A 144179-nucleotide genomic window follows, 5' to 3' on the forward strand; every position below is an offset into this window, starting at 1 on the left:
TTTCAAGAAAGAGACCAGCCACCCCTTATCAGTAATGAAAAATGGAAATTTTTCTTAAGTACATTCCTGTAAGAGCCTCAAGATTACATCCTTTTCTGCCTTGTCCCCTCCACTCCACCGAAACATCCCAAGCTGATGGTGCCAAAGTAGACCTCCTCCAGCCTAGTGCCTTGGTATCCCCTTCCCTGCTCAGTGTTTTCCAGGTGACGAGTTGCTGACCTGGGTACAGGTAATAAGGCAACTTATTACCCTTCCCTTCTTCCTTGTCCTGCTCCCTTCAGGGGTGTATGTCCTCTTTGTTGTCTCCTGACTGCATGACGCTGAGGACACTGTGCTGTAAATTACCCTCCAGAAAGCAAAATGGGCAATGTGGACTCTTGGCACACCATGGTATGATGGATGGGGTTGTAGTTCAGTGCGAGTCTCCCTATGAGGAGGGACCATGCATTGTGACTGCCAAAAACTACAAATAAAAACTAATGCAATGCATAAAATTCCCCTCAGCATCTCATTAAAGAGTTTGCCTACAAACAAAGCTAATGACAGTTATTTGTACAGATTAAATTGTTTATCAAATTATTCAGATAATTAATAAAAATTATACCATAGCAAAAACTCCAAAGCAGCCAAAAAGAGAAAATGCGAGCTTTCCTGCTCACCGGGCCTGCTGGGTTTCTGTGAGGTGCTGCTAGCAGTGTAGGAGCTTTTTACAGCCTAGAGCAGTTCCTGAGCTAAAGAGGAGTACCTTACACGGACATGCTGTGTCTAGGGGGTTGCTGTCTTCCACACCGACTTCACTGTATTTCCTCAACAATAACTGCAATGGGGAGAGTAAGTCCTTGCTTTATAGCTGCAGAAATCTGTAAACCCATGTGGTTTAATAGTGAGAGAAGCTTGAGCTAGAAGGCGACCTTCAGACAAGCTTTGTTAAGGAGTGAATGCTATGTTCTTCTAAAGGCAGATGTTGAAGCCCTAAACCCTGATATGACAGTATCTGGAGATGGGGCTTTTGGAGTTAATTCACCTTAGGTGAGGTCACGAGGGTGGGGCGCTCATGATGAGGTTAGTGCACTGGTAAGAGGAGCCACTAGAGGGCTTGCTTCTCCCTCCCTCCCTCTCTCTCTTCCTCCCTCTCTCTTCTTCTTCCACCTTCTCCTCTCCTTGCTTTCTTCTTTCCCATGTGAGCATCTTGCCACACACTGAGGTGGAGGCCACCTCCAAGCCAAGAGACGAGAACTCAGAATAAAACTCCCCTTGACTGCCCAGCCTCCTGAACTGTGAGAAAAGAATTTCTGTTGGTCAAGCACTGTGTGTGCTCTTTTGTTCAGCCGTCAGAGCAGGCTGAACACCTTTCCTCTTGCTAAACCATATTTCTGCTCACTTGCTCAGTACCTGTTGACATGAAGCACTAATCAAGTCCACACGTGCTAGTATTTCCTGGCTCTTTTCTACTTTGATTTTTTCATGTAAAAAAAATTTCAGTCAGTGAGTGCTTTGTCCCAAGAAGTGTGTCAGGTGCCAAAGATACAACAGTGAACATACTCAGGTTGCTCACTTTTTGATGAAGGAATGACTCAGAAAAGAAGATAATTATAATATAATTTGATAAATGCTGTAATAAAAGTATTAAACAAAGAGCTTTGGAAGCATGAAGGAACTCATTCAGCTTGGGGGAATGCAGAAAATGCTTCACAAGGGAGGCGGCGTGGATGGCTTTCTGAAGTGATTCCACATGAGGCTTGGAACTCATTCACCCAGATGCACTCGGGGAGGATATAAGTGCTGGAAGGGAGGGTGTGTAGGGTGTCACCTACACAAGACACTTCAGCCCATGGTTGGGTTGCAACCTTGCCACTTCTGCTTACACTGAAATGACCTGGGGCTGGCTTGAATCCTGACCCAGAACAAGAACCTGGGTCTTGTGTGGTGCAATAAGCCTATTTAATGAGCACACCAGGTAATTCTAATCCAGGCTGGAGTTAGAATAATAAGGCACCCAGGATGCAGGAAGAAAGGGCAGGCTTTTCTCTGTGGTTCATCATGGATGAATTCTGATGGCACATTCCTTCCATACTCTTTTACATTTTCCTTTACACTTCAGTTTTCTCACTGCCGCATGAAATTTCTTCATTGCTCTGCTTTCAAAGCATCCATGGAGTTAATACTGCTCTGTCAGTAAAATGGTTTTCCTTTTCTTTTGATTAATAAGCAGAGCATCATCTGTTTTGTCAAGGCTGTACAATTCTATTCTACTTTTACTTGAAAGATCTTGCAGTTGGATTAGAAATGAGGATGCACAGTACAAGGTCTGGTGAATAGTCACCGCTGAATGGAGCTGGCTTTCCTCTCAATCCATTGTCTCAAAACCCCTCCCTGCATTTCACCCACGTTCACCCCTGCATTTCACCTGCATCATTTAACCAACTTTAATTCCTTCCCCAAATATTGAACGTGTAATTCGGATTAAGATACTCTGAGGGCTTTCCCAAGCCTTGAGGCCCGTTCTTCTTTTTTGTTTGGAAGTATGTCATTTCATCTCTTTACCTCTATTCTTCTAGAAGTGAGGAGCAGCAAACTTACCTGTTATGAAAGAAGTTGAAGACTCAAAGTGATGTCCGTCAACTCTTCAGCACATAAGAAAGCACCAAATAACAGCAATGGTGTGTGCTAGGCAGAAGCTCTCTTTGGAACATCTGTGATACTTGACCCTTTCTGTGATTCTCTTTTCTTGACAAATTATGTCATATTGCTTCACTGCACAGGAGGGAAGCAACATGATCTAATGTAAATAATTAAAGCCAGGATTTTTGGCATCTATTTATGTAAAATAGGAATAAAGAGCAGCAATGATGTGCCACTGTTTTATTTGATGCCATTTGAAACCAAATATTTTAATGAAAGGATTTGAAAAAAGACCAAATAGAAAAAATGGGGTGCCATTAGGAAATTTACATCTTTTCCTCTAAAGAGCTCCTTGTCCTTATCTGTAAAAGAAGAACTGCTCTATATAATCACGCTGCCTTCAGGAATGTTTAGAAATCTGAGCATTATCTTTGATTCTGGAGTCTACTTGACCAAGCTGGCTATCTTCCCCATATCTTTGAACTTGTCTGTTGCTCCCCAGTTCCAATTCCACTGTCATCTATTGCAATAGCTTTTCTTGATTGTCTATTTTAGTTGCTCCTTAACCGGTCTCTATGCTTCCTTTTTGCATCCCTTCTCACCTATTTTTCATGCAGCAGCCAGTGATTTCTTTAAAAAGTTTCATCAAATTTTGCCTTACTCCCTGTAAGTTCATCAATGATTTTTCATAGCATATGTAATTGTACGCAGTCTCCTTGAGTTACAGGAGTTGACTTCTTACTTCTCTGCTCTCAGTTGGAGCCACCTTTTTTTTTTCCCACACTCACTATTGCTCCAGCCAATTATTCACCCATGAATTCTTAGAATACCCTGAAAACCTTGTCTTAAACTGATACCATGTGGACATAATTTTTCCCTCTAGAAATTCTATGTAAGTGTCCCTCCTTCACTTCTTGTTATTCTTCAGATGTCAACGTAAAAGTTATGTTGAAGTGCAGAGATTCTGCAGGATTAAAAAAAAAATTGTCTGAACAGGACTTTCCCCTTTACCTTCTAACACCCCAGGGCTGGGGTCTCATCTGACGTCTTAACTGGGAAAGGGTCTGCTTCTAAGTGGTTGGACTGAGGGCATCCTTAGTGACTGTTGGAGGTCACCCTCAGTTTCTTGCCATGTTGGTCTCTCCAGTGGGGCAGCTTACTTCATCAAATTATGCACTCCAGAGGCCATACAGTCTGCTCAAAAGAGGAAAGCCCCAATCTCTTGTTATCTACCCACGGAAATCACATCCCACTACCTTTTAAGTATTCTGTTAGTCAGAGGTGAATTGTTAGTTTCAGCTCATACTCAAGGTGAGGACATTGTACAAGGGCACTATAAAAACAAGGATCATGGTGGGCCCTATTGTAGGTTCCATTGTGGGCCCCAGAAGCTACCTACCATGGTATGATTGTTGTTGTTTATTGAGTATTTATGTATGTTTCAGAAGTTGTGTTAGACATTTTCCCAGGTTTTGACTTACTGATTACTCAAGGACTATAGTGGTAATCACTTATGATAGTAGAAGTTCATTCAACACTTTCTATCTTAAGATACCAGATTATTGGTAAAATAATCATCTGAAATTATATTATGGAAATATGCTCGACTATGGGAAAAGAGAGAATGTCAAATTATACAAATATGACAATATACACAATGATGTGGAGAGATGTGGTGGGTGGAGGGATATTATTGGGAACCATTATGAGGGTTAAATAAAGAACATAGGTGAGCTGATGCTATCCATTACTCAGAGTTCCCAGCAGCTCTCTTTACTTTCTTTATACCAATGATATAGAATGTAGCTGGTGGCAATAAGTGACTTTATTCTGTTTGATGAATGAGTGTATGCATGGTGTCTGACATTCTGAGAGCAGTGATACCTTTCAGTAAAAGGAAGTAGAAAAGAGTAGTAGTGTCTTCTCGTTGCCTCACAGGATGCCTCCCTTCCCTTTGAAACAACAGAGGAGCTGGTTCCTCTGCCTCTGTCAAAGATAGATAGAGAAACCACAACCAATACCAGATACTCTACCTTGAAAGAGTGGACTAGATATACTTTTCTTTTTTTTTTTAAAGATTTATTTTATTTATTTATGCATACAAGAACTGGGGTACAGGCCAGATATGTGGGGGGTGAGAGGATTCACCAGAGACAGAGTGGGAAACATAACAGGAAGATTGACTGAAATACACTGCTGAGGGGAGCAGCAGGTGAGACAGGAGAGGTCTGCCACGCCATGTGGGCAGCTCCATGGCCAGGGATTGAACTCGTGCTGCAGAGGCTGCGGACATCTTCATAGTTTGTGTCTTAACCCCTTGTGCCACCAGAGAGGCCCCATAGATATACTTTTCTAAGTGATATTTATTTTCCCTCTCTTCCTGTTTGCTCCCATTAAGCCCAAGGTATAGTAGTTGTTTTTATTTTAGTTGAAGTAACTTTGCATTAAAACGTTATGTAAGTTTCAGGTGTGCAGCACTAAGAATCTCCATCTGTATATACTAAATTAAGTTCACCACTAAAAGTTCAAATTGATCCTTTCCTGTATAATTGACCCATTTTACTCAAATTACTCATATACTTCTCCCTTACCTTCTGGTGACCACTAACTGGTCTTAAATTTGGTTTAGTTCCTTTGTTTGGTATCTCCATCTGTACCAAAGAGGAGTGAAGTCATAAATTCTCTTTCTCCCTCTGACTTATTTCAATAAGCACAATATCATGTAGGTACATCTGTGTTGTTGCAAATGACATGGTTTCCTTATTTTTTTTATAGGAATTAGTATTCCATTGTTATATATACCACCTTTTCTTTATCCAATTTCCTGTCAATGGGTACAGGTTTTTTCCCCATCTCTTGGCTATCATAAATAAAGCTGCAATAAACACGGGAGTGCCTATGTCTCTTAGAATTAGTGTTTTTGTATTTTTTGGTAAATATACAGGAGTAGGATAATTGGACCATATAGAATTTATATTATTTGCAGACTCCATTACTGCTTTCCATAATTGCTGCAACAGTTTTCATTCCCACCAACATGTGTAAGGGTTCCATTTTCTTCACGTATTCTACAACATTTTTCTATTCCTATCTTTTGGATAATAGCCTAAGAATAGTCAATGTTTCCAAAGTTTTTGCTGGTGCAGAGATGTTGAAGGTGCACTGCTCAAAAGAACTTGGCGCGGGGAGAATGGTCAGCCAACATGGCTGTCATGGCCCTTATTCCCCTGGGCTGCTACCAGCCAAAGGCTGAGCTTGGCAGAGGTCCTGGAGAAGGGACATTCTTCTTGAATTCTGGACACTTCCAATAGGTAAGGGCTCCCCTTCAAACTGAGATTTTCCGAGTCTAATGCTGCAGTATGAGGCTCTCCCTAATGTTCCCTTCACAGGTGTCAGAACTTTATTCCAACTTGAAAGCTCTTCCCACCTATTTCTACTCTCTCCTCCTTTGCCCTTAGGGGAATGACCTGCTAGATATATCGAGCATATTTAATTCCATTTTAGCATCAGTGTGTGAAAAGCACCTGAATTGACTCCAGTGGCAAGTTTATTATCCCAAGTGACAGTTGTGCCATATGCTATTACAATGAGCATGCCCAGTCTCTGGAATCAGCTTGTAGAGGTGTAGGGGTGGTGAGGAGGTTGGGAATGACATTGATAGATTCCTAAATTTGATCTAAGCAGGGTTTCATTTGGGCATTTTAAAAAGAAATCATAGCAGAATATTAACATATCTTACGAAGATTCTTTCTGTTCAAAGATTTCCAAATTTGGGATGTCTTTCAGCTTCTAGGACAGTTAAGTCACTCAGAACACCATGCTTGCATAATGTCAGACAAATGGGGTGTTTCACTGTATTATTAAAAAACAGCAACAGTGGGTTGAAGAGTGCACATGGGGATCGAACTCATTTGTTTTCTGTGTTTTTAGATACATGTAGATGTATACAGTGAGAGGTTTGTCACTGAGAGCAAAACCCAGAATTTGAAGTTAGTTCTTCCATTAGTACGACAAACCAATATTCACACTTTCTTGATAAAATCACTATCATTTGGAATCACAGCAGAGTTTGTACATTTCTTCTATAAAGAGCAAGAAAGATTCTTGTCTCCATGATGGGAGAATTCAGGTCCTTCCTGAGTCCCAGTATATTCCCAGCCCTCAGTACACGCCTCACATATGGTTGATGTTCAATGAGTATTTGCTACAAAAATGAAGGACGTTGTTTCAGGGAAGTTTTAATTGTAAGTAAATGTGACTCTAGTACTTTGACCATTTTGTTAAATGTCAAATGCTAAGTTAATCACAACTAGTCATAATTATGTCTATTCTTCTATGATCTCTGTATTTTTTGACACTGAATACTTCCTACAGAATGGGTCAGTAGGGGAGTGATATTAGTATAATGTGAAAGAGGCATTGATTCATCCATGATTTTTATCAGGGTGTTAATTTTTTCCCCCCAAATGATCAAGGAGAGCTCTCTCACAATTAAAAGACAAACTTCAACAATGTACCCTGGCCTTATGAAAAGCTGCAAAACTGAACTGAAATGGCTTCTTGGGCAAACCTCACCTGCACTCCGCTATGCTAAACTACAGTGAAGTGCAAGTGCATATGGAGGGGACACACTGACTTACCTCCCTTATGAAAAAAATGGAGTCACAGACTATGGTCTGGATATGAGTTTTGTTTTGATGAACATGACTGTGTTAGAAGCAAATGCCCTCCAGGAAGTGCATCTCAAAGAAAAACATATAAGTGTCAGGGTTCACGTTGCTAACCATGATACTAGATGCCAACGCCAAGCAAATCTCAAATACATTTGTGTTTTTATTAAGATTAGTACTGTTTTTGTTAGTTCTCTGGATTTTCATTGCTCTGTTCCAATCCTGATATTTTTTCCAGAGCCAGTAGTACTTTTAGCATGATTTTAAAGAAGTGGTAGTAGGAACGCTTACATTCAAAAGAACAGCAATATAATAACTTTGTTAGGAATTAAGTTCTGTAGTCAAATTGCTTCTATTTAAATTTCACTTTTGCTTTCCTAAGCTGAATGTACTTGGACATGACACTAAATATTCTGTGCTATGAAATCCACATTGGTGAAATGGGGGTTAATAATAGTAAATGTCTCTTTGGACTCTTGTATACTTTTGTGAGTTTATGGAATAAAGAGCTTGTAAGAGTGGCAGGCACATAGTAGACAACCTGCTAATGCTAATTATTAGTATGAAAAAAAAAGCAGCACTTTCCCCAATTAAGCCACATAAGACAGAGTTCACTGGCCTGTGTGGAGATCTGGCCTGACTTCATAACTGGGACCTTAATATAGAAAATCCCTGAAGGGCTGACTCATAGTTCTTTGTAGGAATTTGAAGAGCCAGTCCTCTTTTGAATTTGTATTCACTATTGCCACAACCTGTTTTTAAAATTTCCTCTGGCTACAGTCACTAGACTGTGACTTAAATTAAATTATAAGTTTAAAACTGATTTCCTCCAGTTACTTGTGCTCTATACAGTGAAGTCATCGCATACTTACTGCTCTTATTTGACATTTTCTCTAACTCTTTTTCTTGATAAATTATGATCTGTCATGCCACTTCCCTTATATATGAAGTTGGTACAGTGTAATAGAAACAAGATGTAATATCAATAAAGTGATCTATCATAAACACAGCTAAAATTGCAAAGCACATGTCCAAAATTAAGTGATATAGAATTAAAGTATCTTTTTTTCCCCCTTGGAATAGGCCCATGAAATCAAAGATTAACACAAGAACAAAAGCCTTTTAGTACCTCTGGCAATGCTTTTATTCCCAGGAACTTTGGGGAGAGCTGGCTAAGTGCTGTGTGGGAGTTTCTTTAAGAGTAGCAACTCTGGGTTGATGTGACCCTTCTTAAAAGCTTGCATTTCCAAAGTAGCCATTTATGGTTGGTGTTAAACAATGTTCTCTTCTAGCTGAGTCTTTAAAAATGACTTGCAATATAGTGAACCAACTATACTGTCATTGGATTAAATCAGATGATCAAGATGAGTGACAAAAAGATTAAAAAGATCCTTAGATTATGTGAAATGCTAATTAATATAAAAAGAAGTTACCAACACCTGGGAACAAATTGCTGTATCTATTTTGCTTTCATCCATCCATGGCAGAAGGAAAATATTATGAGAAAACCAGGCACTTTGCCAGAAAAGAAATACAGGTAGGCTATAGTTGCCTCTTTTCAAATTCTCTGGGGGGCTGGGTGGGTTGTTCTACTATGGATACACATGAGTAAAGTTATGAGAAGGGAAAAAGCAAATTATACCTATGTCTGGTTCTGAGATTGACATCTACTATGTCATTTAATTCCCCCTCTTCACATAAAAACCAACTCTGTGAATTAAACATTATTCTTCTTAATTTATAACTGAGAGATCAGACTCAGAGCAACTGAGTGATTACTTAGGTCATTCAAGGTTTGTTTTCTTTCTACTACATCTGGTCTGGTTTTAGGTCTTCCTTCTCCTATTCTTCATCTCTGCACCCCACACCCCAGCCTCCTTGTAAACATTACTCTAATACTATTTGTACTGGGTTCTCTCTTCTTACAATTTATTTATTTATTTATTTTTACATTTTTTTCACATTTATTCCCTATAAGTCAGGATTTTAAAGGACTGTGCTCAGATGAAAAGTTACCAGAACAGATCAGTTGGTTGTCAACTTCAAGGAGCTTCTGCCTTGATGAATTCACTGTTGTCCTATAAAACCAATTTTATAGGTTAATGAACTTGATTTGGGGAATTAATGAGAGTGACTTTTTCATGTTAGACTCCTGTTAACTAAATTTATAGACATTGATGTATAAAAACCAGAAGATTAATTGATTGCATTTATAATAATCATTTCTATCAGGTTGAGATCCTGAACAGTCCCAGCTCATGGCCAGTGTTTGCATGCTGTGAAGACATGTGTCTTAAGCAATTACATTATAATCATAAAATTGCTGGTGACTACTGGTCACTGGAAAAGAATTAATAATGTTTCTGGTAAGCTAGAACAGAACACCTACATCCAAAATATACATATGCCACACTAATGAATCTAGTGAAGTCCTGGGACACTGAGAAAGTTAGGGGCGCTGTCAATGCAGATTGTTTCTTGTTTATTTTTACCTGGCCTCTCTAATAAACTGGACTGGCTACGCATAGTTTGCTGATTTCAGGGATACCTTTTAGAACTTTAAAGTTACTTTACATTTACATGTTTCAATTCAGTTTGGGTTGATTTTTTTTTTTTTTTGGTTACAATTTATAAAAAAAACTTATTTAGCTTATTTGGAAATAAATTTTGTGTTGCATGGAGGAAATCCCTATGTGCATCTCAAAGTCAAAGACACATACTTTTCAAAGGAAAGTAGAATTCGTGTCTATGAAAAGAGGTATGTTGAAGATTATTTTTCTGTAAATCATATCCATTAATCTTTAGGGAGTTATATATAATGGGGTGCTGTATTATAGTTTGCTTCAGGAATTTTGTCTATTAAAATAAGAATTTGCACATATGGTGGTGCTAGTCTCAGAACCTGTTTTATGGGGAGAAAACACAGTCAATCTCAGGATGAGACTCAGAAAAAATTGGGAAAGACTTATAGACCCTCAGATATTTTTCTCACCTTCTGTTAGTTATTCAACCTTTGAGACTAATTTAATTGAATTTTAAAATATTTTCCATTAAAAAAATTTCTTCTTAGAATGAAGATGTACCCGGAATATATAATGCATTGAGCCAATATATCAATTGGCATCATTCAACAAGATGCATGCATGTGTAATTTCAATGTCTGGGAATTCTCCAGAAGAATTTAATTCTAGATGATCTGAATGACTGTCTTATAAGTGACTCCTTTCTTCTAAATGAAACCCTGAATTTGCTTTTTTTGTAACTTTTGTTATCATGTGGTATTACTTTAATTGTAATAAAGTAATTAACTGGCTGATGAATAATAAGATTCTTTTTAAAAAAGCAAAATACTGTTAGTTCACTCTAAAAACAAGGTTTCTAAAAATTTGTAGTGCAAAATGAGGTGGAAGAATTGAGTTTTAACGAAGGATAATGGAAACAAATTGTATCTAGATAATTATCATCTGGATGACTACTGATTTGAAGTAAATGGATATTTTAATGCTGGTGATCAAATTGACAGGATCAATTGCATAGAGGGTGGTGTGGCTGAAGAGTGTTGGCCAAATTTAAATCAAGTTTCCTTACATCAATTATTTTCTGAATTTGAATTAAAGATAATTTTTGTCCATTATGGGAAAATATTGAATGACTGATTTCCAGTGGCAAAAAAAAAGTTGCATTTCCCTATTGCAAGAGATTAAATTTGTCTGGAATGGTTTTTCATCACAGAATCACCTAGTAGCTTACTTTATTTTTTTTTTAGGAGTTTGTGGATTGATTGTTTACATCAGACTAGGTTTAGAAGATTCTGTTATATTGATTTAAGCATCTCAAGCTATATAGATTCAAGAAATAATTTTTTCTTTTCTCCATAAATGGATGTACACTGCTGAGCTTAATCTAGCCTCCTGAGTTTAAGGTATTATTTGAATTTCTGGAAAAATAAGTAGCTAAGAGTTTGAGAATTCTAGTGATTGCTACCTAATACAAGAGCCCTTAGTTAATATAATACATCTGTTTCTAGAGACAGCGGTTTCTTGATCAAGCATCCATGTGAATGGACCCAAATTTCTTTACTCTGCTCCCCTCTATGTTTTACTACCCCCAGTACAGCTGGAGCAGGCAATTCTTGGCCAAGAGATGGGAGAATTTTTTCAAAGAAAATTAAGGTGTTTTTTCCACTTCTTCACCATACAACCCACCTTTTTGACCTCTTTTCTCTTTTAAGGCCCTACTTCTTTCCTTGATTCATTCTTCTGATGCTTAGACATCATATTCCATCCCCCATCTATTCATACCATGGAAAACGAAGGACAGAAGAGAAATTTTTTCATTGATGCAGTAATTTATATGTGAGAATTCATGAGTCCACATATCCTACAAAGTAGGTAAACTGAGGTACTGTGTAAAAAACAATCTTAACACAAGTGATAAGGGATAAAACCAGTTTTACATTCATGTCTTAGAGTGTTCCTTAGGCTACTACTTATCTTGCTATGCATTCTCTCTCTATATAATATAGTTCTCTTGTATTCATCTGTTTTTATATGTCCAGGGTAGCACTAAGAAATCCAGTTTCTTTCTAGGACCATCTACCCCACAACAAAGAAAAGCAGGCAAATACTTGGTTCCTCATGTTTGTTGAATAGAAACCATATCTCATAAGTTCACTATTAAGATTTTTCTATTCTACTTTGTTCTTATATAAAGAAAGCGTCCAATATTCATGGTGATAGATACATGGTACAATCAAAGCCTTTTAAAGTCTGACAAACTTACATTTTTATTACATGACTCAAATCTGTAGCTTAAAGAGAGAGAAATTTGCACAGGTAGTAAGTGCTAGATAGTGTCCAGTGCTTGCCATCAGAATTTATATTCCTCAAGAACAGAATTAATAATTTCATTTCAGAAAAAAGTAATGACAGACATAAAAATTAAGTTAACTTCGATTAAAGGATTACAAACAAAGTGTATTTATCTTTGGAGGTAATCAATCATTGCATGTGCCAGAGATCTATAAAAGATTGGCCTCAAAACTTACTATAGGGACTTTATCCTTTCCTCTACAAATTGCTCAGTTCCACCAAAGCAAAGACACTATTCCCCACTGAGGACTAAATAAATGACAAGCTTGAAGTGCTGAAAAATAAATTCCTTCTTTGAGTTACTTGAGTAAAAACTGAACAAAAAAATTACACATTTGTCTCTGCATACTGGTATTTTACCTGTTTTTACTACACAATACTTACTTGAAAGAAGCAGCATAGGAAATTAATTATAGAGTAAGGGACATTTGGAATATTGGTTCTGCCACAATTATAGAGTGAAGGACATTTGGAATATTGGTTCTGCCATTGGAAATGGGATTGTTTGGTCTATTTAAGCCCCCAAATCATAATCTCTGTTTTACAATCCATATTCTTTTCATACATATAAATATTTTCTGGTAACTAGGGAACAATTTATTTATGCACTTTATTTTCACTGCATGTCTGTAAAAATGCAAAAATGTAAACATTGATCTACATAATCACATGCATATATTAAGCAAAACTTCCGACAACAGTGTGAATCAGATCATTAAAAAATAACAAAATTGCCATTAATGGGTTATTTGCCACAAGTGGGGATTTTAATTATTCTAGATAGTTTGAATTCATGAATAACTTATTAGTCACTCATATTCTGATTTTTCTTTACTATTCATAATCCCACTGAGCCTCTGATATTTAGAGCATAGTCCTTAAGTCTTCTTACTTGCATTTTACTAGGGAGCTCTGAGAAATGATATGACCAACCAGAATAAATGGAGTTGTCCTTACAGCTCACCATGAGATGATATAACTGATTTCTTAAGAAAAATAAAGTACCAAAAAAATGTAATACTACAAACAAAAAGGTCATTTTCCAATGTAGGTAACATGAAAAGGTACTGAACTATATATTTTTAGTTGTTTCTAGGATATGTAGGAAAGAACATTAAGTAGAGACCTGAGTCTAACTTTGAACTTATTTAAACAGATTTCCCTTGACTATATTACATTACCTGCTACTGTTCGCCAATTGCTGCCAACAACCTGCCCAGTGTCTGCCTTGCCACCACCTTACTTGCTCACTCATCTCCAAATGTCTCAGCTTCTTCCATCCCTGAACTATATCAAGATCTTTTCTTAGGCCTTTGCACATTATTTCCTTCCTTCACATTTTATCGAATCAATTCCTAATGATGCTTCGGTGTTAATAATCACTTTCTCTAATATGCTTCTAAGCGCATGACCTATCTGGGGCTCCTGTAAAACAGTCTTATAAAATCATATACATTGCTATTGGCACATATCACTATTTATAAATATGAATTTCATGTTTGTTTCCTTATTGTCTGGATAGTGCAGGCTGTATGTTTGATAATAGCAAATGGTCTGTCTAGCACATTGTAGATGCTCAATAAGTATTTGAGAAAAAATAGATAAATAAATTAGTAATGAGAATTGGGGTAGGATAAAATGATCTGTGAGATCTTTCCCATCTTCAGCAATCTAAGATAAGTTCATTATTTCATTTCCAACCAAAGCAGTCCTAAAGGAGATTTTATCATAAACCACATTTTATGCACACAGCCAGAAATTGTGAGAAAGTCTTTTAAAACACACTTTCAATTTTGGATTCTCATTCATCTGTTCATACTAAGGGGTTAATTTAAAAAAAAAAAAAAACATGAATCTGAACCTTTATTTTCTTACTGAAACCCTGACTTGGCTGTTCACGGTATACAACATAAAATCCAGACACCTTGAAATACATGCTGAACCCTTATGATATGCATATTCTTTCAGACTATAGCTATGATAAGAGTCTTGCATTAGTATTTAAGACCTATGTATGGTTCCAGAAATTCATGGAGCATTTTATGTTTGCTTTTTTCAATTGCCTTTGCAACTGCTATTTCTACTTTGTAGGGAGTCTCTCTGATTTTCCATCCCTTCCCCCCTTTTAGCTTTTGTTCAGTAGGCAAATTCCAACTTGACCTTCAAGATTTGTCTCAACATTTATATGTTTAGTTTTTTTTTTATCTTTCCACAAAAATCAAAGAATTCTTTTACATTCTTATCTCTACTGTTGCACTTCATAGATTTCTATAATAATTTCCCTTAGGACTATTTCCCCTTAGCACTGTCAACCCTGAAGAACAGGAACTGTGTTGTTATCATGCATTTCCTTGGTCCCTAGTACTATACCTGGAATAATTTAGGCAATTCATGTATGTGGAATGAACAAAAAAGTTGAGAAATTACTATGTTGAAGACTTAGCCCGTATTTTCCAGTACTTTAGGTGTGAGTGAAAGAAATTGGTCTCTAGTCTCCCAATTTTATTCTAATATTCCATTTTTTATTAATAACAAATACTTAAAGGACTTATAAATAACTATCAAAATTTTTTGATAATTTAAAGTAATTTTATTAGTTGAACATTTACATTTTAATTTTTAAAAATTAACTCATTTAAAGGAGGATGACTCATTTTGCAGAAAGAGTATCCCCTAGATTTTGGTGGCTGTAATTCTACGGATCTGCCTCTTGTAAAGTTTTAAAATCGGAGAATTTTTTTTAAACCTTTGCTTAGTTTTGTGTTCATTATCACTTTACATCTTTCTCTTTCCTATTAACTAGTTTTAATTATCTACTTATTTTTTTCTACAATAAAAATTCATGATCAATTCCTGGCTCCCTTAATGGAACATTCATTTTATTTTTTTGAGTAATCAAATTTTGTTCCTGTTGGTTCCAAGATGTTGGAGATAAACTCTAACATTTTACCTTTAAATTATAATAAAAACATTGACTCACATCATGATGTAGTAGCCATTAGTGTGTTCTCTTTGTTTGACTTATGAGAACTCAATACAAGCACTAAGTCCTCTGACTCTACTGGGCCGTGGAGCTCCAGGAGTAGATGCTTAGAGGTGGGCATTTCCATTCACGTCACCTTTTATTGTTTTTAAGATTTATTTATTTATGTACACAAAAGCTGGGGTGAAGGCCAGCAATGCCGGCTGCGGAGGGTAAGTGTAAAGAGGATTTACCAGAGATAGAGTGGGGAGCAGAACAGGTAGATCCACTGAAATACACTGCTGAGGGGAGCAATGGGCAAGATAGGAGAGGTCTGCTGCACCATGTGGGTAGCTCCCTGGCTGGGGATCAAACTCATGCTGCAGTGGCTGCAGATAGCCTCAGTGCTGCATCTTAACCCCTTGCTCCACCAGGGAGGCCCCCACGTCACCTTTTATTGCCATTTCTTCAGTATTCAACCCCTGCTACTTAATCGATTGGAAAAATTCAAGCAACATTTCCCTTTAAATAAGGATAATGAACTATCAAAGACTTCAGGTACCTGTGCAGCATTCTTATCTTTCAGGCTTTTACTTGTGAAACAAACAAAAAGTCTAATAAAGAGAGATAAAAGACAATTTTATAGAGAACTGTTTTAGGACCACTCTGTGCTTATAAAACACAACTTAAAATAATAAAAGATTTTTCCCAATACTTTCATAGTCTTAATTATTTCCAGTGACCAAGGAACCAAGTGCTAATGTGCCCCTTGCTCAGTCTGGTTCTGAATTATTTGAGAACGAGCAGTGTATGCGCCTCCCCAGACTGAGAAGCATCAGGCAGCCCTTCACTGCAGTCTGAACAGCTCATGGACCACACAATTGCCCTCCGTAGGCTATACTTTGGTGTTGCTAAGAGTCAGGCCACCTTGACTGAATGTTCCAGCAGCAATATTTTTATTGATGAATACATTGCAAACTGACAAGAGAAGACATTTGATAACCTGGAAGATTGATTCCCTAATTTCAGTTCTGAGCAACAGGAAAGGTGTGAGTTGTGTAGGGTCTTTTATAGGATGAAGGATAGAGGAAGATGTGAGAATCTGTCTCTCAAGTGTGCCATTTACCCATAGAGATAACTCAGCATTTTAAAACAATGAGAACTTGTTAGCTGGGGAATATCTTCACCCCTTCCAAATAGAACAAAGTGTACAATGACTACCTAGAGCTAACACAAGCATCCATACACAATTTAAGTGCACAGGAAAATGTCTGCAGTGGTACTTATATTATTAATTACTCTGCTTATGAAAAAGTGTCTGGAAAGGAGAGGAAGAATTGACAAGAGATCTTGCAGAGGAATGAAATGGATTTTTGCTTTATATTTTCAAAACTATATTTGCTTTAATATTTTTGCAACAATCATATTTTTAAAAAATATTTTCCTTTAGCATACACATGCCTGCCTTTTGGGTAAATATTAGCTTATGTGAGTTTTTTCAACCTTTGTATTAATTCTAGTTTACCAACTGTATTCTGAAAAGGTATTAATATCTTCAGTATATACTTTAATTGCCCTTTACCATTAGTAGGGTAATAGTTTTATTGACCAACTGGAGGGAATCCTATTTAGGGGACAACAGAAGGTCCCCAACTAACCTACCAGTGGTCATTGTCATCATCATCATCATTATCATCATCATCAACATCATCAAGCAGCAGTTTTTAAAGAGCCCATCTGAGCATGGCCGGCGCAGCACTCGACAAGGTTAATGAAGCAGAGTGTCAAGGACAGCCATCTCTGCATTCCCATTCAGCCAGAGACTAGACATTGGCATGAATATACTCAGAAGAATTTAGACAACCCTACGATCCAGGAACATTAGTTATATAATATTTTTACAGATGATACAAGTTTATCCTGAGAAAATCAAAATGCCACACATTTTCCTCCTTTAAGTGAAAGGACTTTATCAGGTAGCTGTTTAATAAATTTTTAATATTTTGTAATATCATGATTCTGATCTAGATGTTTGGTAGAGGAATTTTTCTCTAAAGGTACTGGCATTGTCTTAGAACAGTTCCTTTTTTATTGATCTGATCTTGTCTTCATACTTTGTGAGAAAAAAATATTAAATTTTGATAACAGTAAGACCCACATGATAGAGAGCACCTGTTTTGTTATTGGCATTCATGAGCTCCAAACAAATCTCCTTTAAAAATGATATGAGTTGATCCTTTTCAAAATTACTACTTTTGTTTCTTTTTTTAAGATTTATTTATTTATATATACAAGAACTGGAGTACAGGTCAGAGGTGGGGGATTAAGAGGATTCACCAGAGACAGAGTGGGGAGCGATACTGGCAGACTGGCTGAAATACACTGCTGAGGGTAGCAGCAGGTGAATCAGGAGAGGTCTGCTGTGCCATGTGGGTAGCTCCCTGGCTCGGGATCAAACTCGTGCTGCAATACCTGTGGATTGCTTCATAATGCTGATGCTTAACCCTTTGTGCCACCAGGGAGGCCCCTGTTGTTTTTTTTTCTTTTTTTTAAAGATTTATTTACTTATTTATGCAAGCACTGGGTACAGTCAGAAGTGCGGGAGGATGAGAGAATTCACCAGAGACAGAGCGGGGAACAGAACAGGCAGACTGACGAAATACACTGCTGAGGGGAGCAGCGGGCACGGCAGGAGAGGTCTGTGTGCCATGTGGGACCCTCGCCTGTGGCCAGGGATCAAACCGGCACTGCAGAGGCTGTGGGCAGCTGCATAGCCCAGTGTTCAACATCTGTGCCACCGGGGAGGCCCTGTTATTTCTTTTAAAGTAAGATCCAGGCCTCCCTGGTGGTGTAGGTGGTTGAGCGCCATACTGTGAAGCTGTCTGCAGCCTCTGCAGTGTGGGTTCAATCCCGGCCAGCCGAAGAGAATCCCACATGGCACAGCAGAACTCTCCTGTCTTGCCCACTGCTCCCCTCAGCAGCGTATTTCATTAGTCTGCCTATTCTGCTCCCTCTCTGTCTCTGGTGAATCCTCTCACCCTCCCGCGCATCTGGCCTGTACCCCAGTTCTTGTATAAAAATAAATAAATCTTTAAAAAAATAAAGAAGATTCATTATTCCTTTTTGATGGGATATGGAGGACTAACATATGAAGACTTTCTTGCTGAGATTTGTATGAAGTCAAGATAAAAATTATTATTATGCCTTTATATTCAACACATACAATGAAAAGGCTTTGAATTTAAGAATGACTTCTGTTATCTTTATTTTGCTTTATTTCCTTACAGCAGCTTTAGGTTCATAGAAAAATTGAGAAGGTAGAGAGGATTCTCTTATACTCCCTACTTCACACAGGCATAACTTCCCCAGCATGAGCATCCCCTATCAGAATGGTACATTTGTTACAAGTAAGTAAGCTGTGCTGACACATCATGATTGCATGAAGTTCATAGTGTACCTGAGAGTTCATTATTGGTGCTGTTTACTTCTGGATCTGGAAGAACATACAGTAACATAAATCTGCTTTTACAGTATCATATGGAGTATTTTCATTGCCCTAAAATCATCTGTGTTGCACATATTCATTCATTTCTTCCTTAACCCTTGACATGACTCATCTTTTTACTGTCTCTTGTCTTTTTTGCCTTTTCCTTTATGTCATATAGTTGGATTCATACAGCGTGCAGCCTTTTCCGACTTTTTTCTATAGGAATATGCATGTAAGTTTCCTCCATGTATTTCATCAGTTGGTAGTTCATTTCTTTTTAGCCCTGAATAATGTTCAGTTGTCTGGATGTGCCATAGGTTATATATCTGTTCATTTACTGAAGGACATTTTGTTTACTTCCAATTTTTGACAACTTCATTGTAAGTAAGGCTGCTAAAATCATCTGTGTGTAGGTTTTTGTGTGGACTTGAGTTTTCAGTTCCTTTGGGTAAATACTAAGGAACATTCACTATTATTTTTGAAAAAGAAGGCAGGGACTCAAATTACGGTGATTTGTGTGGGTCTCCATTGTAGTTATTCAAAAATCCTAGTAAATGATGGTATTAGTTTGTATTCTCTATATTAAGCCTTTTGCTCATTTGGATATTATTTTCATTAGCAGAAAAATAAGATTTCAAGGATTTTACTCTATAAGCACCCTGTAATTACTATGGGAACAAGAACTATTTCAAAATTTTGAGTGTGGTCTAGTGTTATGGATTCTCAATGTATGTTTATCAATGGTGATAATGTGGTATTAATCAGTTTCACAAAAACACTTCACCTAGATATGTTACTGAGAGGAGCTTTGGTTACCTTAAGAACATCATTGAGTTTTGAAGGAGACTTCCTGAATTTGTGGAAGGCTGTATTAAATATGATTGTATTCTGCTGATTCATTTTTATTAAAATCAAGTGAAATAAGTTATGCAATAAGTTCAGGCTGACAGACACACATCCTTTAACTTATATTAGGATGTAACAATGAACTAGTTACTCTCTCTCTGCTATGTGTTAGAACCTGCCAAATCTCTCCTAACTCAATATGCTATTGATACTGTTGAAAAGATCCTAGGTCAGTCATCTAGAAATGTTCCCACACAAAGACTCATAAGAGATTACAGATCATTTTTCAGACTAGGGACAGTCAAATGGATTTAGGCTTGAAGAAAATGTAGTTACATAAGGATCTAAAAGCAGTAAAAATTTTCCATTAACTACACAGAAGAGAAAACCATTACCATTCTGCCATTTCAGCAGTATGATATGAACAATGCTCTGATAGAAGATGAAAACAAACCTATAAATCCAGTGAATGCTTGAGGAGGACGCATCTGCAGTGGCATTAAATGTGACTTAAAATGCACACATTGAGCCTAAAGACGGTCTCAGTGACAGTCAACCTCAATATGCTTGTGCAACTCAGAATCTTGGCCCCACAACAAAAGTTGTCTTTATTTCCTTGAGGGATTTTATTAACTTCACTTTTCAGTCTCATTTACTATCTAGACAGTAGCACTGACATCTAGGATTTTGGCTACTGGGTCCAGCAACATTGGTGGAGTATAACAAAGTTTAAATAAAATGTATCTATTTAGCATCTATTTACCACCTCCCCCAAATTGTTCTAAGCATTTTGAGTAAACCAAAGCTATAGAAAAAAAGGAGGAACAAATTGAATTAATCAGTTTTAGACAGAAATTGCAAACTATATGAAACAGTTAATGGTCAAAATTTAAAGATGTCTTTTTTTAAAAGATTTATTTATGCATACAAGAGCTGGGGTACAGGCCAGAGGTATGGGGGAGTGAGAGGATTCACCAGAGACAGAGTGGGGAATGAAACAGGCAGATGGGCTGAAATACACTGCTGAGGGGAGCAGCGGGCGAGCCAGGAGAGGTCTGCTGCACCATGTGGATAGTTCCCTGGCCAGCGGGCATCGAACCGGCACTGCAGAGGCTGTGGACAACTTCACAGCACTGCGCTCAACCGCGTGTGCCACAGAGAAGACTCAAAATTTAAAGACTTCTGAACAGAATTCAAAGTGTTGAAGAAATTCACAAGGGCAAATTTCAGGGGATAGCTGCAGTACCTGTGTTTTATGAATAAAGTATAGTTTGGGCTATGCAATAACAAGGTGATTTCTTGGAACTATATTAACATGAAAAGCTTTGATTTGTGTGGAGCTGTATGTGTAACATGAATGAAAACCAACTGTTTTAAACCTCAACTAAGAGATCCAGAAAACACTCCTGAAAGAAGTAGCTATGACATTATGTACTTTCAAATATGTTTGGAACATAGATCTCATGTTAAGATTTCTTAAAAAGAAACAAATGCCAAATAAAAATTAGAGATCACAAAGAACATAAGGAAATTTTTGGAGGTGATGCATAAACAGGCTCTTGTTTATGATGATGGTATTATGAGTATATGCCTCTTTGCAAACTCATTAAGACATATGAATTGTGTGCAATTTTTAATGTAATAATCATAGTCCAATAAAGCTAAAAAAAAAGAGATAATCTTGACAGTAGAAATTAGAGTAGTTTGTAGAGATAGTAGAGATTCCACAATCAGGTCTAAATATTATCAGAGACAACTGAGTGAGATATATATTACACATAAAAAATTATTTCAGAAACATTTGCAAACACATTTGGTGAGAAACGAGACTGTTAATATTAGTTATTCAAACTTTCAGTTATCAAGGTAAATAAACATAATATTCATAGAGGCATGATTCTCATATATGAGACATGAAAGTGTTTTAAAAACACTTAAAATCATGTCAAGTAATTAACATATGAAGCAAAATGTTGTGATGAAGTTCAAATTTTGTTATTTGATACAGATTATGTGCGGCTCTGTCTCTTCTGTTTACTAAAGTCAGTCTTTTCGCTTTTCTCCAAACCTCACAGGAAACTTACCCCATCCATTAGCCCTTATGTTTCTCTTATCTTTGATTTTGTATTTTTCACTAGATCCTTCAGAACAACTTTCAGATATTCTAATGCGTTTTCACGTTAAAAATAAAACGAAACAATCAACTGACGTCAAATACACACACATGGGCACTTTGCTATGCTGAATTTTAATTATTTGTGAGGCCTCAGTTTAGTATTATCTACTTGGAAACATTTTATGACTACATAGATGTAATCAGCCTGTGACTAGATGAGATTTTTATTATCCTTTGAAGCACTTAGCACATATATTATTAATTGACAATTTGCAAAATGATTTTCTTAATTGAATGCTTTTTCTACTGGGCTGTAACTACTCATTAGCTGCCTTTGGTCATAGCACTGAATTCCCTGTGCCTAGGACAGTTCCTGGCACTTGGTGGCCCTTAACTGATTTTTGTTACATAACAAAAATCATAAAACATAAAAAAATTGTTACATGCCCTGTCCTTCCTTCATTTCCTGCCTCCCTCCCTCTTTCTTTCTGTTGTGCGTTTTCTTCCTTCCTTCCATTTTTAAATTGTTTCATTAGTTTTTTAGTGGAGTCTTCAGGTTTTCTATGTATATTATCATGCCATCTGCAAATAATTTTGGCCTCTTGTTTTTCCCCCCATTTTGGTTTCCTTTTATATCCTTCTCTTGCTTACTTGTTCTAACTAGACTTTCAAATACTACAGTGAATAGTAGTGGTGAAAGTGGACATACTTGTTCAGTACCAGGTCTTAGAGGAAAAGCTTTCAGTTTTTCACCACTAAGAATTATGTTAGCTATGGATTTGTTTAGCTATGTTCCATCTATTCCCAGGGTTTTATAGGTTTTTTTTTTATAATACATGGTTAGTAGTAGACCATATTATTTATAAAGACTCTCCAGAATATCTGACTTGACTTTTCTGCAGACAAGCCATACACATTAATTGGACACAGAAAGACATGAGACAAGTATTTAAGTGGACATGGCTTACATTATAAATAAAGGAGAAAATTTATTGAAATTTCCCAGCCTCTATTTCTAGGCAACAATCCTACTGTCACTGGGACAACCAGAATGAAAGTATTTGTTGACTCTCTTTTTTCAAAGAGTTCTGTGATGTACAGTTAGAGTGAAATTAACCTACACACAATTGAGATGTTTGGTTTCAACAGCCTTACATAGAGTTTTAAAATAATTTTAAATGTTCACTGATAATTGTAAAACTAAAATTTAGAATTTTAGCTTAGTGTTGAAAATGATGCTGAAGATATTAACACACAATTGCAATTACTAGAGTCATTCTTTCATACTCTGCTCACACAAAGGGTAAAATGGAGCTTGCAATTCTGCACAAACAAGGATAGAAACTGGACCATTTAAAAATGGTCATTTAAATTTTTCAAAAAAGAGCAAATATGTTGAAGTCTTGAAGCAATATACCACTGTATGTCTGATCTCTTCTGGTGTGTACGGTCTAATGCAAGAGTTTGAATGACTTGTTCCACAGGATTTTACTTAGTAGATTAGCAAGAAACATAAATATTTCCAATGAGCCTATAGACTTACTTGTTCGGCCTTAATAGTCATTTAAGAAGTCAACTTGTACTCTTTGTGCAAGTCTATTGCTTTCCATGTGGAGGTAATATAATGAAACAATTTCCAAAAAAATTCCTAGATTAATTTAAAGAAATGATCTGCTATAAGCTGTGATGCTTTACCTTCCCCTGTCTGATCACAGGCAACCTTTTCTAGTTAAACCCACATCGCCTAGCTTATCAATGGAATTTGGGTTGGTAACCTACTCTGCTGGAATTATAGAAAAGTGCTTTTGATATGCCCCTACCAAGTAAAAGCAAATGATGTAAATATGTGAGAATTTCTTCCCTGTTATAAAGAAGTTCCTATCAAAGAGATGCTCAATCACTGAAGGCATGGGGTAGATACTTTTATTAATTAAGAAATGATTTTAATATCCTTTTTTCCATGACTCAAGATTGGGGACTATTCTATTCACACAGTTACAGTCCCTCGATGTACAGAACAATGTAGAGTATCTTGAGACTTGCCATCTATGGCGAGCTCATACTTGTAAGACCTGCCTTTCACAAAAAGGAAGAAAAGCAAACACTTATAAATTGGCTATTATGAGATAATATATGTTAAAACATCAAAGAAAGTGGTAAAAAAATGAACATATACCAGTTTTGAGGAGGAAAGTCATCTGGATACATCAAAGGAACTTCATTGAAACAGAAAGTCTTGGGCTGGGCTCTGACAAACAGGACTAGTGTAGACAAAGGAGAGACAGGTTGAATATTCCAAACCATAGCACAGCATAATCAAGAACAGTTTAAAGACTGGAAAATGTATAGAAAATAGTACGGAGAATCACCCCGTGGAGAAAAAGCCTAGAAATACTTGATTTCAATACCCACTTCCATTGTCTACTATTTGTGTGACCTCAGCAACGTAATGCATTGTGATGTCTTTGATTCGTCATATGTGAGGAAACTAATAAGCCCAAAGAATTATGTATATGGCCAGATACAATGTTTAGCAGGGGGTTTTTCAAAATGTGGTAATGCTGAATGAATTTTGATTCCTCAGCTTTATTCTTCTTAGAGGAAGGAGACTTATAAATACATGCAATATATTAAATTTTAGAGGACTGAAATGACATACAAGAGGCATTAGAATTTTATCCTCTAGAGTGGAAATTTTGAGATGGTATGGAGAGTTTATTAAAAAAGAATATATTTTAAACAAATTTATTTGGCAATAATATGCAAGGCATATTAATAGTATGTGAAAATGAGTCAGAATGATGAAATATTCAATTGATAATGTGCAAATTAGGATGTTTAAAGTGTGCTTCAAGTTGGCTTTTTAGAATTAATGAAAACAGGAAAAAAGGAGTTTTTTGAAGTCAATATTAGTAATTGTAGAGTCTGATTAACATCCCTGGTAATAATAAAATTCAGGGTGTCAGTTGGGATCCTTAATTGTAAGCAGTAAAAACAGACTCTTAAATTTGGTGAACAAAATTTAGAAAGGAGGTGAGAGAACTCACAGAGTCTCTGTGACATTCACAAGACTAATTGTGCAGGTTTCCTCTCTAGACCTTTTTCAGAAGAAATGCAAGAGATGCCACACTGGGCACTAGACACAAAGCTAAAATGTTGGTTTTGCTGCCTCTAGAAACAACTGTACCTCCCTGATCCTTCCCAGACTGAGTTGCTCAGAGCACTTCATTCTTGGGGGCAGTAGGTTGTCAGTGGAGCTCAAGTCATATGCAAGGGAATATGAGGATTTGACTTCAGTGGTGGAAGGAAAAAATTAACTATGTCGGTATTTCTCCCAGTACAGCAAGATTGTTATGGGCTGATCTGTTTGTATCCCCTCAAAATTCACATGTTGAACCCTTGACTCTCAGTACTTCAGAATGTGTCTGTATTTGGAGCAAGTGTTTCAAAAGAGGTGAATGAAGTCTCTGGGAGTGGCTCTTATTCTATTTGATTTGTAGCCTTATCAGAAGAGGAAATTAGAACATAGTCATGGACAGGGGGAAGACCACGTCAAGACAGAGTGAGGACAGGTATCTTCTTTTGAGAAGGGCATCAAAAGAAACTAATCTTGGTCTAGGACTTCTAGCACCCACTATTTTAAGAAAATAAATTTCTGTCATTTAAGCCACCTATTTTGGTACTTTGATGTGGGGGTGCTCACGAACTCATACAGGTGTTCGCAATGATGGGGGAGCTAAAATAATGACATGTGTCAAGAACAATCTGTTTTGAGAAAAAAGAAATTTCCCAGGTAGAGAAACAAAAAGTAAAAAGCATTGAATAAAATGGGAAAGAATTGCCTGGTTGGGTGCATATAAAGAACAGGAATTCAGAAAATCATAGTACAGAGTGACAGTTTGCATAGAGAAATTTGAGTTTATTTGGGACATTTTGAGTTTGAGGTGGTGGGAAAAATCTTAGTGAGCATGTGCAATAGACAAGAAGAGATACAGATCTAGAATGTAGAAGTGTAAGACTCACATTCAAATATGGGGTTACTCATGAACATGTGTCATTGATGTCAGAGGAAGAAGCTATTGTGAGCACATTTAGATAAAATAAGAAAACTTTTCTGAGAACTGAGAAAGTATCAAAATTAGAGCAAAAGAAGAGTTAAAAATCAAAGGGAAGAAAACTTAAAGCAATAGCTTATATGTTTCTGTCATACCTCATTTTATTAAATTTTGTCTACAAAAGAGTGATTTCAGAGTGACAAGGAGGTCTAGACATAGATAAAGGAGCGGTAATTAGTCTTAGCGAAGCCACCCAAAATTTATATCTTGTTCAAAAGGGTAGACTGTGATATCATTCATTGGTGCTGAGGAGGGAATTTACATTACTCCATGTTCCAGATAGGAAGATAGAGACTCAGTAAAATTAAAACACAACCAAGTTTAAATGGCTTTGTCCTAACCTAGTTCTATCTTAATTCAAAATCCATGCATTTTCCATAATACTTATTAATCTTCAAATACTTTTCAGCCCAAAACTCGACATAAATATAAATGATTAAGAAAGATTATGGTGTTGACACTTTGGGTCTTATCTCTCCTATATCCATTCTCAGGATGACCATATTCCTCTATTTATTTTGAAGTTCAAAAAAGGGCCCCTTGACCCACTTTTGTTCTCATCATACCCTTTAGCAGTCTTTTTCCTATTTCCCCTTCTCTATTCCTGTCTTTAAGCTGGAGAGGACTCTGTCACCTGAGAAAGTAGCGTTCGGTGGTCATTCAAATTCATGCTCAGTTGTAAGGACAGAATTGTAATATAAAAGAAAATTGTGTCACAAAATCAGTTTCTTTTTCACTGACCCCATTTTCCTGGTAAACTACAGTGCTTTATCCATGTCCTCAGCTGTAAATGGACAGGTCATATTTTATAAGTTGCTTAAGCTGAAAATCTTGCTGGGCCCATCTGTTATGTAGAACCAGTTAATCTAAAATAATGCAGTTGGAAGGGACTCAAAGATCAGCTAGTCATACTAGGGCATTTTAGAATTGGGTAATTGGGTTTCTTCTAGAATAAGTGCTTTCCCCAAGGTTACCATGAGGAGCAAAATTCATACCTGTCCAATGGAAAGCTCTGAATGAGAGTCTTCGGCTTGATGTATTAACACCTGTATGTGAAAAGCATTGTTCCTTCCCTAATGGGATATATGGCTACAGACCCACATCTTAATGGTTGAGAGACTCTGAGGGTAAAGTTAGAACTCTGATCTTTTTTTATATGAAACTGTTTTGTTCTGTGGGCTCTGTAACAGCAATGATCAGGTATCTTTTGATGATCAGAGTATATTGTGCTCCTACCTTGACACAATATGTCAGGGGCATTTGACTTCATTCTCTTGAAGGAGTAAAGGACTTCAGGAATGGTTTTTCTCTCTTACGTTGCTGTGAGGTTTCAAAGAGAAACTTAGCAAACTTAGCACATTTGGTCATAAGAATCTTTAAGTGAATATTAGTTATATAAGTTGGAGCCAGCAATGTCCCGGGGGCCTTTAGAAATAATCAACAGGCAAAAAGAACAAAAGAGTTGATTAATAGATTATGCACTTGCTGTGGCATCAACCGGTAAGGATCACACAAGGAAAGACCCCTTGCAGGGTCTGTGGTATGGGAAGGAGAGAGAATGGGATCTGTGAGGATTGAAATGAGTGGAGCGTGTTCTGTCATATTGTCCTAGGCCATCTCCTCTCTTGTTTTTTCCCTAACTCTTTTCCACTCTTCTATCTGTTCTGCCAGCTACTCATAAAGGAAAGTTGAAATCACTAATCATTATTGTTCATTTCTCTATTTCTCCTGTCAGTTCTTTTTTTCCAAGTCTTTTGTCAACACAAGGTGTTGGCAACTTGGTTTTCTGCAGTTCTTTGGAAGTCTCAAGCGAAACACAAAAATTTAACTAAATTTAAGAGACTCATTTACTTGTTTTGGGAAAAAAGTAAAATATCCCATTAAAACCCATATCTATAGAAAACATGTCACTATGGGGTGAGAGGAAGTGTGTACTCTATTTTTCTTTCTAGCTTATGTAAATTTTGAGGGCAAACATATATTAGCAAATAACAGTAGCCTGGGATAAGGGTTGTGGAATTGTACATCTACATCATAAATGTGTAACTGAATAGTATTTATGTAAGCACAAGGCTAAAATGTTTTCAAGTAGATTCTTAATAAAATTAGTCATGACTTCTCAAAATGTATTGTTTTCAGTAGATGATCATAGTGCAACTTTTTTTTTTTTGCAGTAAAGCAACACATTTTTATTGCTTTTTATGAGGATTTGGATCATATATAATTTTAGAAAGGTAGTGAGATGATGTCTGTGGCTGTGAACTATTGCATCCCTTATAAACGGAGCTGTTAATATGGCCATTTACAAAGCTATCCAGATGTTTGAAATATTACTCTTGGAAGAGAATTTCCACATGGGACAACGCATTTTCAAATCTGTTGCCTATAACTGTCTGTAGAGAAAATATTTGAGGCCAAGAATAGCCAACCTCTAGACAACAAGTAGAGTCTGTCAAAACCAGGGTACTTGGAATCTTTATCCAAGTACCAGGGATGCCTGTGGCTACTTGACCCACTTTTTCCCCTCTCCTTATAAAAGAAATCACATTTGTTTCAATGGTATGTAAAGGAAGCAGGTTATAAAACCTTTATTTTATTTTGAAATGTCTTAAAATAATCAAAAAATCCATTTTTAAATGTCAAAATTTGATAGGAACATATAAGCCTGTGCAGGTAACTCAAATAGCAACTATACGTATGGGCAACAGTCTCATTAAATTGGATTGCAAATGGATGGGGACACACGACAGCATCTGACATGCAGAATTGCTCATTCAAACAGAATTCATAAAATCTACATCAGCCAAGGTGAGACTCAAATGGGTTTTCGGGAACCATTGATTAGGATATGAAAATCATTCCATTATAATACAAACATATTTTCAAGGGCTCACTCATCTCTAACTTTTGAAGAATAATGTGTGCACTTATAGTTTAGTGACATTGCTTTTGAATATTAATCTTATTTTTCATAAATTACACATTTTCACAGTACAGGTTTATTGATCTTGTTTCTGTTAAGAAGCACGCAATTTTGTTGGGTGTCGACTATGCAGTGTGAGAAAGATAGGGCTTTGGGGCTTTAGTTTTAGCAATAAGTGGGCAAACATTTCTGATGAGCTAATTAGAGAGGAAGTCTGAGACTCTAAATCATGATGAAGTAGGTTTGGGAAGAGGAAATACATTAAGTCTGCCTTATTTCTTCCATGTGGCAAAAGTCAAAGTAATGGACATCACTTGGAAAGAACTCTGGATGATTCATCTCCACTGATTGGCTCTTCTGTGGTCAACAGAAGGTGGTTCCTTCCCCAGCACCTTTGTCCTGGTCTTAACTTTTTTTTCTAAAAGCATTGATTGAAGGGGAGGACTATCAGATCCTAGCCTATAATGGACCCCTCAGTTTCAAAAGCATACCCATCAAGGTGCTGAAGGACTTCCCTGGGTCAGTTTAATGAGACAAGAAAAGGAAGCAAGTGGAAACTTAGAGCAGCTGCCCCCTAAAGGGTCAATTGATACGATAAGCTACCCTGGATGTCCAGTAGCAGCGGCATTATTCTTCAGAGTCTTGTTTGCTACTGTCTGCTTTACTGAGAAATTTCTAGAATTACCATCCAATCAGTAAAATTAATTTAAAAAATGCTAACCTGGTCAATGGAGCAATTTGATTTCTTAAAGTTTTATTACCTATGTGAAAATCTTGACAGTAACATGGATAATTTTCACTGGGAAACTTGTATGGAATCAATACCTTAGGGTCACAAGTATATTTCCTTTAGTTATTTTCATTGAATTAAACATTAAATAGTCAACTTTTTAAAGGTTGGGAAACTGAGGCAAAAGAGGAAAGATGAATTAATAGAATTAGAAAGATCTCTCAGAAATCTTATTCATATATTTAAGTCTTTTAGATGATAAAATATTATATGGTATCACTCTAGCTGCAATGTATTAACTTATCTTTATAGGTGAACATCAGATTATCACTGATTACGATCTATATTCCTCTTTGAATGGGCAGGAATTCCACTGCTCAATTTTCCCTATTTTGAGTATAACGATGCAGTAGTGTAATTGATTTAGAAGCAGTGACAAACTTAATCCATGGTTTCTAGCAGGTGTGGATTTGTTAGATGGTGGGTGGGTAACATATGAGACTCACTATATTACTCAGTTGAATCAGTACCTCCTCGCCTGCAGGGCTGCTATTTGGTGTGAACTATTGCAGTATGCATGCTACATTATATGCCTAACATCCTTCATTCCTGCTTCATCATCCAACATATAACCAATTGTTACTCTGAATGTCTTTACAAAAAATTACCCAGTAGAGACCTATTGAAAAGAAAAACTAGTATTAATACACATTTCCTCTCTGCTCCTAAGCTTCATATCCTTTGCTCTAGCATCTTTTAATCAACCTTGTCACCAACATATGTGAGGTATGCATGAATATATAATAACCAAGGTTACAGATGAAATAGTAACAGTGATTGCATTCATTTTATAGATGTATCCACTCCTCTGTTTTCCCTACAAAGAGCATATGTGCTATAATCGATGTAATGCATAATTCAAATGTTTATGCTTGTAAATATAGTCAAAACAGAAAAGCAAAATTTCATCCATATGCTTGTGTAACCTGCATCCTTCTACATATTAAGGGCAGCATTTCCATTCTGGACCAGCAGATTGTCTGGGGGCTTGAGGGAGTCAGGCTGCAAGTACACATGTGTTGAATTGTATCAAACTGACAAAATATTGACCACGTCTGTCTTCTGCATGAGTCACTCATTCTTTTGAATATTTACTGAATGCCAGGCACTGTACGGCAGAGTACAAATCAGACCAAGTTTCTGTCTGCTTGGAGTTACATAAGCCTAGCAGGCAGTGAGGGGCATGGGACAAAAGAGATAGATACATACAAATCATATTGTGGAGAGTGACGAGTGATAGGAATGATAAGTGAGAGCTGTGAAAGAATCATAGGAAGATTTCCTTTAGTTGAAGGAACGCAAGATGCAGGGTGATCATGGAGAGGGCATCACTGCCTTCACATTGCTGACAGCCCAGGGAGGGCTGAGATGCGTGCATGTGTTATTTCTCAAGGAGAGTTATGCTGATCTCTCATTTTCTGAGAGATGTTAATAGATATTTTATTGAAAAGCTCAGTGGTCATGCATATCTGGAGAGCACTGCATAGCTATGGAGTTCCTCTTGGAAATTTGCAGAGCACAGAACAATGCAGTGTAGGTTTCAGAGGTAAGATGGTAATGAAGATATACAAATTTGCTTAATTCATTATTCCATGTCAAGTATTGATACCACTGAGACTTGAAATCTTGATAGTTAGCCTGTTGTCAGTGCCATTAAGAATCTGTTACAATTTGTGTGTAAACTATGAAATCATGATGCATTACATTTTAGATACCAATTCCACTGTGCCAGCTGGGTCCTCCCACTATTATGCTACTTAAAAACATATATAGTAGTTACTCTACCTCCCTCCTGCATTGAGAGATCAACTGTAAGCATGGTATTATGGGTAATCACTCAGAATCATTTGCTTCTACTCAGTTCCTCTTATTAGTCTAGAGAATTCCTTTGGAATCTTCTCAGAGATTCTTGGGTCCCTGTTAGCCTTCCTTTTGGTTCTTATGGCATGTGCCAACAGCCCGAGTTGGACAACTGCCTTAGGTATCAGCACCACTTTCTGGGGTGCGGCACTCTCTCTGTCAGCTGGGGCTGCTGTAATAAGGATACCATAGACTGGGTGGATAAAATAATAAAAATTTATTTTCCAATATTTCCAGAGGCCAGAAAGCCAATGTCAAGTTGCCTGCATGGTTGGAGTCTGATGAGAGATCTCTTTCTGGCTTGTAGATGGCTGGATTCTCTTGTGACGTCATGTGGGGAATGGCATGTGGGGAGAGAGGGGGAGAGAAAGCTCTATGCTCTCTTTTTCTAAGTCCCCAGATTCATGGCTTCATCTAAATTTATTTTCCAAAGACTCCTCCTCTAAATGCCTTCCCACTAAGGGCTAAGGTTTCAATGCAAATATGAATCTTGGAGGGACACAGTTCAGTCCATAGTGAGCATGGAGATAGAAGTGTCTGGGAGCTCAAGTCCCTTCGGAGGAGACTTGAAGCAGTGACTGAGTTGTGCCAGAGTTTGAAGTCATCTCATTTGTCTTGTGTTAGGACAAAGCAGTGACGCATGATTTGCCTTTATTCACAACAGATGTTTTGTGAATGACACTGAGGATGGATAATTTCAGAAGGAAGGATATTGATTGGGTGGGACCCCTCGGGCCCTTAGCTCAGCGTGTGATGGTAAGGAAGGGAGGGCTTGTCTTTGGATGTTTGATTTCTGGGAGAGTAAGGGAACAAGAAAGGACGAGATGGGCAAAGAAAAAAAGAAGGCGGGAAGTCAGCATAGGAGGATTTTTGCCATGCTCAGGGATGAGGTATACTTAAAGGTTGTCCCTGGGACCAAGGCTTTGTTTTTCTGAATAGTGATTATTGACCCACAGAATAAGGCTTGGCTAGACTATGATGTTTTCTCTAGTTCAACCAAAATATTGTAGAATGGAAGAAAAGGTATTTTTTGAGCCCTTTGCCTTCACAAAATATTATATATAGATAAATTATATTCAATTTAAATATGAATTCAATTTAAATCCTAATTCATATGCTTAATAAGAATAGTTAGACCTATTAGTATGGTACCTTCCTGGAACTGTAGGTTTGATTGATTTATTGACAAATCACAGACACAATTTTGTACAACCCCACATAAAATAAAATGAGTATGTCAGAACTTCATTTTTATCCATGCTGTGTCTGTTCATTGTATGCACTATAAGGTACAGCTAGTATCTTTGGTATTTTCTAATTATATGTAAGACTTTAGCTTGATAAACTCAATATTGAAGTTGACTTTTTCTATCATTTTCAAAGCCAACATCACCAAATTAGAGTATCAAATTCTAACTCTTGAAAACTGCTGCTCCTCTATAGAAGATGCTCTGCCTGAACATAGCCCACTTTCTCTGTAGCAAACCTCACCTCTCCATCAGGTAGCCCACTGCATTCATTATCTTGTATATATTTGACACTGAATCCCCAGCATCTGACTATATTGGTTCATTGTAGATACTTTGCAAATACTTGTTGATTGAATGATTGTTCTTCTCATTAAATAATTCCTGAAGGAATGAAAAATAACTTTTGACCAACCTATTTTTTAGGGGCTTTCCACTCCCAGCTCTAAAAAAATTTGCCTTTTAGACTTGTGAAGAGTAAACAATCTTTATTTTTCTCTGGCACATAGAAATCCTACCTGTCAGTTTTTGCATCTGGTCTCTAGGCTAAAGATCAAATATATATTCTTTTTTTTCCTCTCTAGCATTAAAATGAGTAGCTTTCAAACTAGATGAAAGAGAAGTCAATTGAAGGAAATTTCAACATAGCCAATGATAAATAAAACAGCAGGTAGATTACTGCTTTGTCCATAAGTTTCCATAGCATGAAAGTAATATTTTCTCCTTTGGCTTTTGTAGAGATAGAAAGGAAAACAGTAGTCATGGATTTCATCTCCATCTAGCAAAGCTGTCATGATGGTGCAGCTCTCATGTAGACCTTAAGCTTGAAATGCTATAGCCCAATTCTTAGCCACCGAGCATCCTTGATGCTTTACAAAACGATCTGGTCCTGCTGCCAGTGTGAAAAGCTGGTCAAGTCTTTAATATTTAAAATGACCACTCTGTAGGGACAGGGAAGGTCTAGAAGCACCTATGGCTCTCTCCCTTCAGCAGAGAATCATAAACATCCTACATAGAGCCAGAACAATCACCTGACTCTCATTTTTATGCAGTCAAGGGCACCACTAGCGTTTTCCTTAGAGTTACTGATGCAGAGTTCTCTGCCAGAAGGCATACCAGTGTTCAGTCAAAAGCTGGCTCAATGGTTCAATCATTTCATTTGAAGTTTCTGCTCTCACATTGTATAGAAAAGTGCTGGTGTTAAAGTGGGTGTTGCATAAGAATCATTTGTTGGAAGGCAGCAACAAAACCAGAAATGGCACAAAAGGAATATCAGTTATAAAGCAAAAGTTAGAAATGCAAAATCCATCAAGAACTGTGAAAAATATGAGATTTTACCCTGATTGCAAATTAAAATGTTAGCCTGCCCAAGTTTCAGGGATGCTGGCAGAAGACAGATTTCCAGGTTAGAAACAAAGGACTTCACCACTCAGCCAGCAGAATAGGAACCTGACTTCCCTTCTGCATCACTTCCCTTGTCCACTGACCGCACAGCGGATGATGCAGCATATCCAGGTGATGGTTTCAACACACTAGGTGTGTGTTACAGCTGAGAAGCCTGGGTTAGGAAAAGCCTCATATTATCAACGGAGGCAAGCAAAGATACCCAGATTTTACACTACAGAGAGATATTATTATTATTTATTATTAAAGAATACTCATTTTTCCATACAGGACATACATTTGCCCTTCGCTCCCAATGGAGACCCTCTCTCTTCCAAGGTTCTTTGCTGCACAAACACCCATGAAAACAGAGTCCAGAATAAAATTTATTTATGCCTGCTCAGAAGACACACAGAAATGTGAAAGACGCATGGAGAACTGCCTCTCCACGGTCTGATGAGCCACTGTCCTGGCTCTCCCTCATCCTTAGTTGCCAATATCCAGCCCTTCACAGAGCAGCGCTTCTCGGCTGGTTATGCTTTTATATATGCATCAGCATTCTAGTAAAGTGCCCTGCGTGATATATAAAATTGTATTAATAAATGACTTTAAACAGTTAACCAAAGGTCTCACTTTTTGAAGCCTGTGTAAGTCACTATTTTCCCCTCAGGAATTCAATTCTGCTCAGCCATCAATCACTCAATGGGAAACTTTGCAAAGGTGGCATATCAGATAAATTCATTAACCAATTTAATCCACTTATATATACACTAGGAATTGCAGGGGGATATTTTATTGTATTTCCAGCCAAGAGAAGCAATTTAATAATAAATTACATCTGTCATTCCAATCAGGTTTCTGTATTTACCTTTTTGGGGGTCACTTTTATTAGACTCTTGATTCCCAACTCTCTTTGTATATCAAAACCCCTTGAAGATCTTTTATAATATCTACTGGCCACTCCCTCAGAGGTTCATATCTAGTACATATTTCTAGAAAATGTAATTTAGAAACTTTTTGGGTGACATTGAGGGCCAGCTTGGGATGGGCAGTTACAGATTTCAACTATAATTTCATAGTTATTAACTCTTTTGCTATTTATGAATTAAGAAGAAAACATTTAAAATGTAAAATGTAAGGTTCTAGCTGAGGAATAATCATGACTGTGTAATTTTAACTGGGCAAAAAATACATTTTCAGTAAAAAATCTGAAATAAGTTATTTTACACTTTGAACACCTTTGACATTTTGAGAAAGCTTCTGGTCCAGGAATTGCTGGAACAAATCAAGGGGTGTGAAAGGGCTGGTGATTTTAAAAGGCTAGAATTGCTCACAGTTTCCTCAGAATGGGGCTGTGAGTGGCAAGGACTGTGATGCAAGCACAGCGTAATGATCAGTGGGAGCACATTACAGTGCTTCTTGGCCAGGGTGACTGGAAGTCATAACGAGGGTGTCGGTGGAAGGCACTAACCATGCAAAAGAAGTAAACGAAAGAATGAGCAGAAACTTAGTTTGTTGACAGTTTCGAAAAACAGTGCCAGGTTTCAGAAGGTGAAAGAGTACACACTTCTAGATTCTAATTCTCAATTCCTGTATCACTTTTAGTAGCATCTGAGTATTATTATTATTATTATTATTATTATTATGGTTATTTTTATTCTGTGTCATTGGCTATTGGGTTGAAATGGGGGAAAATAGGAGTCTGGCCAATGGCAGCAGAGTGGAGATTCAGGGTTCTCCTCCCCCAGATACTCAAACAAAACTGCTGTAAAATAAAGTAAAAAAAAAAAAAAACCTGAGAAAAAACTGACATCTGCAACAACTATTGCTAGGAAAAGAGCAGGACAAAGTTTAAATGAACTTTGCTTAGAGTGGTAGTGAGGACAGTACAATCCACAGGAAGGAGAGACTGCTGTGCAGAACCCCTACAGCTGTTCATTCAGGCACACATCAACATTGACCCAGCACAGACCTGGAGAAGGGGGTGCACTAACAGGCACCCAGGACAGATGTTGCATTGCTGGAGAGCTGCAGAGGTGGGGGCATAGAGCAAGGTTTACTGACTTGAACTTAAGACTCTTAGAATAGCTCTAACTTGAATGGGGTCAGAGCACTAGGGCTTTCCTATAAAAGAGGCTACTATGGGTCTTGCTGGTGGCGCAAGGGGTTAAGTCTCAGCACTCAGAAGCTATAAGCAGCCACTGCAGCATGAGTTCGATCCCAGGTCAGGGAGCTGGGATCCCACATGGTGCCTCAGACCTCTCCTGTCTTGCCCGCTGCTCCCCTCAGCAGTGTATTTCAGTCGATCTGCCTGTTCTGCTCCTCACCTCCTCTGGTGAATCCTCTCATTCTCCCCACCCCAACCACACACACCTCTGGTCTACACTCCAGTTCTTGTATGCGTAAGTAAATAAATCTTAAAAAAAAAAAAGAAAATTTATCCTTACTAAACCTCAGGCACAACTGAAACTGTGAAGAGATAAGAGCACAGTAGAAATGCCAAAACAAAGAATCCCTCAAAGAGCAGCAATTCAAAGCAGTTGTGGAGAAAGACAGAAGGGGAATTCGGGGTGACAATTCTGGCAAGATGGATGGAACTTAAAAAACAACAGAGGATATAAAATAACAGTAGAATAAACATAATAAAGATATGAGGCAACTACATTTAGAAATAAGGGTGTTAGGAATCACTTTAGCTCATTTAAAAAATAAAGTTGAGTCCCTAATAGCAGACAAATAGAAGCAATGCAGAGAATTAATGAACTTGAAAACACAATACTGGAGAACACTAGAACAGAAAAAAGGTACAGAAAAAAAATTAAAAAAATTAAAACCGTGTTATGGCTCTCTGGCATAATTTAGAGAGAAATAACATCCCTGAATAATACAGAGACATTTACATGGCAGGGGACCAAGGCTCGCTTCAGTCCAGCAACCAGTGAGGAACTGAATTCAGTTCCACAGACTGAGAGGTATGGATCCTCTCAACCACTCAGTGAACTTGGAAGCAGGTCTTGCCCCTTGAGTCTTGATTGCTGCCTTGTGAAAGACCCTTAAACAGAGGTCCTGCTCCTGATGAGCTGTGTCTTGATTTCCCACCCACAGGAGTTCTAAGAACTGTTCTAAGCTGCTAAGTTTTGCAATAATTTGTTACACGATAATATAGTTTTTATTTTTATATTTTTAAATTGAAGTAACATTTGTTTACAAAGCTGTATATGATTCAGGGAAATAGAGTCACACCTCCAATATAGAGTTTTAAAACATTTGTTAGCAAAATAAAACCATCTGGAAAAGGGCTTGAGTTTTTTGTATGTATTTTCTTGTATTTTGCAAAAAAAAAGTTTGCTCATCATTTTTGCTTACCTACTGCTAATCACCTACCTCCTTTCCTTCTAATTTGTGGCATCCAACTTGCTATAAAAAGGAGACATTTGTAGCTAGACTTTTTAGCATTAAAATTAAATAAACTGTGACTTGTGAGGAGCTAAACTCTCTGGGAGTGTGGGCCTTCAGATTTGGTACATAGACTTCTTGACATTTATCTTGGCAGCTAGATGCCATTTTATTTTCTGGAAGTTTCTTTACTCTGTTTCCGCAAAAGAAATCTCCAAGGCAATCATTAATTTGAGTGTTTTTTTTTTTAACTTGAAATGTGTGTGTGAGAGAGAAACAGAGAAATAAAAAGTGAATTAGGAAACAGCGCTCACACTGGATTTAGAACACATTAATCCTGAAGTAATATTTAAATGGGAAGAGTTTGAGCATCCTTAAATAGTTGCAGTGTTTGTCTTCAGATTCAACGTTTTACTTCACAAATTTTCTATCTTTGAGGTCACATCTAATATTTGAAGAACCAGTGTTTCAAAATTAGGGAAGAAATGTTAAACCCTATTTTCAGCAGATCACAGGCAACAGAAGGTCTTGCAAATTATTTCTGCCTCCACAAGTGACTTGTACTCTGGTGGAGTTTGCTCCGTTAAACTTCTTTGAAGATTGCCAGTGACAACCTGGGCCAACACACAGAGTTTAGTAGGGGCAATTCATGTTTGTAAATATTCCAAGACCCTTGACCTAAAGATGCTAGTGAGGTGCAAACTGTTATTTTCAAGTGCCTGAACATCTTACCCCCAACTCCCGAACTCAATAGAATGAAGTGGTTCGCCTAGTTTACTTAACACTTCTTGTGTTTGGTTTTACTTGATTGTGAGACATGAAAGAAATAGAGAAGATCCAATAGTTGTTTTATTCTCTTGTTTCAAGAACATTGTGCCACATAGCAAATTTCACACTGAATTTGAGGGTATTCCTTTTTGTGTTATTCAGTGTTTCTTCACTTTCCATCAATCTGTTTAGTTTTATGGATCTCTAGTGGCAATTTAAAACAAAGGGCGGATGCCCTTGGAATAGCCATGGAATAACACATCAGGCTGCCAGGAGGCTCCATGTCAATCACACACATGTGGCATGTCTCAACCTGAAACATGCTGAAGGGTCAGGGGACACTACCCTTCCACAGCTCTTCAGAGGTAATGCTCCCTCTTGCCTTCCACATCCCCTTTCGGTAGAGCTCCTTCAAGGATATCTTTATCCTGTTAACTTTGAAAAAATGTGAGAAAGCAAGGCCAAGTGGCTTTCACACAGCAGCTTGGAAGGAGAGGAACATGTGTTGAAACTGTCACTGATTTAAACTCTCTTTCACTTTAGAATGTCTTACACATGGTGTGAGGGAGGAGAGTTTTGAACACACATACTTCAGTAGGCATTGAATTGCCTACACAATTGCATTTCTCCAAATTTGTCTCAGTGCTGAGAAAAACCTTATTGTTGGCTTCTTAGGATATACCCTGAGTGTATTTTCTGATTTTTTTTTTTCAACCTGTTTCAGGTACTGTGGTTGGTTATTTGCTATAGCTCACAGCCATTTGATTAGCCTGTATAAATGTCAGCCTAAGTGAATGGTTTCGCTTTATGTAGTGTCTGGAAGCCTAACTAATGGTACCATTATAAAGTGTGAGAAGGAAACAACGATAAGAATCACAGTCCTTTGTGGAAATTGTCTGTTCCTTCTGATTTGTGAAGTCTACCAACTGTTAAAAGAGTTCCTTGATTGAGCCTAACTATCCTTGAACACGGGGATGGAGTTGAGTTTTAATGAAACCGAGTGGTAAACTATACAGTGTTCTGTAGACCTACATCAATCGGCAGCTGGCAAATGAGAACTGGCAAAAAAAAAAAAAAACTCACACCCATAAAGTGTCTCTTAAAATCATCTACGTCAAATGCTTTTTCTATCATGTCATCATATTTGTCCCAGCTCCTTAGACTCAAGACCTTGTGTGGAATTTTAACTCAAGTTTTATTAGATGTCTATTTTCTTACATTGTTGTTAACTTCTGGATAGTATTTGATTTCTTCCCTTGGGTATAGTCCCTTGCCACTTTCTATTAATCTTCTGCAGCAAGGCTTCTCTTTGCAAAACTCCTGGAGTTTCTCTACTTTGGTTTCTATCTTATCACTTCCTACCAGTTTCCTTCCCACAACTTTGCCAGTTTCTTCTTTGTTTCCTTCTCCATGTTCTCTTCTTCCTCTTATTTTTAACTGATGTTGTGTCTAGAATTTTGTCTTCCTTCATTGCTCACCTCAGGCTACATTCGTTTTATAATTGCATGAATGCTAATAATTACCAAACTTATATATCTTGCCTCGATCATTTTTGCTAATGTTCAGATTTATACACCCTCTTCTGTCCACTTGAGTTTCATAGATACAGCAGATTAACTATGTTTAAAACTGAATCCATAGCCCTTCTTCTTGAATCAACCTAATTCTAAATGGCAATTATGGACACATCACCTACTGAGCCAACTGACCAAGACAGAAAATCATCTGCAATCATCCAAGATATTTCCTTATTAATTTTCCCTAGCGAATCAAACCCCATAAACTTTTCATCTTATCTCCCAAATATTTCAAGACTTTATTTTTTTATCACTATTATTGCTGCACAAGATATTTATTTCTCATTAGGATATTATAAGAGTATCTAAAATAGGTTTCATTTTTCCAGTCGCTTCTGTCCTAATTTATGACAGGACACTTCTAAAACACAAATCTGACCATTATGCTCTTGCAATTGGAATGATATTCTTTCCTCTATAAAATCATGACACCCATACATGATCCAAAAGGCTTCCTGCGTCCTCTTTATTGTGTTCTCCCACCAGCCGTTAGTAACTCAACCCTCAGGACTAAGTTCAAACATAACCTATGCAAAAGAACTTTCTTTTCACACTTCTGGGTTTGGCATTTCTTCTCTTACCATCAGAGTAAGATATTCATAATATTCTCAATATGCTTGTGAAGTTGCAGGAGAATTATATCCTCATTCTGTGGGTCCTCAATAGCAACATTCTGCCACCCTGCACTCCCGGATCCTTGTGCAGAGTCTAGACCACACTTGTAGCTCAACAAACATTGGGCTGAGCTAGAATGGGGTGACTTCTTATGACCTCAAACAAATGCTGCAATAGCTTCCTCTCAGATCTCTCGCCATTCACATGCTTTCTTTAGCCTTCATCACCCATTGTTCAGTCCTTGAAACTTTGAATTTTATCTAAGTTGTTAGCATTCACAATAGGTTCTTGTAATACTTGCTTATTCCCTCATCTGATGATTTTTGTTCTTCTTCCTGCCTGAGTATTTTTCCTCCTTTGTGTCCTAATTGAAATTAGGACACAATTTCTTAAAGGTTCAAATCATGATAATCATTTCAGTTATATCTATTACAAAGAAGATAGCAGTCTTCCTCAGACTGTATTTTTCTCATAAACATCATAGTTATGCTTTTACCATACCCACTCTAAGTATCTCCCCCACATTTTTTTCTGATTTTAAAAGCTGTATGTTTTACCTTCCCAACTAGTTTTAGAGTTTTTCAAAGGTAAAGACTAAAATTTCCTTCTCCATTTTTTCATATAAGGTCCTTGGAACAGAATAGATTCCCTTCGTGGGCGGCATCTATTAAGATTTTCTTCTCCTTCTGTGAAATAAATTACTTTTCTCTCATATTTAAATTCATTCCTGGAAGATAGTTGCTGTAACTTTAAGTTTCTTTTCTTGAAGTACTCTTGTAGTATTTTTGGAGAGTCCTTCAAATATTCAGGAAAACCCTTTTTCTATATTATGACATCGACCTTGACTCAGTCCATAAAAATCAGTTTGTTCTACAACCAGTGAGATTGCTATTTCATGTACAAACAATAATCTCTAACATAATACTTTGTGTCATTATGATAGCAAGCCACTAAACTAGACCTAAAATAGATAGGTTGAGTTGTTTTTGGTCTTTAACACAGTTGAGTAAGGTGATAGAAACATGCTATTTGAAAAAATTAGGCAAGCTTACAGGTTTACTTTCCATTGATTGCCTTCTATGGATAGCTTTCAATTTCCATACACATCGGCAGTATTATGTAAAAATAATGAGTGCCTGCATCATGGAGGCTAGGTTTTTGCCTAAAAAATAGTGAAGTAATTTTTAAATTGAACAAAGCTGGGAAAATAATGATAGTAATGCAAAGATAAAGTGCCATGTTCTGTGTAATGAGATTTGTTTAGCTAACAATCATTTTTTTATGTTTTAATTGGGTAGGATTTATACTTTAGATTAAAGTTTCACAAGCAAGCAAATTTCAGAGATTTTTAAAATGTAAATTTGGTGGTGACAATAACCTCCCCTAGGGAGTCTAGCGTTATTTACTAAACCAGGAGGGCATGGCAGTGATCCTTCTTTTTGTCTTACATAATTCAAACTCCATTTCCCAGCTTTTTCCCTGCGCTCTATAGCCTATAACTTAAACAGCATATATCAGGCGCACTACAGTCTGCTCTTCCCATCAGGGGACTTGTGCAATTGACTGGCTGTCCTGGTGGGAAGATGAGCAAATTGGTATGGGGCAAAAGGGCAATCTGCATTCATGGTGTGCTAATGTCTTTGTAGATAAAAAAAATTATAATAACCCTCCTGGATATACCACACACTGTATGCATTTAAAAAAAACACATACGAAATCTTTGAAGATATTTTAAATGGAATTGGACTGGCAAATTTATCATGGTACTACTTATTGATGGCCTTCTGCCTCCAATTTGAGAGGTACTTTCATATAAAAGAATGTTCTAGAACTCTCCATTCAGAAAGGGCCCTTGTCAGACAGAGGACAGAGGTGCCCAGCTTGTTTCATGTTTTCCATTTATTAATCCCATATCCAATGGGTGACAATTTAATAAGGCTTCCAACTATTATTTAATTTTTAATGAGCACATGGCATCTGAATTTGAAAACATTAAATCTTAGTGTTTGGTTTCAACATTTGCTGCCCTGCTGTATTGAGAGGATGTTTCTGGTGAAATCAATTAATTAACAGTCAATCACAAGGGCTCTGTCATTTGGAAGCTTGAGCCAATATGCACCATATAAACATGATTAATAAAAGAACACCCTGGAGTAAAAGAGGTCAATTGCTGCATCATGACATTAAAAATTGGACTGTGTCATGTCAACAACTTTAATTGAGTTAAGTGTTCCATGAAAAGAATCAAAAAAGTCAAAATGAGAAACAGGGCCTTTCATTATTCCCCAAATTGTTGATACAGGAATTTTTTTTTCAAGTGAGGGAATTTTGCCTCCCTAAAAGAAATATCAAAGTGTCAGTTGCTCTCCCTGAAAAAGAATATTAAACACCTCCATCAATGGAGTGAATAAAACTTGATGTGATATTTATTGGACCCTCAGATATTCCTTTTCTTTTTAATTTTAAAAGGATAGTAATAATATATTCAACAAGAGAATTTCAGAAGATATAATTGTTAAATTCTAAAGAGGAATTTTTATAATTTTGGGCGCCACCTGCCGCGGACCAGCACAGCGGTAGACTTGCAGGACTGTCTCAGGATTGAGAAACTGTGAGGATGCTCAAGGAATTGGCGCATAAATGACAGACAGACACATAAATGACGGACAGACACACTTCAAGAGTGAAGATCTGAATGTAATTTGCTCAAAATCATCATACACTTTTATACCTTTTCTAACAATAGATGATTTCATACAATTTAATTCTTTCTCAGCATAAAATACTTTGTAAGACATAAGACATCTACTTCGGTATTCATGTTCATGTGATCGCCGTTACATGACATGGCACAGTAAACAATCTCCAGGTACTGAATCTACACAATCATTTTTGCTTACACAGAACAGCATTCTTTAAGCTAGCTTTTCTTGATTTGTTTCCCAAGACCACAGTTATCAGAAAGCATTGATATTTACCTACTGGCACCTTTTACTTTTAGTGATCACGAGCAATATATTCTCTACGTAAGCATTTTGATTTTTATGGTGTTGTCTCATGTGAGAAGTATTATGATTATTATAAAACTACTATTGCCACACACTATTTTCTTTATCATGCATTTCCTGAAACTGATTGTACACATATAAAGAAAAAGCAAAGTAAGTGAAAAAGTAGTATGATTATAGACATGTTGCTAAGTTGTTACTATTTCTGAAACAATGACTATCTGGTTAATGGTTAAACTGCTTTGTAGGTAATTCCGTCAGGCTTGTTTGCAAGTGACGCTCTTAGCAGCCTTGTTTCCATCAAAGGAGGGGTTAATTACTGCGGGCTTGTTGCCTAAATTAGGCTTATAGGCATGTGGGCCTTGTTTGATCTGAACGCCAAAGTTTATCATAATGAAGCCCCTCGGGGACTGTGCCTGTCTTAGGTGGTCAGGAGTCACAGACATGAGGCTGGCCAGTGCCTTCTTTAGTCTGCCCCCGATCTTACCTGTCATTGACTGTCCAGTCCAGCGCACAGGGGAAGGGGGTCTTATTCACTCTGATGTGTCTGAGGGAAAGCCTCCCTCTTTCCAGTAAGTTCACTGGCGTTCAGCGGCAGAGGCTGCCGCAGGTTACTTTGCCTTTTATCAACCTGCCCCAAACATTCTTTTTCAGATGATTAAAAAAGTAACTTTTTATTACTTAAAAACCTATGAATTATTTATATATGCAATAATATATATATAGGGCTTATCTTACAATTTGAGTAGTTTTAACAATTGCATACTTTTGTAAAATAAACAATAGAGTTTCAGCTTTCCAGGAAGTTTTCCTCCTGACCCTTTTTAATAAGTCGCTCACTACCAGCAGATGCAACCACTTATTTCTGTAACCATGCTAGTTTGATCTGATCTAGAACTTCTTGCAACTTCGTACAATGCCTACTCACAAAGTGTTCTTGAGATTCATCCAAGTAGCAATAGAAATAGGGAACAATGGTATAGTGAAGGATAGATTTGGAATCCTAGTGGTGACCTTAATGCAGTTTATACACATATTGCATCTCAATATGTGAAACTTATAATGTGATAATGCAATGTTACTTGAATAAAAAATTAAAAATTAAAAAAAAGATAAATGAAATCAGTAGACTGCTCCTATTTATTGTTGATTATTACTCTCTTGTGTGGATATAACTCAGTCTGTTTTTCTGTTTTCCTATTGATGGACGTTTGGGCTGTTTCCTGCTGTCCTACACTTTCAGAAATTGCTCTATTAAATTTCACTTAATAGAAATGCACAACCTCTTTACTCTGCTGCTCTTCCACTTTGGCAACTGAAGCTTCTGAAGAGGGTGGGTGATGTTAAATGGGTGATGCAAAAAAAGATGCTTGTAATTGATGATGATTTAGCTGTGATTGTTAATGCCTCAGAATAGTTGTACCTTACTAAAAAAAATAATTGCATTAGTATTCTTATTTAGAACATAAACAGATGAATATTTGACAAATTTTAAAGATAATTCATAAGATGTAGTTTATGTAATTTGAATAATACTTAAAAACATATTGCATGCAATAAAATGTCTATTCTAATAACAGAATTACAATGTTTTTCATTTATTGATGTGCCCTAATCTTTCTTTGTTCTAGAAGTTTAAGTATATCAGGGCATGCAAAGATACAGGTTTGTGTGCATATATTTTTAGCTATCAAGAAAGTGCATGTTCTAAAATGCCATAATTATGTATAAAGCAATACCTCTGTCCAAAGGACTATAATTATTTAGAATACAGTGGGCATACTGTTAGCATAATTTACCTCATTGTTCAAAATAGCCCTAGAAATGGTCCTACTTCAGATGATTGACAACTACTTTGAAAGTCACAAGGGATGGGCCTAAATATCAAATGAAAAACATGCCATAACACATTTTTTTAGCTTGTCATTTTGCTGTATCTGGTTTCATATTATGATTCTGATATGAAGTTAAATTTCCATAATGGATGATTTTTTTTTTCTTTCCCCCTTCAACTATTAGCTGCTTGGGAACATGGTAAGTTTTTTTCTGTTCACTTCCGTGTTTTTAAATCCTCGTGTCCAGCCTGATGCCAAGAGCATAGTAGGAAATCAACATTTGCAGGATGATTGCATGCACATATACACCAGGGCTATGCTTGGTTGAGGCTTGGTTGACATATGTCCTATTTTGTACAGCATGAGATGGTACACCAGTCAATATGATCAAAGGAAAGACAAACTTTTCCTGACTTTTGGTAATTTATTTTAAATAATTTTCCTTTTTCAATCTTTATAATATAGAAACCAGATTGGTGTGATATTATCTGGAAAAGGCTTACCATTTTCCTAGTATGAAACAGATTTCTGCCTTTGTTTCTAAGAAAATTGATTTCTAGAGCCTGGAGACTGTGGATAAATACACACAGGTGCACTGCTGGTGGCTTTCAGCTGGAAAGGGTCTCTATCCACCACTCTTTCCCTCATCTCTTCTTCCTTGGCTGCCTCTCTGCTCTGCTTTTGACAATAACATTCCACAAAATTTTGCAAAATCAATAGATATTTCTCTCTCCTCATCTTACTCCAGTCAATGCAATATTGGCACAACTTGTTACATCCTCGTTTTCTTAAATATATTCCTTTCCCAGCACCCTCCAGCTTTTCCAGTGACCCGGTGATGCCTTTTCTCCTTCCTCCATCTTCTTTTTTCTCGATCTCAGGCCACCTTAAACTTTGCCTATGTCCTGTTTGGGCCTGTTCTTCTATCCTTTCTCATTAGAAGAATTGCAGTAATTTTCTAAAACAGATAACATTCCTTGCAAAACAGATAACTTCTCATTTTGCATCTCCAGCCCAGACTCTGCCCTGAGTTCTGGACATAAATATGCAATTGCCTATTTGACATCTCTTTTTAGATGTCTCACAGACATCTCAGACTAAACAAGGATGGCAGAAGAGAAGTCTTGAGTTTTGTCAGGCAAAATGTTCATACAAGTCTACTTCAGTAAATGGAAATTCCATCTACCCTCATGTTGAAACTAGAATCCTATAATCCTTTTGGAATCTTCTATCATCCTATTCTTTCCATTTGCCAGCTAATTATGTCAGTTCTAGTTTCAAAATATACCTGCAGTCATTTAATTCTTTCCACTTTCCATCTGTTTCCACTTTCCTGGGACCAACCTCCTCAGTGATTGCCCCCAATTGACCTTCATTCCTTCTCTTTCCCCTTTAAATCAGTTTTCCATAGGACAGCATGAAGAATGAGATTCTAAGAGCACAAATTATAAAGCTGTATTGCTTCATTTAAAATGTCTCAATGATTTCTCAATGCACTTAGAAAAAAAATCCAAAGTTGCACACACTGCATAGGCATGCAAATCCTAGTCTTCGTTTATTTCTCTAGTTGTAAGTATTGACTCTGTTCCTTCTATAAGGCTTAATGGACATTTCTTAAGATACCGTGACTGCTTCCTGTTTCCTGCTCTCCTTGTCATAGAGCAGTGTAGTGTGATGCTGAAATACCTACATTCTGCAGCCAGGCTTTGCATTCTGCATGTCCCACTTACCAACTGGACAACTTTGGGTGAATCTGTTAAGTTCTATGTGTCTATATATGTATTTTCTCATTCTTATGGGAAATGAGGACGATAATGGTTGTAATGTAACAGAATTCCTGAGATGAAATGTAAAAAGTTTAGATCAGCACCCAGCAGTTAAATCCGCTAGAGTTATTGTAGTGTTCCCTGACACTTGCTTCCGCCTGCTTCTTATCCTTCAGCAATCTAAGCATCTTCTGCCTCAAAGAGGCTTTTCCTGAACACCGTGGCTGAAACCAGCCTTCTTTGTAATTTTCTGTGTAGGGTTTCCCCCTCTCTCTGAAAGTAGAACATTTCCTTTTGGTAGGCTTTCTCTCTTTTTGGTCTGTAAGTTCTATTACCATTAATTTATATGGACAATTTTTTGAGATTTATTTATTTATGCATACAAGAACTTGGGTATAGGCCAAGGTGAAGAGGGTGAGAGGATTCACCAGAGACAGAGTGGGTAACAGAACAGGCTGAAATACACTGAAATATACCACTGAGGGGAGCAGCAGGAGAGACAGAAAGGTTTGCTGCGCCATATGGGTTAGCTCCCGAGCTGGGAATTGAACTCATGCCACAGTGGCTGGAGATAGCTTGATAGCGCCAAGACATTAACCCTTGTGCCACCAGGGAGGCCCTGTATGGACAATTTCTTTGGCATTCCCGGATCTGAAAAATAGCCTTGCAAAGTACACACGATAGGAATGTTATGCTTTCTGAATGTGGGGAAAACTATATTTCATTCCTTCATTTCACATCTATTTTGGACTTAACACAATGTGTATTTATTTTATTTACTTTGTTTTTCCTAATTCGTGTCTCTGTCTGTCTTTCTCTGCCTAGTTCTATTTCTGTCTATATCTCTAGCTTTCTATATCTATGTTTCCTTCTTTTTAGTTGCTTTATTGCAAATTCTTGTAAAACAGGGTCAGGCATCTAACTTAGTGCTTGGCACATATTAGGTGTTTAGTATATACTTTTTGAGTGAATCAGTAAATGAAATTATTGTAGCTGAGAATTGATACCCACATTCCAGTCATAATTGTAAGAAAGTCATATCGATTTGTCATCTCTTAGTGACAGAAGCAACACCAGGGCAGAGGTGAGAAAAAAGAGAAAAGTTCTCTAAGCATCCCAATTTGAGAGAAACTGTGACTGAATAACCCTCTATTTCTAGCTAGAATGGCTTATATCCTAAGGTTCATATCAATAGAATGAAGTTAGTTTGCATACTTTTACATAAGTAAATACAAGTTTTGTCAGGCTTTATAATTCTTCTATATATGAATATACAATTCCATTAGATAAAATAGTTCTCAGTTTCTATTGGAGAAAATTATTCTGCCCTTAAATTGAAAAAAAATTAATTGAGCAATATTTAAACTTACTGGATTATTCAGTGATACAACTTGTGATGGGGCGTTGAAATCAATCAATTGAAGACAGCACATTTGCTGGAGATTTCCATGTGTTGATTTTGTTTTTAATAGATGTTTTAGTTTTAGATCTAAGTACCTAGGGCAAGAGATAGCAAGATAGCATTTTCTAGCAGCTACTTTCTGTAGTGGCTGATAATTGGCTGTCATTTCAGTAACTCAAATAAAAACTGGTAGCCAACTTCATATTAGTTCATACAATATATTTATTCTATGAATACAGACATTTTCATTTGAGTATATTCTCTTAAAATGAATTTATCCATATAAATACAATATATAGAAAATTTCACAAATATTAAGTGTGATGTTTCATAAAGTGATTTATCTATGACACTATCATCAGGTTAATGAGTAGGATATCACAGGCCTTGTAATCTTACCTTTTTTTTTTAAAGATTTATTTATGTATACAAGACCTGGGGTATAGGCCAGAGATGCGGGGGTTGAGAGGATTCACCAGAGACAGAGTGGGGAGCAGAACAGGTAGATAGGCTGAAGTACACTGCTGAGGGGAGCACCTGGCGAGACAGGAGAGGTCTGCTGTGCCATGTGGGTAGCAACCTGTCCAGCTGGGGATCAAACTCATGCTGCAGTGGTTGACAGTAGCTTGACAGTGCTGTCTTTAACCCCTGTGCCACCAGGGAGGCCCAATCTTGCCTTTCTTATCCCCTTCTACTTATGTTCCCCCCCCATAGGTAAACAAATTCTAAGTTCTAACATAGACAAGTTTTAACTTTTGAATTTTATAAATAAAAAGACACTATATACTTTTTTGTTTTTTGTCTCTATTTCTTTATGAGATTAATATGCCTTGTTCAATGTATGTAGTAATTTCATTTAAATTGATATTTGTGTTTGCCTCTTGTTATGTGTTTACATCTTATAGATATTTTACAGATTAGAACTTGTTTCCATGATTTTATAGATATGCCATAGTTTATCTATTTTAATTTATCATATTCTCTGTTGGTGGAAATTTTCTTGCAATGTTTGGCTACTATGGACAATGTGGCTGTATCCACTCAGGTCTTTTAGGACATATTGTACTCTTTTGGGGCATATAATAGGAATAGAAATGCTGGGTTATGGAATGTTTGTATTTACAACTTTGGAAGACATTGTTCAAAGTCACAAAACCAATTGGCACCTCTCTTAGCAATGTTGGAGTGTACATCGGCATAGAAGTTCGGAATTCTTTATTGAACTCAACCAAATATTGTCAGTGTTTTTAATTTTACCCATTCAAGGGGAGTGTTCAGAATTTCATTATGATATTAATAAACACTTCCCCTGATGACTAGCGAGACTGAGTGCTTTTTCATATGCTAATTGGCATTAGGTTATCCTCATTTGTGGAGTACTTCATACTTTTGTTCATTTTTCTAATGGGATTTCTTTTCTTGTTGAGTTTTTGGAAGTTCTTCATATAGTCTGCATAAGAAACATTTCTGAGCAAGTGTATTATGAACATATTTCTTATCCACTAGTTTGTTTTTGACTGTTAATTTTCTCATTTGATGATAAGAAGTTCTTATTGTCAATATAGTCTGATGTAGCAATCATTTTAGTTTTAATAGTGTTTATGTCCTATTGAAAAAAATTTCATTGTCATAAAATCATGTTTTTTTGTGTTATAAAGAATTTACCTTTTAGATTTAGATTTATAATTCATATTGATTTTATATATAGCATCAGATTTATATATTGTTTACTTGATACCATTTATTGAAAAGATGATTCTTATTCCAGTGGTCTTAGTGTTTCCTTTTCACAAACCAAATGTTTATATATTTCAAATAATGTCAAGAATACAGTTCAATGAGACAATATCAATCATTAACATCATTAGCCACGTTTAGTACTCTATAGCAGTGATATTTCAATGATAAATGTTAAAATTTAGAACATTAATAACACTTTTAAACCTCATTGTATTGGCTCCTTGGTCACCTAGGGGTTAAGTCTCAGCACTATCACCACTATGGGCTGAGTTCCATCCCCGGCCAGGGAGAAACCCACATGGCACAGCAAACCTCTTCTGTCTCACTCACTGCTCCCCTCAGCAGTGTAATTCAGTAGATCTGCCTATTCTTCTCCCCACTCTGTCTCTCGTGAATCCTCTCATCCCCTCATCTTTTGCCTACATGCCAATTCTTCTATGCATAAATAAATAAATTAAAAAAACTTCATTGTATCAAAGTGACACTCTAATGAAAGCTTTGAACTTTATTCACAAGAAAATACACATTACAAAAAATTTTTGGATATACATTTAAAATTGTGAACACCTTGCAGACTATAATTCTGACTTATGAACCTGACTTATGATATCCCGTAAATGAATAATGCCTTATGACTATGTGACATGAAAATTAAAATGGAATCTTCAAAGAGAAAAGAATGAATGAAACATTAGTGATCATAATGAGCATGCATTTGCATTTTTTTCACAAAATATTTAAATTTGTGGCACACCTAAATTATAGTCATTCTTTTTTTTTTTTCAACAAATAGATGTTGACTATATATTCTGCAACTGGAACAAAGAAAGAATGCTGCATTGGTATGTAGTGGGTGAAAACCAAGCTTTGATCAAACAGTAATTAATCTTTTATAATAAAACAATTTGAGAAAAGCAGATGCTGTTTTAAGAGTATGTTGTAAGTAATCTAAGCAATTGTCTGGCAAGAATAAAGGAAAATACTGGGTTCAGACAAGAACATCTTAGTTGAAGTCTGAATCATGAATATGAATTATTAGTTAATAGGGTTGAGTAGAGAACATTTAAAAGAGAAGCAGCGTTAGGTATAATGTCCAATGTCCATAAATTTGACAAAAACATGATTACTTTGAGAATAAAAAAGCTGTTGTCAGCTGCTGGTATATAACAAACCAGGGAGGTGTGGTGTCTAGCAACATCAAAGAGTTAGAGTGGATTATGGCATTTCTGTAAAAGCACTGGAAGGCCAGAGTGGGTGGATGGGGAATCAGCAGTCAAGAGATGATGATGTTCTACTACAGGTAGTATCAAAGAGAGAATGAGAAGCAGTGAGAAACAAAAAATAGTGGTAAGAGATGAATTTACAGGATTTGGTAATAAAGATTTGATACAGGAGAAGGGAAATCCCAAGAATTATTTCTAGGATTTTGTTTAGACATTTGAATAAGTGAATAAAATTCCTTGAGCGAGGAACAACTATATTATGTTACCAATAGATATGATCATTTCCCTCACTGGATGGATACAAATAGGTGGAGATCATGCATTTAATATTTGATTTGATGAATTTCAACTGACCATAAGGTGCTACATCGTAAGGCTGAGCTGACAATATGTCGATTGTTCTGGAGATCAGGCAAAGAGACTGACCAGAAGGTGTACATTTGGAAGGCAGTGAAATTTAGATGACTTTTGAGGGAGCCCTGCAGGATATGTATTAAGAGAGTGATTTTTATTTTTCCTGATTCCAGTTGGCTCTGTTTGAAATCAGCTAAATGAATACATTTTCACTTGAGAGCAAATAAGCAGAGCTATGGGACTTTCCATTAAGAAATTAAGAAATGATGATTTTGGGATAAATGATGATTTATCCAGATCATTGGCAAAGAGTTTTGTCTTCTTCCTCCCTTAAATCAGAATTGTGCATCCTCAGTGGACTGTGGTAACTGTGGATCATTTGTTTAGGAAGATCTGTGTGTGCAGAGGGGTGTGTGTGTGTGTGTGTGTGTGTGTGTGTGAGAGAGAGAGAGAGAGCGAGAGAATTTGACTGCATATTCAATGTCTGAAAGAACATCTATAGTATTTGGTCTTTAACCTTTCTCCATCAAAATTTCAGTTTTATAAATATTGCTTAATATAATAATACAGAAGTACTTACAAAGCTTTCAAGCTATCTCCAGAACTAGGGAAATGATTTCTGAGAAAATGGGTCATAGGATAAGATATACATTTTTTTTGCATTATAGTGGAAGAAGAGGTTCAGAAAATGATCGCTGGGTGTCTGAACAATAATGTTACCATAATGAAACTGAAGCTGTTAAAAAAAAATACACCACCAGAGGGCTCCACAGTTTTGCCCAAGGTTAGTTTGGTACCTTCCAGAATCTGGAACAAGTATTTTACCCATTAATTAAACATCATTGCAAGGATCTCACCTCAACACTATTGATATGTTGTACTGGATAACTCTTTGTTATGTGTTCTGTGCATGGTAGGATGTTTAGTAGCTTCACTAATATCCCACCAGGTGCCAGTGGCATGGCTGCCCTAGATATAACAATCAAAAAAGTCTACAGTTGTTTACACATGTCCCCTCTGAGTGAGGAAGGATAGCAAGGAGGGGGTTAACATGCCCCTGTTTGATCCCACTGATTTATTGAATGAACAAATGTTTCCTTTCTGACATATATTGACTATTCTGAGTTTTTCTTCTCATTATCACCTATAGCTGGGATGATGGAAGGACCTTAATCCACGTGCAGGAGTAGAGAGATTGCCTCGTGGTCACCCTGTGTCCTGAGGCAGATGTCATAGGTCGAGTCAGGTGCTGATGGGCACATTTAGTAAGGAGCAGTGGGACAGGGTGCTGGGGTGTGGTTTGTCTGCTAGCCATTCAGGGTTCATCCAGGGCACACATGTGAGCCTATTTTATGTCTTCCAGGCTTTATGAAAGAAGGTTTTCACAAGATGACAGTGGAACCCTTGTAAGATATCTTAGCAGATAGGTCAGAGATCGACTCTAGAGGTTAAAAGTTACTGTTTAATTGACTCCTTTCTCTTTAGGTCAAATTACTTACAATGAACAGCCTGAAAAATAAGGGAGTGAATCTGCTATTTCATGAGCATGAAGTTTCCTTTGAAAACATAAAATTTAATGACCAAATAAGAAGCAGTTAATGAACCATCAGTTTGACTTTGCCTCTGTATGTGACTAGTAATATTATCTGACATATTTCTAGTCTGGCTAGTCCTGTACTCTGAATATATCAACAGACATCTGCTGTCCAACACTAAGGGTTCTACAGTACTTAATTGAGGCTGCAAATCTTTGTCCTGCCTTTGCTTTACTCTGCATTCCTTCCATAAGGCCCACATTGAAGGAGACAATGGAGATGCCTGCAGGCTGAGGGTGGTTTCCTGGAATAGCTCTGCCTGGAGGAAGAAAACAATGTGTTGTTCATCAGTATTTTTCCAGGTGGCTTTGACCATAATATCAAGCTTCTTTGTAAAGTTCTAGAAAACACAGCTAAACCGGCTCCTAATGTGACATGTTGTAGGATAGCAGCCAAGTAGAAATGGGTATTGTTATGACAATAGAGGGAGAAAAAACCATGCTCACTGCCAGCAGGAGTGGAAACCTGGTGACCTAAATGAACTCAACCAGAAATCCATTAAATGATTTAATTTTGGGTCTGTTCAGCTATCGATTATGCTTACAGTACTGGAGCAGAGCAGGAGAGTAGCAAAAGCAGCAGTGAAAGCCTGAATCGAATTATTAAGAGGAATTAAGTACTGTATAAAGTGAGTCTGAAACGAAAGGGCTAGAACAATAATTTTCTGACAAGGCTGATTTATTCCTTGTGCAATGAAAAAATAAAAAGATTTCTACAGATTGTTCATGTCAAAACAGCAGAATATAACAGTCGTCTCAGCATCTGAAAGCGTTGGGATGTTCAACATTTTTTTGCCTTTCAAGAAAAGCTGAAAACAAATGAACAGGTTCATGTACAGTGGATCATGAGATCATTCATGTTGGCAAGGCTGGACAGGGTGCAGACACTGCCTGCAATGGCAGGGACAGGATGTAGTTATTGTAAAGCGCACGTTCACATTAAAAATATTAAATGCAGTAGAACCTGTTCCCAGTGAACTCAGTTGTCATATTATTTGTGTAGTAACAGAAAAATGTGTCTCTGCTTTTCCCCCCCTAGAGCTGTACTATAAGTAAGCCGTAACTCTAGATTTAGAGCAAAACCCAGAAGCAAAGGAACAAAGTTCAAGCCCTTTATTTCAGGTAATGGAAAAATAGAATTATGAAAGATTCCTACCATAATTTAAGGTATTGAGAATAGAGAAGCATGGATAGAATTCCATAAAAATTGTTCTCCAGATTTGTGGAAGAAGTCTATATTGTGTATTCTTACTAAGAATAAAGAACAGAAAAAATCCAAGAGTTTGGGCATTGTGGGGGACACAACATATCAGTATTGTAGAGTAAGGCTAGAAAAGGAGGCTCATGTGATTGTGATGTTTTGTTTTCAGTGACTCATAGACAAAGTTTTGTCTTTGGCTCTTATGGGCTATTATTGACAAGAAAGATGTAAGCATCTGCAAGCCACTAAAATAAGATGAAGAGTTGACTTTTTGCAAACGTGGAGCTTATCTGTCTTTGATCCAAATATACAAGAGAAAAATTTTATAATCAACCAATTCTCCCCTTTACCATTTTCAAATACACACTTTTAACCACTGGGGGAAAAGTGAATGAATCACTGAGATTCAGCTCATATTTCTTAGCTTCCATAATATATCTACCTTGGTTCTGCAGGCAGAAATGACCCTGACCTCTGGTGATACATTCTGGACCAGATATTTCTCCTGGCCCTGGTTACATTCCAAAAATATATTTGAAACAGAAATAGTAATAGTTATAGTCATAGTCACAGGGGTATCCATCTTTCATAGAAACTAGAAATGTTCTGTCATTAACTATTCCTCCAAAGAAAGAATACTTATAGAAACAATGAAATGAAAGATGTTTTAATTTTAGAAGTGAACTGGCTATGTGTGGTGATGAGGAATTATAATGATAGCAGTTGAAGAGACAGATTTTCTGGATTCAAATCATGAGTTTGTCACTCACACACCTTAAGACTGTGGGGAATGTATTTCTCTTTTCTGTCTTCTTATTGCCCTTATTTGTATAATGAAGATAACAGTTCACCCAGCTTTCAGAGTTATATTGAGGATTACATAATTTTTTTTCTGGTATATGTAAGTGCATAACAGGCATTAGTATTTGCCATAATTATATCTCATGTCATTGGGTCAAAGGTCAGATATTTTTGAAGAGGGCTAGAATGGAAATTGTCAGATGGAAACATGATGGAAATTATGATTCTTACTCATGAGGCAATATGAAAATAAGAGAGCACTCAGATGTGTTGAGGTTTTGCCACTCACCAATTATTTTGACAAGTTGTTTCAGTTAATCCTCATAATAAAGGCTCTGAGGAAGATTTAGTGACCTTGTATAGATGAGAAGCCCCAAAGTGAGAAAAGTTACAAACATTATTAAAACTCATTCTTAGAAGCAGAAGTTGAGCTCTGTAAATATGGTGAATGAAGTTTTTTCTTACTTTGTTACCTGGCTCCATAATGCACCTGTAGTCTTGTAATGTCAACTGTCTCCAGAAGTGATTTTCCAGTCACAGAGTCGCTCCTAGCTGCAAAAATCCAAGACGCCTCAGGGATGAAATGGATAGTGTGACTTAAATGAAGGTGCTTCCTTTCCTACATGCTCACTTGTAAGGTCCCAGAACCCTGTCTAAACTGTTGGTAAAGGCTAACATAGCAGTGCTCTACCAGCTCTCTTGTACCTGACCATGATTTTGATGAATTGAAGTCAAGTCAAACTTTGCAGCACAAGAACTACTGCCTCCAGAGTCTCATTTTCTACCTTCAAGGTTAGACCTACATGAGTCTTATAAGGCTTTAAAGTTTTTCTTGCAAAACATAGTAGTAAGAAAAATGCAGATGCCAAAGTACTAGATGAAACTGGGAAACAGAGTGCCTGTGAGTTCCATGTGATTGCTCGGAGAAGGATACTTGCAATGCCATGTTAAAACTGTCCTGAGATTTCATGCAAACACAGCAGAACTGTGGCATCAGTTAGCAATGTCTACCAGTGCTGTGCTAATGGGAGTTGGTATCATGCAAACCACTTCTTTGTCATCCCCGGGTTAGAAGCAGTCAGAGAATATGTGTTTGAATGTGATTTTTATCATCCATGAATAAATTTTACAAATTCTTGCAGCTCAGGTGGGCTTTCTTTCCTCACTAATTTTTATGCACTTCTCCTGAAGATATATACTTGCTTGAGATCCTAACTGTTCTTTGCTAAGTGAAATAAGTCAAAGAAGAAAGACAAATACTGGATGATTTTATAATGTGGAATATAGAGAAACAAAGCAAAGGAACAGAAAAAAACTAAATCAAAACACCCTAGAATCAAAAAACCCTAGAATTATGATCACAGAATTGGGGCCTACTGGAATCAGAGGGTAGGGGCCCCATGACCTAGACTGCTTTGGGTGGACTCTGGGTGCTTTGGTGGTGGCTGTGGTGTGGTAACAGGTATTGATCTTCCCCCCTGAATCATATACAGTATTATAAATCAATGATACATAAATAAAGAAATATTGAAAAAATTATCACTGTTCTTTGGTCAAATGGTGGCATTGTTCTGCCAGTAGCAATAAAAGCCAGCTTCTGAGACGCGTCCACACAATTGCATATTTATTTTTAATCTGTTTTCAGGAATATTGGGCATCTCCAAGAATGTATTACCAATATAAATATCACATATTTAAGTAATGGCAGTAAACTATAAAAACAACTGTAGTATTTTAATAGTTTAATCCATGGATTTGAAGAATGAGCCACTATTTCTACATTCTATTGGGCAAAATGACCCTGTGAATATAGAATTCTGTAAAACTAATTTTTGCAAGATCTCTCAAATCTGTGTGTTTCATTGTGATTTTACTGTATGGATCATTTTCCAGGAGCATGTTAAATGATGGAAATATTAATGCACTGGGAGATTTTAAGGATTATTTCTTCATTGACTGTATATTCCTAACCTTGAATGATATTGATTCCTATTTAATAGAGAAGTGGGTATATTCTTTCTCTGAATAGCATATGTACCAGCGATATCCTTTATGTTAACTGCATGTGTATTGTTTCAGGGGTTAAGTGATGGGATATAGAGAAATCAGTAAAAGCAGGTATCCATGTACCCTCTTTTTAAAAGCTAACGTGGTTTTTCAATCTAGAAACTGATTGAGCATTTGAGAAAATACATGTGCTTTTTTAAAAAAGTAACATTATCTTCACTTTATTTGATTTAGCACTAAATGATTTCAAGAAAAATACTGCATCTCCATACATATCCATATCCCACAGAATAATCTTTTAACACATTAATATTTGTTGTTAGAAGTGAATTGCTGTTCCAAATTATATTTATTATGACAAGTGAATTCAGTTTGTTTTAAGTCATAAAGCTTTTTTTTTACCTTTGGATCTTCACATCTGCAGATGGAGAACTGCCTTGAAATAAATAAAGTTGACTGCCAGTGTGAACAGGGCTATCGAAGTCAGCATTTCCACCCTTCTCCTGCAAATCATAAAAGAGCAATAATAAGAATGCAAAACAGAGAAACAAAACCCCTGCAAATTTCATTTTCAATTAAAGTAGGAGACACAAATAATGCTCACACTCCAAAATATATGTAGGAACTGGAATGAGCCTCTGAGACTTTTTGGTGGAAGCCAGGAAGGAGGAGTTAAAGGGAGGAAGAAGAGTTGAAGAGAGGAATAAAAGGGAAGAAACACGGAGAGGGCAAGAGGACCAAGGAAAGCAGGTTTGAGAACATGGAAGCAAATAGATACACTGCCGGAAGAATAAAAAAACTTACCATTTGGGCCTCCCCTCATGGCGCAATGGTTGAGCGCAGAGCTGTGAAGCTGTCCGCAGCCTCTGCAGCGCCAGTTCGATCCCCGGCCACTGGTGAGGGTCCCACATGGTGCGACAGACCTCTCCTGCCGCGCCCGCTGCTCCCCTCAGCAGCGTATTTCATCAGTCTGCCTGTTCTGTTCCCTGCTCTGGCTCTGGTGAATTCTCTCACCCCCTGCATCTCTGGCCTGTACCCCAGCTCTTGTATGCATAAATAAATAAATCTTTAAAAAACAAACAAACAAAAAAAACCCTTACCATTTGTTTGAACAATGGTGCTGAAATTAGGGTGATCAGGCTTAGAGTCAAAGCCTTTCTGAACTCAGTTGGTCCCTAAGGAGAGGGATTGGCTTACACAGAGCTATGCAATACTTGCAGGAAGAAGTGTATGTGTGATATCCGAAGAAAGGAAAGGTGCAGGCTGTCTGGTAGGTCAACCAAGAGTCATCTGGTAAAACATCAGCAAAAAAGCTAGAAGTGGGCACTGACTGTGTCTACTTGTATAAAAATTGATGTGGAGATTAGAGTGATGGTCTAGAACATAAATCTTATTGTAGTGCAGAGGTGAGCACTGTTTCATTTACAAGCATTGGGAGAGTAAGGCGGAAAGAAGATGCAAAGGACTATATTTAAATGATAATAGATTTTTCATTTGTAATAATTAAGATTCAAATTTCTTTTTTTTCCCAAAGATTTATTTATGTATGCATTCAAGAGCTGGGGTACAGGCCAGAGATGCAGGGGGTGAGAGGATTCACCAGAGACAGAGCAGGGAACAGAACAGGCAGACTGACTGAAATACACTGCTGAGGGGAGCAGGAGGTGAGACAGGAGAGGTCTGCTTCACCATGTGGGTTTCTCTCTGGCAGGCAGGGGATTGAACTGGTGCTGCAGAGGCTGCGGATTTCTTCCTAGTGCTGTGCTTAACCCCTTGTGCCACCAGGGAGGCACTCATATTTCTATTTAAAGTTGAAAAACATATTAAGCTAAACTATATGGAATTGTCATTTTCTAACCTGAAAACAGTTGAATACAGAAATCTTATATGGTTCAAATTGTAAGTAAGGCGTTCTCCATTGTGAGATGCTCTATATTAAGATTACTGCTGAGTGAGGAAAACACATGTCCAATTATAGTTGTAACTTATCCTCGATTTTGACACACATTTCAATTTTAGAGATATTAACATGTTAAGAAATGTACTTCTTCCATTCATAAAATATATGAGAAGAATAAAGCCTATATAATATTCCAGGGGAAAATATGTAACACTATTGACAAATATTGTGAAAGAAGAGAGGAATCTTATAGTACCAAATAGATACTACCTACAGAAATAGAGACTGTGGGCATGTATAAATTATAAATTAAGTGTAATGATAATCAATGATAACCGATCTATCAAAAATACTACACTTCTGAAGCATCAGAAGGGTTAAACATACTGTCTATAGTAAAATGAGCAGAACATTTAAAGGGAATCCTGTTAACAAAGAAGTGCATTTCATAGTCATGTAATAGACCATGTGACTAGTTATCAAGGAGTCTTGTGAGCGTAATTATTTGGGTGCTCAGGCACTTTGATCTGGTCTTTCTACCATCTTTTAGGGCTTCATCATCATCTGTCACCAATGAGAATTAGAGGATGACAGTGGCAGTGAAAACCCTTCTTTCTTCATTATTTTTTAATAGAGGTAATGTTAGTTTACATTGTTGTTTAGTTTTTGGGAGTAGAGGGGCCCCCATATCATGTGTAATTACCATAGGTCACCCTCCACCCAAGCACCCTAGTCTAACACCCTAGTTCACTCTTGCTGTCTCCACTTTGTTCTTCACCCACCCTCCTCCTGCTCCGAGTGCCTCAGTTCTGTAATCAGCTTTCAAGAATTAGTTTTTAAGTTAGTGCAGGCACTTCTTATAGCAGAAAAAGATCAAATTGCTTTTCTTCATATTCCATTGGCTTGAAATCAGATTTTGAGGTACTCCTAACTTCAAGGGAGGCTGGGAAGCATAGTTGAGTTAGGAACTCAGGAAGAAGGGGAAGCAGAATTTGAGGAGCATTTTGTAGTCTCTGCCATAGCTGTCAGCTCAAAAAGTAAGAATGTGGATAGAAATATAATCTGAGGAAAATGTAACAGAAATCATAGAAAAAGATGAAAATCAGGGATTAATGAATTTGAGAAGAGAAAAATTATAGAGTGAAGGGAAGCTATGTAGTCCACAACTTTTAAGTTAAAAGAGTCAAATATTCAGAACATATGTTTGCATTGCTTTATAAATTACAAACAACACTGGAAATATAGCTACAAAAGTAATAACAGTAAATATGTATTTGATGGCATGATAATTGGGTGAGGAAAAGGTGGCAGGGGATTTTTATAGTGTACATTTTTTTTTTTTTTTGATTTTTGAATCATGTTAACATTCCACTGTTTTTTTTTTTTAAATAAAATTAATGTAAACTAAAAAGAAATTAAAAAGTGGCTAGTTAAAACAAAGCTGAATTTATAAACCTGAGTCACAGGTCACTTACTGTAACAGATTTTGAAGAGGAGAAAGATTTTTTTACTAGGCATCATCCAAGCAATCAGTTTGAGACGCGCTGTTGTTATAAACAGCATAGATATTGTAGCTGTGAGGCAACTCGCCCAATAACCAGTAAGCATAGATGGTTTTCAGGGAGTGAAATGTTGGTAGCTGATGCTACTTGGCACAACAAATGGTGACTGTGCAGTCTGGCCTTGGGTGGATTGTCTCCCTAGGGCGATGTTGAGAATGATCAGACTCACTCTCACATCTAGCTAGTGCTTTACGTGATGGGATTTCCCTGCTTTGCCGCAGTGCAAGTCCAGAAAAAGGAACCTCAGATCTTGATATTTTATTCCCTGAGGTGACTATATTAAACTTCTCTGATGGCATAAAATATGACTAATTTATTCTTATTTCCCCAGTATGTGAAAAATCTGAAGTTTTGAATTAATGCCGTATAACTATAGTAAAATATAGTGTCCTGCAGGCAATAATTCAACCACAGGGTAAAACCAACTTAGTGAGTCCTTTGGGAGGTAGTAGAGAAATCCAATGATTGATGAGGACCTTTGAGTACATTACTTCCATGTTCTGCTGGAAATAAAAGACAAAAATGTCTCATCGTCAATATTAGAGTTCTCTATCAGTTGGAGTTGCCTTGTTATCAAGAGAGAGTGAAGATTTTAGACACATATCAAACAGGTAGTGAGTGGATAAAAAGGAGAGGAATAGTAAGAAACAGTCCAAAAGCCCTGTCTAAATTGGTTCTTTCTTTACACTGGACTTATCTTTGACCCCACTTTCCCCTTTAAATATCTCAAGATATGGAAGGAAGAGGAGGTCGAGATTCATCAAGTAGTCCATTTTTAGTTAGGGCCTCGTTCCTACTCTCTCCCCCTCTCTGTTTTCTTTCTTGTGTAACCATCCAGACTTTCTTCTTAACGTGTGCATCTTTAAAAAGATGACCCAGCCGAGATAGGTCAGAGTGACAAAAGGAAAAAATTGTGAAGGAAGTGAATACCATCAAGTCAGTGTTTTTCAGCAGATTAAGATCAGAGCTGGCAGCGTGGTCTTACCTGACTTCTCAGATGTGCCTATTTGTGAGAGGTTACGCCCCCAGACTACCTTCTATTGATTCACATTAATAGTTGAGAAGTTCCAATGAAATTACATCCAAGTTTGTGGTCAAGACACCCTTATCTAGGAAAGTAACAGTATAAGTTACCAAGAGTCCTTGCTGCATGAAGCAGCAGAAGATATTTCTGCTTGGTTCTAGGCATCCTGGAGCAGTGATTTTTGAGGGAGAAGCTTTCTGGTTTCTAAATCTGAGGCTGAGCGTCTCCTAATTCTCAAACATTGGAAAATTATTGGAATAATGAGACTAGCAGTGTGTCCTGGCTTGCTAGGACACACCTGGATTATGCCTGTGATTGTGGCATGATTATTAATAGTGTTTCCCTTTGTTCTCAGTTGTGTTCAGGTTTGCGTGGTCAGTTAACTGGGTCTTTCTAGGAATTACCAATTTTGAGAGTTTAGAAATTGCACTTGTGAAAACATTAAACAATATATGCAAATCCCTTTTTCTAACGATCAGATGAAAAGATTGGGTTTCTGTAGGGTTGAATGGGAAGAGGAGCCCTGGTGTGTATATTTGTATAAGACCATAAAACATTTCCATCACCATGTGTTTATATTTTCTGGTAACTACCATATTACATCACAGATTCTTCAAAGTCCATGTCATGTAGGGATATATATTCAGGAATTTGCCAGTTTCTTGAATTCCTATGAAAACTATTTTAAGCAGAAAACTCAAGATGGTGATATAAAGTATTGTCTTCTTTTGTAGTGTGAAATAAGATGAAACAAGGAAGGTGGTCAGCGTGCTAAATTTGAGGCACTCTCTCCAGGCTACCCCAAGTGCCACCTGTTACTTACATTTGTTGAAGTATATTGACTAGTGCTTCAAGCCACGTCTCAGGTCTTATCTATTTTGGGGAGGTTTCCTGAACTCTGGTCTCTTCCTTCCCACACTGCCAATAGGGTCAATGCCCTCCTGTGTCCTGTAATGCTATCCTGTGCCAACAAACCACTGATGTACTGTGGTGAAAAGATGTGTGTGAGTGTGTGTTGTTTTTTGTGTGTGCTGTTTTTATGTCTTTATTCTTTGAGGCTAGGGACCCGACCTTCCTCATTTTCATGTCCAGGACACCTAGTACATGTCATGTACTCAATGTTTATTGAATCATAACAACAAAATAAGTTATAAGTCATTGATTTTATAAATCAGAATTCCAAAATTGTTTATCACACTCTCAAAGAAACTGTTCTAATAATAACATTATCTGACCTTAATAATTACATTGTTCAAATCCAACTTTTGAGATATTTAAAACATATATATTGGAGAAAGCATGAAGTAATAAAACTTACAGTGTTGCAGTGAAGAGTGAAGATGGAGTGTCCTTCAGATACTTCTGAGCATTTCTTCCTTTCTAGTCAGGAACTGCATAAGAAAGACTTTATTGTGAAGTGCTGACTAATTGAAAACAAATAAACTAGACTCTTATTTTTCCTTTGCTCTGCTTTTTTTTTTTTTTTTTTTCTGAGGAAGAATGCTGAGATATTTTGGGTCAAGTTTTTATTTTATTTTTTGTTTTTGTTATTATTATTTATTTATTTATACAAGCACTGGGTACAGTCAGAAGTGCGGGAGGGTGAAAGAGCAGAGCAGGCAGACTGATGAAGTACACTGCTGAGGGGAGCAGCGGGAGGCAGCAGAGTCCTGCGCACCACGTGGGACCCTCAGTGGCTGAGGATGGAACGGGTGTTGCAGAGGCTGCAGGCAGCTTCGCAACCCAGCGCTCAACCACTGCACCACCGGGGAGGCCCTGTTTTGGGTCAAGTTTTTAACAACATGCCAAATAAACATGCTAAAGTCCATGTATGTACGAGGTCAACGTATTATTTCTGAACTTCATTTCTGAAGAGTCTGTGATGTAGTATTGAGCTAAAATGTCTTTTCATTTCTATATGTGAACTATGACTAATTAGATGTATCAAAGCAATGTAAAATCAATCTGGATATATTTGATAGGAAGAAGACTGATTTGATTCAATTTTAAGAACTTGATTAACATTTGAGTTTCTTCTGCATTATAGAGACAGACAAGGCACAGTGTGAAATCATAAGCTGGGAAAGAAAAAAGATCACAAAAGAAGCTAACTTCCAGGATCTCTATAATCATCTTATATTAATATAATCCCACATCCCTAATGCACATTTAGCAATGAACTCATGACTAGGAGTTAAAACAGAGTTGCATAATTACATATTATGATGAATGAGTTCAGAATAATTCAAGTGGAAGTGGATCATGAAGCTTCAATTATCCAGATTGACTCTCTTGATGAAGATCAATTCACTGGATAATTGTACACTTCTCCATCCCCTGGCCTGATAAACTCCCATTGAGTTAGGGGAGAGAGCGCCAAATTACACTTGCTGTATGTGTGGCTATTCATGCCTTGGCTTCAGCTAAAACCTATGTAGACTTACAAGATGCCTGGAAACTATTGGGTTTTATCCACCAGGTGGATTTTTTTTTTTTTTGAGTCTTGTCCAACTCTGATTGAAATGATCTTCATGGGTTCTTTATTAGCTGGTACATCACTGCTTTGTGAGTGATTCCTGATTGTTCCTTGCATGAAAAATCTATACAGTATTCCACTAGTGATTTTCTATTTGTGCTCAGTCTGCAATTTTCTAAAAACATTTATTTTCAAGTATTCCCCCCCCCCAATATTCCCAACATTCATGAAAGGGATGAATAACATATGTAATATACTTTTGTATAATGCTTAAAAATTTAAAGTATCAAAAACTATAGTTATGTGGAAATCTTCCTTCATTGAAATTACTCAGTAGATATATTTTCCCAGTAATGTGAAACTTTTATAACATTGATTTATTGTATTGAGAGTAAATGCAAAACTGGAACTTAGAGAACAAGATCTTACACTAAATATTTATAGTTTGAAAATAAATATTCTCATTAGTTTTGCTGCTTGAAACATTAATTATATTGGGGAAAGATGAATTAGTTTTCATTCCTTATATATCACCAACTTCAGTAGACATAAAATCTTTATTTACCAATTCATTTGATTAACACTGAGAATCCTTATATCTTTTACTAGAATGTATGAACATATAAAAGTAGACATGAGAGGTAGTTGAACAGTTCTCCACATAGAACCAGAGCTATGTGTTAGGGAAAAGAGGACCAGAGGCAAGGATTTGAGAACTGACTTCTAATTCTACCTCTGCTATCACATCAGCCGTGCTACCATAGTGATTTAACTCTACCCATTTATAAAATATCATCAACCCTACCCACCTCAAAGGTTTTTGTGATGATCAAATAAAGTTATGAAGATGCTTGCAAGCTATCATATACTACACACAGACACAAACACACACACCATTATTGTTAGGTTTTGACATGATGCAGTTGAGACTTATTGATCAATTATGGAATAATAGATTTTTTTGGGTATCTATTGAGAAAGCCTGGAGTGAAAAAAGACAGTCTTGTCCTTTTTCTTTGATATGATAAAATTAAGACTTGGGAGAAAGCTCAGAAAATAAATGTAAAAGTCATTGCCTCAAGAATATAAGAGAGAAAAAAAAGATGGTATCTTGAGAACTAGTTCAGTAAGTTAGGAAGATAGCTATATGAGTCAACGAAGCAAATCATATAGGATTGTTGTGATTTTGCGGATGTTGATGAAAATAGGCATGATGACAATTTAGCCAAAGGGATGAAATAATTCAGTGAGATATTATCAAGGCTGTGAGTTTCTGCATAGCTTGGAGGGAAAATGTAAAAAAAAAAAAATCTCGGATTGTTTGTTAGTCTGTACAGAGATTGATCAAAAACATAAATGTTACAGATCAGTTGATGAATGAAGGTAAAAGCATCTTTCCAAATATCTCACCCCTCTGTTCTGTAATGGACTATATGCTGTAAAGCAGTCTATTATTTTTATTTTTTATTTTTTTAAAGATTTATTTATTTATTTATACAAGAACCGGGGTACAGACCAGATGTGTGTCGGGGGGTGGGTGAGAAGATTCACCAGAGAGAGCGGGGAACAGAACAGGCAGACTGATGAAATACACTGCTGAAGGAAGCAGTGGGCAAGACAGGAGAGTCTGCCTCACCATGTGGGACCCTCGCCGGCCGGCAGGGATTGAACCTGCGCTGCAGAGGCTGTGCACGGCTTCAAAGCACGGCGCTTAACTGCCTGTGCCACCAGGGGAGGCCATGTATTATTTTTAATATATTAAAGTTTTAGTATGTTAAATGTAGACCTTAAAATATTTCTAATTAAAGTAGTGCACCTCACTGAATAACTGAAATGCTACCTAAAATCAATTATTAGCACAAATGGATTAAAATTTTTCTGCAGTCATTATAACATTTTTCTGTGTGTGAACTTTTAATAAATCCAATTTAATAACGGGATTTCCACAAAATTGTCATCTTACAACCCTGTGATATTTGATGCAGTGCTCAGTTACCAAATTTCACGGCTAGCATTTCTGATTATTGAATGTAAATTCAGAGTGGAAGTAAGCATTTTGGATATTTGCTAAACCTGAAAAATTGATTCTTGACTGGTGCTATTTAACTTTGGTTTGAAATAGTAATAATTTACAGGAAAATCTTGTGAATCTATGCTACAAAATTGGAGGACACTCTTTCCACCAATACTATTATTATTAACAGTCACCAGGTGTAGGGGCAGGAATGGGCCGCCGAACAGGTTATCTATGATCCGGCAGACAGGTAAAGGAAAGTCCTGGAGCCCTCGCTGCCTTTCTCAGCCTTCTATTGAGCTTTGTATATAGTGTGGCAAACAGGTATATGGAAGGCAGCAGTGCCAGGGGGCCAGGAGGCAGGCAGGCCTCCAAACCCCCAGCAAGTCTTTGCTCTGCTTCTCTGGCTTCTTTGCCCCTTCTCTCTCCTGGCTCTCTCCTGCTTCTGCTTCTCTTGGTGACTATCTCAACACTCCTCCCATGGCCCACAGAAGTAAGCAAGTCAGTTTACAAGAATGTAACAACTTCAGGTGCCCCATCAGGCAGGGCAATCCTAATGGTGGGAGGGCAGAAAAGCCTGAAAAACCGTTTACCCTACACTAGGTTACGTTGTGTGCTGGAGTCTACATGTCTTACTTTAATATGGTAATATTTGCAGGAATGTTTTGGTTTAGTGGCTTTTTTTTTTTTTTAAATCTCTTCATGTATAACCCAACCTCCACTAATCTATAGGTATCAATCTACTCTTTCTCTACTACTGTGTTTCTGGTATTTTATAACACCCAGTGTTATGTTAATAGGGACCATACAAAATGGTTAGAATCTGAAGACCCACCCCCATGCCCTTTGGCAAATAATATCAAGGAGTCTGAGCCTTTCTAATTGGGTGTCTACAGCAGTTGATGCTCTCAGGGAGATACTGAGGAGAGTGTGAAAAACATGTGTCCTCTGTTTTATGAACTTAGACTTGTAATGAATCTACAACTACCACTAATGACAAGCATAATGAATTTTTACCTGTGTATGATGTTGGGTCACCCTTTTAAATTTCATTTAAAAATCTTATTAAGACAAGAATGACTTACCTAATCCTCCTTTATTCTCACTCAATTCCACATTCACTGGTTCTGGTTCAATTCTCCCGCTTTCTGCTGTGTGGTACCGCAATATGTTATGCAATTAATTTCTAGCTCTCTACTGTGTATTGCTTAAAATGCACACAGCTCATTTTATTAAAAATTAACAAGTTATTTCCAATTTAGTTTGAAAACATGCAGTTCAATTTGTAATTTTACCTTTGTCTTTTCCAATAGGCTATGGTTAGGTGACTTAATCGATTACTTTTTCTAGTAGAAACTGCCAGCTCTAATGGCAAGGCAAGCAGTCAAATCAAACCTGAATTCACTGTGGTGGTGGAATCAGTGTCTAGGTATCATGAGTGATGGCAGAGGGGTTAGAATAGCTTGGTATGTGGCAGAATTAATTTAGTCAGTCGGCATTTAATTTTTATCTCCCTGAATATCTTGGTATCTTTTTAACACAGCAATTTGTAATCTTAGTTTAAACACTTTCAATTTGAAGCTCTAATTATAGTTTATATAATTCATGTTTTCCAATGAACACTGTTTCTTTTTCACATAGAAACATTTGCGTATTTCTTTCAGATGTTTAAATATTTCAGCATTGGTAATAGGGGGAAAGTCCTTATAATAGCCTTGTTGAATGGAATGGAAACCATATATTAGAAGTGAAAAAAAACTAATTTTGAAATTTGACTGCATCAATTTCAGTGGGTTTTTATAAATGTAAAATATATGTGAAAGCCAAAATGTATGTTTGCAGACGGAAAAGCAACAATAATCACAGCTACATTGTATTAAATTGAGAAATCATAGTGATTATGGATATTTGACAACCTGAAAATTGCCTATGACTTAAAATTTCATCTTACAATTTTCAAGAAGAAAAGCTGCTAATCTATTCTTTGGCACTTTCTTTGGAGAGATTTTACCCTTCAGTGTCAAGTTATTTACATCTTTGCCTTTTTCACCATTTGCTTTAGAATCACCCTGCTATCGGGAGAAGAGCAAAGGGCTTCTGAAAATCATGAGTGGCAACTGACAGTGAAAGTAAAATGCATACCCCTGTAACTCATGGGGTGACCGAATATAGGCTTTTTGTCTTATGAAAAGAATTATGGTTTATTTAAAAATTTATCTGTCAAAGTGAGAAAGAGATCAGGTTTTATTCTCTATAGTGCTGTTCGTGGATAAGCCATCCCAAGAGTGTTTGTAAATTGATTTATAAGATCCTGTCCTAATAGAAGGTGACTTGTGCAAATCACTTGCTTATTTCAAGGAGAAATAAATAGTTTAGCTGAATTATTTATGCAATCCTTCTTTTGATTGTGTATAGTGATAAAAAACTAATTAATCCATTTGGTAATTAAATTATCTTTAATTTCATTGCTATTATTTTTGACATTACCATAATCAACAAATATTTCTTGAAGTCATATGTATAAAACATGAGTGTGTGTACAAATGGTAAATATATGTATAAATAAATATTTATAATGATTTTTTATAGCTATATAACCAGCAATCAAATGGCCTGGTGAACATGAATGCACCAGGCATCCAATGGGAAAGGTAACTGGGATTTTCAGGCAGTTGTGATGTTTGCTGATCACAGATGATGGTTATTGTTTTCAGATGATTGATCCATTTGGGAATAAGACCTCAGGCAGCTATTTACCTCACAACCTCTGCTGAGTTACCACTGAGTCATTAAGCTGGCACCCACCAACAAAGTGGGCATGCTAGTCCTCATTACTGCAATGGACTTGTTCCCTCTCACTCTTTACCCCATGTGACTTTATCTCCCTCCTCATTTCCTGACACCTGACTTGCTCCAGTATGCCACCATTTTGTTTGCAGTTTCTGACTCCATTTCTTCCTATCTTCATGGCTTTCCTTTTTCCCTTGCCATTCTATTTGGCAAGACTTAGATTTATTCCTTCCAGGTGACAGCTCTGCCCAGTTGAGCTCTGGCCTTTAGGTTCCTACCACACAGGCTTGTATCCAGCAGCCGCCCCTTGGAGGGAGTTCAGGGTATGGTGGGAGCAGACACCCACCCTGCTTTGAATAATACCTGACAAGATCCTGGCTGGGCTCAGAGTTCCAGCTAAGAAGCCCAGAGTCCAGAGCAGAAATCTAGGATGAATGAAGAAATCGAATTCAAATAAAAAATTGTGGTGCCACTGGGCCATTCATGGTGAAGGGCCTGGGGAGGTTGGGATTTAGGAACCTACAATAGATTCTCATTTTATAAGCGGGGATTTTATTCCCACCTCGACTCCAATATCCATATTGTATAAGGTGATTATTCAATTTTAGTTCAGGTATTAGTTACCAGACTGGGACAATTTTCTATACAACTGAAAAGACCTGGGAGAAGCAGAGGCTGACTGGGGTTTATAAACAATAACGTGAAAGCGTATTCCTGTCTTCTGAGAAACAAACAGCACAGTCGAGGGTAGAGCTGACTTATACTGGGAGATAAATTTAGGGCTAGGAATGACAGGCCTTTCATGACAGGTAATGGGGTTGGATCGCTTTTTGGGCAGTGGAACTACCGAATGTTTTGAGCACCAGCGTATGTGAAGATTAGTTGGCAGTTATCTGTGAGCTGAAACAGAGCAGAGAGCACAAGTCCAATTAAGATACTCTTTATTCGCAGAGACAACACACTGATATTTTGCTTTTCAATGTCTGACATTGAGTAGGTGCTTAATAAATATTTATATAATGAAAGAATAAAGTAATTAATTACAGGCTCCTTGAGTTAGCAGATACATTCAAGTTCAACTAATCTAACTCCTTATTGGTGGTATGAACTGATATGACAGCTTGTCTGACTCTTGTCATATGGAAAATCGGTATATACTGAAGCAGAATATTTTTTTCAATGTGGTGGCATTTCTTAATACTTAGAAGGTTTCTGTTTATAATGAGTGGAAAGAGGAGTTAAATATTATCTTCTTTCCCTTGCAAATAATGACCTCATATTGGTCATAGACCTCTGAAGTCATGTAATACAAACATCACTGCCTCAGAGAGGTCTTCCTTGCCCCCATAGGCTATGCCAATGGTCTTGTTATACACTCCATTAGCACCTGTAACTCTGTGTTTGAAGTATTCACTGCACGGGCAATTACTTATTAACATCTATAATAAGTTATCTGTCTCATTCACTGCTGAAACCTCAGGGCTTAATGCACTTCTGATACAGAGTGGGTGCTCTGTGATCTTTATTCACTCCACCATTTTTTACTGATTGTCTATAGTGGAAAAGGCACTATTACACATATCTATATTACATCAATAAAATAAATCAGGTGAAGATTTGGGTCATGGAAATTTCCCTTGGGTGGGGAGGGGCACAAACCTACTCATGTATACAAATAGTATGACATGTGTCAGTGATCATCAGTGCGTTGACAATAAATAAAGCCAGCTAAGGGGGCAGTTGAGGATGGATTTTCCATGAAATGACAATTGAGCAAGAAGTGGCATAAAGTGAAGGATCAAGATTAAGAGATACTTGGATACAAGTTTCCCCTGCTATCTGACAGTAGAACTTTCCCAAATGGTATGATTTGGTAGGTTATTTTGGGGATCTGGAAGCCTAAAAAATTTTTCCATAAAAATCAGTGGTAATGAGGCCTCCCTGGTGATGCAGGCGGTTGAGCACCACACTGTGGAGCTGTCTGCAAACTCTGCAGCGTTTGTTCGATCGCAGCCAGCTGGCGAGAATCCCACATGGCGAGGCAGACCTTTCTGTCTCACCTGCTGCTCCCCTTAGTGGTGTATTTCATCAGTCTGCCTGTTCTGCTCCTTGTTCTGTCTCTGGTGAATCCTCTCAACCTCCCGTGCATCTGGCCTGTGCCCCGGTTCCTGTATAAAAATAAAATAAATCTTTAAAAAAAAAAATCAGTGGTAATAACTTTTCCAAATCCCCCAAATAACCTACAAGCCTACAAGATAGAAACTTTATACTTTCACACAGCAGGGGGAATGCACAGCAGGAAAAGAAATGCTATACCAAGAGTGAGTATCTGTTTAATTTCTTTTTTTTTTTTTTTAAGATTTATTTACTTATGCATACAAGAGCTGGGGTATCGGCCAGAGATATGGGGGGTGAGAGGTTTCACCAGAGTCAGAGTGGAAAACAGAACAGGCAGACTGACTGAAATACACTGCTGAGGGGAGCAGCGGGCGAGACAGGAGAGGTCTGCTGCACCGTGTGGGTTTCTCTCTGGTTGGCTGGGGATTGAACTAGTGTTGCAGAGGCTGCTGATTGCTTCCTAGTGCTGTGCTTAACCCCTTGCGCCACCAGGGAGACCCAGTACCTGTTTAATTTCATGTTCTTATGGAGATCTTGACATTTATTAGGGATCACAGTCTTTTTAAACTTTCCAAAATAATAGCTAAAGAAAGCTCAAGAAGTAACTTTGTTGAATGGATAATAAGATCATATTTTCTTTGAGACAACACTGAAATTGTCATAGGATTAAATACATATGGAGGAGGTCTTGGTTTGTGAAATCTGGAATGAATGCAGTTTTGGAGAACTTATTTAAGAAGAAATATGTACACATATTCTCTGTTTTATAATTTTTTAAAAAAACATGACTGAGTGAATATTTCTAGGACCTTGGAAAGTGAGAGATCTGAAAACTTCAGATTTATTATCTTCATGACTCACCCACTTCAGATGCACTGCAACCGAGAGGAAAAGAAATCATTACTCTTTCTATTGTCTCTTCTGTTTATGTCCTAATAAGGGAATGGCAGTTTGAGGTTAACATAGTGGTTTTTCTAGGAAAGCACCTAATTAATAATTTTATAGTTCTATTCCAGCATGAGGAAATCAGGCCATTTTGGTGATGTGGATAAAGCACTTGGGTGAAATTCAAGGGCTCTATTTTTAGTTCTGTCATTGCTTACTGTGGGGACAAAGCACAAGTCAACCAACCAATCTGACACTTTTCCACTTTTTATATGAAAAGGTTTCATTAGAGAAATGCTTTACCGAACTGTTTTAAGGAATTCCCCATACTGGAACATCACTTGTGTTATCCATCACTTTGTAGTTGTATAAAACCATTAATAATACTTAAATCAATTTAAAGTGGATATATCAGATCACTATTAATACAAGAAATAATTCCTGATACTGGAAACCTGGCAAATAACTTTGATAAAAACTTAATAATATTAGGCTCCTTCTATATTTCTAGCCCAAAGTAATGTTGAACCTAAAGACTTTTGTGTGTATTATTAAGGGAAATTGTCAAGTATCAGGCTGGTGGTAAAGTCATATCTGCCCTGAAAAGAAACTTTTGAAATGAATCAGTGAATTGATAGAGAATGAAAAATAAATAATATTGGTTGACAGATATACCACTTTCCTATTTAATGTCATTTGTGTACACCACCAAAGGTGATTTTGGGTACCGCTGGGGTTGTACAAGTACAATCCAGGAGAACTAAATGATATAATCTAATTTGGGTTTCAAAATTTTTCTTTAAAATTTCCATTAAAAATGGAATCAGAAAACTATATAGCCTCCAGGTCAACAGCTGCCTGCCTCTGCAGGTAAGTTTTATTGGAATGTAGCCCACTCCTTTGCTCGTGTATTATCTGTGGTTACTTTTGCACTAGCCTTGGGTGTCGAATAGACACCTCACACTCAATATGTATAACACAAAACCCCGGATCTTCTCCATGTCCAGACCTTTCCTAACTGCACTGGAGGACATCTCTATTCTTTTCATTGCTCAGATGAAAATTCTTGGAGTCATCCTTTAGTCCTTTTATTTTTCTTATATCCACATTCAATCTATCAGCATATTCTTGCCATTACTTTCCAAATAGACCTAGGCTGAACATCTGTCACTCCACCCAACATTACTGTCCTCTATGAAACTACCATCAGTCTGTGCTAGATTACCACCATTGTCCACTAATTTCCCTTCATTGACCCTTGACTATCCATAATCTAATTTCAACATAACATGCAGCCACATCATTTCCTTCTTAAAACATCCTACTCCATTCAGAGTCTTAAAAGGATATACAGGCCCCTGTTACCTCTCTTCTTGCCTCCTCTGTTGGTTATTCCCTTATTCTCCTTCACCACATTAGCTACACTCCCTACCTCCTGGATTTTTCCTCCACCTGGATTTTTCCTGTCTCTTACATCCACTTTTATAACTGTGTTACTTTCTGAGGTCATTGCTCAAAAGTCACTAGTTCATGCAAATTTAAATTTGTAATTACTTACCCTAGTAATCTGGAACCCCAGTGCCTGCTTTCCTTTTATTTTTTCCATAGCACTCAAACTTTTAACACACAATATATTGCATGTTAATATACAAATATTTTTATTATTTTTTTGTGTGTTATAGTCTGTTTTTCCTCAGTAGAATGTCAGCACTATGAACAAAAGGATATTAGTCTATTTTTAATGCATTTCATTCTAGAAAAGTGCATAGATATAGTATACCATTGATGTATCTTTCAATTAATTTTTTGAATAAATGGATCTAAAAGGTTTTAATAGAAAAATTTAAGTGCTTTCCCCAAGTACTTACAAATTAAAAAAAATAGTTATTGAGGAAAGTTACAAGTGGAAATATTTAAATTTAGAATTTGAGTAGCCATCAATGAGATATCAAATTTTTCTTAGGTGTGAAAAGGAGAACTAAGCATTATATATGTAAGATTTGTTTCTGGTTTTCAAAGGTTTTAAAGGTTTTTTCTGACCCTCTATTTCATTTCTCTATATACCACATATATGACAGTTTTAAAATATAAATGCACATTTGCTTACATGCTAATGTTTCTCTAAATATCTCAGTTTTGTCTTTTCAAAGTGTATTTTTAACTGTTAATGGCAGGTTAAATTATTTATAATATTTGGCTGAGTCTTCCTGAAATCAGCAGTCTCCTATAATTTTAACCTTGTCTAAGAAGTTGCTGTATAAATCCTGACCTTAAAAGAGACTTGGAATTGTTTAACAAAACAAAATAGACATTACTGAAATTCATATGGTACCACAAAATATCTCAAATAGCCAGAGCAGTCCTGAGAAGAAGAGGAAGAACAGTGGTATCACACACATAGACTTCAAACTATAATACAAGGCTAAAATAATCAAAACAGTATGTTATGAAAGCAAAACCACCCTCAAAGACCAATGAAGTAGAATTGAAAGGCTGGAAGTATACATAGTTTATAAAAATAAACCTGCACTTATATGGACAGTTAATCTATGACAAAAGAGCCAAGTGTATACACTGGAGAAAGAATGGTTTTGTGAAAACTAGACAACCACATACAAAAGAATTAAATTGACCACTATTTCACACAATACACAAGAATTAACTCAAAATGGATAAAAGACTTGGGTATTAAGATCTGAGGCCATAAAATACATAGTAGAAAATATAGGCAAAACACTATGACATAGGCTTCAATGACTTATTTGTGGATTTGTCTCTGATAGCAAAGGAAGCAAAGATTATAAAAAACTGGCATTACTTCAAACTAAAAGGTTTTTGCAGAGCAAAATAAACTATAACTAAAATGAAATGATATCCAAGTGAATGTTAGAAAACATTTGCATACCATACCATACATTTGACAAGGGGCTAATATCCAAGACCAACAAAGAATTCATACAATTCAACAAAAATAAAATAAATAACCCAATCAAAAATTTGGCAGAAGAGTTAAATAGAGCTAAATGTCTTCCCAAAGAAGATATCCAGATGACCGGTGACGCATGAAAACACTCATCACTTTTCATCAAGGTAACGCAAATCAAAACTACTATGAGTTACCACCTCACATCTATAAGAATGGCCCATATTAAAAAGACCAGAAACCACAAGTGTTAATGAGGATGTGGGGGAAAATGAACTCTGATAACTGTTGGTGGGACTATAGTCTGGTCCAGGCCCTACGGAAAAAAAAAAAAAAAACAGCATGGAGATTTCTCAAAATATTAAAAAGAGATCCAACAATTATACTCCTAAGTATCTCCCTAAAGGATACAAAAACACTCATTGGAAGGATTATATGCACTCCTATGTTTATTGCAGCACTGTTTATAATAGCCAGGTTTGGGAAACAACCTAAATGCCCAGTGACAGATGAGTGATTAGGAAGATGTGATATAGACACAATGGAATACTAATCCATTATAAAAAAAAAAGATTAACTTGATTTTTGTGACTACCTGGATGGAACTAGAGGAGGTTATGCTAAATAAAATAAATCAGAAGGAGAAAGGAAAATCGCAATGTGTTACTTATATATTGAATATAGAGAAATAAAACAAAGGCAGACTTATAACAAATCCTAAAATTCTGACTGTAGAATTGAGACTACCAGAGGGAAAGAGTGAATAGGGAAAAAAAATTGGGGTTGGGTGGGGAGCAAAATGAACAATGATGGAGGACTTCTGGTGCCTTGGTGGTGGGTATGAGGTGGTGACATCACCTGAAGGGTATGGTCCTATACCTCTAAATCATATACAGTGTTTTAAACCAACATTACCTCAATAATAATAATAATAATAATAATAATAAAAAGTAAAAAAAAGCAAACTATGCAGTTATTTGTCATCAATCTATAGCAGGCGTCATCATGAACAATGAACTTTGTTTCACACTCGCTATGTATCAATTGGTGTTTGTATTTTTGGATGTTGGTGCTTTGGAAGATGCAGTGGTAGACTGTGTTTCATGCTGCAGGTAGTAATCCCAGCACAGACTCTTGGCCCAGTGGAGATATTTAATGGCTCTTTGTTGAATAAATATTTACTAGTTTGTGACTTTGGGTAAGATGTCTAATGGCACCAACTACTGTCACTGCTATTGCCACTGATAGCAGTAATGGCAGCAGCAAAAATCCCCCATTAGACACCATTTGAAATCACTTGTACTGCTCTTGTCTTTTCTAGTCTGTTAGAGAATAACATCAGAGGAAGCAGTGTGCATATTTCTTTATCTTTTGATCACAGCCTCAATAATATTTGCCCGAGTCTCTCTGTTAATAGTGACATGCTCCCACTTTGCTTCACCTGTGAAGAACCTGTCTGAGAATTGATGGATCTGGATGGGAGGGTAGCCAATTAGGTAATGGCCTCCAGCAAGAGTGGACTCTGTAGAAGACTAACCCTTTGAACTGTGTGAAGTTTCACTAAAGGGTGCAGCTGTTATATAAATCAGAGAGAAAAGAACAAGGTTACACCCGCAAGTTGACTCCACAGCTATATTTTCTCAGCTCAAATAGTAAAGTAATGATAACAATATCTAATACAATACTCAGATTAATTAAGTAACTTTGACTTCAATTATTTATATGACTCAAGAGAGTAGGGAATTAAATCCAAAATTAAGTGTTAATGCAGAAATAGAGACACTGCCTTAAAGGCTTCCTATCAGAAAATAACTCAGGGGGATCTGTAACTAAGAGACTTAAGAGAAAAGAACATTATCAAAGGGACCAGAAGTTATAAATTTAAAGACAGGGATCCAATATCATCATAATTAAGTAGAGACAGAATGTGTCAAAAGTAAGTTTGTAGATAGCTTTCTACAAGAAATTGTTTTCTTCTCTCAATCTGTTTCAATCTAAACTTGGCTGTAACTTGATAAAAAGAAATGACTGATAAAAGGGAAAGATGAAAGTCTGTGCCAACTGTTCCCAATACGTTATTGTTATTGTTAACCTTTCTGCCATAACAGAGGTCATTTGTGCTCTGTAACTTACACTAAGGGAGTGGGCTGGCGGTAGACAGGCACTGTGGACAGTCTCTGGGTGTACACATTTATACCAGGCATATCAGATTCTCATTTTTCCTTCCCTGATGTGCTTCTTTTGTCTTCAGAAATACTAAAAATTTAAGTAATATTGTTACATTTTAATGAGAAATAATAAAATGGGAACAGCCAAATTTTTATTATGCAATTATATTTCTTTCTTAGCATTTAAATAAAATGGAATTGACTTGCTCCTGCTCCTCAGAGTCCAGGGAAAATTTTTTAAAGGTAATGATTACTTAGGAATTCAGTTTTCTGTGATTTTCATCCTCTAATATCTCTCTAAAGATATAAAGTGGACCCTTGGTATCACCCTAATTGAATCATCCAAAATATACAAAAGTTCAAAGCATGAAATAAATTGTGTCTTTCATAAATCCTATTGCTTTTTAATTTTAAAATACCCACCTTCATCATACTTATTTGGACTAGAAAGTACATGATGATGTGCTTGAATTTTTATAATAATATGTTAAATTCATATACTTGGTATGTGAACTCATACTCAGTAAGGACAATGCATACTGAATATATTGACTTAAAAGTGTGGGATCATATTGAAGGAAGTAAATTAAAATTATAAAATGAGGCTTTCTTTGTGAATGAGCTAGTAGAGATTACCTTTTGTGCATATTGAGTGTCATGCTTTAGACGATAATTTACACCTGTGTGGTGCTTTGCAATGTACAAAGTTACTTCCATATGCCTTTTCTATTTGATCTCTATAAAGTCTTAAGGGGGTGGATAAGCAGGTATTTTTACTATCTCAAAAGGAATTGAGTCTCAGAAAGGTTATTTGATCACTTCACATAGCTACTGGGTGGCAGAACCAGGATTGAATAAAACACGGAACCTCTCTGTAAATACTATCACATTCCTCTTCCCTGAATATCCAACAGTATTGTCTATAAATATTCTTAATTGATTGACTGTTTTATCCAGGAATACATTCCTTTTGATTTCATCAAAGTTTGGCAAATAACTTGGCAGATATTTCATGTGACAATTTGTGCAGTAACTTGTTTTTCACTAAACGGTTCACTCAAGATTTATCTCTCTGTATTTAACTAGATGTATTGTTTCAAGAATCGTGTCCTCTGGCTTCCATCAGGGATAAGTGACAGCTGTCTATGCATTAATGAAACACAAAGGCTGTTTTCCATCAGGAGGAGGAACTGATCATTGCTTTTCACCCTCATCCTTTGAACTATTTAATTTTACAGCCACCCAAGTCAACTTTTATTCTTTAACAAGTGTTCTGGAATTTTAAAAGGAGAGAAGGCAGAAAAGTTCAGCATCTAAGTAGACAGCTTTTGTCAAACGTTACTCCTACATTGTTTTAGAAGATTCCTTTGTTCTGTGGTAAATGGCAGTGTCTTTCACTGAGAAAGTAACTTATAAATCTCTTCTTTTGGTTTAGATTTCTATGTTCCTGAGAGAACTCTTAAGTTTGTCTCAGAGTAGAGTTTTCCCTCTTGGGAAATAAGAGGAGAACGTTTTGTTCTCTGATATTAATTCAGTTTGTCACTGTTAGGTAGAGTAATGGAAAATGGACATGCAAACATCCTTCTTTAGGTTTATTTCCATTTTTATTAAATGCTGTGGTTAGAGGAAATGTAGTCTTCTGAGTTCTGATTGGGAGAAAAAAAAAGGAGCAGCTTCTGACACTCAGAAATCTGCCTAACAGAGCTACCTTGTGTTATTCTCTGCTTAGACATGCACAATCTCACAGAATACTAACTGCAGACAAGGTTACTCTCAGATCATGATGAAAGGGGATAAAGGAACCACTTCATTATTCTGTCTAAGCAATAGACAAAAACAAGGCCATTATGCCACCCACAAACGCTCTAGCACCTCTATATTCATCCAAAATGGACTGCACTTCTTTATCAATTGCAGCCTTATATCTTTATTCTTGTCCCTTCTCATTATCAATAAGGTTTATTGAGATGCTCAGTCATCAAAGTTTCCCTGCTTTCTGGCAGCATGCTGGCTTCTCTAGATCCTTCCCCAAATTACCCCAAGAGAAAAATCTTATAATACATTCTTTCTATCTCCCACCGAGGTACTCCATGATCCCCAAATGCCAAAAATATTCATATTAAACTAAACCTGCGTTAACTAGAGGTATACTCCTGATGGTCTTAGGCTGAGGGACCCCAATTTTTTTTATCTTTGTCTCAGTCTCTGACTAGTTTTTTGAACCTCAGCAAATTACTTAGTCACTCTGGCCTTTGGATTTTTCTCTGATTTCTCACAATTCAATCATAAGTCTTGTCACTGACTCTACGATTTGTCACACTTTTGGTTTGAAAAGTTCACATTTAGTTGGGAGTTGGAATTTTGACACTGAATTAGACAGGCATTTCAAGTAGAAGGGAACTTAGGAAGAACATTTATGAGGTGCTCAACTTCAAAAATTCGAGTCAGGCCATGGATGATTTAATGTCTGAGAGTGGACACAGTGTTAGATACCAGTGTTCTCGTTATGGCTTCCAGAGTGATGGTCTTAAGTAACCCCTAATACCTACTATTACCTAGCCAAGTGATCCAGTGAAAGCAGGAAGTTCACAGACCAGTTTGCAAAGGAAAGAGAAAATGGGAGGAGCTCAGTAAACAGAAATGAGTGGAGGAATCTATTTGTAATTGATTAAGCTAGCAGGACCACCAGCTGGCACCTCCAGTCTCGTGACTAAAATACATTGGCAAGTGGGGGGCGGAGATGAAAACCCATGAAGAGGAATCTGTTTTTTTCATGCATGTAAGAAAAAACAGACTGTGATGCTGACGGGTGTTTTGAATTTAATATAATCTAGCTATATCCTACATTTTAGAAGCTTCCATTTGGCATCAAGAATACCAATATTATATCTCCTCGAGGAAGAAAGATATCATGTTTCAGTGACTGTCCCCCCCTTTGGTCTACCTATCCCCTCACAACTCATTCTTTATCTTCTTATTTGAGTTGGGGAAATTGGTATGAAAAATGAATTTAAAAATATATTATTTTCTATTCTGATATTACTGATATATTTTTTAAAGTCAAAGATCTGGGGAAAATGACCATTTTTTTCCTAATACTGAAACAATATGGATTTAATTTACTTTTATAATATATATTGAAAATATGATATGTGAAATAAATGCCACTCAAATAATGATTTACATAAGAGAAAAAATTCGAGACACTATTTAGTCTCTTAATTTATCACATGTATATTTTACTGTGTTGTGAATACTTAAAATGCAAACATCACATTTACTCAGTCATGTGTAATGAAATATAGTTCACAGTGATGGCAAGAAATTTAGAGTTTAATCTCCTTATTTGTAATGCAAAGGAACACTTAGTAAAAGTTTAATGTAAAGTAAAATAATCTAAATAATTTTGCTTAAATGTATTTTATGTAGTTTCTTTTTTTCTTGTTCTCACTTTATTTTTTGTTTTCATTTTTTAAAGATTACTTTTATTTATTTTTATTTTTTTAAAGATTTATTTATTTATTTATATAAACACTGGGTACAGTCAGAAGCACGGGAGGGTGAGAGAATTCACCAGAGCCAGAGCGGGGAGCAGAACAGGCTGACTGATGAAGTACACTGCTGAGGGTCACAGCGGGTCCGGCAGGAGAGGTCTGCATGCCATGTGGGACCCTTGCCGGCGGCTGGGGATTGAACTGATGCTGCAGAGGCTACAGGCAGCTTTGCAGCTCAGCACTCAACCACTGTGCCACCGGGGAGGCCCTAAAGATTACTTTCAGTGTAGATTTTATTTTTTTATAAATTAAAATTGTTTTCTTGACATAGTCGTGGCCCCATAGTTCTCCCGCTACCATATCACCCGTGAACCATCACCATTTCCCCTGGTGTTCTTCCCTCCCCTGTTTTGTCCCCCATGCTGCCCCCTTTTTTTTTTACTGTGTCTTATTCTTACTTTAATCCAGAATTTCACAGAAGTATAATTTAAAGCACTTGTTAAATCGGAAGATATTTTCGTAGCTATTATAGCTACTAGCTACAAAACACTTCTGAGTACCTTCGTCAGAACAAACTCCCACATCATAACTAGCTCAATAAAACTGGCTAAACATTTACTTAGGGAAGAAATGAAAACTGATTCAGGCTTCAATTAAAAAACACACAAAAAATCAGAGCCTGAGGAATGCAGATGATCAACAGACTCAGCTGTCATATTTTAAAAAATGTTCAGAAGTTGAATTTTTCACTTAATTACCATTTGAACTTTGACAGTATTTTATAAATCATAAGGCTGTGTTAGTCAGGATCTCAGCAGGGAAGAGATGACACGATCCGTCGGATAATAGAAGTTTAGCAGAGGGACGACTTCCCAAGTCATGAGCAGAATTTGGAGAATCTCTTCAGATACTGTACCCAGTGATGACTGTACCCAGTGCTTGTATAAATAAATAAATAAATCTTTAAAAAAAAAAACTGGCAAGTGGGGGAAGGGGTGATGATAACCCATGAAGAGGAATCTGTTTTTTTCTTGCACGTAAGAAAAAACAGACTGTGATGCTGTGTTTGGAGTCATCTCTTGCAGTGTTTGGAGTCATCTCTACCCCTAGACTTCAAAGGATACCAGAAGGATGTGGTTCCTGAAACAGAAAAAATATTGCATGGCGAGGGGCTCCTGATAGGAGCTTGGTCACCTCTCAGGGAGGGAGCCTGGAGAGTGAGCACCCAGACTTCACCCCCTTTTTTCTACCTCTGGTCTCCTCTGCTGCCTCCTACTGACCAAAGTCATAAGAAAGTCACAGGCCAAGGGACTCAGTTGATGTGTTTGATCCTGGTCAGCTTCACTCCCAAGACACAGAGCTCAATGGGGAAGGGTTGAAATTATATATGGAAGAAAAAGCAAATACAATCAATATATGGGTTCAGAAGGATAATTTGGGCATATTCAGTCAGAAAACATTTCCTGAACATCTACTATTATGCATTAGGGACTGTGTTAGACACTGGGGGTGAAAATACAAACAGAACTTAATTCTCACAAGTGAATAAACATCCTGGGCTTTTCTTTCCCTCCCGCCCTCCCTCCCTCTCTTTTTATTGAGGTAACATTGGTTTAACACCATATGTGATTTAGAGGTATCAGGTCACACCCTTCAGATGTATGTCACCACCCCACCCCTGCCCCAAAGGCACCGATAGTCCTTTCTTTTCTTGAACATTACAGATCAAAACAAAAATATGGTGAGACACAAAAATATGGAGAAAAGGTATTATGAAGTATAAGATATTCATTCATATAAAAAATGTAGTAAGAACTACTCCCCATCCCAGTTTCCAACTGCCCTGAAAGATAAAGGCTTGTAAAAATTATTCTGAACCTAAAAATTCCTATAAATGAATAGTGGGCTGAAGTTATATGAGGGGCATAGGGAGTTGATTCATGCTTAATAAACCCTGCAATTAATAAAACCTTGTTCCTAGCCAACTCCCTCCTCTGGGGAACTTTCAGTGTTTTATAGCCCTTGTCTAAGAAGCCTTATAAGTCCTCTGTGTTAGAAAGAATGGAATAAACGTGCCAGTGGGGTGGTTATTTTTCTCCCTCTTCTGCACCTTGGATAACTTTAGCAGTGAGTCAATGCTTCTGCGGCACTATCCTTCCTATTTTTTACAGAAATTAAGGTGTAGCTCTTTCCTGCCTGCACTAACTATGCCAGGGTTGCTGGAGATCATAAATACTCCAGTGGTAAATTTTTAAATTAATTTAAGTAAAAGCAATTAAATTTGTTTTTTTTTTGACCAAATAAAACCCCTTCATTTTTCTTTGACTTTCAGTTTGATTCGTACTTGAGAAATTATTCTCTGGTGCATATTTAGAAAGTGTGTGGAAAAAAAAATCTGACCCACTTAATAATTGATTGTTTTCTTATTCTATTCGCAATTGCTTAAAGAGGACTGGAGTGTATCAGGTGGGATTGATTTTTACACATTCGTAAAGCCTTAGTGAGCTGCTTTCAGGGCATTGCTTACGTAGCCTCTGTTCAAATTGTCATTAAGACTGGCGGTGGAAGCACGAGGATGCCTCACCCAGTCAGACAAGACACCTTATGTTTTATATTCTTGAAACTGACAAATGAATGTAAGTTCCCAGCTAGAAAATGAGATAGCTTAGATGTCAGCCAGGATTTCTTGATTCTGTGAACATTAGCTCATGACTATTGGAAGTCAAAAAAATTCTCAAGTCTCTGCAAATTAAGGGTAGTAAGGTGCCCCATATTTTCCAGGTCTTTTCTACTTCTCTTTTCCTTCTTTGCCTACGTATAAGCATTTCAGGGGCATTCTTGTAGACATGAGTGAGATTCTCGCCCAGCTTCCCCTAAACACACATCTCTTGCAGAGGAATCTTTAATAATTGGGGAAGTGTGGGAAGATATAAAGGGCTTTTATAAAGAAAATAACTTCAACTTGAACCCTAGCAAAATAAAATATTCTTTTGTTTCCTCATTTCCAGAAAATCCCAATGCTCCACTCCACCTCTCCAGCTATAGCTTCTTTCTTGCCTACTCCTTGATCTCCCCCTCTCTGCATTTTCCTCGGCGTTATCCTCAATCCACAGAGGAGAGAGTCAAATGTCTTTCCTCACCTGAACAGACTTTTTCAACCTTCAACTTTGTTGTCGCTTCTCCCACTGACCCCTACAGCCTCAGTGTCTTATATTCCACAGCAAGTGCCTTTCTAGAGTTTTTCCCCCAAAGAAGGACCTATTCTTTCTCTAAGGGTTAAATGGGTAATTAGTAAGCTAATAATGTTTTCCACTTTGCTTTGATGGGACATAATACTTGCTATCATGTTAACCTAATATTTCTAGTTTTCCTATAATCTCGAGAGACAGAGAACAAGTTCTGGTTACATAAGGAATTACAAACTTGGCAGCTGTGTGTCTCTGACAATAGAATTGCATTGTTTCTGTGTGCTGCTAATATCATTTGAAACTCCTAGCCTGTAAACAGTTGTTTGGCTGGTGAGTTAAGGACAGTCTGACAAAAATATGGGAACCAAGTAGGAAAACAGAAGATGTGCTAGGATTACCTTATGTATTTTCAGCCTTCTCCACCCCGCCCCCCCCCCCCCAGCTTGCTTTCTGAATCTTGGAGGGTTTCACACAGCAGGGCAGATGATAGGACTTTTAAGGAGCTGAGAAGATCAACCTTCACTTCCTACATTACCTACAAAACCTTTTTTTATGGCTAAAATTTATTTCAACAAAGTGTGCTCTTCTGAGAATAAATGATATTAAGATGGAATCCACAGGGAAAACCAGTAGAACCCCTGTAAGGGAGGGGGAGCAACTGAGAAAGGGAAGAAGCAAAGTCACTGAAGTTAATCTAAGCGCTGGATGCATGGTGGAGCTGTGTCAGAAAAACTGCAGGGGGAGAGCCAAGTGAATGCCAGTAAGGTGACTTTGTGATTGTATCTCTGGCCTTTGCTATTCAAAGGATATAGCAAGTTGAAATGCTCTCTGGTTGGCAGCAAAGTTGATGTCACTTGAGTTTTGTGTTACATAACAGAAGAGGACTTGGGCCAAGACTCCAATTTAGATTTATTGTATTTGGGGGTTTTGAGTGGAAAAAACAAAGAAATAGGAGATGTCAGAATATATAGAGCATTTAGGGTTAGAGAGTGAATGAAAGTAGGAAAGCACACGCTTGGCATTTATATTCTGGTTCTCTTGCAGTTGGATATAGAGATGAACAATTTACCTCATGGACAAAATGCTTTCAAGTTCCAGATTTTGAAATAGGCCACAGATAACAATTGTTGAGATTGAAGATGCTTAAACTTCATGGTTGCCAATGAAAACTAGGAAAATGGTACTTACAAATCAGAGCAATGGACAGCATCAGCAGAAGCAGCCTTTGTTTTCTAAGGCTGGGGCACTCATTTTTCGGGTGTTTTCGGCAACTCTGGAGCTGGGTGACTCTACGCTTGCAGGTGTGCCCACGGCTTTCCAGAGCAAAGCATGAAAAGCTCTGTTTGAAGAGATCCTTACAGGCAGTGTTTGGTCCCCACGCCTAGCATACAGTTTACACACAGATCAATAAGGATTGAGTTCCAGTCGAAACTGAGTCCTGGCTTCTCACTGTTTCCTCTAAATTATAAGTAGATCACTTTTGCATCTTTCTAACTGAATCAGGGGTTCTAAGTAAGTTACTTCCAGACACTGTGGCCGAGGAGTGCACACGATCACCTAACTAAAAGCCTAGCGGACCACTTAGCAGAAGTCATTTGCCTTGCCTGGTGCTTACTTCTAGAAATCTGATAGGGCTTCGCTACTCCAGCTCTCACGGGCTGGCTGCTCTGAGCTTTAAAAGGTTTTGTGTTCGCCTGTTTGATAACATCTGCTCCACACTCTGGTCATATGGCAGCCCTAAGGAAATGTTTCTTTAAGGCAGAAACATATTTCATAAGATTCTTATGATTTACAAACAAGAATTGTAAGTTCTAATTAGTACTTTCAGGGTGATTCATGCAAAAGAAAAATTTCCATTTGCATGTCAATGAAAACCTGCTGCCTTAAAAAAAGCAGGCTCAGCTATGTAATTAATCTTTGTACATGGGTAACTTACTTTTCTCATTTCAAGTCCCCGGGAAACAGATTCAGACAACCTTAGCATCTTAGATATTTAAAACATTTGTGCATATTGCACCACCATTATTTTAGGTTTGGTGTGTGGTGTGAAGAGAGAGAAAAACTTAGTCTTCAAAAAGTTCATTTTCCTTTAGGATAAGAGTGCTATTGTTTCTCTCCTCCTTCCCCTTTCTGTTCTATTTTCTTTTCTTTTTCTCCTCATCTCTCACCTTTTCCACCTGCCTTTCCTTCTCTAGAATTGTAGTTTACTTTTAGGAATATTTATGATCACCAGTTGCTGTGTGTTGTAACTCTGTTAGCTGTCAGCTGGAATCCCTCGTTTTCACAATGCACAATAATTACTTGGAAAAATGATTTAAAGTCCTTTCAAAATTTAATTACTGGAATGGCAGTTGGATTTTTAATTTTTATATTAATTTTAGTATATTAAACTATTTTTTGTTCAATAAGCAGGTATAGTGGATAGAATTAAAAACCTGAGAGTTACTTATAAGAGTAAGTACATGGTACTTAATACCTTGGGTTAGATGCATGACATGACGAAGCTTGTGAAAGAAGTCAGTTGTATATGATTTTGGTCATATCAGTGTATCTTCCTGTATTCCATAGCATTTTGTAGAATCTGAGAGGTATGGGTATCTTCCCCCCAAAATGGGTGTGGGCACATGATTTGGACTGAAAGAATGAAAATTTTTCCTGCCCATGGCCGCAAAGATGAATTCTGGAATGCACCCCTAATCTAAGGTGTGCCAATCAAAGTTTTCCTTGGGGTTTGGATGGGAGTTCTCAGGATAGGCCCAGCCATTAAGATCTATGTGACTGGGACCAGCTGTGGTTATCTTCCTGCCCTGGGAAGAGAGTCTGTTGGAAACCAAAGTAAAACAGAGGCAGGTGGAGCTGGAGGAGAGCTGGAAAGTACACCGAGAGAGGTGATACTGTCGCTCATTCCTAGAGGTTCACACCTGAAAGGTTTTCCAGATACAAAGGGAATGACTAGTAGAAAGGATGAGAGAGCAACAGAATAAATTCAGGGAGGAAAAATGAGGCCTGGCACATCTGGATTTCGGGAGTTAAGAAGGGCGGTGCCATTTAGTAGCAGGGGTGAGTGGAAAGTAGATTCTGGACTGATCATGAGATGGATCTTGATTGTCAAGTGAAGGAGCTTAGTTAGATGCTATGGGGAAGGCCATGGGATCCACTGAAGACACGTGAGCAGGCTTCTGAATGGCCAGATTTGCCTAAGGCTGACCTGCGATGAGGAAATAGGAAGCTGGAATGACTTCTAAACATCTTCATAGCTGTTCTCATTCAGAAGCATCAAACGAATAATAGGAAAATTTGAAGGTCTAAATCTAACTCTTAAAAATCAATTTAAAAAAATCTGTAAGTTTATCTTGTCATTTATGATATTACAAAACAGCACAGAGACATTGTTATGAATATATTGATTTGATCTTAGACATTCCAGTTATATTAAAAAAGCTAAGTTAGCAAATAAAAAACACTACAACTGCTGAAAACTGAATTAGCAAAAATAACTAAAGTTAGAAAGCTGAAATGAATCAAATTTACGGAGCAGTAATACAATGAGAACTGAATTGGCTCTATTGTTTCAAAACAGATGTCCACATTCAGTAATCAAGGAAACTACAAATGTTGTTTAAACAATGCTGTATATCTGAAGTCAGTTTCCTCTGTCTCAAAATTATCAAACTATCTTTTAGTGTACTGTTTTTCCTATTTGAGATAATGCATACTGTTACACCTGTATATCATCCTTTTTTGCATGTTAATATGCAATGCTTTTCAGTTTGCAAAGTTCTTTTCTATTTATGTTGGCTACTCTCAGCATCCCTGTGATACAGACTCACTCTGCAGTTTACTTAACAGATGAGAAAACTGAGGCTTGAGGATAGAAACAATAACGTGCTCAAGGGCACACAGAAATGTTCGTAAAATTGAGATGTGCATCCACATCTAAACCTACAGTCAGGACATTGTGGTTTGTTTTTGCTGTGAATGCTGTATCACTTGCTTTTCAAGGCAGCCTAACAATTGACCTGCTGCAGCTAGCTCACTGAATCAAGAGTCAGCATGGAGTCTGCCCTGTGAGTGCCTGGGGTGTGTCAGGCACAGTCTTGTGGAACCATTGCCTGGCATTACCCTCTGCAGGTGAGCCTTGGCGTTAGACTTATGGTTGCATTTCCTTTGGTGTAAGGTCCTGAAAGGAAAGTAATTTTGCCCTTGATATAACTTTTATCTCTCCTTGCCAACCCAGGTAAAGTTCTGAAATTTCTTCCCAGTATTGGTATGTTGAAACACTAAGTTCAGACAAATGACTATATTTCTTCCAGTGGGCTGGTTATAAAGTATCTCTAATTTGTATCCAACTCAAGGCATTTTCTTCTACTTGGACACTGCTGTAGACTTAGTAAGAGAAGAATGCAACTCAGGTCAACACAGGGTCATATGGACTTTTGGGGCTGTATTTCCAGTGGGAGAAACACCCATTCACTCTCAGAGGTATGGAATGAGCTCTACTAACATCCCCTTTACTTGGTTTCTGGAATGTACCTTGTCTTGGTGTTGGTGTCAGCAGTACCTTCCTCCATGTTGACTGGCTAACTCCTACTCATCCTTCAGCTCTCAGTTCCCACATCTCCTTCCCCACAAACCTTTCCAGACTGTGTTAGTATTGATTTAGGTTTTTATACCTTAAGTTTCCACTTACTACCTATGTTGCTGAGGTCTTCACATTGTATTGCCGATGTCTGCTTCTCGGTCTCAGCAAAATCTTGGACAGGAAGGAGCCTGTGTTTCCTTCTTTCTAACCCCAAAGCCACTTACAAGGTGTCTGGAACCAAGAATGCTTAACTGACTAAAACCGACTGACAAGTGAAAATAATGAACTTATGAAATAATAAAAGTACAAATACTTATATATATATATATATATATATATATATATATATGTCTTACATGCCTAAGTATTTTTGCTAGTGGAATAGGACTGGCTTCTGCTGTCTGTTACTACAGATGGAAATAAGCTGAGACAGGAACTGAATCTAAAAACAATTCTAGTTTTCAATCACTGGCCAATGATCTGCGAGCACAGTGGGCATAGCATGCTGAAGAGACTGTTCTGCCATCTCATCTCATGCTTGCCTTTTTATAATGAGCTAAACAAAGACAGTCATAAGCAAACAGCACATCAGAACCCTCCATTCACAGCTGATGTTTCTGGTATTCATCATATGAAGCCCCCAGAACTTATCAACCCCTAGAACTTGTTATTATTCCCCCCTTACCTTGCCCCTCACCCCGTTATCTTGACATTGATACATCCAAAGGTGTTAATGACCACCACTCACTTGGGCATCATCAGGGCAGGAATCTCATTTTTAAAGCAAGAGTTTTAGCTTAAAGAAAGGGATCATTAATCAAATAGATGTACGCGCAGCCTGAGCTGGGGGTACGGTGCCCTTCATTTCTTCCCCAGCCCCCTATCATTTTGTATGGATGACATATTTTTGCTATTGCTGTAAGCTTATTGCCAGAGCCTTAGTAAAAGTATACTGAGAGACACGATAGCCATTCAGTAAAAGAAGGTAAAGAGAAGTATTTGTTAAGGATCATGTCCTTGGCCTGATTAGGACTGGCTTATGCATATGTTATTCCATCTAATCTTTATAGCAATTCTATAGGGTGAATGAATTTTATCTTTATTTTATGGATAGATGAACTAGGTTTTAAAGATGTTGGGTTACCTTCAGAACATCTAACATTTAGCGGATGATAAAAATGGAACACAATCCCAGGAGGGAAAAGACTTAAAAGTGCAATAATTGTAAAACTCAATGCTCACTCTACCACGTCTAAAACATTGGGTGTATATTTATTCTCCCTAAGATTCTTCAGTGTATGGATCTGTCTGTCTCTATCAGTACACCCAGGTGTGTCAACCATGGAGCTGAGAATACCTCAATTTTAGGTTTATTGCAAAGGTAAATAAGATCATTCACACAAAATGTGTAGTAAAATCAGGTGTTAATCGCCTGGATGATGATTATTCTGCTTTCATTGCACATTTATTACCAAGTCTAAAGTTTTCTGTCTTCTCACGATACTATGCTTCCATTTTAGAACAAGAAAATCACTGCCATACTGTGGATATTGGTGAATAGTTTAGGCTGCAAATTTGGCAAATGAACAGTCTAAAACCAGTTCTAGGGATTCAACTCCTCAAATGTTACTTGAAGATGGCAGCAGTACTAAAATTAAACATGAGGCTATGTCTGTGATATGCCAGGAAGATCCAGGCCTGGGGCAATAACTGGATGAATTGAAGCTGATTTTCATCCACTCTAGCCTGATGAGGGGCCTCTTACTGCATTGGATCATGTTTGAGTTATCTTCATTATAGTGTCTGCATTTTGGAAATTTTTTTGGGAATTTGAAATTCCCCAGAACAGAGGACCCAGATGGAACCCCTAAGCATTTCCACATAAAAACAGGTGGCCTCTCACGTTGACACTTCAGCATTGGCACTGAAGTAGGAATTAGAAATCTCTTTCAGAAAGCTCTGTGTCTTTACTATTGAGGATAAAGACTAAGCCCAGAGTTTGTTTCCCTTTTCTACGTCTTTAGCTTTCCTCACCCACAAAGCACCAGCAGACTAATTCACTGAGGTAGTCCACATAAAAGAAAAGGCCAAAAAAGCCAACCTAGTACATAGGGCATGGAAATACTGCCCATACGTGGAAAAAGTTAAAAAATGAGACAAAGTAATAGTCTTCCCCCTCTCCTCCATAAATTGGAGAAGATTCATCAGACAAAGCTAAGGAGGAAAATCAAGGGAGATAAAAACATTTCTCAGTCTTTCGTGGCTGTCAAGGCCTGTGCTTACAGAAGCTACATTAACTGGCTACATAGTGCGCTTTCCTCTTAAGGCACTGGAAGCTTTCAGGGCCAAGTGGCACTGCACTTCACCGTGGCTCTTAATGAAGTCAGTCAGTGTGAGCCAGCTGAACAAAACACCTCAAAGGATGTGACATGGAATGAGAATCAGGCTCACCAAAAATGATAAAAACATACATATTAAGTGAAAGAAATTTTACCTCAGAGCATTGACGATTGTGCTCCTTGGGGAGTTGATCCTATGTCGGCAGCATTCATCGTAGAATTTCCTTTCTGAAACTTGGCCTTTTAAAAGCTGCCATAACTTAAATCAAAGGATCTTGTGAAAATGGAAAGTGGCATTTTTAAAGTTTCTCAGTTATTAGGAAAGTCCCTTCAAATACAATTAACTTAAATTATGGAAACAAAATTTTGCCTATATGACAATTTGTGCACTTCAGATGAGCTAAAATATAATATTTTATTCATTGAGAGAATGGAGAAGGTTTAGGAATTACTTTTTAAAAGAACTAAAACAGTTCAAAGCTATTTTAAAAAATATCTTATTTCATTGTATAAAGTTCCCTCATGGCTCTTATTAAAGATTTGGCTCAGTTAGCAATGATTTCTTACCTTTGCCTACAAATTCTGTGATTCATTTCTGTTATAACATTCTCTATTTTATGAAAAGGTTTTTCTTTTCTTTTTAAAATTCAATCTTACCTGTGATTAGTCCTGCCCTACTTTCGTATGTCACCTTCAAAAAAGTGATAAAGCCTGAGTTTCCTCCAAAAATAGACATCGAGTCTCCTTGTTCTATAGCTGTGGTGTCATTAGGGACTTAGGTGGCAGTGGATACTAGGAAGAAATATGTCATTTGGTTGTGAGGTCAGTCTAGTGTGTGGAGGAAAGAGAAATCTGGTGTTGAAACACCCTACAAAATAATATCTCTGGTTCAACTCACAGAAAGCTTGCTGGAATTAAAAGACACTACCAACATTTTCTGCCCCCTACCAACCAGGGCTACATCTCTCTGACCTAGTTTATTGGACCATGAACAGTAGATACGAGTCCTCTGCAAAATAATGTCATAAAGTCTTGAGATGAAAAAGCAACTTAATGACTTTCTATGGCAACTCTTCTAATTCTTGAATCTCTCTTAGAGAACTTCTCCAGGTGTTCTCCAGTCCTTTCTGATACATTCCCTAACAGGAAACCGGTATTCATGGGAGGGTGAGCTCTTTGGGGACATGGAAATTCTGTTTTTTTTTTTTTTTTGATTGTTTTTTGTATTTTTCCCTTCCCCGCTATTATCTTCTGGGTCTAAATAATGACTAGTATCTATTAAAAGCATATTAAAATGACTGAATAAACGAATAAAGAGCTACTCAACTTCTCTTAACTCTACACTAATAATTGTGGTGTGTGTGTAGATGTATCAATCTAGCGATCGATATATTTTCTACTTTATTTTCCACTCCTTTTTCCATCTCTTATTTTCCCTTTGTCCTCCTATCATCTTATGTTGGGCCCAGAAGTCACCCATGCTGGAAATAATAGTCTAACACTTATCTCTTTAGCCAACACAAGTTCTTGACCTGTTCTTGCCGGTAACCTGTTTATAGGAGACCCAATCTACCACAAGTTAAAGATTACATGGTAGGTCACCATTTTACTTAAGTTATACATGTTTCAGTTTTTCTGTCTGTAAAAGGGGCTTATAATTACATCTACTTGAGATAATTATGTGAAGTTCTAATGCCACAGGGTATGTAAAATTCTTCAGAACAGTGTTTGAAGTAAGCATGTAGTAAACACTTGATAAACATTAAATGAATACCTTATGAACTAGCCTTTTCTACATTTACTCATCTGATTATTCAGGTTATTTTTTTTTGGCAGCATAACAAACCCCTGCATTGTGTCTCCATACACTAAAATAGATTAAGAAAAAAGGAAGGGAGTAGTTAAAAACAATATATTAATTATGGTTGACTTCATTACATTGGGTGGAATAGACTATCTGAACATTCATTTTATTTTCTATCTTCAGATCATCCTACAGGAAGAATTTGAAATAAATTGTATTCGATGTATTTCTTGGCTATCCATATATCTGGCCTATCACAGTCCCTACATAATATTTTTTTATAGTGTCTGAAGCTTCTATAACATTTCACATTCAGTATCTCATTTGAATTGTATAATGCAAACCATGTTACCTAGTGCATGCTATATCTGCTCTCCTTTGAAATCTCTGAAGTTCAGAGAGGTTAAAAGAATTTTTTAGTAAAGAAACAAAGATTTGAGTTACAGGTATCCAGGTTTTGTAAATTTAGAAATGTTTATTCATTTGTCAAAAGCCTGATTATTTTCCTAATAGTATTCCACACTCACCCCCAACATCTGTGTATTGGTTAACACCCTTATAGTATATAGAGCAGCTATAATTATTTTCTCAGCTTCTCTTGTGATTAAGTGTTACCGTGTAACACATTTTTCACCCATAAAACATAAATGGAAGTTATCTAGGAGGATTCCAAAAATATTTTCATTCTTTATGAAGAAGGGAAAAAGGAGGTTTCATGCTGTCTTTTCTACTTTCTTCCCACCACTTCTGTAGTCAAAAAGCCTAGGGCTTTCCCTTTAACTGTTAACTGCAAGGGAAAGACATGAACATCACAGGGACACTGGTTCTGGTATCATTGAGCCACTGACCCAGCAACAGTTCTCATCTTCCCTGCTTCTGTCCAGACAGCTCAACAGATAGACATTTGTTCAACAAGTACAGACTCCCTGCTCCAAGCTGCTAATGGTTGGGTATGGTTACCAGGAATAGAGCATATTTACCATTTATTTATTTATTGACATAACGTTGCATTATAGTATTATATAAGTTTCAGGGGTGCGTTGTTGAAAATCAACTTGTGTATATACTACATTAAGTTCAATGTGAAAAATCCAAATCTATCCTTCACAATATAAATATTCCCTTTTTCCTGACTTACCCATCCTGCTCAGAATGCATTTTTAACCAGAGTGATTGCCTGCCTGCCTGCCTGCCTGCCTGCCTTCTTCGCTCCCACATTTCTTCATTCTTCCCTTTTTCTTAATTAAGGATTAAATCAGAATCAGAATTGGCCATTAGTTAGCCATAAGATTGAGAAGGATATTTGGAAATCTTTTGTTATCTGTTTGACACAGCAGACAATGAATGACTGATTCATTACGATGTACTGGATAAACCAAGCTATTGTGCCCAAAGTTGAAAATACCTGCAAAATAATCAAGTATGTGCATATGATAATAAAAATTGGTAATACGCTCATCTTGTTTAGTCACGTCTTCTTTTCACAGCCTTGTTCCTCTTCCACACTTCAACCCGGGACCTGTAAAACATTTTCTAGGACACTTGCATGTATTCTTTCCACTGCCTGGATATATTTCCTTTTTCATTAGTTTGCTTCTATTCATCCTGTAAATCTCAGTTAAGATTTTACTTCCTCAAGGAAGGTTTCCCTGATACAGAAGATTAGCTGCTTTTTCCTGTGTTCCGTGGGGCCTTGTCTTTCCTCTATCATAATTTGCAGTTGCTTGTTTAGTTGTCAATTCCTTGCTCAACTCCAAATTTCACGAGGATAAAGATAATGCCTTTCATCTCCGTATCCTCAGAGCCTTGTCTGGTACACAGTGCGTACTTAAAACATGAATAATTGACAGAATCAATTTTATGATCCTATTATAATTCTTACATTTTCTTTTAAGCATAAAGTCTTTAATTAGCTGAAGGAAGCAAGTCTACATTGTTAAATTCACTTGTATAATTTTATTTTTGTCATCATGACAGAAAGAAATAATCCTTTCTTTTGAAGTTTTTCTCTATTTTATATTCAATACTGACTCTTGTCTAATTTTCCAATTTCTTCTTTGACAATTTTTCTCTGCCAGAGAGCTATCAGTCTTCTTGTTGCCAATCTTTGTTTGCCAAGTGTGAATGTTCAAAGCCAGACTAATTTCCACAAAACATATACTACATTTTCCTACCTAAAAGATCAAAGAAAAACTCTACACTTGACATGATTTATTTTTGACAAATATGTGTAGCCTGCTTTAATATGTGAAAATATTTTTTATTAGATTCCTGAGGGAAAGAATTAGGTCTCACTGGATATGTATCTCCATTTTAACAAAGCATTACTCCTTCCAATTTTGTTTTGTTTTGTTTTGTCACCTAGTATTTCAAAAGAATACTATTCTTAAGTATAAGTATAAATGTTCCTGAGATAGAGTTCACAGAACATAATATGGGTAATTTAAAAACCTTTAACATTTTACCGCTGTTTAAGCCTAATTTTAAGTGCATTCTTGGGTTTTCTTTTGCGAATTGTTTGTAAGATTTGCATTTTATTAACTAATAGAGATATTTTAAAATTCAGCTTTTTTTTCACCTTTCAAATTAGCTAATTGATTTATATTTTCCAATTGTTTTATACCATTTTCATTTCCTTTTTTGTGTTTAAATTTGTGCTATGACATTTCTGATATTCTTTTATTTATATTATTTTTATGACATCATGAATAATTGCAACTATTTTCAATTATTCAGCTCTTAGAAAAATTAGAAATTGAAACTCATTAGCTTGCTTGCTTTTTAATTATCTTCATATTTTCAGGGTATGATAATGATATATAGCTCCTGCTCCCCCAGCATTCCATTGCTAACTAGGAGCAACAGCTACTAGTGGATTGTTCAGCAATTATTGCACATCATTTTATTCACTCCTCCCTTTTATTAACTCTCCATATGAAATAAATCTCAACATTGTGCTCATTTTTCTTTTTCAATTCTTTTGTGTTAATCCATCTCTTCTGCCACAGCTAAGATCCCATTGGATATTCATTACTTCTCATCTACCTTACTGAGGAAACTCTTAACCATTCCTTCCTTCCCATCCCATTATAACTCTGTCCAAGTAATTTTCCCAATGATTGGAAGTAATCTTTCCAATAATTTAATGAAATTGCACAATTATTTCCATTACTCTGTCAAATATTAAAGGTCCTTAATAGGGTTAGGCCCCATCCCTACTGTTATTTATTTATTTATTTATTTATTTATTTATTTATTTATTTATTTATTTTTGTATATTCAAACAAATGGCATTCTCTTGCCTCCCCAATCACTTGACCTTTGGCATATGGTGGTTCTTGTGGCTAGAAAACACATTTTCCTAACCCAGTACTCCACCTCTATCTGCTTCTTCCAAAGCTAATTCATTCTTCAAGTCTCAACTTCAAATGCCTTTGAAGTCGAGTCTACACCTTCTTCACCAGGTAGGAGTTCCACATTTTCTCATGATATCATCTACTTTCTTTCTTCTATCTCTTAGTCCACTGAGCTCTGGTGGCCACTTGTGCCTCTGCTGCCTTCCAATTTCTTATTGGAAATTCTATAAAGTTAGCCTATCTCTAATATTTTTCCTACTTTGAACATGATGCACAGCACATGAATTAATTTATAAGTCAATTCTTACATGATTTCCTATTTTCCTCTAGTGAGATAACATGTTGCAATATTTTGTCTATTAATTTTATGTGTTTTCTAAAATTGTTTATTTGAAGTCTATATATATTTTACCTTTCTCACACCTATTTTAGTACTTCAAGCTCTACTATTTTATGGGCACTATTTTTCAAATTGTCTTTCTTGAGAGGAATGAATCGCTGTTTGAATTTTATGTCCACCGACAGTGACCTTAGAATGATACTTTCTTATGCGTACCTCTTTGTGACAGGTTTATTTAATTGGAAAAGTCTGTGTGGTTTTTAATTCTTCTAATGTAATGCTGTTGGACCAAGGAGAGGTATAGAGTAGTTTCAAAATTGCTTGGCATTTCCACTAATTAATAATTGGCTCCATACTCTGTTGTAAAGATGCAATATCCATTTAATTGTACTGATTCCTCTATTATAGAGTGAAAATTAGGTGAAAAGCTATGTAGCATGCTATTTTACAGATAAAACCTTGCACAAAAACCTTAGAAAATTAGCAACTGGTGCTTTGTCAAGTACATGAAATGATTACTAGCTCTCTAACCAGCTAGAGAATATTTTACATGATGGGAAAGTGAGATCAAATAATTGCCTACTGAAATTCAAGTTTTTCTTCACTTGAAACAACTGATTTAAGGAAGCTCAGGCATAAGTTTAAATTACACGCCATTAACGACAATGTATGGCAACACATTTTTTCGAAGTTGTGTTTTATTAGTGATTTCATAGTATATAAGAACATGAAATAGGCTGCTTAACTTCGTCAGCTCACCCTATGAGGTTAAAGATGAATATTCCCTCACAGATCATCCCAACTTCAAAGCCCCAGAGAGATGAATTTGAATTAATGAATTCATTGACCCTAATTAGATTCACTGACCAGTAAAAATTAATAAATGAATGAAAAAAAATATTGACAAGCATCCAAATATCTAGCATACTTCCTTAGCATGACTTCTAATAGGTAACTTGTTCATTTGTCTCAAATTCTTTCCTCTGTCCACATATCTTACCACACACTAAACACTGGTTCTGGTCTCTTAGTACTTGCCCATTAACCAATCTTTACTCTCCTTATTCATCATGTAGTGGGCACCTGTTTGCATACCAGCAGAGCCTTCTTTTCTGCTGACAAGTTTGGGTCCTAGGTAATCATGTTTCTCTGTGTATTCCTGCTCACCCCCATAACATGGCCATGGCAGGCCTGCTTTTTTGATCCTCTGTCTGTCCAATACTTATTACTATCATTATATATAGCTGCTATGTGTTGCTTTTGAATGAGTATATAAACAAGTGATGGGGTGGCTAACTCAAGCGAGGCTCATCAGATTCTCTAATGAGGAAAATTCTACAGAAAATTACAACTGAGAAGCAGTGCTGCAAATTGTGGTTAAGTCACCTTGACCACAGAGCACAAGAGAGAAAAAATATACAGTTGCCATTGCTGTGTCATGAATACCAGAGCAGCTTCCTACTCCACTGAAGTGTGGTTCTCCATGCACTTTATAGAGTATGAGAACTACACTATAATTTACCTGTAATCTCTATTTGTGGATTACCTTTTTTTAAAAAAAGATTTATTTATTTATTTATTTATTTATTTATGCAAGAACCAGGGTATAGGCCAGATGCGCTGGAGGGTGAGAGGATTCACCAGAGACAGAGCGGGGAACAGAACAGGCAGACTGATGAAATACACTGCTGAGGGGAGCAGCAGATGAGACAAGAGAGGTCTGCTGTGCCATGTGGGACCCTTGCCTGCTGGCCAGGATCAAACCAGTGCTGCAGAGGCTGCGGACAGCTTGACAGCGTGGTGCTCAACCGCCTGCGCCACCAGGGGAGGCCCTGGATTACTTTTCTTAAAACTACAAATTCATGGACTCTCAACCATCACTTTGACCTTCTGAAAGATGTTTATGTGATAGTGTGTAGGTAGGCAGGAACATATGAACACTTACCTTAGTGCATATTATGTGCCTCTGGTTAAAGCCAATGCCAGTGAGATATATCCACTGTGGTATGCATCTGTGAATTTATGTTACTTGTCAACCTGGAATTACACATAGATTTTTTTATCCTTTATATGTGTCTGTTAACATCAAACATATGTGTTCCTGATCATGTGATTTTGATATATTTAAAATTAATATGGCTGATGTATGTGCATGCCTATGCCTTTAGGACAATGTGTGATTTTAGGGCAATTTACCATTTAGTTTATACTCTTTATTTATGAGTCGAAGGCGATTGTCTCCTTTTATCTTTTTCATATTATGGAGGGATTTTGTTACTCTGTTTTGTGCTTATATTTTTTTTATATTAATTTAAAGATAAATATATTTTTAAAAGGTGATCTGACAGAAGAACAACAAAAAAGAATAAGAAAAAAAAATAAAGGCATTTCTTAGTTACATATTCACTGCTCTCTCCTCCTTCGTTAGCAGGTTGGTTCTGGTTCATTGATCAAATGAAACATCTTATGTGCAAAATCTTTCTATTTAGAATTTCTTCCACTTGAGACATGAAAGTATTAATGTCTGATTTTGAGGTTTTCATTTCTTTTCTATGATATTCCTTCATATTACAACATTGTAGCACACTTTGACTAACGCCATTTTGATTCATCTTTCTTTAATATAATAGATCCTTTCTAAACCAGAATATCCCCAATTTTCTGATTACCAGGTAACGTTTGGAATGTTAATTTTTGCTTATTTTCATAAACTGGAAAGAAGAGTTAAGAGTTTAAGTTTGTGCTTTCTTCTAAAAATTTTCAAAACATTTCTAAATTATTATAAATATTGTAAAAAAGAAGGGCTACATTTTTCCGATATAAATGGGGTGTTTTAAGATGCACCGATGAGAAACTTAGATTTGCTCAGAATTTCTAGAATGCAGGAGGTCCCTTTCCAGACTTGATAATTATTCTTTTGTGGAGAGAAGGGGGTCTGGATCCCATATGGTCTAGAATTCTGATTCCACTGATGTATTTCACTTTATCTGAGAGATGGAATGACTATATGAGAATAGTTTAAGATTTGGTGCTAGAGCTAACCAGTTTCTAGTCTGTGGAATAGAACAGGATGTTTGGTGTTTTTCTTCCCCTCTCTTCCCCATCTAATCCCCCAAGATGCCAGGTACTGTGGAGATGTTTTTTGGTAAGGTAGAGAGGGAACCATTCAAAGAGATCTGATTTATATTTTATTGTGATGCTGGGAGTAAGATTTTGAGGTTATATGCTAGGGAGTGTTAGTATTGGCAATTTCTTCAATTGAGCCTTTTCTATCTCACTATCTTAATATGTTTGTTAACTAATGGAGGGACTTTGAAGGATGATAATATAATACAAAGAGTCAAGCTGTCCAGTAGATCTAGGAGAAATCACAGGTACATATTTCTTCCTTCAGAGAAGATGACCTCTACCAACACAACTGCCAAAATGTCCTTCCTTTCCAACATCATCAAAATTGCTAGCCATTCCCACCAAATCCATAAATTCCAAGTTTTCCTTTAATAAGTAATCCAGGAAAATCAAGTGTATTCCATTAAAGGTATATAATAGATAAATGTGCTCTATGATATTTCTTCTATTATGAATATCAGGATTTCTCGATAAGAGATGTGTTTATAGTGACATTTGACAGGGATCATTCCTTGTAGTTTTATCAATTTAAGTAAGCTTATGTTTGTGGTTTCAATATTTGTTTTTCTTATTTTGCTCCCTTTTAGAGTATTTCACTGCGGTCAGGAATTCAGTCTTCAAGCTTAACCCAACCATTTACAAGGAGGTGATGGGGTGTTTCAAATAAGGTAGGACTGATTTAAATACTAAATCATGATATTCTGTGCTGCAGTTATGATCTATCATTGTGTGTGATTCCATGCGTCATCATTTAGCAAAGGCGAAATTTACTATGTAATGGAGATGTGTGCACCAGAAATTCTAGTTTCTACTAAAAATATTCTTGAAGTTTATAACAGTGTTTTCAAGGAAATGATTTTCTAAGAAATGAATCTTTGGTGAGGTGCCAGGAAATAAAGGATAAAAGATGAGAAAAATATTACAAATTCATTTTTATTGATCAAATTCCCATAGGTTTAAATATAATTTTTAATTAGTGTGTTACCCGAAATAACTGTTTCTATTTATTTAAACTGTTAGATCATATTTTGAACTTTCTAATTTATAGCTACAGTGATAACCTCTATAACTGTTATGAAAATATTAATCTGTGTTCTGCACTTAACATGATTCAGTTATCTTGTGAATAAAGGATAACAATAACTTAAAGAACAGGTGAGTAGAGCCAGTACTTTTTCTAAGCCAGGTACATCAATACTTAATTTACATATTTGTCAAATTATACAAATACATTTTTAAAATCCACTCATACTTAATGGTGTTCAATTTAGGAAAAAATGATCACATAAACACTAAGATATCTTAATGACTATGTGTACAGTATAGAGTTGTTATATATCTATCTATATAATCCTATGCAGTAAGTACAAGAAAATTTAATTTTATATTGATATTTACATGACAAGTGTCTGCAGTTTTTAGTGGTGTCAACAACTTTTCTTTAACTTCAAAATTCTACTTTTCTACTTTTTGGTTGGAACAATAAAATTCTATATGAATCTGGAATTTCAAGATAGTCTACTAAATTTTAAGTAGTTTACATTTTGACAAGATATAATTAAAAAATGATATGTGTCCTTGGTCCTTTGGTGAAGTACTAGGGAATAAAGGGAAAATATTGAGAAAAATGCCATAATCTTCTTTTGGTCCCTCTTTACCTGCTGAACAATTCCTCCTTTTTCACTAGAAAGGAAATTCATAGTGTGATTGCCCCAGCCAGAGGTTTTCCTCCTGTGTCTGCTGCCTTCTTGCTGGATTCAGCCAATGAGAAGTACTAGTTGTCAGATCCAGAAGAGAAGGCAAGGTTGTTTGTCCCCTTTGCTCCTTACTTCCGGCAATTTCTCCAGCAATAGTCTTATGTCCTCCCAGGCCCATTTGGAGCACCAGTCTCAAGGTAATGCAGAATCCTGCACCCAAATAACATTAGCTCCTTCTTTCTGTTGTCTCTTGAGCCTATGGATTCAAATGGCTCAATGTTTCTGCCAATCTCAGCATTGCTTGCTCTTCCCATTTGGTCATTTAGCTGTTCTGTCATGTGTATAACCTATCCCCTACATTAAATTTTATCAGTTGTGGTTTCAGTTTCCTGGTTGGATCTTGGCCAATACATTATTTATAATGCATTTTAAAGAATGCTAATGTAACCCAAACTCATTATAAACTGGAAGATTCCTGGTAGATCAGCACTTGGAAGTCTACATTATTCATGTTTAGATTAGATACTATAAAGCCAAGAAAACAATTGGGTAATTCATCAAGATTCTTTTCTTTTATAGCAGATCATTTATTTCTCCACTACTATAAAGCATTGAAACTGGGAATTACAGTGCTGGTGGTGATGGTGGTGTGGGAATTTGTGTATGAATGTATCTACATGTGTGTGTGCCTCTGTTTGTGTAAACTTGATCAGGGCGAATTTGTTTAGTCTACTTAATGCTTTCACAGCTAACATTTGTGTGTATTTGTTTTCTTTATCTCAGCTCTGGTAAACCCATGAAAAACAGATGAAAGCCAAATCTTTCATTATTTCTAAATCCCTGATTATGACATCTTTCTCCTAAAATGTGTCCCAAAAGAGTGAGCAAAGCATCTGTAGCTATGCACAGGTTATGTTGTAGTCCCCTCAGTAGCATTTTGTCCATATGGAGCTTAATTCTGTAAACTACCTATAACCAGGTATAAAATTCAGACAGAAAATAGCAATTTATCACAAGTATCCAGCTGGTTTCCTTTTCTAAGTGGTTATTTCCTAATCTGAAATCCAGACCATTCACTGGTCACTTACATTTTTGAGCTATAAAATCAATAATAAATAGCAAGAACATTCCCTTGAGAGATTAGCATGCATTCCAACTGGGAAGAACAAATGAAGGGCAATGCCATAGAACTGTGTGCTTGGATTTTAATATAGGAAGTAAAATATGGAAAAATGGGAGTTTTCCTTTCACAAGTTGATTAATAACACAATAGAAGATTAAGTTTAAAATTCCCCTTAAATCCAGAAATGCTCTTTAAAAGCAAAGCCTAAGCTTTGCTTTTAAATATTTTAGAATGTATTTATATATTTTAGAAATATTTTTTCTATTAACTTAAACATAGAAATGCTTTGTGTATATTTTAATGTCTTATTGATCTTCTTTTAATATAGTTGAAAATGAGCTGTTCTATATATATGTTTTGAGTCCTCTTCAAATAGAACTCTTGAAATTTGCCTGGAAATATTGATATATTGCCCTTAAAGAAAGTGCATTATTACTTCCAAATGCATATCCAGCTGAATTACTGTTTAGAAATATTTCAACCCAGGATAATCAGTTTCCTAGCTGTCTTAATTATGTTTGTGTATGAGTTTGTGTGTGTCTGTGAGTAGATACACATATCTATGTACACACACAATATACACATTTTAGAGTGTACATGTATATATACGTGCTTACCTATACAAGTATAGATATGTGTTCATGTGTATTATCTATGTAAACTTAAATGTATATATATAAAACACACACATACATGAACATATATATAAAATTTAGCATGAATTTAGCATAAATTATTATAAATCCCTTCTTAAAGGGATTTAAAAAGAGTATTATTTCACATATTCTATGTCCCTTAATTATTCTCTCCCCTTGAGTGTATTAATAGGTAAATGAAATGAGCAATCTTTTATTACAGAAACATTTTTTATGATTCTACTCATTGTAATAGTAATTTAATAAAATGTAATAAAACTCTTGATCTCAATACCTTGCAAGCTAGTAGGCAAACATAAATATATATAAAAATGCAAGAATGTAACAAAATTATAGTCAATAAGTACTACTCTTATTTTGCTGAATTTTTACTATATACTAGTAAATAGTTACTAATGATTTCACTTTAGAGACAGGAAGACCATTCAGGAATTAATTTAACCAAGGTCATATGACTAGGCTGTAGCTTACTGGAAATTTGAACTCAAATATGACCAAATATTAAAGCCCTTATTCTTATCATTAGATAATATTGATTTCCATAATAAAAATCAATACAATAGATTTGTATACATTGGAAGGCAGTCTGCAAATAACAGACAACTTAATTCAAAAAGAATAAATTAGTCATATCCAGAATGGTTTGCGAAATTTCATAAAAGGGGAGAAATCTGATTATCTTTTAAAATTAGGTTAGAGTGTGAAAAAGAGTGCAGTCATCAATGCAATATTTGCAAAGTGGGAAGACACAAGGTATGCATAAGAAAGACAAGTTGAGAGGAAGAATTTAGCTAAAGTGTAAGATCCAAGAAGGGCAGAGTTTGAGATCCTGTTGAAAATGTTGCTGACAGCCAAATCCAGAGGAACTTGAATCTCAGTTGATGAGGTTTGACTGACATCTTGGCAACAAGAAAACATTCAATAAATATTTTTGATTGCATTCATTAATGTATCCTGTAGGCAATAGGGAGTGATGATGATTTTTAGTGTAAGAGCATGCCATTATGGCAGTATTGCTTCCCAATGATTATTCTGATGGCTTTATTTAGCATGCACAAAACTGTAACTTGAGAGACATATAAATGATACAATAAGGCAATGTCAGAAGAATTTAAAGGGAAGGATGGATAAAGAACATATTTAGAAGTCACATCAAGAAGTCAACTATTCTGGATATTTAGAAATGGAATAGTTTATCACCTACTATTCAAAAAACATTCATTGGATACTCTCTGGGTTCCATGTAAATAAAAGTGGAAGGAATTACAAAACAGTGGGGAAAAGGCACCGGGGCATAAGAGAGGGAATGCATACTGTGAGATTAAGAGTAACCAGCAAATCATAAAGACTTGGTGATTTTCATTGACTTCACTTTGAATGAACATTGAACTTGCTAATAGGATGCCCACTGCATGATAGAGAACATCTGCTTTCTACTGAACATGCAGTTTCTAGTGATAAAATGATTATAGTAGATAAAACTATGGTAAAACAATGCTATTTATGTATTTAGACATAGATGTGATTGTTTTCAGATATTGCAAAAAAGCAGTTGGTTAGTGACTTCCTTCTCAATTCTTTGAGGAGAAATTGTATTATATTAAATCTCTGTAACAAAATCTATAAAAAAACCCAAATCTAGGTTTTAGGAATATATTTTGTGTGTGTACATATATATGTGTGTGTATAAATATATATGTATATACATATTTATACTTATCAAAATGCATAATTTTATATGAATTATATGAAGTAACTTTATTTTGAATAATATTAATGTATCTTAAGATTCTATGAATTCAAAATTCTGAGTTGTGCTTTGAAATGTGTATATCAATACTCTTCTCATACAAAGAAATATAGATGCTTTATAAAGTATATAGTGCATACAATGAAATAACTTATTGCATGCTACTATTTGGGAAAAGCAGATGTTGTTAAAAGAACAAACATGTGAATTTATTTTAAGAATTTAGAATTTCTTTCAGTAAGCATGTAGTGAAGTTATGGAGCAAGTTAAGTAAAATATAACTGTAATTCTTTGAATTAGCTCATAAACTTTCCAGTAAGAAAGTTCATAATATTTCTTATTTATGTCTGGATTTCTAATTTTCTAGAAAAATAAAATCTAACAAAAGTATCATCAGCATGATACTGTAAAAAATAAACATACATTTTCAAATGTAACAACATAGTACATTTCATTCAAACGTAGTTGTTACAGATGGTTAAGAACATTTATTCTTTCAGGCAATGAGGAGTCAAACTTTCACTTTCCAGACACAGGTCCCCTTTGTTCTTGTGTCCCAATGTAGTGAAGGACCCATGAAGTGCTTGTTTCCTCAAGGAATAGTGTCCCCCTAACTTGCTTCTAAATTTCTGAGCTCAATTGTGAATGTGACATGCTGGTGTTTAGGTGCTTCTCATGAGTTGATAAGGAATGTTACTTAAAAACTTTTCAGGTTGGTTATACTCCCCATACAATTGTACCCCCCTTATTTTGACCCCAATCCCTCCTCAAGTTGAAAATGCATACATTGTGCAAAAATGAAAAATGATGTAAGAAATATATAAAATAAAATATTAAAAAACATTAAAAAATAAAACAGAATATTAAGAAAAAATACTTTTCAACTTGCTCTTGAGAGAACTTAGAATTCCCTAAGGGGCTCCATTCTCACCCCATAATCGAAGACTGTTAACCCAGTTGATAGAAATGTGTGGAGAACAATATCTGGCCTAGAAGTTTTTTATGCTTTTAATTTTTAAAGAAGCAAATGATGTTTCCTCCCTATTTTATTGTTTAAGTGAATAGTTAATGAAAACAAAAGTGCTGAAGTACTTGAAGGGCTCACGGGGAGCAGCTGGAGTCTGGATGTGACATTGGCAACCCTGCCCTGTTGGATGCTGGGGACCGCTTTGCTCTTTTAGGGTAATGTTATATTCCTGCAAAGTTTGTTCAATCAAAGTGCTTGAACAATGACAATTTTTTTGTCCTATACAATCTGAAAAAACAATTTTCCACCAATGAATGTAAAATGAAGAAAGGTGGAGGTTGCCCATGATTAGTCAATAAATAAAGTCATGGAACAAATTACTATTTTTTTATTTATCATGATATTTCTGAAAATATAATGTAAAGCTATTACCAGAACTGTTTATTTAAAAGGTAAGCCTCTACTACAGCTTTTTAAAACTCCTTTTTCTGAATGTGTCCCACTAGAGATTGCATGGGTAGAATACAAAGTAACACACACACACACACACACACACAAATGAAATGAGTGGAAAATCAGCAAGACCAACTGGAGCAAAATATTCTCTCCTCCACCCCCCCCCCACATGATTTCTCTTTGGGGAAAGGTTTTTCTTTTTGCATCTTAAGGATGGTTTGTTTTGAGAGTATCTAAGAAAGTTTTACTTCTAATGCTAAAATAATAGTTTCAAAAGTAGGTTTCAAGCTCTAGGGTTGCCTTAAATAAGTGAAAGGTAGGAGAGTGGACGTGATCTTTATGTGTTTATATTAGCTAATGAATTTGATTGATGACTACTTGGCCATCAAAGAGTTTAAAGATAAAATTTGAAAGTTGAGTTGTTTCATTCTTTTATCAAACAGTTATTTATCTATTAAACATTGACTTTTGTGAATGGCATGTACTGTGCTACTTGCTAAGAATTCGAAACATTAGGAGATGTTTCACAGACATCGTTTGAAGGATATAGTAAAAGTTCAAAATCCTATTTGCTTAAGTGTTCCCATAAATTAGAGATAATGGACTTTTAATATCAGCAGGCCTTAAAGAGTGAAGATTAAAAAAAATAACTTATCTTTTACTCAATGGGCTAAAAAAAATAGCTGAGCTAAATAATATGAACTTATAACAAACTTAATAAACTTCACATTCTTGGTGAAGAGGAGCTTCCAAGTCCTGACTGTTTGATTTTTCCAGGCTTTTTTCTTTTATGCTAAATTTGGTGTCATAGTGACAGCATTAAAAGAATGTGCATGTGCTGCTAAAATGGGCTGCAGCTGCTTTTCAAACTAATATCTTGGTGGAGTTGCTATGTTTTCCTATTTGAAACTGAAGCCCCCTTCCTTAAGTAATCCCCTCCTCTAAAGCATGTGGTATTTCTGAAAGTCTGAATGACTTGCTTGTAAATTCTTCCTCTGACTTCATTTGATCAGCAATTATTCCTTTAGTGTAATTTAAACTTTTTTTTTCCAGATACCTCTGGGAAAAGGTAAATGTGTTGCTACTTAAGTATTTCCATACTGTAGCACCTTAAATGCAGCATTTCCGCTTCCAGATGTGGGCAGTATGGTAGAAGGAAATGACATGATTTTAAGGTGGTTGAGTCTGTCCATACTTGTGTGATTTGTTTGTATCTTGTGTGGACTTTTCATAAATCACATCTTCATGTTTGCATGAACGTGACATCTAGAAGTGCAAGATATTTTGGAAGAGGATGCTAAACAGTAGATTACTACTCTAAGATTGGAGGAAGTTCAGACCCATTTTGCTTATGATTTAAAAGCATTTATCAATGTTTTTAGTGGCACTAGAATTATTACAACGACCATGTATGTAATTAAGTCAGTGGGCAAAAGTATTGAAGAGGTACCTCACCAAAGAATGTATTCAGTTGTCCCAAATGCACACACAAAGTTGTTCAACATCATTAGTCATCTGAGAACTTTGAATTAAAACCCATAATGAGAAAATATTAAAAATGAAACAGAATAAATTAACTGAAAAATGAAAGTCAAAAATTTTAAAAGTTGAAAATTCTTGATGAAGATAGAGAGCAACATCTTATTTAGATTGTAGTAGTTGTATCAGTGAGTCAGCCACTTTGGAAATATCTACTAAAGCTATGCATGTACTAATTCTATGATGGCACAGTCCTGCCAGAAGCTTACTCCTACCAGAAATGGAAACCTGTGTATACTAAATGTCATGAGCAGGAATGTTCATAACGACAGCCTAAAACATGGCACCACCATTAGATCATGGCATGTTCGCATAGGGGGATTGTCACAGCAATGTCAGTAGAGCCCCTACTGCCATGCACAGCATTATGGGTGATTTCACAAACAGAATGTGAAACAAAACAAGAGTCACAGAACAGGCACCTATAAAGCTATTGCCATACAATGCAAATTCAGATAGAACAAAGAGATTTCCACAGAAGGCAACTTACTAGTTACTTTTTGGGAAGTAATGTAACATGACCCAATGGGAAGGAGGTTTCTGTGATGCTAGAATTGTTTAGTTTATTCATCATAGTGGTCCTTGCGTGGGCGTGCTCAGTTCCTAGTAATTCATCAAGTTATACACGTATATTTGCTTACCTTATAGTGTGTAGGATAGATTTCAATAAAAGTTTACTCTATTAAAAAAAGAAAGAAATATGTCTGGCACCCTATAAAGGAGAAATCACTGAATATTGTTTCTTAAGTTCTATAGAAGAAAATACCTCTTTCAAACCAGACTCGGTATCTGTGGTTTCTTGGTAGATAAACAGACTTTAGTTTGTAGAATTTGAAGTAATTTCTCCAGTGCCCGACCACTTTTGTTTCTTCTTCACAGATGCTGAAATAAAACAATAAATGGGTCAGTGACTTGCTAATCATAACAATCAGGAGAATATGAAAAAGGAGAAATAATTATTAAAAGTCTATAAGCATACTCTGTTCAATCAGGAACTGCAGGTTCTTTCCTCATTTTAATTGGCATTAAACTGTTGAAAGTTCTGATTTTATAGGAAACAATAGACAATAGACAATTCACCCAGATTTGAGAGAAATATTCCATCTAGCAACCTGTAGGCATTTTTAGTTGGCTAATTCAGGATGCTTTTTGAACTGTTTCTGGTTTTGAACGTCAGAAAATGGCTACAGAACATCACATTTTAGGGAGCCTAGCAAAAACAAGACCCTTCTCCTTGAACAGTGCTATTGTGCTCAGCGTTCTGAGTCTGTGTAGAGCTGTGCACTTTATGTGGTTTTAATTATTATTGTTTACAATGATGATGTTTTAATTGTTGATCTAGCACCCCAAGTGTCTTAGTGGAAGCTTCAAAATAATTAAAAATATTATTATAATAGTTCCTGGAAAATAGAGAAATTGCAGGGGCTTCTCAGAGCAGAGTTCTTGTGGGAACTAATTGCACCAAGAATCAACCTATTTCCTGGGGGGCAGTAGGAGAAATGATTAAAAAGCACATCTTTTCACTGCCCCAGCCTGGTCCCTGCTGCTCCCACTGCCTTTGTGACTAACAAGGTTTAGTTTTTTTGTTTTTTAAAATCTGATCACTTACGGTGCCAGCCCTGTTCTCCCCCCTGTATCCATGGCATTTTCTCAGCCTGGGAAACACGTGAAATACACACTAACCATCCATGTTGTCAGTGGTAATACTTCTTTTGATGGGCAATTTAACTTTATGTAATGTCTGTTACTACTTGTTACTATGAAAAACTTAAATTTACTGATTATCTTCCTTAAGGAGGAAAAGGATTTGTAAAACTTTGAGCCTTTCTGTGCATTGTGGTTTTTTGATTATCATCTTTTATCACTGTCAGAATAGTTTTCATTGCTATGAAAGTGATTTTAATTGAAATTTTCTTTCTTTGAAAGGTAACAGTCATTAGGGATTTTGTTCAGGCATTTCTTCATTCTTTTTCTGTGGACAAGAAAATGTAATGGTTTCCTGAGGAAAAGCATGATAAGTGATTATATTTCTTTATTTTCTGCTAAAGTGTAGGCATTATGTAATAATTTCAAAAACTTCATTTGACAATATAGGTCAAATCATTCTTGAGTTCTTTCTGACCATTTGTTGCGTATCTTCATATATAGTTCAAAACTCTTGTTCTTAAGATTAGATTTATAATATCTGTGATAAAGACAAGCTCTATCCCATATTTATTTACTGATTTTGTTTCTTTTTTTTTAGATTTATTTATTTATGCATATAAGAACTGGGGCTGGAGTACAGGCCAGAGGTGTCGAGGGTGAGAGGGACTCACCAGAGACAGAGTGGGGAGCAGAACAGACAGATAGACTGAAATACACTGCTGAGGGGAGCAGCGGGCGAGATGGGAGAGGTCTGCTGCACCATATGGGTAGCTCCCTGGCCGTGGATTGAACTTGTGTTGCAGTGGCTGCAGATAGCTTCATAGGTTGCTATGAAGGGAGGCCCAATTTTTTTTCTTATAGGAAGTATAAGCGAACTATTCTAAGATCAGTTTACTTAGACTTCATGAAGATGAAAGTACTAAAGAGAATTTCATATTTTTTAGAAATTTTACATATCAATCTCAAGAATCCTATGAATCAACCAACAAAAGCTCTATTACTAGTCTTGGCATGTCTGACAGCTAAGTGACTTAATTCTATCAGTGATTACTTTGAAAACAAAAACGGTACCACAAAATAAAATTTGCATATATGAGGACATGAAAATCATCAAAAACTTTTTAAAAAGAAAGCATTAAGAAAAATTAATACTCTAGTGCTATAATTTTATCCTGAATTTGTTTGAAGGATTAAAGATGAAGGGCTACCGCACCAAAAATATTCAATATATAATATTTCAATTTTTATATTGATGAAATGATTTTAAAACATGTTATTTCAAAGGAATAACTTTTAAGTAGAATTAAGTACAGAAATAATTTAAATTTAATTCTCACAGGTAAAGATGCATTCATTTCATTAATTTCCTTCTGAAGTAACATAGTCATTAGCCATTCACTGGAAAGTTTGGCTTTACTGCTTTCTGACAGGAGGTAAAACACAACAGTGAGAAGACCTTGGGAGTTTCTAGGATAGAACAAAGAAACAACTATTTTTCTTTATTTCCACAACAGTTTGCAAACTATGAATTTGCTTTTTGTATCTGAATAGAGAGAAGGACAAAGTTCTGGACAGGTCATTGAATATTCTGTTCCACCTGTTATTCTATATATTCACAGTTTTAGCTTAATGACATGCATTCTAATTGCATCTGCTGTTATTTTTAATGGTACTCCAGGATTTCTTGAACTGGAGAAATAACAATTCCCTCTGCCCAAGTAGAGCTGACCACACACTCTTTCTTCTGCTGTATCCCTTTTCCAGTATCGATGTGGTGCACATTTATGCGGCTATCATTCTCCACCAGATTGTAGTGTGAATGATACATTCCTTCTCAGTTCTGGGTCTCTCCCAGTGCCTCACCACAAGTGTGTGTGTGCAATAAATGATTTGTTGATGATTATGTGAATGAGCAAATGCTTTAGGAAACCATAGTTCAATGACCCAGAAAAGTATCTCTAAAAGCATCTTAGTGTCAATTTGAGAAACTGTTTTAGAGAACTGAGAACTAAGTATTATCAGTTATTTCTGGGTAGTTGGAGTAACTCAGAAGGAAATACTGCCCAAATAATATGAAGTTACTGAGAGCATTTGCACAATACAAATTGCAAATTAAGGAATCACTATATTTTTTGGTTTGAGAGTATTAGAAACTCTAAGTGGGAGTAACCATGTTTAGAACCACAGGGGTTTAATAAATGCAGACTCTCCATGAGGTGTGCAGAATTGAACAATGGTATAAGAATTACTAAGACTTCTAGGAAGTCTAGAATTTTCTTGTAGAAATACAAGGAAATGCCCAGTGTGTAATGGTTTGGTGTTGGCTGTAGATAGTAACAATAATGTGATGTGCAAGAATCAGGAATCTTACCTGAGAAGAACATCTTGATAGAACCGAGATAGAGACTGTCTACAGCTGTGAGTTTTTCTAATTCGGCAGAAATACATCGCTAGTCTACATGTAAACGTCACTATATGCATGTTTTCTACTAGAATGACAACTAATTATACTTTTGTTTTGGAACTTTGATATATGACACGGGGACTTTTTTTTAATGATGTTGAAGATGCCATTTTAATATTTCCCTTTTCGTTACTAAGCTAATTATTTCAAAATCTTATGTGACAGTTAAAGGAACAATTCATTAGCGCGGTGGTTAGTAGAAGAGGAGGCAGAAATGATCCAGCTGCTGTTTGGAAGTAGACTTGGAGCCTATCACAGTGGGCACCGTATCAAGGCTGCTGTGCACCAGCCCTTAATGGGTATTTTGGGTCCGTGGTTCTAGGATTGAGGCTGACTGCTTGGGCCATTTGGACATCAGCCCCCTGCCTTACGGTATTGCTCTTTTGACAGAAGCTGCCAGAACTGCTTTCCAGGTTTGCCTTTGATCATGGACAGGACTCTGCTTCTTGTTCTTTTACGTTTTGTCTCTCCATGCACTGCATCATCCCTGGGAAAAAAAGGTTCTCTCTAGCTTCTTCAGCTTCCACCCTTTACCGGCCAGTAATGAAAATGAATGTCAGCATTGAACCCAGCCCCTAACTCTCTACTGCATCCTTTGAATTCTCTCACCATTTGCCAATAACAAATTATGCGACAAACATGCACAGAATGATGAAAACCGTGGTAAAGGAGAGAAATTACAGAGATCAGACAGATGAAATCCAGACCCCTTCCAATTCCCTGCAGTCATGTATTTCTTTTCATTCTCATTTTGGATACTTTCCCTACATTTCATTTCACTTTTGTACTTTGGCAAGCACACAGAGTCAGATGCAGATATTTTTTCTTTGACCTTAATAAGACTGAATACCAAATTTCTATTCAAACGAAAGAAGAATTTCCAAATACAGAGATGGGAGTCAGTTATGGGCACACACAGATATGAACGAAGTAAGACTAAAAGAGGATGGGGGGAAAACATACAAAAATTTGAGGGCAGGGGGCCTCCCTGGTGGTGCAAGGGGTTAAGACACAACCTTTGACGCTATCTGCAGCCTCTGAAGCGCGAGTTTTATCCCTGGCCATGGAGCAACCCGCATGGTGCAGCAGACCTCTCTTGACTCGCCCGCTGCTCCCCTCAGCAGTGTCTTTCTATCGGTCTGCCTGTTCTGGTCCCTGCTGCTCTCACTCCCTGCACCTCTGGCCTGTACCCCAGGTCTTGTGGGCATAAATAAATAAATCTTTAAAAAAATTTGAGGGCATATGCTAAAGTAACAATTAAGTGATGGTAACATGTTCATTGTTAGGTAGCATTTCATCTCATCTCTGGTATGGCCACATAATTCAGTTTAATCTAGTCTTCATGGAAAGTTGATTAAGATTTCTGAAACCACATCCATCATTAAACCATCTCAATGTATTATTAAAACAGCAAAATGACTTTTCCTCCAGGCAAACAGTATAAAACAAACTACAACAACTTCATGCTGTGTCTGTACAACACAGAATGAAATGGATATTTCTCACTCTCCACTTATTTTGATCAATGTGCATAACCAAATGAGAGCCCTGGAACCACATTTTTACTTTGTAGTCTACAAGAGCCTGCATGGTAGTCATCTCGATCAAATCACATTTAAGTATCAAATTATTTGGTTGTTTTATGATTTGGCTCAATTACGTATTTCAGAAAGATGTCAGCCTTTTAAAATCAATTGTATTTTCTTACACTTTTTTTTTTAAATCACATTGCCCTGTGAAATAATATGACAAAGGGAAATTGAGTATGTCTGGATGTTAGGTATATAAAGAAATGTATGTGATTAAGTGATTCTTAGAATGATTGCCAAAAAGATGGGGAAGACTTATAAAGAATGCTTTGAGATTTATTTTCTGCCCCTCCACTAGTCATTCATTCATAAAACACATGGGTGTCATTAAGTTCCTGTCAGAGACTTCTGTCGATACATATGGAAACGACAGTCCCTTTTTTGTGGAAGCTGAAATTCCACAAAGAAAGAGGCAGAAAAAATGAATGATTGCTTGGAATATAATCTGAAGGAGTAATGTGAGTTATAAGGCACTGTAGGATGAAACGGAGATGGACTTGGGATTCAGAGCTTTCCCAGTGATGTTGATAATGATAATGATCATGAATGCTCAGTATGTGCTAGGACTTTGCATGCATTAACTTAGTCTCTAACAAAATTTTTAAGCTAGGGCTATACGTATTCTCAGTTCACATATGCGTAAATGGGTTTAGCGAGACCTTTTTCCTAACTCCTTAAATTGAAAACAGATTTGAATCTAAGTCTGTCTGTTTTTGGGGTTTAGTTCAAGCTAATTACTGAAAGGTTATCTGATTCATCTTCCACTATGAACTGCAATTCTAAGTGTGAACATTAGGGGGTGCTCGATGTGCACATAAAGAGTTTGAGACAGGACTTTTATGGGGTGAAGTTATTATTTTTTTTTTAAAGACATGTAATAAACTAATTGTTCACTAATGAGGGAATATTTTGTAAAACTCTTTGTTATTTATACAGGATGCTGTGAAATATTGTAGACAACCATGGGACCGTCTGTAGACAAAATCCATATTTGCTTTTTCCCTACAATGTGAGTGTAGGGAAATAGCCAATTTTTTCTGAGTTTATTTTCTCATCTGTGAAATGGGTGATGATATGAGCATACAATTCATTTGTGAGAATTAAATGAAACAAGTAAAACATCAAACTGTCTTTCATGTTGTAAGTGTTCAATGAATATCAGCTAGTTTTATTTAATGATCCTTCTGCGTGGTTAAAAGAACAGTTACATGTACCCTGAATGGAAAGTTCCCTAAAACATGTTAAGAGCCTAAGAAAGCAAGTTTCAAACAGTTGAAATGATATGCTAATGATACACTGATAGAAACATGATGTAAATAAAACATACATTTTCATAGCTAAATATCATGTATATAAGCACATTTTGTAAAACACACCTGCTAAATTCTTTGCTCTCTCTCCCTCCATCCTTGCCTGCCGACTTTTTAAAGCATCAATACATCTATCATGATCACCTGGTCTTTACTAATGGTATTTATCCTGTTCTGTGATGTGGGCTAGGGAGAAGGGAGGTATAACTCTAAAAGTTACACTTTTTATTTGCTTTGCCATAAACATGTACATATATGAATGTGTGTGTGTGTATGTGTGTGTGTTCCTTTCTACATTTGGAGAAAGGCCAACTTCTGTTGTTCCATTGAGAAGAAAAATGCATTTTGGAAGGATTTCAAATGTGCTCCTGCCAAATATGGCTTTCATCCTGTTTTCAAACAAATATTGATGTCTTTTGCTAGCAGGATTCTTTGAAGAGTAATGAAGTATAAATGTTTTCCTATCACTAAAATTATGTACCTCTTTGGGAAATATTTAGGTTTTCTTAATTTCCTTGGGGAATTAAGCATTCATGTTTCTGATGGGGAGTTTTAAGTCCTGTTACTTCTTCTTTAAATGCCCTCATCCCTGAGGATACAGTTGCTGCCATCTTTTGCTCTTCACTCATGCCCTTTCTTGTGGCACCAGAGATGGCCTTAGCTATCTCTGCTTGTGCAGGGGGACATGGCCAGGCCAGCACCAGCGACCTCACATTCATTCTCAAGTCATGTAGTCATTTCATTCACTGCTGGAGGAGTCTCAGCAAGGTCTGTGAACAGCATAGACTTTCTAGAAATGTGGGAAATGACCAAGCTTCTGGAGTGTCATGAAAAAGCGAGATTTCTAGGGCAAACTAAGCAGCTCTAGTATCACCTGAGCTTTTAGATGTTCAGGCAATTGAGCATCATAATGCCAAAAATCACTTTTATGATAAGGAATATATCTTTCTCTTTTCAATTATTTTCAAACTATTTTTCAGATTTTTAGAATTATTTATATTGGTAGAGAATGTTCACATGCATATATACATACATATATATATATATCTTCTCAGATAAATACATGTTTGTACTATTTTGCAAATGATTCTAATTACTGAGCTGCTGCTTCTACACTGAGTTAAGGGCCCTTATGAGAGAGGGTATAAAGATTTCCTTGTGATATCCTGACCCAACTGGGGGACCTGTATATGTAGATAGAAAAATGGAATCTTCAGAGGCGCAATAATGCCACTGTTGTGACATGTAGGTTTTAAATATAAAAAAAACAAGGTGATAATATATGGAAAGTGACAAAGACATGCTCATTTTCTTTGGTTATTACATTTTATTTCTTTTACTCTTGGGCTGCTTTTGGGTGGACCTACTCTTTTCCTTCATACTTGAGCTTCTAACACATGTAGGTATGTCCTTTGATTGGCAATTGCCTTTACCCCCTAAGGGATAAGCATAAGCTAAGTAGGTTTCTATGAGAATGAGAGATGGACTAGTTCCTGAGGGTGGCTTCTACTATGGATCATTAGCTAAAATTCCGAAAGAGGGCTGCTCAGTTTCATACATGATCTCACTCAGGAGAGATGGCAAAAACTTTTGGCAAGAACCAAAGTAGGCTCACTGCACCAGATTTGAAGCTCTGGTGCTCTCTTCAAATCTAGCAGAGATTGTGTTGAGAACTGGTAAAGAATATGACTCACAATGGGAATTCCTTTTGTGATAAATCCCTTCTTCTCATAAAGAATTCAAAGGAAATTAAGTCATCATACTGTTTACTGAGAATGTTTGCCTCTTGTCTAAGTTTGTGTCTATCCAACTGTAAAAGAGCAGACTGCGTTATTTTCTACTGTACTAATGCCAATATTAATGTCAGTGTGAATTTCTTCATGGTCGATTTGATCATTTCTTTGGAGATGGGCTGTTCTTATAAAATAATAACAGGCAAGTGGAATCAATTGTACTGTATTGACAAGGTTTATTGTCTTCTCTGAAATCATTTGAAAAGACAGACATGAATGTCACTCAGGGGAAAACTGATTTTGGTTACAAAAGTCTTATGCTCTGTGAGTCGCCTCCACAAATATTTGATCATTAGGATCATATTTTATGTGAAATGAGAATGGGGTGTTACATATATTGCAGAAAACAGGTAAAAATGGGACAATTTGAAATAATAAAAGTAACAAAAAGAAAAACATATGAAATGATCATCTCAAGTAAGTTATACCTGAGACACTTTGAATATTTGGGCATTCTCTTTCTCGAGACATTAAGTGTTGAAACATGAGAACACTGTATTTCAACAGAAAATTAAACAACCTGATATGATTCCACTTAAGCAGCATATGCAGGTGAAAGTATCTATTTCAAAATGATAAACATAGATGAATATGGCAACAGGAAAAAAGCTGACATAAAAAATGAAGAAAAAACTGGTTTATTGTGTACATCATAAAAGTGATATCTGCATTGATATGTTACTGTATAAACACAGCTTAATTTTTATCTAAACAATTTAGTGTTTTAATTATGCCTAATTCATAACTGAAAACATATATTCTTTAAAAATCATTTATGATTCACTGCCATCCCTGTAGAACAATTATTCTAGGATTCTCAACAGAGAAATTTAGAGATAATAATTTAATCATAAAATTATTTGTTGAATCTCTTTGGAATTCTTGAGGACTTCAAAGAGCTAAATGAAGATAAGATTATAGAACAAGAAAATATACAGATTGTGCAAACAAACAAAGCAAAATGAAGAAACAAACTATTAAATTGAAGAGATAAAATAATCCATGAAGGTCACTACAAACTTTATTTACTTTAAATTCTTGATAAGACTAAACACTAATTCAGTAGTTTAATTAATGACCCAAGAAAGGATACTTTCATCCCATGAATCATAATCATGTTCCATAGGGACAGAAGAATGCTAAGGTATGGGGGTGGGGTATCTCTGGTAGGCAACTTGAATCTTCAAGTTGCCAAATGTTCTTAGAACTGTCATGCTGTCTGTAACTCAAATACCAATTTATCTTTCTTCCCTTGCTCTTCTCAAGAATGAGACCTGCATCACAAAATATTGGCTCTTTGAGCCTCCTCCAGATCCTTCTGCAGTTCCTTTCACATTTATTTCCTGTTAATAAATTTTATACATTTACTTCTGTTTCAATGTCATATGCTTCTCCAAGTGTCTACCATTGCGTGGTAGATATTATCTTGTTTACAGTAGGTGTTGTAGTGACACTTCCTTGTTCAAGGGAGTGACAGGGAAATGTCTGGGTGGAGAAGAGAGCTGTGGTGTAGAGTATAAGGATTTAGGTATTTGAAATTTAATTAACTGACTGGAAATATTGGAATGAAAAGGCTTTTCTCTGGACAAAGATGGATTACTTTTTAAGATATATAATATCATATCATACTATATTATATATTCCTGGGCAGTGTGGTCAGTGACCTGATATTTGGTCAATGGCCTGAAAAAAAAGTCTAAATATCAGGGATTTAGTGGTGAAGTGTTAGCATATGGAACTATGTGGGACTGAGCACACTTTGTAACGACTTTTTGTTTCCTATATGCAGTAGAAAATATCCGTCATGGCAGGGACACTAAATATTTGAGTAGACAAGCAGCTGGGTGACATTAACCAGGCCTTATTATCAGGCACTCCAGATGTGTCATGATGGAGCCAGGTAAAGAGTGGCTCTGATGACAGAACAGAATTTTGGCATATTGATCAACACTGTGCCAAGCACACCTGTTTACCAAGGCCCCTTAACATGATACTGCTCCCTCTGAATGCCTAGTTTCTCAGTACTAGAAACTACTGATAAACATCTATTCCTTGAGGATTCCAGCCAGCTTCTTGTTGCCAAGTTGACTACACTGGATTCTTTCCTTTAAGGAATTGTTAGGGGGAAAAGGATGTCCTAAAGCTAATTCCATACAGGCTTTGTGGACTCCACTCCCCACTCCAGACCAAAACCAAAAGACACTGGGAACTCCAAATCCCATCACCACCAAAGGGAAGGTGGCTGGGACCTAAGGGTGGGGTTAAGCAGCCAGGTTTGCTATAAAGCCAGACACGTTGTCTTTGAAAGGATCCCCCATTTTGGCTCTCCACCAGCTCGCAGCGTCTGGCCAGCTCTGAGAGTGCCTTTGGGTTTCCAGGTCGGCCGATCGGGTAGGACGCATTAAAGACTTTATTTCCCTATTTTCTCCCTGAGTTGTACATTTTCTTAATTCCCTTTCCCTTGTAAATAAACCTTTTACTAACCTTTCGTGTGTGCCTGTAGAGGAGTATTAATAAGTCCCTTTTAAGCACGTGGGTGAGGACCCACAGCCAGGCAACCTGTTTTATACCGGGGTTGCTCCACAAGAGCCGTATGCATGGGGAAAAAAAAAAAAAAAACAGACTTTTCAAGATGTGAAACAAAGATTTTCACTGCGAGTCCTGCAGACCTGGTGCGCTTTATGGTGACCAATGCAAGGAAAATACTTTGGGCTGGTCAACCACGGGTGAAGCTTGGAAACCACATTGGGCGCCAAACTGTTATGGAGCAACCCCGATATAAAACGGGTTGCCTGGCTGTGGGTCCTCACCTGTGTGCTTAAAAAGGACTTATTAATACTCCACTACAGGCACACACAAAAGGTTAATAAAAGGTTTATTTACAAGGGAGAGGGAATTAAGGAAATGTACAACTCAGGGAGAAAATAGGGAAATAAAGTCTTTAATGCGTCCTACCCGATCCGCCGACCTGGAAATCCAAAGGCACCCTCAGAGTTGGCTGAATGCTGTAAGCTGGCAAAGAGCCAAAATGGGGGATCCCCTCCAAAGCCCACGTGTCTGGCTTTATACCAAACCTGACTGCTTAGCCCCACCCTCAGGGCCCAGCCACCTTCCCTTTGGTGGTGATGGGATTTGGAGTTCCCAGTGTCTTTGGCTTTGGCCTGGGGTGGGGGTGGAGTCCACAAAGCCTGTATGGAATTAGCTTTAGGACATCCTTTTCCCCCTAACAATTGGACCAATAATTCTCACAAGGATTGATACCTACTGCAAGCATAGGTTTGTCTTTCCTGACTGCATAATCCAGCTAACACTACTATCTGTGGTTTTACAGATGCCTTGTCCACAGGCAAGTAATTCCACATAGCAGAACATCTGTGATATCATGATTTATAAGAAATATGTATATATAAGAAATGTCTGAATGACTTTCAGATAACCAAAATATATTACCCATGTATATTTGGTCTTGAACCACAGTTCCTGACTTGTGGCCCCAACTCTTAGCTTTTCCTATGTGCTTGAGAGTCATTAAGTTGTCTTTTGTTATGTGAATGAGGTAACTTTTGAAAGTACCTAAGAATGGCTGTCGGCTTCCTGGAGAACCAAGAATGTGATTAGAGGATTGGAACTTCTTGTTCTGCACCCAAACTTCTGGGGAAGGGAGAGAAACTGGAAATTGTGTTCAGTTACCAATGGTCAATGAGTAAATAATTCATGCCTATGTGTTGAAGCCACAGAAAAACCCAAAAGGAGGGGCTTCAGAGAGCTTTCAGATTGGTGAACATGTGGAGATGTTTTGTGACCTTGCCCCATACCTTGACTTAGTAATCTCTTCATGAGACTATTGATTTGTAACATTTGCCATCCTTTTGTAATAAATTGGACATCTAGTGAGTAAATGGGGTTCTTAGTTCTACTCTAGCAAATTAATCAAGGGTAGTGGGAAAGTCATCATTAGGTTAGAAGCACAGAAGCCAGGTTTACATTTGCAATTGACATCTAAAGTGGAAGGTGGTCTTGGGAGTCTGAGCCCTTGACTGTGGTAACTGATACCACCTTTGCTAGTGTCAGGGGTGAGTTGAATTCTTGAGTACCCTATTGGTTTCAGAGAATAGCTTATTGGAATGTGGAAGCCACCACACAGATCATGGAATTGTGTCCATGATCCCAAAACAACCTCCAAAGAGTGGGCACACCTCACACTGGAAGCAGTAAGGTAACAGACATATGAGCATGGGGTACACTGGTTATATTGCATGCTGCACCATTTAGGAACAAGACAGATTCATAAAACTCCAGAACAGCCTCTAGAAATTGGGCTGAAATTCCAGTTTAGAGCCAACTCTTTGATTTTGTAGGGAGCCATCTTCAGGCTATAATGATGTTTTGATTCCAATGGGAAGAATATATTAACCTGGAGTAGAAATTAACCAAGAAGTAGAAATAGGAGTATCCTTACTTATATCACTCCCAATGATCAGTTGAATTTTGTACCTGTGCTCCATACCTTGGGTTTTGTATATTTGGAGGTCATATGAGCAGATGGGACCTAATATTGCCAGTGGACACAGAAGAGGTTCTATTGAAATTGATGTTATGTTTTCTGCCTGAATACTTTGCATCCCTTGCACGCAGAGAAACCATCAAGGTAGAAGAAAGTCATTGTATTAGCAGAAACAATTGATTGTGATATCAAGAAGACATGAGCTACTTATTTCTTATTATAGGAGTGGGAAAGAAAAATGTATGAAACTCAGGTGATTTGTGTGGACACCTTCTGGTGCCAACATATTGTGTGAATGGACATATACAGCAACTGCCACCTGAGAAGGGCATGATTGCCAAGGATACTGACCTCCCAGGAATGAAAGTTGGGCTACCCTTTAAGGTATGGCACCCACAACCTGCTAAGGTGATCACTGAATGAGTAGGGAATTCTGAATGAATAGTGAAGGAGGGACAGTTTGAATATAATTGTGATCCTAAGATCATCTGCCTCCAAACTACCTATTCTGATTTTGTAGGCAGGAAAAGAGGCCCATGGGAATATAAATAAGCTGCTCCCCAACCTGTGAGGAAAAGATTATCTGTGTGACATGAGGCCATTAAATGGGTTTTCCCAGAACTTAAACTCAGGGGAGCACCACTGACACTGGCTCCTGCTGCTGAGCTCTAAAATCTCTGCTAGTGCAACAAGTTGCCCTTTCTAGTCATTTTTTTTCCCAGTCAGCACTGAGCGCTGAGTAGTGTCTGTCCTTCCTGGCAAATGAGTTCTCTGTGGCCACCCTGGTTCTGTTCTTCCCATTGATGGCTGACTTTGTCAAACTTTCTTAGAACCACCTTCTTCCAATTGTTTACCCTCTCTTTCCTTCTTCAGAGTCAAATAACTATTTTGTATCTGAATACCTTGCCAAGACCCTTCTGATTTCTTCTGATTTTACTTCACAGACATTTCCCAGAAAAAATATTTGTCCATCTACTCAATATTGGCATCTGCTTCTCAGAGAACCTGCGGTTACATATCAGTGTTGATTGAAAATACAAGTCCACTTGTGGAGGTTAAGTAAGCTGTATTCTAACCCTGCATTGCTTTGTGACACCAATAAGTCCACGGACATACCTTGCTTTCTGTAGATATCAACTGTACTTCAATCACTAATGGTTATCTGCAACTATGCACCCAGGGCCTTTCAATTCTTTCTTACATAATATAAAAAGGAAAGATCCTCCAACAAGGAAATGTGAATAATTTCCTCACAATTAGTGGATAAGCAGCTCAAAACATGTGCCCCTCTGACAGAATATTTGCAAGACAGGATCTGTATTTGAGTAAAGTAGGACATGTATAAAGGAAAAAATAATGGAAGTCAAGACCTCCACTTGCTTCAACAGTCTGATATGTCTGTTTTGCTTAATGTTTTCAGTGGCTTTAAATCTAATAATTGTGGAATTTCACAAAATGATTTGCAGAAGGAGAATATTAGTGAAAGGATTACCACATACTTTACCCTGTCTATTGACAGGAAGCCTTTTATAATGCTAATTTCTTAAGCAAATAGATGCCTATGATTGGATGGTCTTATAAATTCATGTTTACATTGCTAATGTCATTATCAACATAAATATTTTAAAGCATCTATTATGGCAGCTTTCAGATAATGGATGTCCCCAGGAATATTTCTTGATCTGAAATAAAAATGATCTTTGAGAAACGGATTTGTTTAGATGCATGCCATCGAGGTAACAATGACCAGCTGAGTGTGACAAAGAAACACAGATCCTCAATGAGTCAGAAGAAAAAGTAAAACATTGGATGGTTTCACTTATAGGAGAAATATAGGGGAACCAAACAAGGGGATCAGGAGAAAAATAATCACAATAAAAAACAAAACAAAATTAATAGGCAGCTAGAAACCAGAGCCATTCTGCAGGGGAGGGAGAGGGATAAAACAAGGGCGGGAAGAGCACAAGGGACTATGGCGATGCTGCACAGGTGAAGTGGTGGTGGGAATTCTACGGGGACTACACCTGAGAAAAGAATGCAAACATTGTACAAAAATAAACAATGATGTAAAATATACATAAATAAATTATATTTTAAAAAAAAACACAGAGATCCTTCTGGCCCCATTCGTGGGAGAATCACTGAATTTGTGATTGTGTCTGTGGTGATAAAATTTATATCCAAATGACCTAAATGACACCATGTTGTTGTCACAATGTAGTTGATGATTTAGGAAAATAAATCCTGTGTGTGTGTTTCACAGTGCACCTCAGTCTGAGGGGACTACAGCAGTCAGTGTGTTCAAGGTTTCCAACTAGAGAGGAAGCAAGTTCTGATTTTTGCTGGTTTTTGATACCCCACCAAAGAAAAAGTGAGTTTTCTTCCATTTACCGTTTCTCTCACAAGTCCATCACTTTGTCGTGGTGAAAGGACATTAGTTACAGGGAAATTTGTTATATATAGGAATGGGTAGAGAATAAAAGGGGAATGATAGTATATGGCAAAATTAGGGGGACAAAAATGCATCTACGAATGTGTTCTGAAGAATCCAAACAGTTTTGTGACATTTTAGACAGGAAAAGTCATTTTTATACCGACGTAATGTAGGGTTGTGCAAACCTTCATATCAGCTGATAAAGAAAAATATTACTTTCATAGGTTCACACAAGAAGTTCAAGTATTTCATCTCAGCTTCGATTTTTAAGCCATTTTCCTGCAAACTGGCAAATTTCTGCCTACAGCAAACTGATGAAAATTCATGGGTGTTTTCATTCCTTCAGTTTAGGAAGGAATAGTAAAACTTTTGCCTTAGATCAAACTTTTGAATATTTGAGGGGAGAAAAAAAACACATCATTTCTCAAATGTGAATACCCAAAGTGAAATGTGGCCGTTTCTTACATTTTTAGACGCCTGGAAGTTTTCCACAAACTTCTATAACAGTCACTCTGCAGGCTTCTGCTATAAATGTTTCAGGAACTATCTAGGGAAATATTCTATTGAGAGGGAAGACAGGATTATCTAGCAGATAGAGCGTGGAATTTGGACTTAGACAACCATCTGAGACCTGCACCTGCCTCTTTCATTGCCTTCTGGTGCAGCGCTGTATAAATGATTCAGACTCTCTTTGCTTATATTTTTCCCTGTGGCAATAGAGGGAAATGGGCTGAGCATTAGCCCCCTCTCAACAATCAGAGAATACCATAAAGGTAAATATGACTTTGTCTGTAAAGTGCTATGACCCATAATCTAGAAAAATAGTACAGAGATGTGAGGCTGTGGAGTTGGTTCAGACGTGGCAGAACCCAGACATGGAGGCCTGTCTCTCCTGCCCTCTTGCTGCTGTATTTGGTCAGAATTCCAATGACACATAATCAACAATAACTATTGTCGGTTGCTAATTCCTTCAATACGCATCTTTCCTGCAGCAGCTGGGACATATTAACCTCCCTCTCGCAAACTCAGTGAAGGGAGACAACCCTTAACAGCCAATCAATTTGTACCTATTGATTGTTTAAAACGCAAAATGTGTTCTACTGAGTATTAGACCTCTGATGAGAGTCTATTAGAACTATAATGATTTATAAAGCATAGTCTCTGTTCTCAAAACACTTGTTATCATGATCTACTTATATGGCAGAATATATACTTTATATGGGATAGCCAAGTGATGGGGCATAGATAGAGATAATGAATCTAAGGAGTTCGGAGAAAGGTATGATTTTGGGCCTAGGCCTTTTCATAGAACTTCAGACTTCATTTTTTTTTTTAATGATTTATTTATTTATTTATACAAGCACTGGGTAGTCAGAAGTGTGGGAGGGTGAGAGAATTCACCAGAGCCAGAGCAGAGAGCAGAACAGACAGAAGGACCGAATTACACTGCTGAAGGGAGCAGCGGGAGGCAGGAGCGGTCTGCTCACCCTGTGGGACCCTCGTTCGGTGGCTGGGGATCGAACCTGCACTACAGAGGCTGCGGGCAGCTTCGCAGCCCAGCGCTCAACCGCTGCACCACCAGGGGAGGCCCAGGACTTCAGTTTTTAATTAGGAAAAATACACTCTAATCCAGGCTGAAAAATGGCAAAATTATAAAAAAAAAAAAAAATTGATATCATTGGCAGTTATGCTAGAAATGTGATCCATTAATATTCTGGCTTTTATTTCACTGTTGTTGAATTTAAACAATTTTGGCTTACCTTGAGGGTTACTTTTTCTTACATGCTGAGTTTGAGACTTTTTTTTTTAAAGATTTATTTGTTTATGCCTACAAGAACTGGGGTACAGGCCAGAAGTGGGGGGTTGAGAGGATTCACCAGAGACAGAGTGGGGAGCAGAACAGGCAGAGGCTCCTGAGGGGAGCAGGGGGTGAGACAGGAGAGGTCTGTTGTGCCATATGGGCAGCACCCTGGCTGGCCTGGGATCAAACTCATGCTGGCTGCCCATAGCTTCACAGTGCTGTGCTTAACCCCTTGCGCCACCAGGGAGACCCAGTTTGAGACATTCTGATGGCTTATTTGAAACCCTGTTCAGTTGGGGTATGAATGTGTCTTCTGAAATAAGCTCAGGGTGAAAGGAGGTCTTTGGCCTTCACAGGAAGCAAATTGGCTGAGAAGCCCGGTGATATCACACCGGAGGGTCACCAGTCATGCTGCCCTCAGGCATCTGTTGGATCATTTGTAAAATAACAGGGTTGGGCTGGATTTCATGGGTCAGTTCTAAAATTTTTCCAGAAAAATTGCTGCCACAAAAGTTCTGTATTTCTTTGTGCAGCTGGAAAGCTCATTTTAGTTTTGTATTCTGTCTGGATCCATGATCATGTCTTATCATTTAAGCTCATTACCTCAATTTTATAGACCACGGATGCTGCAGGTAGGGGAGAAGCAGATGGTGCTTTCAAAGCAGGCTCTAAGTACAATTCTTAAGTTAGCCATATTTAAACTGGACATCCTCAAGCTCCATAATTTTAATATTCAACTCAAGAGAGCTTTGGTTTCGCATCTAGCAGGCAAGACCACTAAGAGATAGGAGAAGCGAGGGGGAAGGGGAAGAGGAAGGAGGTTGGTGAACAGTCTGGTCCTTGCTAGAACTTGTGTGTTAGTGACTGAGGCAGCTGTAAAACAAAATGGATACAGAGCACTTCTGTAGATTGACTTATCCTTTATTTTAAAGCATATGGTGAAATATGTATTGTAACTATGATAGTGTATATCAACAGAAGATTAACAATGTCAAAACATCTAGTTAATTCAATAAAGATCGTAATCTGGTTTTAAACAAAGTAAGAAATATGTCACTTAAGTTATGTGAAAAATTGAAAATGTTGGTTTTCTTTTAGAGATGTTTTAATATGTCATGTAGACAATGTATAGAAAAAACTAAAATTTATCCATGCTGCATCATATGAATTGAATAATGTGAACAATAGTCTTATATTGAAAAAAAATAGCTCTCTTCCACATAAAAGAGATAGATATTTCTCTAGGAAATTTTCTAAAATTCAAAAAATTCTGTTTTAAAATAGTGTCATAAACCGACAGTAAGTCATTGGAGCTTTGGTAGTAGGAATAGTGTGATAATATTTGTAGAGATGTGAACTTATACCCCAACATATGCAGTGTTGCCAACCAACATTTCAACATGTTTTGTTAAACATAATATCAAAATAATAAACATAATAAACGTAATATCAAAAAAGGGAGCAGCTGTTTTAACTTATTATGCAGTGTGTGCACTCATTCATACAAGGTTTTTATTAAAACCTTTTATTAAAACCAGTATAGACTGGCACTGTGCAATAGAAATATAATACAAGTCATGCATGTAGTTTTAAATATTGTGCTTTCTACATTGAGAAAAGTAGAAAAAAATAGGTAAACTGCATTTTTTTGGCTAATTTTACTTGGCATCGTAAATGTATAATACTAGCACTTCAATGTAAACAATTATTGTTATAATTCTTTTGCTATGCCTTCAAAATTCAATATGTATTTTTTTTTTAAGATTTATTTATATAAGCACTGGGTACAGTCAGAAGCTCAGAAGGGTGAGAGAATTCACCAGAGCCAGAGCAGGGAGCAGAACAGGCAGACTGACAAAATTCACTGCTGAGGATCGCAGCAGGCGGCAGGAGAGGTCTGCACGCCTTGTGGGACCCTCCCTGGCAGCCAGGGATCGAACCAACGCTGCAGAGACTGCGGGAAGCTTCACAAACAAGCGCTCAAACGCTGCACCACCGGGGAGGCCCTCAATATGTATTTTCTTGCAGAATAAGCTTATTTGAAGTAGCCAGATTTCAGGTGTATAGTAGCCCCACTATACACCAGTGGCCAGTGGCAATAGTAATGGCAGCCTGCATCTGGCTGGTAGGAAGCTGTAGCATACAACACCGACAGGGTAACTACCTTCAAAGTATAGCCTAGTATGAAAAACAGACTCTGGAAAATAATGAAAAGTATAAAATTTTATGTTTAGCAGTTCTTAAAATGCAGCATGTAAAATTAATATTGTTGAATGCATTCCCATCCCCTGCATTTAATGCATTTCCAGTTTACATGTCCAATAGATAATGTTTTCTATATGGATGAGAAATTGCATTCTAAATTAAATCACTTTTATGTCTATTAACATTCTTTTATCTTTGGGCTTCCCATTTTTCCCATTTCAGTATTGCTTTGTAAGTTTGAAGTTAAAGAATCACAAGCCAGGAGGATAATAATCCTTTAATATCACTCTATTCAATAAAAAAAAAAATAAAGTGCTAGGAACAAAATGAAGAAAAGTTATTAGAGAAAACGTTACTTAGGATGAAGTAAAATTCATTATTTTTTTCCTTGTACTTTCAGTAGCTTTACAATTTCTGCTGACATGTTTGCACAGACTTTCTATTAAGTACTATAGACCTCTAGATTTATAACAGAAATATTTTATTTCCTATGAACTCTTGCAATTATGCCTAATTTACATATGCAAGCTGGTGTGAAGAAAGTATTTAGACACTAAGGTAAGAGTATAAGTTTTCAAGGTGTGAAAATTTTAGTCTAGTAAACCAGTGTTACTCCAATAAAAATAAAAATAAATCAAATATAAGAATATAAAGTAAAAAAGAAAGAAAATAGCTTACACATGAAATAGACTCAGTCTTGTTTAAAGGTTTACCTTAATTGATTCCATATAACTCAAGCTAAATTGTGGATGGTGCTGAAGCTGGTTGTCTATTTATTGAGATCTGAAGAACGCCAAAAAGCACAGATGAACCAAAAGTTTAATGTTCACTCTAACTAAAAATATAGCTTTTCCCATGTTGCTTTCCTAACTAAAATTGCTATAGAGTTTCAGAGAGAGAAGATGGTATGGTCTGGAAAAGTAACTACATGTAAGGAACTTCTCTTAACTGGAACTTAATGACTGGATAGAACTGGATTTTTCAGGAAGAAGTAGGCAGGTCTTTCTCACTTGGAAAAGTGGTATAAATAAAGTAAGAGAGTGGAAATTGGCAAGATTTGTTGGGAGAAAAAAGCAGATGGCTTAAGTTTGAGACACAGTGGCATTTTAAAAAGGATGAACAATCTAAGGCCAGTTAATGGGGACTTAGAATCTTAAGCTTGATCCAGTAGGTAATATGGTACAAATATAGTTTTAAATCAGGGAAGTGGCATAATGAAAATGGCACTTTTGGAAGATTCATATAGCACAGGTGACAGGATTGATTTAAAGAGGTTGAATTGAGAGTCCAGATCCAATAATAGATTTGGAAGATTTAAAACAAGCCTTCTTAAAATGGGAAACTCATGCTTTCTGACAGCATAGGAGATGTAACTGGTGAAAAGGGTGAATAAGAGAAGGCCAAGAGAAAATAAAATAAATGCAAGATTAAGTTTATTCAGACAGTAGTCTATAATAGGCCTTAGGGTTCTACTTATAGAGTAGGTGGATATAGAAAGTAGGAGAGACAGTTCTTCAATTGACAGAACAGTATAAGCCAATGATATTTTGATCTGTAGAGGTGAGTTCTCTCAAGATTCTTTTGTCTGTCATATAGTATAGTGGGGTTACATTTTATATGAGCTAAAGTAAATTGCAAGTTGGTTGAAATATTACTAAGTGAACTATGGCAATGCTTCTGTCTCCTTTCTAAAAGCATACATATTTGGGCTTGAATTATTTAGGAAGTTATAAACAAAACAGGATTTATATTTGCCTTATTTTGACACATGGTTTACATTTTGAAAACTTTGCCCTAGGATGGTATTGGATAAAATTATGATGATAGAATTGGGCATAGTGAAAGCAAACCTACAAAGTTCAGAATAGTAATAGACTTAATAAATCATATAATTACATGTGTACAAAAACAACAAATATTTATTGACTATCTATCAGGTGTCAAGCCTGTTGAAGGCACTGGTATACATATGTGAAAAGGAAAAGAAAAAAAATGTCCTTTAGAACCTGGTAGAAGAAATTGTCACTAAACATGTGAGCAAAAACAATATAATTACATGTTTTGAAAAGTGCATGTTATGAGTTAAATTGTATCCTTTTTCCCAGATCCATAAGTTCAAATCCTACCCCAACAACTCAGAGGTATTATCAGAGGTATTAGCTGACTATTGTAGAAGTATTAGCTGACTTAAGAGGAGGTCGTTCTGGAGTAGGATGGCCCTCTTATCCTATATGACTGGTGTCCTCATGGAAAGGGGATATTTGAATACAAGCATAAACATAGGTAGAACACTATGTGAAGATAAAAGCAGATATAAGAATCATGCTTCTATAAGCCAGGAGTGTATAGGATCGCTAGAAAACTACCAAGAATCTAGAAGAAAGGCATGACATAAACAGATTCTCACAGCTTTCACAAGGCATCAACTCTGTTTACACCTTTGTCTTGGGATTCTAGATTCCAGAACTGTGAAAAAATAAATTTCTGTAGTGTAAGTCACTCAGTCTGTGGTATTTTGTTATGACAACACTAGCAAAATAATCGCATTACAAAGAAGAATTATTGGGGACATTGTGAGTGAGAGAGTGGAGTCTTATTTTAGATCAGATAGGCAATGAAGACCTCTTTGAAGAAGTTATATTAGGCTGACAGCTGAAGGATGAGAGTGAGCCAGTCAAGGGAAGTAATGGGATAAGAATGATCTGGACAAAGGAAAACATGTACAAATGTCCCTAGAAGAGAAAGAGTTTGGCATAAGCAAAGTATTGACAAGAGACCAGGGTGTCAGGTGTATGACAGATAAAGGTGGAGTATAACTAGGTGACACTAGACAGATCTTTCTAAGGGATTTGAGTTTTCAAAAAATCTCAGAGCAATAAGGAGATTTTCATGGGCCTTTAAGTTAGTGGTAACATGACCTAATCTATATTCTTACATAAATTCTAACTACGATGCAAGAGTAGTATAAATGGGGAAGTGAAGAACACAGTTAGAAAATGACAGAATCAAACCAGTTATTCATGCTTGGAATAGACTCGTGGTAACAGAAAGCAGAGGATTTGAGAAAATTTTTAATTTTGGGAGTTAGGGTGAGTGTGAGTAATGAGTTAATCTCAGGTTTTTGTCTTGAGATACTGGGTGGTCCTTATTTATAGGTTATTTTGTGAGGTGGAAAAGACTGGAGAAGGGCAGAATGGGGGTAAAATAAGATAAGAGTTCAGGCCTGGATATGTTAAATCTGAGATGCTTGTGAGATAACCAAGCAGATATATCAGGTGAAAAGTTGGTTGAGTCAAAGAAGGAAGAGGAGGAGCAGGTAGAGAAAGAGAAATTAAGTGAATTTCATACAAGAGTATGGAACACTAACAACACAGCCAAAGTCTACAGATTACCCGTCTTTCTCCTTGCAGACTTATGTAAATGCCTAATGATTAATTTTATGGGATCATGTGACTAGATAGTAATGGAATGTTCATGGATTGTTTTGAGAATAAGTGCCTAAGTATCTCTATAGAAAATAAAAAGACATGAATTGGGAAATAGTAGTGAAACAATGTCAAAAGCAAAGAGATAAGATAAGAAGGCTTGGGATCTGCTTGTAGCCTTGCCATTTTCTGGTTTAACTGTGCCTCAAAAAAATGAGTTCATAGTGTCAGATGGTCTCTACGATACAGGTTAGTATATTCAGTAATTTTACTTCTGGGTTCATAGCCTAATTATTTTCTTGTTCATGTGCATGTCTCATTTCAGCATATTGCCTGCTTTAATACCTTATTATCAAATTCCTAAGATTAGAGAAATCATTGTATAACTTATAACATTGTTTCCATTTTTCCTTTTAAAATATTCACACAGTTAAAATTTATTTAACTGTGATGTGATCATTAAGCGCTGTCCCCTCAATATTTTTTCAGGTAACCACTTTCTAAAGGATTCACTAAAAACTGAGTTTTATAAACAAAAAAATTGAGGTTCCCTTAAGCTAAAAACAAGCCCAAAGTCACATAGTTGGTAAATAGAAAAGATGAAAGGTGAAAATCTGTTGTTTTACTCTAGGTCCTGTTCTTTCATTTCAGATGACTGACATACACTCTAGGCTGAATATGCTACATAAATTCTACTTATAGCTAACTTTTACAAGTCCTTAAAGTCTCTGTTTTAGTCACTTAATATGAACATAGAGTTCACACATTTTGCATATTAATGCTGTAAAATTTCCAGAAGCAAACATTAGTCAAGAAAGGAAAATAAGTAATGCTAGGAAGCCTATTGTGTTTTAATCATAGAAATACTAGATTCCATTTATACTCTGGATCTGTTTCTCCTGAATATCTTTAAAACTACTACAATTTTGTACCTGTTTTTGGAAACCCAACAGTATGTTGTTTTTCATGCTAAAATGGGTAAAGATTTTTCTGTATTCAGAAACAAAAGTGGTTCATTATTAAGGAACACGCATCACCATTGGTTGTTTTTCTAAAAAAAAAAAAAAAAATGTGAGGCACCTTCAAAAAAGCTTCAAGCATATTTGAGAAGAGGTCCACAAATGTGATTTTACAGTCATTTAAATGTTTCCTTCTTTCTTTCTTGTCATGTCTGCCTATTGTTCCTGTTCTTCATCTTAGTTTTTGTTGTACATGAATAATGAGCTCAAAGCATGAAAAGCTGTTGTTTTCAACCTTTATTAATATTTTCCAACTCATTTCCCTGTTTGCCTGATGACAATCAGCCAAAATCACCCTCTGGTGAATTGTAGAAAGAATGGGCTAGCAGTCATGGGACCAAAAATGTCTTGCAGATAATTAGTAGATCAGATCTTTGTCACAGCAGATACTTGGCTACCCACACATTTCTATATTTAAGCGTTGTGTGTCACACAATGTGTATTCATTGTCTGTTTTAGTGTGAAGAGCACATCTCTGCGTTGTATAAAATAGAACTAAGTTAAATGAGAAATTCCATGAAATTCTTTTATTGTTTTTGACTGTCACTGGTTAACACATGAGATATACATATTTGGTGAACAAAACGATCTTTGCCATCTAAAAAGATTTAGAAAGGGGGATTACCTATTTTGCTACTTATTGACGGAATCCAACCACCACCATCTTTGTTTTCCATTAAAGGTAGGAAACAGTTCTACTAGCAGGCTCACATTTGTTTCATGCTAATTTGATTATCAGAGTAGGGGTCAGGACATCCGTTCTTGAATAGAACTAAATAGAACACCTTTCCTTTAGTTTACAAAACAGGTGACAGGTTGAGATAAAAAACCCTTATTTTAGAATGATGACAATACCAGAAATATCAGCAGATTTCCACCAGAATCAGCCACAGAATAGCAGGTCATGCTTTGTTATCTACTTATGTGTTACCATTAAAATATTACCTAGTAATACAGCCTGTGTATATACATGTTGTGTGTTCATGTTTGGGTGTGTCTGAATTAGTCAATGTATGCATTCAACACTTGCCCCATTTCATACTTTCCTTACTTCGTATTCCAACTTGTATTTCAGTAGTGAAGGAAATCTATTTACAATGTGTCAGTGGTCTCAGGTGTGAGAGTTACGTAGTCATGACATAATGGACTGGTTGATGTAATATTACAACCATAATTCATTATAAATTTATTTATTTAAATTGTATTTTTTTATTAGGGTAAAATTGTTTTATTATTATTAGGTTCACAGTTATAGCTTTATGTTATGTATGTTCCCATGCCACACACACTATCAAAGCCCTAATAATCCTCTACATATTATATTGGGCTCCTTCTCTTTGTTCCCCTCCCCATTAGCCCCTGTGTTAGCCCTAATTGTACAGTCAGATTTCCAGAATTTGTTTGGTTTGATTTAGATTTGTATGTTCCTTTGTTTCAGTCTTTCATATTCCGCATTTGAGTGAAATCATTTGCTATTTGTCTTTCTCTCTGTTACTTACTTTTCTTAGTATAAACCCTTCTACTTCTACATATTTTCTCACAATGGCAAGAAATCTTTTTATAGTTGCATAGTGTTCCGTTGTGTGCATGTATGTATATCTACACATATATGTATGTGTATGCATGCATATATATATGTGTGTCTGTGTGCATGTGTAAACAGCCCACACCTTCTTTATTCACTCATCTGTCCTTGACCACTTAAATTGTTCCATAACTTGGCTATTTTAAATAGTGCTACAATAAATATGAGTCCATATTTCCTTTCAAATTTGTGTTTTTGCATTCTTTCAGTAGATTCCTAGGAGTGGAATTGATGGATCATATGGTGGATCTATTTTTAATATTTTGAAAATATATGGGCCCTTTTGGCATGATGGAGTAAAGTTGTTACCATCTACTCCACTGTAAGAGCAGTGGGGGGGTGGAGGTGTGCAGAAAGTAATTTGGTACCTCATTGTCAGAGAAATCATTTGTATCCTCTTGCAGTGGGGTGGTTCAAGCTAGTACCTGTCTCAGAATCGTAGCAGAGGCCAAGGTGACAACCTAGTCAGCAACTAGATAGCACACCAAGGAGCTTTGTATGAGAAAATACCGTGTGTTGCCTATGAGAGTATCAGCAGCAGATGCCTCAGGAGCAGACACTCAACACTCAAATACCATGTTTACTAATGTTTCCTCACTAAGGGCTGAGTCTGTGCAAGTGAGGTATTCCTACCGTGCTATATATCTTAATCCTCTAGGACTGCTCTAAGAAAGTACTGTAGACTCAGTGGCTAAAAAACAACAGAAATTTATTTCTAATAGTACAGGAGGCTTGTTACCTTAGATCAAGATGCTGGCATGGTCAGGTGAAGGCCCTAGTCTGGGTTACAGATCTCTCCTTGCATCCTCACACTGTGGAAGGGACCATGGGACTCTGTGGGGACTCTTATAAAAGTGTTAATTCCATTCATGAGGGTTCTATCCACATGACCTAAGCTCCTTCCAAAAGTCCATGTCCTAATACCATCACACTGGGTATTGAGTTCCAACTTATGGATTTAGGAGGGACACAGACATTCAGACCATATTATCACCCTATCATCAAGAGAAAGAAAAGTAAGAGGAAGAAGCTGACATTTTGAAATAATGAAAGGGAGTTTATGCCAAAGTGATGAAGTTAAATGAGAAGTGTTTCATTATCTGAAAATAGAAAATTCAGTTTCTACAAAGGTAAAAAAGGAAGAGCTGTGGATGAATCCAGTTATAAAGAAATAAAATCAAGTGTCTTTACCTCCAAGTAGTGGCATTAAGTTTTATAATATACATATTTTAACAACACAGAAATAAGCAAAAAATGAGTATATTCACATAAACATTAAGAGAAGTAATCTTAGGTAGTGCGTTTGTGGGTGACTCCTAATTTAATATGTTCTCTAAATATCCTGAAATGAACATGTATTAGTTTTGCAATGAGAAATTTTGTTTTAGAACAGATTCATTTGTGCTTTTACCCATTCTGTGCTCACTGAAGCTAGTTAATCTGAAAACTATTCCACCCTGAAGTGTTAATGAGCTAATAAGTCATTTCAGAGTGAGTTACATTTCAAAATTGCTGAAATCACACCTCCAACTGCACTTGTATTCTCTGTACTGGTAGGGAGGGCCTGGCTATAGCAACTGTGACCTAATGTTAGAAAATATGAGAAAATATGCTTTCTGCCAACACCAAATCTCATACATATCTAATTAATTAAAATAGTCCCATTAATAAGTTGATAACTACCTTTGAATCTGTCTACTCGTTTCTGTACATAAGGCTTTGAGAGAATATGGATTAGTCTTTCATAAAATAACAATAAAATTCAAATTTACTTCCATTCATTCTCAGGAACTTTGCCATATATCAGTGAGCAGCTTCAAATCTATTCAATTAAATAGAATTTGAAAAAGTAAATTATAAGCCAGATTGTGAAGAACTAACAGATGAGAAGCTTGCAATTAACTCTGATTCTAGCAGCAGATAAATGTGTTCAAGTCCTGTAATGTAAAGATTACACCTCACCATAATGTTAGAAAATCCATATAGAGTACACAGACTGTCAGTGTCAACTGAGATGAATTTTAGATTTTTGAATGATTGACTTACACACTGGTGTCACACATTCATACACAAGGTACAAAGGCACACACAGGCACAGATATAAAGACACACTCACCAGCACCACCATGCACAGAGGAATGGCGAAGAGAAGAAATAACTTGATCTCTCTTTTTTCTCATTTTACCTTTATTTTTGTATTTCCTACAGTTATAAGAAAAAAATGCTAACTCTCTTTCCTAATTCTTCCCTACGTAGGCTTATAGAAATTTCTTATACTCTTAAACCTCCTTTAATAATTATTGATGTAAAATAAAGGTGGCAACTTTATGGTTATAAGGTGCAAAATAGGATGTAAAAACATTAAATAAAATTTAAGGTGAGCAGAGAATTAAGATAATAGCCAAAATGATGGGACCATGTCAAAGGGATACAGGTACTAACGGAAAGAAGTACCAGTGGCCAAAACTTGAAAAGTTTCAGCTATAAAATAAATAAGTTTTAGATTATAGTACAAAGTATAACATAACTATCCATATTTTTATATTGACATAAATAAATTACTAAATATATAAGTGAATGAAAAAAAGAGGCTATCTCTTGCCCAACAGATTTCCAAATAATGATTATAGATTCTTCCCTCTTTTGGAGGAGAAGCACAGCTTTCCATTTACTAATTATGGGCTGCAGACAGTGATTTCCTTCTTGAGGATATGTTAAGGAAGGGAAAACTATAACTGCAATGTTATAGTGGAGAGACCTGACAAGCACTAACAGTCAAGTGTTAAGGTCACCATCGATAGTGATAAGTCATATTGAGAGATCATATGTACCCTTGTTATGATGTGATGACAATGACCCTTTGTTTTTGTTGTCTTTCTCCTAAAAACTAGTACTCAAACTCAGACTAATCGCGACTAAAATAAGAGACAAATCTTAACTGAGAGCCTCTCTTCAAAACTGCCGTCGTCAGCAAAATCTGGGTAATTGTCAACACTAAAGTAGCTTATGGAGACATGACAACTGATATAATATAGATAGAATCTTGGAACAGATGAAAGATATTCAGTAAAAACTGATACCATTTGAATAAATTGTGGACTTTAGTTAGTATAAATATATTAGTGTTTGTTCATTAATCGTGATAGTAATACCATACTAATATAAGCTGTCAATAATAAGGTGTATGATTTTATTAAATTTTATATTTGTTGAGTAGTAGATGGTGTTAGGTGGTGAACACTACAATAATAGAGTAAAGATAAATGGAGAAATGGAGATGTTTATTAATCTCAGTTCTGCAGGAAATACCACACCTAGCTTTAGAGGCCACATGGGGAAGAGAAGGCAGTGTTCAGAGAGAAGAAGACAGGACTGGGGGACATGCCATTTTTTTAAGATTTATTTTTTATTTATTTATGCATGAAGAACGGGAGTGTAGGCTAGAGGTACAGGGGGTGAGAGGATTCACCAGAAACAGAGTGGGGATCAGAACAGGCAGTTCTACTGAAATACACTGCTGAGGGGAGCAGTGCGTGAGACAGGAGAGGTCTGCTGTGCCATGTGGGTCAGATCCCTGGCTGGGGATTGTGAACTCATTCTGCACTGGCTGCTGACAGCTTGATAGTGCTGAGAGTTAACACCTTGCACCACCAGCGAGGCCAGGCACATGACTTTATAATAATCTATGATGGAGTTGCTTTGAGTTTCCAAGACTGTCTTGATAGGTTAATTCAAACCATAAAAACTGATTGTGGTAAGCAACATGGAGATCTTATCTAAGGTATATAATGCTGCAGTAAACCTCAGGGTGCATATATATTTTTGAATTAATATTTTGTATTTTTGGTAAATACCCAGAAGTCAGATAACTGAATTTTATGGAATTCCTATTTTTAATATTTTGAGGAATCTCCCTATTGTTTTCCATAGTGGCTGTACCAATTTATATTCCCACTAAAAATGTGTAAGTGTTCCCTTCTTTACACATCCTTTTCAAAACTTGTTTCTTGTCTTTTGGATAATATCCATTTCACAGGTGTGAGGTGGAATCTCACTATTTTGCTTTGCATTTCTCCAATGATAAGAGATGATAAACATCTTTTCCTGTACCTAATGACAATCTGTATATCTCTGGAGAAGTATCTTTTCAGATCCTCTCCCTACTTTTTAATCACTTTTTTATTGTTGAGATTTATGAGTTCTTTTTATATTTTGGAAATTAATCCCTTGTGGGACCTATAATGGGCAAATATCTTTTAATAGGATGTTTTTGTATTTCAACTAGTACTTTATCTGTTTGGATAATGATGCTGGATGGACTCACAGTTCTTTCATCTCTAGAACTATTTTCCCCCTTTTGTTTTAAATGAAATGGGGAAGAGATGCCTTTGTGAAAATGAAAGAAAATGAACAAAATTGCCAGGGAGGTAAACTTGATAGGTTGTCCTTGGGAGTTTTCTTGGAAGATATTGCTCTTTTTATGTCCCATTTGCCTTAAGTTTTTTTTCTATTTTAGAAACTGGTTATAAAACCCAGGAATAAATAAAATGCTAGATCTGGATTTTCTTTAAAATGTTAGCTATTGAGTTCAGCAACCTAATCATCACTGAATTACTTCTTTGGGGGAAGGGAGGTGGAGAAGAAGAAAAAGAAAGCAAGAAGGAAACTCTAGTAGATTGACAGACTGCCCTAGAATATAAATTTGCCTTCTAAAGTCACCAGGAGAGAAACTAATCATTCATTATAATTAAAGAATAGCTGACTTGCCTCCAGCCGTTCTACCTTACATAGTTTTGATTTGTGAAAACTCACAGAGGAGGCAAGATTTCAGAGTTAGCCAAACAATAGCATGCCTAGTTCAACTCAGTGAAATGTTGCTGTTGTTTCCTTCTGTCAAACTTTTCTACATTGTCTTAGTTTCCTTAGATGTGGAAATTAAAATTTTTCATAAAAAGCTTTGAACCTTTCTTCTTTGAATTAGAATAAAAATTGGAGAATTGCCAAGAGCCACCTCCTGTATTTTCCAGATGATATTAAAAACTATCTACAGTCTATACTTGACTTTGTCCCTGAAGTCTTTAAGGGAAGGGCAAAAAAGGTAAAATTGCAGCAAAAACAGGGAAATGTCTTATAGTTGATGTGAAATTTTATGTTGAAAGTGAAATTATACTAGAAGTAAATAGAAATATAGAAGTAGTTGTCTATGAGAATGTTATCACTGCCACTGAAAGATGTGCTTTCAGAACTTAATGAAGACATACTGACACAAATGAGGGCAAAATTGTGAGGAAAAAGAGGGCAAAATTATTCCAGAAGAAAAGGACTCCAATGGGACTCTTCACATTGAAGGAACTGTTGAGGTTATTTCATAATATCGAAAGTGGCATTAAAAGCTAATCCAAGCTTAAAAAAAGAGTATGGAAATTCACCAAGGCATGGAAGAGATGTAGCCTCTACCAAGTAAATTATAGGATGAAAAGAAAATTAAGCTCACTTCAAACTTCTCTTTTTAAAAATTAAAAAAACATTGTTGTAACATTGGTTTACAACTATATATAGGTTTCAGGTATTTCAGCTATAATGTTTTGACATCCGCATATGCTACATTATGATCACCTCCAAAAGCCTATTTTCCATGTACCAATTAATCCCCTCTCCCTGTTTTACCTACCCTTCCCCTCTGGTAATCACCATTCTGTTGTCAAAATCTAAGTGTTGGGCCTCCCCGGTGGCGCAGCGGTTGAGCGCTGGGTTGCGAAGCTGCCCGCAGCCTCTGCAGCGCCGGTTCAATCCCCGGCTGCTCCCCTGCCACCGGAGGAGGGTCCCACATGGCGTGCAGACCTCTCCTGCCGCCCGCTGCTCCCCTCAGCAGTGTACTTCAGTCCTTCTGCCTGCTCTGCTCCCTGCTCTGTTCCTGGTGAATTCTCTCACCCTCCCGCGCTTCTGACTGTACCCACTGCTTGTATAAATAAATAAATAAATAGTAAAAAAAAAAATCTAAGTGTTGTGTTTTATTTGCTTGTTTATTTCTTTATTTTCAACACATGAGTGAAAATAAATGGCTTTTGTCTTTCTTCTGTATAAATTATTTAACTTAGCCTAATTGCTTCAGGAACTGACAGGTCCATTCATATAGCTGAAAATGGCAAGATTTCATCTTTTATTTCTTTTAATATTCAAGTAGTATTCCATTCTGTATATATCCCCATCTTTATCTACTTAGGTTGTTTCCAAATCTTGGTTATTATAAATAAAACTTCAATGAACATAGGGATGCATATATCTTGAATTAGTGTTTTTGTATTTTTCAGGTAGACATCCAGAAGTAGAATAGTTGGATTATATCAGATGAAATGGACTTTAAAACAGACTTTTATAAAAGAAAAATATTGAATTGTATAATGGAAAATGGGTCAATTAATCAAATAAGTGTGGGTTTTGTACCTGCACTCTCAATTCTATTCCATTGTTCTGTGTGTCCTTTTTTTTTTTGGTTACAGCACCATAGTTTTGATTATTATAGATTTGTAGTATAGTTTGATGTTTGCAAATGTAATATCACCACTAACCCTCTTTTTTTGTTAGGATTGCTTTGACTGTGCAAGGCCTCTTCTGGTTTCATATGAATGTCAGTAATATTTGTTCTATTTCTTAGAAGAATGACATTGAAACTTTTATTGGGTTTGCATCAAATCTGTATATTTCTTTGGATAATAGGGCCATTTTAATAGTGTTAATTCTTCCAATCATGAACAGGAAATATCTTTCTATTTCTTTGTGCCTTATTGCAACTATGTTTTCATTATACAGGTTCTCACACTGATTTTTTTTTTTTTCTGACTTAACGTTTTTCCTCTAGACCTGGTCACAAAAGAAAATAGAGCCAATGCTACAATTATTTAACTTTCTATAACACTTAAAATATTTATTGATCAATAAATTAGCCTTATTGAATGGGTTAAACTGAAAAATAATTTTCAAATAATATTTTAAAATCATTTCCAAAAAAGCCAAATGTATCATATCTTTGTATGTTGAAGCACACTTTAAAAAGTAGCTCAGATTGAATAACTAAGTATTAAAAAGAAATATAAACAAAATAATTTTACTTGGCACATATCCACCACACTGAGTTTTTAAAGTATACCCACCTATTGAGATGGATTGTTTTATATGAATAATCTTTAAATAAGTCTTAATTTTAATGAAATCAATATTTTCAGTTAAATATTTTGAATAATAATTTGTCATTGTTAATACTTTCTATTCATTCATCCTAATTATAATATCCTAATTGAAAAAAAATTATAATATTCTAATTGAAAAAATACACTGTCGTTGCTAATACGTCTGGTAAGTTCAGAATATATGCTGTTAGAAGTGTTAATATTTCACCTAAAATAAGTTCATATGCACTGCCTTTTTGTCTTTATTTAGAGGAAGTTTCTTTGACACATATGTTCTTAAAATATGTTCTCTTTTTGTTTCTTAAATATCTATTTGATTAAGGTGCTATAAAATCTTAGGGCTTTCCCATTTCATTTCATTCTTATCTAGATCGTTAAATTAATCAATGAAAATTAGAAAACTATAACAACTACAAGATTCCAGTTATATAGATAGGATGCTATTATAACTTTTGAGGCACAATTATGAGTTATATTAGCTCGCAAAATTAGTTTCAAGAGCATTCTTACTACAAAAAAAATTGATATAGATAAAACCTTTCTTTACCTTGTCAAAATTTGGATCCTCATTATTTTAGCAAAATATAATAATAAAATAATTTTAATGTTAATGTTGAACTTTTGAACTGAATCTGCAATAATGTTCATAATAATGTCAAATGTTTTTACTTCTGAATCTTAATATTGTATATCAAAAAATCAAAGCACTATAGGAATTAACTATATTTCTGTTTAAAACATCCATGTCTGTCATAAAAACCTAGCATTCTTCCATTTTTTGTAGAATTCTTATGCTGATGGAACCAGTCCACAAAGAGTTACAAATTTACTTTATGGGACAGGTATAAGACAATTTCAAGTAAAAATGAAAAACAGGTCATTTGATCTAAATGAAAAATTATGTTTTACAGTGACAAGTAAGCAAACTTTTTGAGACTATTCATGTTAAATTATTTTTCATCCCAGACTTCTTAAATAAAATAGCATCTTTTAAAATAAAAATAGGCAGTACTTTAGCATATTGTGCCTTTGGTATAATGTCACTGTGGCCATAAGAGGAAAGAATGCATGTGTTTAAACATTTTGTGCATGTTCTTTGTTCATAATGATATTTCATAAAAAATGGAAATATTATAATGTTTTATTAAGTATATTTTCAGTGTTTTTAGATTTCATTGCTGCCAAAGCTCATTAGAGCCTTTTGCATTTCATTGCAAAAACTAACAAAAGATAGTTTTAGACTTGCATCAGCTAATAAATGACAAGAACATTGTAATAAGGGTGTTCACAGTTTTTCCTATGATCTGTTCAACAGCATTACTTGGACTCTATTTGCTGCATCTATTGCATGTACTTCTAATTTACTCCCTTTCAATCCAGCCATTGGTAATCCTATTAGAGGGGTGCCCTGACACCCTGACACTTTTATATTCTAAAGGGGTCTGGTCATCCATACGCACAGGGAAAAGTAGACTCTTTTTGTGAAAGAACAAACTTTGCACACAGAGAGAGAAAGAGAAAGGATAATAGTTTTCCAATAAAACACTCAAAGTTATCTATCCCCTACTGGGCAAATAGTCAGCCAAACAAGGTTGACTATACATGGGAATACAGAGGTCTGAGATTCACCTGCCACAAGTCTAAAACACCTTCCTCTGGAAACCATGGGAAAGGGGTTGTGAAGCAGGTCACAGAAAGCTGGGACAAATGGCGATACCCTATCAGGATAACAGCTGCCATCACCAGCCTCCCCAAGTGTCTCTTGCCCACATGCCTCTACTCCCTGGAAGTGTTTTTCTTCTTCCATGTCTTCTTCCAGCAACACCAGGATACAAGCCAGGCTGCAGGAACAAGAAGAATCCCTTTCTGTTCTCTCTGAGCCCATCTGCCTTCTGCATTATGTAGCATCATGTGCCAGTTCAGCTCAGCCATCACTGAGTGGGCGGGCAACCTGGTACCTCCCCCTAAAGTCCCAGTAGCTTGGTGTACTTCAATTGTACTATGGGTTGTAGTACAATTTAAGAAAATTTATCCAGAGAATGTGTAGTTAAACTTGTGATGGATTTGTAAACATAAATAATAGGGTTTTCAGACTAGCAGGGGAGATAATTTGGAATAAAGATCAGAGAACGCCTGGATGGAGTAGACTTTAAAAAATAAAACATTCCTAATGCGAAAAGATTAAATTCAAATGAAAAAAAATGAGAGTGACAGGATATTTTTAAGAAAGAATGTTATGATGATCTGTCATGAATCATCATAGATATAAATATAAAATAAACTTTAAAATTTATAGGAATTATAATAAATTTGTCTGAAACATCAAGATTTGAAATTACCTCTCAGTTCTTAAAAATCAACTTGACACATCAGCATAGCAAACATTCACCTGGAAAACACCGTGTGTTAACCAATGATATCTCAATTAAAAAAATAAAATTGACAAAAGCATGTAGACATACAATAATAGAAGAATGGTAATAAAGGCAATAATAGAAAAAAAACAATGAATAAGTTGTCATATGTTTTAGTCATAATTTTTAATGAGGCTCAATGTTCATGCTAGTAAGTAAAAAAAAGAAAACTGTAAATACAGTATCAAATATGCATATATACATTGATCTATATAAAATGAATACAAAAACTTTTAAAGAAAATAGCTCACAGTATGACAATGTTAGAGTTTGGGTGATATTTTTCTTTTCTAAATTTACCGCTACATAGTGACATTCATGATCAAGTTAATTGCAATGTTAACTTTTTGAACAGGAAGAATCACAGTAGTTAGCTAACTCTTGTAATGAAGCACAGATACTAGAAAAAAATATATCAGAGTTGTATTTGCCTATGGGAGATCGTGGAAGTGGATCCACTTCTCCACCTCTCTCTTTATGGACCTCCTCACATCCTTCACAAACTCTGAAGCTCTTCTCACTGTGAGATGGTGTTTCCTCACCTGTATCTTTTGCTTAATTTTCTCAAAATGAAGTTTGGAAGTGACACTATGTTACTTTCTAAGCCTGGAACTCTAAAAACCTTGAATACTTCTTCTTTTGAGTTTTTTTTTCCCTTGGACCTTGACTTTGCAAGTCAATAACACTGGGCTGGCACAGTGGGAGGATGTGGGAGCACCAGGAAGAGTAGCTACAAAGGACCAGCTGTATGGATTTGAAAGTCTAGTCAAGGTCAGGAGAGCCTCCAGCACCACCCATAGCCCAGGGCAGAATTACTAGCAACAGGAATCAGTGTAGAATGGCTACACAAGCAATCCAAAGTTTTGCTGGTAGTCTTCTTGGTTTTTAGCTACTGAATTTGGGAGTAGTTTATTATATAAATGGTGTTGGCAGCAGATATCTTAGAAATCGATGCTTGATAGAGGAGGTTGTCATAGGAAAAAGTTGAAATATATGGCACTGGCTTTGTGCTAGGTAGCAGGTGTTACTTGGAAAATGGTTAAGAAAACTGCTAACAAGGTCAGGGATTGAAATGGGGTAAATTAACGGAAGTCTGGGAAAAATGATGATTCATGTTATGTCATCACAAAATAATTGACAAAACCATTGCCTGAAGTAACTTGGAAGATAGCAAATGTATCTAATGAACATTTGGATTTGCCTAAGGAGATCTCTAGGCAGAATGTCTTAGAGTGTCAGCTGGATTTCCTTAATGATGTGTGGTAGAGCAAATAAGTGATAAACTTGGAAAAAAGCTGGTCAGCTCCTAGGCAGGATTTAGAAGGAAAAGAGGGCCAGACTTT

The sequence above is a fragment of the Talpa occidentalis genome, unplaced genomic scaffold, assembly GCF_014898055.3.
Source record: "Talpa occidentalis isolate TD23 unplaced genomic scaffold, MPIMG_talOcc4v2.1 talOcc4.6, whole genome shotgun sequence".
In the NCBI taxonomy this organism is placed as follows: domain Eukaryota; kingdom Metazoa; phylum Chordata; class Mammalia; order Eulipotyphla; family Talpidae; genus Talpa; species Talpa occidentalis.